Genomic DNA, 144,179 nt, shown 5'->3' on the forward strand with positions numbered 1-144,179 from the left:
TATCAATATCATCAATGTCACTGTGTAGTGTTGTTATCATCACCACCACCACCGTCACCATCACCGCAATCATCATAACCATCTTCACTATCATCACCACCACCACCATCACCATCATTATCACTGTCATCCTCACCATCATTATCATCACCATCACCATCATCATCATCATCATCACCGTCATCACCATCATCATCACCATCTTCACCATCATCATCACCATCGTCATCATCACCGTCATCACCATCATCATCACCATCATCACCATCATCATCATCACCATCTTCACCATCATCATCACCATCTTCACTATCATCATCATCACCATCACCATCACCATCGTCATCATCACCGTCATCACCATCATCATCACCATCTTCACCATCATCATCACCATCATCATCACCATCATCACCATCATCATCATCACCATCATCACCATCATCATCACCATCTTCACCATCATCATCATCACCATCATCACCATCATCATCACCATCTTCACCATCATCATCACCGTCTTCACCATCATCATCACCATCTTCACCATCATCACCATCATCATCATCACCGTCATCACCATCATCATCACCATCTTCACCATCATCATCATCACCATCACCATCATCACCATCATCATCATCACCGTCTTCACCATCATCATCACCATCTTCACCATCATCACCATCATCATCATCACCGTCATCACCATCATCATCACCATCTTCACCATCATCATCATCACCATCACCATCATCACCATCATCATCATCACCGTCTTCACCATCATCATCACCATCTTCACCATCATCACCATCATCATCACCGTCATCACCATCATCATCATCACCGTCATCACCAGCATCATCACCATCTTCACCATCTTCACCATCATCATCACTTGTGTAGTGTCCCTTGGACTAGCCACTCTCCTAAACACTTAGCATGCATTCCCTCGTTCAGTGCTCATAGCACCCTGGGGAGGAAGGTACTGTTCTTATTATCCCCGTGTTACAAGTGAGCCTGAGCACTGAGAGGTTAGTAAACCTCCCAGGGCCTCCATGTGGGGGCTGTGGAGGTGGGGATGGTCCTGTTGCTCCTACCCTTGGTCGTTAGGCTAGCCCTGCATTTTCTCTTCAGTAAGATGGTCATAGTGGTGCTCTGAGGACGGGAGGGTGAGGACAAGGGACGGACGCCAGGCTGCCGGACACCCGCCCTGAGACTGAATACCCACATGAAGAAAGAGGCTGCTGGGCTTGGGGTGAGGAGCCCACACACCAGGAGGACAGTCTGGCAGACGGGGCTGTGTGGGGCCAGGCCAGTGAAGGGCCCGAAGCCCCCTGCGCCACAGTTTCCCACCTGGCTGAGGTCCTGAGATGCCCATGGTGCCAATGTTCCCCAGGAAAGACAGCACCAGACGATGCTTTGTTACTCTGCTCAAACGACGGTTCCAGGCCAGAGAGTGCACAGAGGGCCCTGGTGGAACAGGCCGGTGCTGGTCTATTCTGATGGAAGTTTTCCTTTGGGAGAGTGGAACGTGCAGATGTGGGGTGCCGGGTGGTTACCACAGGGGCCCCTGGAGCAGGGGTCCTGAAGCCACAAGTAGTTAGTGTGTGCTTGGGGGGTGGTTAGTTAGTGGCCGAAGGTAAAAACGGGCTGATGGCCTCTCGGTCCACGGAGGCTCCAGGAGCCGTCAGGGTCATGTGGAGAGGGAAGGGGAGTTAGGCTCTATTTGCTTTTCTCCACTACAGTCTTGACCCTGAAGGTGTCACAAGAACTAACCGGGTAAGCGGGAGGGAACCAGACACTTGGGTGTGAGAGGCATTCACATGGTGCCTGGCCTGTCTTCCCTGACTTTTTGGCATCACGGCACACGCAGAGAACACGGAGATCTGCACATCACCCTGGAGTTAACACACAGTGGGGCTGGCTGAGGCTACAAGGGGCCCACCAAGGTCTATGGAGGCCCCAGGACTCCCTGGTGACCCTAGACCCTGTGGCTGCCCACTCTCATGGCACCCGGCGTCTCGGCCTGGGCTTTGGGTTGTGCAGTGAGGCCCCCTGTGGCTGGTGGCCGTCCTGGCTCAGTGTGGGCATTACCACCTCGGAGTCGGCCCTGCGGACTGCCGGCAGCTCCCACTTTGAGAAGCACAACCCGGCTTCCTGTCACCTCTGCCCTCTGATCCTGGCCCTTCTTTCTGGAGCAACAGGACCAGGTACCAGGAGATGGAGACCGGCGAGGGCAGATTTGCCGAAGGCCCACTGATAGGAGGTGGGAGAGCCTGACAGAACCCCGCTCAGTCTTTGGATGTGGATTCCCAGCTGATCTGTCTCAGGTCATTGCTTGGCAGTCATACCACATGTTGGCCTTGCCTCCCAGCAAGACGGATGTCCTGACGGGGGGCGGGGGGGGGGGCAAGACCGAGGCTCACAGTCCCCTGACAGAGCTCAGTGTCTGCAGCGTGCAGACCTGCACGCAGGTCTCAGGTCCATCCTTTGCTGGCTGAATGCTGCTCCTCAAGGACTCTCCTTCCTTATTTATTACACGAGAAGAACAAATGGACCGTAATTTTTATGTCCCGGTGTAGAGCCTGGCACATAACAGACATGCAAGATTTGTTATTTTCCCTCCTCCTCCGGCTGTGGTGTGAGTGCCCGGCAGACCCGCACCAGACGGTCAGCTGACTGACGGAGCAGGCTGCAGGCCCCGGTGTGGGAGCAGAAAAGATCTGACAAATGTCCATATGCAGCCAGTCTCACAATCTTCTGGGAGAGAAAACACCAGAAGGCCTGAGTGTTTGAGCTGTGGGGAAAATATTGTTAGTGGACGAACCTACTGTAGAGCAGGCTTGCCCCCACGTGTGTTCAGTTGTGCTGCTGGGTTTCCGCTGGTCTTTGTTGTTAGTATTTGATTTTAAGTGAGTTTAAGGAGCCATAAAAGCAGGGATATTTTAAGATCAGAGACAATGGGGGGCTGACTTTGAATGGCTCATCGCAGGGTTATCAGAGGATAAGCCAAAACTGATAGGCGCAAATCGGCCGTTGAAAGGCAGGATAACCCCGGGGGAGGGAAGTTCAGGGGTAGGGAGGAGGGTGGGAAATCTCCTGTGATTATTCCTAGTTTTCCAGATAAGTGGTTACAAAACTTGGAAACAGACTAGAGCATAAATCACCTCAAGAGAACTACTGAGCTTTACTCCCTTCTAGAAAATCTGGGAAGATGTGAAAAATTTCTTAGAAGCGAAGCTTTTGTGGTCTAAATTGTGGTGTGACAAGAGTTCAGGATGGTCCCCAGGGAGCCAGGGCTGAGAGTCTGATGGCGGGGGACCATCCCAGCATCAGGGCCAGAGCCCTGGGGATGGAGGGGGTCCCCAGGACAGCTCTGGGGAGCAGGGGCGTGAAGAGGGGGCAATGACAGGCATAACCACTGGGTGGGCTTCTGGAACATCTGCCCTCACTTGACCTTGGCATCTCATCCCTCAGCTTGTTCTCCACGCTCAGACCTACGCACCAGCTTATCAAACCAGCAACAGATGTCTAAAGCTGACACCTGACTTTAGGACAGGTGCACTGGTAGGGGGCACTATGGATTAGCTCACCCCCTTTGGGGGGATAAGATATTGAAAAAGTCTATTTAAAACTACTTGTAGACTTCAATTTGTTTAAAATTATTTTAAAAACCTCTACTTTAGAATTTGCCTCGCTTTGGGTCTGGTGACTCCAGTTTCAGGAAGGTGTCCTAAGGCACTGTCCTCAGGTGGTCTTCCTCTGCCACCGGACAGAGGGTTGGGGTCCCGGCCCTTCTTCCTCTCAGTGGAATAGTGAGGCAACCGCCACACCTTCGTGTGTCGGTATTCTCACGTGTAAGCGGGAAGCTTGGCCGAGGTCAGCCCTGAAGTTTCCGCTCTGATTTCTAGAAGAGTTCTGGGGTTCTCTGGAGAATTCCCTAGAGTGCCTACCAGAGAACTAAATATGCTCAAAGCCATGTGGAAGCAATACTTCACCATCTTCCGGGAGGACACAGGTATAACGCAGCGATGAACAATGACAGGAAGGGTTTTTTTGATACAAATATTCTGTAGGTATGCGTATTACGTTTTCTTTGTCAGTTGCATTGGAAAAAATAACTTATCACCAGTCAATCTCTTATAATAAGAGCAAGGTAAGGGCTTAATTGCTTCAGTTAAGTGGCCATGACTTTGCCAGTGTCCATAAATGCCATTACATCAGGCCACTGAGATGGATCTGCTGATTTATTAAATGGTGATGGGCAGGGGGGCTGGTGCGATTTCTCTTATAGGTTAACACCCAGAGTGGAGATGCCTGAATGGTTAGAGCTGGTATCAGGTACGGGGTCCTCGCTAAGGGAAGACAGAGCCAGGGTAGTGAAAGCTCCCAGAGTGAAAAGAGCGGAGTTAGTGACCACGTGGGTGTGTTCTAGACCGGGAAATTTGTAGGGATTATGGTGCACTGGGGAAAGAGTGACAGTTTGGGGCCGTGTCTCCCCTCCCTGTTATTTTTAGCACAAAAAGCGTTTTAGGTATTTTCCTTCTAGAGGCACAAACCCTTAGTCCAAACTATTTGCCAGGTGGCCTGATAATTTGCAAAAGACAATACATTTATTCATCCATTGTATATTTGCTAAGCACCCAGGATGTGCCAGATGCCCGTCCCTCTAAATTCTGAGAGGCAGCGGTGGAAGACAAACGTCCCCTCCCTCATGGGACTTATGTGGTAGGGGGCACTAGCTGTTTCCTCAAAAAATTCTGGATTCTAGTTTCTGGCAAATTCCTGAGGGCAGGAGCAGTGTTTTGCTTTTTTGGCTTGTGTCTTCCCAGAACCAGCTAGTTCAAGCAGGATGAAGAAGATCACGCCTGCTCCTTTGGTGGTGTTGGGGATGTTCTTCTTCTTTTTTTTTTTTTTTTTCTTTTGTTATAAGATCAGGGTTACCATGTTTTACTTATATAAAGTCACCTGGAAATCATTCCTGAAACACAGAGGTGATCAGATTATGCTCCTCAGGTCATTTGCAAAACGATTTCCCTAAAAATCCAAAGAAGGGTTCCGGAATCACCAAAGAGAGGAAGTGTGGGCTAGCTCTATCTTTCTTCTGCACTGAAAAGTACTGTGTCAGGGATTTTTTTGGTAACTCACTCCAACCAAAGAATTCTCGAAATGCACAGGTTGGGCCAGCCTTGCCTCAACTGTGCCCTGTGCTGTATTTGCTTTTCCTTTCAGAGGCTCTAAGTTGCCCAGAATCTGCCCAGACCTGGCATTTCCTGGCGTTTGGCGTTGGGCCTTGACGGTATTTAGACAAAGGGGTTGAGGGGTCGGGTGGAAGGTGGGAACAGGGCATTGTTTGTATATCACACGGGATAAGGAATTGGGAGATGGTGATGCAAAACTGAGGTGAGTATCAGGCCTGTGACCCGGCGTTTACCCCACGGCAACGAAGCTACTCCTCTTCTGTGACAATAAAACCGTTGGGCCCGGTCCATACTCCCATGTGACCCACGAGCTCAGACGCTCTTCCCAAACAAAGCCTTCCTGTCGCCGCCTGCTAGCCACCAAAGGCTGGGCTGCAGTCTACGGCGTTGTACTTGACCTCATGGGATGGCAACAAGGTGAACATTCCCTTACTTTATTTCTGCAGACGGGCCCCAAGATTTTTGTGAAATTTGCTATTTACAGAAATAAACCTGCCCACTGCTTCTGAGTATCTTCCCTTGACCCAATAACCACGAAGAGGAAGGGATCACTTTTTAATTTCTTGCCTTCTAAGTTTTACAGGGGACACAGATTTAATAACCACACTCCTGGTTTTTCCAGTATGGACTGGATTTAAAATACCGTCAGACGACGTGTCTAAATTTCTAATCACGGCAAGAAGGGCCCTTCTTATTTATTTATTTATTTTTAAAGATTTTATTTATTTGAGAGAGAGAATGAGATAGAGAGAGCATGAGAGGGGGAAGGGTTAGAGGGAGAAGCAGGGAGCCCGATGCGGGACTCGATCCCAGGACTCCAGGATCATGACCTGAGCTGAAGGCAGTCGCCTAACCAACTGAGCCACCCAGGTGCCCAAGAAGGGCCCTTCTGTAAAGAAGTCTTCTTTTGAGGTGGCAGGAGGTACCCAGGATGGGGGGGGCGGTGGAGTGGACTGAGGCTCTCTGCATGTCCCTGAACCCCAGCCTGTGCCTTCCAGGCCTGTCTCCACACGAGCTCCGTGGGGCAGCCTGCGGGATGTGCCGGGGGGGACACAGAGGGGACATGGAGGGCATTCATGACCCCACACAGGGGGAGACCACACCATTTTGGGGATTAAAGTAATCTGTTTTCAACTTCCTTGCTGGAATGAAGTATGTCCAGGGGTGGGAGGGTGTGGGGTAATGGGGGGCTTCCCAGAAAGGAAGGGTTCCTGCCACCCCTGGGGTTGTTGCTGGAGGTGCCGTGCGGTCCCCTGGGGTGTGTGACGGATGGCAAATCCTGACTCTGGAACAGCTCACGGACTGTCACAGTCCCCCACCTGCTCCCTCCTTCTGCCCGAACGGTTCTTGCTCGTATGTGTTCAACAGGGGGTTATTTAATGTCTATCGTGTGTCATTTACTCATTCAACATGTACTTATTGAATGTTTACTACATTCCAGGAACCAGACTAGATAGACTGGAGGCACAATGCCAGGTGAGACCTGTTTCTCAAGAGCCACAGCATCTTGCAGAGGGGACAGACACAAACAGGTTAGTGCGCCCTGTCGTCCAGGAGAGGCCAGTGGGAAGGCAGAGGGCAGACGGCCGGACGGCCGCCTCAAGATCCCGATAACCTGCATCATCTTCGGGGTGTCCTGAATGCGGGCTTTCCCGGCCCCATCCCGGAGGCCCGTGCCTTCCCCGCCACCATTGGGGCACTGTCTAAAGGGACTGTAGGATATTAAGGGTTAATGTCTCGTAGTAGAGCTTTCAAAAAGACTTCTAAATTCTTATAAAAAATAATGTATGCTTATTATAAAAATATTTTGAAAATACAAGGAAGCTTAAAAAAGGAGAAAAAAGTTAAAAACCATAGTAACGTCTACTCCGATACGTCCATGAATCCCTTCCAGACTTTCCTCATAGACATTTTTTAACGGTTGTGCTCATAGCCGATGAAAACACAGAGGTCTCCCTTTTATACTTCAGACAGTATCATACTAGTTTTCTATATTCTTAAAGATTCTTTGTAAACAGGATTTTTCTTAATGGCTGAGTAATACGCTGTGACGTGGATAAGCTTTTTTGGTTTAAATTTTTTCTATGACAAACAAGGTTTTGATTCTCATCTGTCGATAAAATAGTATTGTAGTATTTATACTACTGGGTTCACAGGACCTGCCTGGCTGTTGTCATTGCATTTCTTTGGCACAAACAAGATGGGTTTTGACCAGTTATTTCTACTTCCTTTTATGTCAGTTCCATCCCCTTCCGAGGGTGCTATGTTCCCGCGGCTGGTGTCCCCAGCCACTCAGGGGAGGGCACTCACTTCTCATTACTACACATACTTCCAGCATTTTCTAGACTCTGAAATTGTACAGAAAGTTTATATTTTTATGTTTAATCTATCCATTTCTTTCTTTGTTTCTAAGAAGAAAGTTAACTTTGAGAGAAAATGACTCCACTGAGGTTGTGTAGATTTTAGGGGCTAAGATTCGAATCTTCTGTAACACTGATTTTAGCAAATACTAGCACCTGCAATGCTGGATGAGTGGAATCGGGCTCTGCCCCAAAGAGCAGGCTCCAAAAACACAAAAGAGCGTCTCAGAGTCAAATGGAAGACGTCTTAGGTGAACATTTCGTTTCTGTTCCTTTTGATAGCCTAACAGTTGGAAAGATCCTTTTATTCATCTGATCTCATACGCAGACCAGAGCAGTTCTTTCGGATTCCTTCTCTTGAGTCCCCTGTCCCCCAAACCCTACTAATGGACACGGCTTGCATTATAGTTGGGTTATAGCCCTGTTTTCTTCATCCTGTTCCCGAGGAAGAGCCAGGGAAGGTGGTGGGGGGAGCAGGGGAAAGCCGTGGGCTCCCAGCATCAGCGGCAGGGAGCAATCCAATGTTCTTTCAGACAGAAATGCTCTTCTTTGCCCCTCACCCCAGCTTGATATTTGTGTACATATTTTATTAAAAATGAGCCCTTATGGAGTCAGGCAAAAATGATAAGACTCTGTGTTCAAACATTCATTCAAACCTCCTTCTTTTGGAAGTTTGTGGCCATTTGCCTTCTGAAGGATCAGAGTTGGCTCGAGCTCTCGGGTTATAACGAGGGGACAGTTGTCCATACAGGGGAGAGAGTCTTGGTCGTGGGGGAAGCCCTGTGGTCATGTCTTTCTGTGAAAGGAAACCCCTCTGGAGTGGGATGTGTGAGTGTCCCCATTTAGCGGCTGTCACACGGAGACTGGGGGCTGGGACAGCCGGGCAGAGGCAGCTCCTTGTCACAAAGCGCACCTGACGGCCGGCGGGGCAGAGGATAGGAAAGTTTCTCCACACAGACACCAGGGAGGTTAGGGAGGGGACGCTGGTTGCCGCGCCGGTGCATCCTGAGCTGGGGATCAGATCCTGAGCATCTGCCCAGGCCATGGGGGCCGCCGAAAAACCATTTTGTTGTTGTGCGGGGGGCAGAGCTGGAGTCCCATCTGCGAAGAGCCTGGGCATCTGCAGCCTCAGCCCAACCTGTGCCAAGGGACTCATGGTCCCACCGAGTGCACGTGGAAACGTTCTGGTTACTCGAGGCCTAGCGTTTGCGTCGTCCAAATAGTCGAGCTTTGTCTGCATTATTCTGGTAAAACAGAACCTCATTGCAGCCGAGTGGGGGCTGGAGGAAGAACAAGAGGAAGGAGCATTTTGATCGCGTTGTGACTCTTTCCCTAAATAACACGAGCATTAATCATGACCTCTGCAGAGTTCTGGTGGTGACTCAAACCCAATTAACCAGTGAGCCCTGATTCTTCTCTCTAAGCAGGACCAGACTTGATCTGGAATCCAGGGCATTGCTCTGATAACACCACACGAGGAATTCCAGTTGTTTTCACATTTGGGGGCAGATCTAAACCCTACAACGTCGTAAGGACACAGTTTGCACGCAGGGGCACAGGGGAGAGGGCTCTGCCATCCACACAGCGGAAAACTACTGCCCTGACTCACCAGCTGCCGCGTGTCATGTTCCTCCTCCCGCCAGGGTCTGTGAACCCGCGCACCCCGTGGACTCTACCCTTTGCCTCCGATTGTTCTCTGTTCCGTTTCCCTGGGAGCCCGGGGTGACTCACGAGATGGCAGAGTATTGGGGTCAGAGGGGCTTTCCTGCACCGCACACTCATTCCACTGCCCAGCGTGAGGAACCGGGTGCCCAGAGCTGATGAGACTTGTCTGGTGTCACACGTGGTTACTGGCAGAGCGGGGACCGGAAATCGAGTCTACTGGTTACTGGGTTAGTGTTTTTTTCATGATGACTGGGCTCGGATCCTAGGTATGTTTCTAAGCCTAAGTCTCAACACATTCGTGTGTTCAGCTGCTCTCTTCCGAGTGCCCCCTCGGTGCTGGGCTGCCAGCCTGTCCGTCCACGGTGGGGTCTCTCAGCTGCCCCTCCCCTGTCTGACAGCCGGCGCCCACCGGACATTTCCTTTTCCTTGCACAAACAAATCTCATTTCTTGAGTGCTTCGATTATTACAAGGCATTGCCATCCTCCCTGCTTCGAACTATTCCTTCCCCTCCCTTCCCTGGGCTTCCTTCCCCCTGGGTCTTGCTAGGAGGCTGTCCACTAGCTGCCATGAGTTATTTACACACTGGAGTGCTAGTGACAAGGGAAAGTGAACTGATGTGTGTCCCTCTCCCAGATTTATTTTTATAGAAATGGGGGAAATTTGGAGAAATGTTGCCTCTCTCCCGACAAATGAATTCACCTGTTCTTTCGGTAAATGTTTATCCAGAATCAGCATATGTTGTGATCAAAGGCGTGGGCTCTGTAGCGGGGCTGTCAGCACTCAAATCCCTGCGCCCCAGGCACCAGTGGGTGACCTCAGGCAAGTTGTTCCACTCTGTGTGTTGGTTTACTCATCTGTAAAATGGGAAGGGTAGAACACCTGAGGATTAGTGAATTAACACCCATACAGTGCTCAGCCCGGTGCGGACTTAATGAAGGGCTCAGTAAGGGCCTGGCGTCTGACGGCTATGTGGTGGTGGTGGGGACATGCCAGGGGAGCTGCTGGTCAAAGACAGTTTTTGGGGAGTCTTTTAGGTACTACCTTTCAGGCTACTGGATAGTGAACCACCTGTTTACCCAACAGACTGTTCTGACACTGATCTGGGATCTCATATGCAGCTTGGGGAGAAGGAGCATGCCAGCAGCAAGGCCAACGGCACTGCCCCTCCCCCCCGACACCTTGCACAGGTGGATCCTCCCAGGTCCTCATTGCCAGCAGTGGCCTGACTGCTCCAGGGCCTTCTATCTGCACAAGTGAGCCGTTCTGGGCTGGAAGCCCGAGGGAGGCACATACCAGTGACATTGAGGGCTCTGGCATTCAGTGTCCCCTCCACCCAGGACCACATGGAGAGGGGCTCGGCCACTGCTTGGTGTCTTTCCCACAGCTGGTGTTGGGCAGTGAGCTTCTGGAGGTGACCAGATGCATGTCCTCTGTCTGTGCTCGGCCTTGGACAGCTTCTAGAAGATTGTATGGGTATTAAGATGTTTTTTGTGTCTCGGAAGGGGGTCTGCATTTCACCTGGTGTCCTCAGGGCATGGCTCAGTGTCACTGAATATCTGTTTCTCCTTGGTGTATGGTGGTAAAACATACACAGCATAGGACTTACCATTTCACCCATTTATAAGTGTGCAAGTCAGTGTCATTTGATATATTCACCACATGGTGCAACCATGGCCTCCGTCTATACCCAGCAATTTCTCGAACATCAACTCCGTAGCAGGACACAGTGGTGCCCGTCCCCTCCCCACCTTGGCACACTCTCTTCTACCTCCTGTCTCTAGGAGTGTGGCAGTGGCTTTTAAAATTTAGAATTTTTCAGACATGACAAATATAGCTAAAAATATAATGGACATCCTCCCCAGCTATGGAAAGTGAATGTTACAGATACAGTGGATGCATCCTGGCACCCCTCTCTGAGCTCAGAACAAGTTCTGAATTTGTGTTTGACATTCCTATGTCTGCCTCTGTAAATTTGCCGTATGTAATTGCATCTATAATTAATGGGCAATATTGTTCTGCATGTTTTAAAAACTTTATGTAAGTGGTATCATTCTGTTCCTACCTGAAATTCTTCAGCTCACACTCTCCCTCGATGTTGTGTTTCAGATTTGCCAACGCTGGGTCATGGGTTCCAGTTTGTTTATTGTCTGGCTTATTGCTGGAGGGCATGCCACCGTGTGGGTGTACCATGTTCATGGATACATTCTTGATTCGTGAAACATGGGTCTCCAGAAAGTGCTGGGATGCACATTTGGGTGAGTGATTTGGGGGCACATTGATAATTTTTTCAAGCTCTCAATCGAGGGGTGGAATCCTGTGTGGAAGGCCAGACACATTTTCTGCACATTGATTTTCAAAGCAGTTTTCCTGACTTACACTCAACAGATATGAACACTCCAGGCACTTCTATTCCAGCCAATCATGGGTTTGTTTTTGTTTTTGTTTTTTTTTTCCCAGATAATGCATATGAAATATCAGAATAATTTTTTGGCATAAAATTCGCCAAAAGTTTTATTGATTACAAAATACCAAAGAAATACATTCTCATTGTAAAGGACAAAAGTGTAGAGAGTAGAAGCTGAAAACTTTTCCTTCTCTTCACATCCTTCCCATAAAGCTTGGTGCCTACTGATCCAGGAAGTTCGAGTGAATTTACCAAGACACACACATACATACAACACAGCCTACAGTGTTAAAAACAAACAAACATGTATATAAACACACCTATATAATTCTATGTTTAAATATAAGTAATACATTTAGCGTAAGCAACAAAATCTGCTATGCCCATTGTTTGCACTCCCATTTGGATTTAACATAAAACACCAGACAACCTTCCAAGTAGTTGTGCTGTTGCTCCCTGGTATTCCATTGTACAGAGCTGATGCTATTGATAAGCGTGTTCTTTAAAGAATGAGAGACAAATACCATATGATTTCACTCATATGTGGAATTTAAGAAAGAAAACAGACGAACATAAGGGAAGGGAAGGAAGAATAAAATAAAATAAAAACAGAGAGGGAGACAAACCATGAGAGATGCTTAACTCCAGGAAACAAACGGGGTTGCTGGAGGGAAGGTGGATGGGGGACTGGGGTAACTAGGGGATGGCCAATAAGGAGGACAAATGATGTAATGAGCCCTGGGTGTTATATGCAACTGACGAATCACTGACCTCTACCCCAGAAACTAATAATACACTATATGTTAACTAGATTGAATTTAAATAAAAATTAAAAAAAAAGAATTTTAGCTAAAGTGCTAAATCACTTTTTTTAAAAAAAGTATCCAATCTACAAGATCCAGTAGAAATTAACCTCCTCTCTGGTGCTGCCACAGTCCCCCCCAGGTGATGGCTTGGGCTGTTCCTGCACGGCCCCCTGCACTGCCCCTTGCACTGCCCGCCTGGCACTGCCCCCCCGCACTGACCCTTGTACTGCCCCCCGAACTACCTTATGAACTTCAGAGCAGTCAGGGATGACTGTGACGACATGGGTGGGGCTCTGTCCACTCCTCAGTGGACCTCCCACCCCCCCTCTTCTGTGCATCAGTCCCCAGCGGAGGCCCCCCAGCTCCTCCTGCCCGGCTATGGTTTTAGGAGCCCTGGCTGAGGGTCCTTATGGGGAGGGGCAAAGGGATGCCCTGAGCCCTGAAGGCACCTGGGTGTGTGGATCGTTGCTTCATGACCTCAAGCATGGGGTGGGGGCTTCTGCATTTTCAAGGGTGTCTGGGGTGAGTGAGGTGAGGGTGGGGGGTGGCCGAGGGGAGAGCTGGTGGCAGACCAGGAGGGGTCTCAGTCGCATGAAGTGTTTTGGACTTCACCCAAAGGATGATGAGATAATGTGGGGGGTCTTAAGGAGTGAAAGAAACCGACTTGGTTCATGGTTTTAGAAGAAGACCACTCTGACCAGCATTAAACATAAAATGGGCCATGGGTTGGTGTGGTGGCAAGACTGGCGGTGGAGAGACTGGTTAGGAGGCAGCTGGTGGGATCCAGGTGGGGCTGAAGTCAGGGCTGGCATGCAAGCAGGGTGCTTCGGAGAAGTGGGGGCGCTGCAGGGGTATTTGGGGGGGAGGGTGTGAGAAAGGAAAATGACAATGGGAACTTCTAGTTCCCTGACTTTATGGCAATGGAGGGACGTTCCATGTCACAGAAGATAGGAGGAAGAGTCTATGTTGAGGGTCGGCGGCAGGGCCGGAGACTGGGCTCCCTCCTGGACATGGGAAGTTTGATGCATCTACGACACATCAGTCAGAGATCTTCAGCAGGTGGGTACCTGGGTATACAAGGTGGGGGCCTGCCAGGAGGTCTGGGTAGGAACGATGAAGGGAGAAAAGAGGCTACATAGCTGGGCTATGATGCCACCATAGTGGATGCACAGAGGGACAGCTGAGTCAAGGGCTGCTGGGTTACAAGACTGATGGAGGATGGACCACAAAGGGGCCTCCTGGTCTCTCTCAGCCGGTGGCTGCTCCCTGGAGCTGAAGGGGGTGCTGAGAGCTGCACGGGAGCTTCCCTAGGGTGAGGGGGTGGCAAGCAGATCGGGCTCTGCCTGCAGCCTGGGATGGCTGGGGTCTATGTGTACACAGGGCCAAGGGCAACAGGGAACTTTGGACGTCCATTTATCCGCAGCATGTCACACTAATTTTACCTGTTCTGTAGGTGAATGACAAGTGTTACTGGATAAATACTGGCTTCCAGCGCAGTTTTCTAGCCCTCAGCCCCTCGCACGCATCTGCCTTCTCCCCGTTCGCCCGGCTGCGTAACAAAGACCCCCTCTGCTTAGAGGCCTCCTGACAGGGATGTGGGCTGCTTGCCTGTGCATGTCTGCCACAGTGTGTGTGTGTGTGTGTGGGGGGGTGTCTGCACCGCCGCTGAGCCCCACCCGTGCCGCTCAGATGTGCACTTCCAAGGTGCTCAGGTACCTGGGGCAGAACTGGGAATAAGCCAGGTCTCACTGCCTTTGCTAGCTTCTTCTGTTGTGTGTGCTTCCCCGGCCACATTGTAAACTCCCAGAGCTTGGGTAGCCCAAGAATCTCCTGGGGGGTCTTCTCAAAATGCTGATTCTTGGAGCCCCACCCAGCAACTGTGGTTTGGTGGGTCTGATGCCACTGCAAAATTAACTCATCTTACCAGTAATGCTGGTGCATGGGTCCTTGGATCCCACTTTGGGACGCTGTCTTCTAGAAAGTAGGGGCCCGATGTGTTAATCTCTGCGTCCCTCAACATGCCCAGCTATTTAGAGGGAAGAATTACAATGATAGTACTCCAATCAGAAAACCATTGTGAGTGATCACAGGAGTGTGGTGTGGCGTGGGATGGCGCATAAAGGCAGGGCCGCAAAACAGAGCTATGACATGGCATATAGTGTAGCTTACATCGTTCCTGGTTTCCAATGTGGGCAACTAGCATGTTTATGTCAAAAACCTGAGTTACTAATGTGGCAGCATGTCTTCCAATACAAACGATGATTGACACTTACCTCCAGAAAGAAAGAAGATGGGAACTTTCTAAGACCCAGACAATTTTCCAGTGAAGATAAGGCCAACCAGTTAATACACACTTAGTCATGGCGTTCTTGCAACTCATGACCGCTGGTATCTCAATTGGATAATTGGACTGAACCTTGAAAACATAACAAATCCTTCCTGCTATTATGGGCGTGGGCCTCCCTGGACCTCAGCAAGTGCCTTGTGTGGCGTTGGTGACACTGAGACTCAAGGGCAGGTTGGGGGGGCTGGGGATGGGTTGGGGTGTGGCTCATGGCCACGGCGAGCAGGCGAGGGATGCCAGGGGTGGCCCTGCTTCTCTGTTACCACCTGTGCATCTAGCTCACAGAGATTTCCTGAAGGCTCCCTGACAAGCATGTGGGAGGCACCTGGTCTCCCTGGTGCTGAGTGAGGCCACTTCTACATGGGCACCTTCTGGTAGAAATGGAAGATAGCATTTCACGGGCAGGGACCTAACGAGGTCAGGTTCATGCTGCCCTCATTGGGAAGAACCCCCTCTTTATTCCACCCCCTTCCCTCTCTCGGCAGCCCCTCACACCCCCAACACACCCACCCCTGTGTCCCCCCGAGGATGCTCCCATTCCAAACGCCTCAAGGCACTGCTCAGACCGGCCATGTTCCCTGAGATTATCCAGTGACTGTCCTTCATCCCTGTCCCCTGGAAGAGATCCACACAGATTATGATGACTCACATGCAGACGGCCGTTTCCATAAAAGAAAGAGCTTATTTTCTGAAATAAATAAAGTAATTGGCAGAGGTTCACTTATGTGTTATGTGAATTTTAATGTCCAGGGTGGGGGAAGGCTTGTGGGAGGGGGTTAAACGTGCAGAGCCGTGCGTTCACATTGGAAGGAGGTCGCCAGGCGGCACTGTGAGGCGACCGTGCATGGCTGTGTGTGTGCGTGTGTGCCAGAGCCCTGCTCTGGGCTTTGCGGAAACGAATTTCCTTTTCTATGGCTCCCCACGTTTTGATCATCGCGACACCGCCACGACACCGCCACGACACCGGATCTGCTCCCATTTTCCACGCCACTCTCTCCTTTCTCCCCTCATCGGATTTTCACGGGTCTTGAGGGATTTTGACCAAACGAAAATATGCAACATCATCGGACTGATTTATTACAAACACTTTTAAGTAGTTGTGGTGAATGTTGGTGAGCTCAGCTGCATGAGTAGAGATCAACAGCAATGTGACCATGGCAAGAGACCACCACGCCTTGTGGACGGCCATGCCACGTCCAACCGTCTGTGCCACGGTGAACCCTTGTCTACGCATGCGGTTTGGGGCCCACGTTGTGGGGTTCTGGCTCACAGAGTGCGAACCCAACTTCCGCACGCAAACTTGTCACGGTCCCCTCACGTGTGAAAACCGGAGTTTCTAATGTGACAGCCTAACCACTACCACAGACACCGTGATGAGCTCCCTGAACTTGGAGCCCCTGGGCTGTGCGAGGGCCTTGAGGGTCGGCCGTGTCTCCATGAAGAGGAGGAACCGAGGCCTGAGGAGGTGGGCGCCCAGCACAATGCTGAGTTTGGGGGCACGAGAGAGGACGCTGCTGTAAGTGAGGAAGCGAGGCTGAGGGTGACCCATTGCTGGGGCCATGGGGACCCAGAGGGAGGGAGCCTGGGGGCTCCAGGTGCAAGCCACCTGCCGGACGGGTCCGGGGCCTGGAAATCACATGTTCATCCTGGAAATGCTCTCACCTCCGGAGAGGCCAGAGGAGGACCACCCTGCGTGGGAGGGTCTCCACCGGCTGGGTGGCGCTGGGACCGTGCTTTGTGGTGAGCGCACCCTCAGCCGCCCCACAGGCCTTCTGAGTTTCCATGGCGTGCTCCGCGGTGGCTGAAAGCGTGTAAGAGGACACCAGGCCGCCATGTGAGGTAATGGCCTGGCCGCTGGGTGATGGGTATCCGTGAAAGCGCCAGTGTCGAGGTGTGTGGGGGAGGCAGCCGGACGCGGCCACCCGTGCAGCGCTCCCTGCGGCGGTTCGAATGACCGGGCACATCTGGAGTTCCATCCTTAGATGGTCTGAGTTCTCCAGCGCCCAGCTGCCCCGTCCCCTTGGGGAGTTTTTCATTCAGAAGCTGCCTTAAGTGCCTCTTCCGTGTTCCATTAGGAGCTGCGCTTGCCCTGACGAGCTGATGGGGAGCGTGCGCAGCGAAGCTGACTGTTGGGTCCCCCCTCTTGAGGTGGGGCTGCTCCCTTCTCTGCTTGCACACACAGCTCTGGGGTTCTCCCCTGTCTCTCCACTATTCAGTTGTTCATAGGAAAAGAGGACTATCAGTTGTTTACACGCTAGTATGAACCAGCTCCACTAACACTCCCCTACCTGAGGCTGCTGGGTTCCAGGTGCTGGGACCATGATGACCTCACCCTGACCTTGAGGTTCAGGACCAGAGCCAGCTGTGAGAAGACAGGCGGGTAATCAGGGGTCACGGTGGGACGTGTGGTATTGCTCCCAGGGTCCTACTTAATGTGGGCTAGGGATGATCCTGGACAGCTTTCTGGAGGAGGTGATGAGTGGGGAGGAAAGAGGCGTGTGTGTGGTCAGGCAGAGAGAAGGGCTGTTCCCGAGAGCCACACCCAGGGTGATGAGCATAGAGAGTTTCAGGAGTTGGGTGTCACTGGCTGATGGAAGGACGGGCGCCGTGTGCAGAGGATGACTTGGCAGCTGGGAGCTGTGGAGGGCTCTGAGCATCCCGACTGTGTCTGAAGTGCATGGGATGTAGCAGCGAGCAGAGCCTGCCTGACTGGCAGACGCAGGTGACGTGTGGGTCACATAGTGCACCACAAGAACAGAGCAGGGAGGCCATGTGGGAATGACAGTTTTTAACTGGGGGATCAGGGAAGGCCGTGGGGGCAGGGCATTTGGGCAGGGGGAGCTGCACATGCAAAGGGCCTGTGGCAGGAGTGGGCCTGACACATCCTAGAATAGCGAGGAGGCCGGTGAGGCTGAAGTGGAATGACTGGAGAGGGTAGCCCCTGCGGCCAGAGGGATCTATCAGTACTGGGTGTTCACCCCTCGTGAGGTGGTCTGGAGGGTTTCGAGGAGGAAGCATCACCTTCTGACTGGCAGCTGGGTCATGCCAGCAGCTGGGCTAATAGCCTGCTGCGGTAATTTGGGCAGGACGTGATGGACGCGTGGGCTGGGTGCCGACGGTGCAGGTGGCCTGGGTGTTTCCAGCAGGCAGAGCCCACGGACTCAGGTGATGTGAGGTGTGAGAGGAGGGGTCCCCGGGAAGAAGCCCGGGGCACCAGCACGGTGAGAAAGGGGATCATGGTGGCAGGTTTTGGGGGGAAACTGGAGACGTTGGCACTTGGTGACATCTGCCTGTAGCTCGGGGGGAGGTCCAGGCAGAGGTGCTGGATTTGGGAGCTGTCAGAATAGAGAACGCGGACATGATTTTTAAAGACACAATATACTGTGTGGGATCCCAGGGCACAGGTGGGGGACGGCGGACAGGTGCTCCAGGTAGGAAGGTGGGGGACAGGAAGCTCCATGGGGAGGAACAGGTGCTCCAGGTAGGAAGGTGGGGGACAGGAAGCTCCATGAGGAGGAACAGCTGCTCCAGGTAGGAAGGTGGGGGACAGGAAGCTCCATGGGGAGGAACAGGTGCTCCAGGTAGGAAGGTGGGGGACAGGAAGCTCCATGAGGAGGACAGGTGCTCCAGGTAGGAAGGTGGGGGACAGGAAGCTCCATGGGGAGGAACAGGTGCTCCAGGTAGGAAGGTGGGGGACAGGAAGCTCCATGAGGAGGAACAGGTGCTCCAGGTAGGGAGGTGGGGGACAGGAAGCTCCATGAGGAGGACAGGTGCTCCAGGTAGGAAGGTGGGGGACAGGAAGCTCCATGGGGAGGAACAGGTGCTCCAGGTAGGAAGGTGGGGGACAGGAAGCTCCATGAGGAGGACAGGTGCTCCAGGTAGGGAGGTGGGGGACAGGAAGCTCCATGGGGAGGAACAGGTGCTCCAGGTAGGGAGGTGGGGGACAGGAAGCTCCATGAGGAGGAACAGGTGCTCCAGGTAGGGAGGTGGGGGACAGGGAGCTCCATGGGGAGGAACAGGCCCGCGTGCTGAGGAAGAGCGATCATCAGGCGAGAGTCAGTAGGAGCCTTTCAAGGCAATGCTCCTGACCGGGGAGTGCTCCCAGATGAGGACGTGCTCCAGACGAGGTGGGCTCCAGACGAGGAAGGGCTTCTGGATAAGGAAGTGCTCCCTGACAAGCAGAGTATTTAAAGGCAAAGCAGGCCGTGGAGCCTGGGGGACGCAGGTGGGAGCAGAAAGGGTGGGCTCCCCCGGGTCCTGCACTCAGCGCATCTCCGAGCAACCTTGCTGAGAACGCCACCTGTCCACAGGCAGCCCCAGCCCCCACCCTCTGCCTGTGCCTGGATTCCTTGTGCCTGGCCTGGCCCAGGGTTCCCGTAGCTGCAGGCGAGGCCTGTGCATCTGCAGGGCCCCCCTGCCGGTCAGGGGGTGAACTCTGACTCCACCTGGGTCCTCACGTGCTCTATGTCCAGGAAGCCCGAGGTGACACTTGACAGCAGGTGTGCATCTTGCATGGCTTTGGAGTTGCTCACCCTGCCCCCGGGCTACAAGGGGCTGCAGTCTATACAGACTTACTTATGTCCTAGGGACAGCTCCCCTAGGGACCCCAGCTCGCCTGAGCCCCGTGGGTCTTGCACAGGACAGGTAAACTCTGTAGGAACCAAAGGCACCTGGACAACGCAGCTGTCTCTAAATGTGGGCTGGCTGATTCAGAAAATTATACACACATCACAGCGGAGAAGGAAATCTTTGCTACCTTCTGACACATCCCTCGTAGCCCTTATTTGAGATACAGAGTTTGTAAGTTGCCCGGGATGACGGCCGGCTCCCAGGCTGGGGACTTCCGAGTTAGCTTCGGGATCTGACACGCGCTACGGCTTGGGCAGGACAGGGCCGGGCGCCCTTCTCTGCTGACCGTGTGCTCCTCATCTTGTGCTTTTGCCCCGACTCCCCTACGCGAGTCGGAAGCCACGTGTGCCAGCAGCGTGACAAAGGTGCTAGTCTTAGCTGGGGCTCCCTTGTCAACACTGGGCGCCCATGCCAGGCTGCTCCCCCTCCTTCGGGCCCCACTCCCCCACCCTCAGGCTCCGCCGCAGCGGCCCCCGGATGCTCGCCCCTTCTGGGCCTGCCCCTTGAAGGGGGGGGGCCTGCTGGGCTTCTGGCCGTCTTCCAGGCACCGACCCCTCAGCCCGTGGGTAACTCCCCTCCCCTGTGTGCTAGGTGATGGGTGTCCTCACCCCCGTGAGAGTCCGTCTGTCTGGGAGGTGGGGAGAGATCTCAGAGGGGATTTTTTGTCAACTGAGAGATTGCTGCCCTGGTGGGGAGGCAGGTGGGGCAGGGCCCCCATCCATGCAGCCTGCTGCCCGAGGAGAGCAGCCGGGTGGGGCCTGAGGCGCTGGGGAGGCCCGCCTGCTCCTCCCACACTCAGTGCGAGGTCTCTGAAGGGCCGAGGCGACACATGGCCCTGGGTATTCCATGTTGGCTCGTGGGCTGCTCTCTGAGATGACTCCTTGTCACTCTGCCAGAAGGTCACTCAACACACACCCAGGGGAAACGGTCAAAAACGCTCCTCCCCCCACCGCCACCCTCCCTCTCCCTGCGCGGGCCCCGGGGGTGGGGAGAGCGGCGGCAGAGGAGAGTCGGGGCATCAGACACACCTATTTGGAAGGGCCACGTCGCGGACTGGCAGCACACTCATGGAGGCCCCAGGGCTGTGGGGTGTCAGGTGGGTGCAACCTTCACCAGGTACAAGGCTTAGAGGTCAAGATGCTGTCGCTGGCATGTTGCGTCCGTCTGCCCACTGATATTCTGAGCTGTAGCCCAGGAGCCGGACCTGAAGCACCTGCACAGACCTACACTTGTTCCTCGGCAGAGACGGTGGGCCACGAGCCACCTGATACACCATGAACAGTCTGCCACACGCACACAGCTGGCCATGCTTTGGAGCTGACTTACTTGAAATATAATTGCTCCTATTTCATTCCCAAGACCGGTGTCGTGATGTGTTGGAGTTATTTGCTATCTGTCCATTTCCCTGTAATTAACAATCTCAGTGGTTCGTTCAACTGCATTATCTGTACCTGAAAATTCCAGGAAAATATGATTCTTTACCTCCAGTGCATTAGTGGGTCTGGTTACCACAGGGCTGGCCTTCAGAGTGGAAGTTTGTCCAGGTCCCAAGTAGCTCTGGCCTTGGGCTGGGACCTCAGGGGTCTACTTTGAAGAGAGCTGACAATATGCAATTATTATGGCTATTATGACTCATAAATCCCATTCCTTAAAAAGGAACAATTAAATACCACTCAGCAGTGATTAAGATTAACATTGACCAAGGAAAGTAGAAGATGGAAGAAAAACGCTCATACTCTCATACTTAGAGGCAGTAGTTGTTATTTTGGAGAGGGAGATGGAGTGGGATTTGAAACCCAAAGGCCCTCAATTGCATAAGTCGCTTGGCTTATCAGAGCCTCAGTTTCTCCATGCATAAGCATTGGACAAAGAGTGCAAAACATGGACCGCTTCACTAATCTATGTGTTACCGTCATCCGGCGACAGTGTTAATCTCTGGATTTTAGTGTAGGTGCTGCTGAATGAAGTGAGCACCCAGTTTTGTTTTGTAATTTTTTATTTTATCTTATTTTTTATTTTTATTTTTTCCACAGCTTTGTTTTTTAAAAAATATTTTGGGGAACAAATTTAACCAAAGAGGTAAAAGACTTATATGCTAGAAACCATATACTGAAAGGAGTTAAAGAAGACATAAATAATTGGAGAGAGAACCTTTGTTCATGGATTAGAACTCAAAATTGTTAATATCTTAGCACTATCCAAAGTGACCTACATGTTGGGGTGCCTGGGGGGCTCAGTCGGTGAAGCATCTGCCTTTGGCTCAGGTCATGATCCCAGGGTCCTGGGATCAAGCGCTGGGTTGGGCTCCCTGCTCAGCGGGGAGCCCGTTTCTCCCTCTCACTCTGCCCCTCCCCTCCACTCGTGCTCACTCTCTCTCTATCTCTCAAATAAATAAAAAAAATCTTTAAAAAACAAAAAAAGACACAAAAAACCAAAGTGACCTACATGTTAAATGCAATCCTTATTAAAATCCCAATAGCATTTTTTTTTTTTTTTGCAGAAATAGAAAATCCATCTTAAAATCCACATGGAATTTCAAGGGACCCTGAAAGGCCAAAACAGTCTTGGAGAATTCACACTCTTTGGTTTCAAAACATATTACAAATTTCCAGAAACAGTGTGGCACTGGGTTAAAGACCATCCCATAGATTGATGGAACAGAACAGAGAGCCCAGAAACAAATCCTCCTGTATGTGGTCAAACGACTTCTGGCAGGGAGCTGAGACCATGCACCCAGGAAACGACAGTCTCTTCCATAAGGGGCACTGGGAAAACTGAATGTCAACATACGAGAGAAGGAACTTGGACCCTTTTCTACCCCAGTGTCAAAAATTAACTCAAAATGGATTAAAGATCGAAACATAAGACCTAATTTTCAGTTATCTGTGGAACATAAGGAACAGCACGGAGGACATTAGGAGAAGGGAGGGAGAAATGAAGGGGGGGACATCAGAGGGAGAGGCGAACCATGGGAGCCTAGGGACTCTGAGAAACAAACAGGGTTTTGGGGGGGGTGGGTTAGCCCGGTGATGGGTATTAAGGAGGGCACGTTCTGCGTGGAGCACTGGGTGTTATACGCCAACAATGGATCATGGAACCACTGCGTCAAAAACTAATGATGTACTGTATGGTGACTAACATAACATAATAAAATAAAAAGACCTAAAACTATAAAGTTCCTATAACAAAACACAGGGGGAAGCTTCATGACATTGGCTTTGACAATGATTTTGTGGCTATGACACCAAAAGTACAGGCAACAAAACCAGAAATAAACAAAGGAGATGCCATCAAACTCCAAACTTGTGTACCACAAAGGACACGATCGACAGAGGGAAAAGGCGGCCTACACAATGAGAGAAAATCCTTGCAACTCATAAATGTGATAAGGAGTTAATATCCAGAATTGACTGGAAATTCCTACAGCTGACCTTCGACAACAAAACCCCCACATAACCTGACTAAGAAGTGGGCAAAGGACTTGGGACAGGCATGTCTCCAAAGATGACGTCCAGCTGGCCAACAGACAGGTGGAAAGAGGCTCAGCATGGCTCATCATTGGAGAAATGCAGACCGAAACCACAGTGAGCTATGGCCTCGTACCTGTTAGGATGGCTTTTATCAAAGGGCCGACAGGTAAGTGTTGGCGGGATGCGGAGAAGGGGGAACCTTTGTAGGATGGCGCAGGTTACACGAGAGCTGAACGGAGGATCCTCGAAGAACTCCACTTCTAGGTATACATCCAAAGGAATTACTCGAAGAGAAGTTGAGCCCCGATACTCGCAGCAGCCAAGAGGTGGAAGCAACAGCCGAGTGTCTATAGGAGAGCATGGATAAACAACATGTGCAGAATATTCAATTCAGCCTTAAGAAGAAAGAACCTTGTCAGATGCTATGGAAAAATAATCCAGTCACAAGAAGGCGAAGGCTGTATGATTCCACTTTTACGAGGTGGCTGCCAGGGGCCGGGCAGGGACGGAGAAGCGCAGGGGAGCTATGGTTTAACGGGTGGGGGGTTTCGGTCTGGAAGACGAAGAGGTTCAGGAGCACAGCGTGAGTGTCCTATTCTTTCTAAACAACGGGCAAGCCGGCTTTGGAAACACGCGCAGTCCTCGCTCCCCGTTCTTCCCAGATGGTCTTGTGAAACACTCAGAGTGTAAAGTCTTTTCTTCTTTATTTGAAGGACAGGAAAGCTTAACATGTTCCTTTGCTCTGTCTTTGCTTTATATAAAACATGTCTAAAATGTTTCTAGAAAGACCTTTGGGTCTGGAACCTGGTCCAGCCTGTTGGTCTGCATTGGCCGCACCTGGTGACCTTGGTTAGACCCTCTTCGTCTGCCAAATGGAGGGGAGAGGGTGGTCCTCCCCTGGGGCTTTTGTGACAAAATGGGGCAGGCCATGTGAGAGAGCTCTTACCAGATATTCAAAGACATTTTATTAAAAGTGTTACTTCTGAGGATCACACTTATTTTTTCATAAAAACCTTAAATAAGTTAGTTTTAGTTTCTCTTTTTCCATTTTCACCCCCTTTTCCTCCCTCTTTTGACTAGTTACTCAAGAAGAAAGTCTGACTTCTGGTTTTCGTTTCCTCTTCCTTTTCAGACGAGGCCGAGATTGTGTCCGTGAGGCTGCGTGTCTTTTGGGATTCCCTACCTCATTGGAAACGGGACTGACGTCACTGTTCCCCTTGGTTAGGCCACACCCCTTGGCAGGTGACCCAGACTCGTTCCAAGTGAGGGTCACTTGTGCCGACCCAGCTCTGCAAGGAGGCTTGTGTCCTCTGAACGAAATGGGGGCCCACCTGACACATTGGCTTCCTCCATCATGTGGGGCACTGGTCCAGCCTTGCTTCAGAAGACACAGCTTCTTGGACATTCACACATGGAGTGTATTCAGGGAAAGCTTGAAGAAGCATTTTTTGATCACCCACCACTTGCTAGGTCTTGGACTAACTTTGCCTTACTCTCAAATCCCGTCTTTCCACGAATCCCATATCAATTTCACGCAACTGTAGTCCCAAAACATAGATCAAACATCGTCTTTAATTTGTCCCACTGCCCTGAACGTGCGTTCGGTAAAGGCAGGATGTTGGCCAACTGCATGAAGCATGAGCGGCGGTTTCCACACCTGGCTCTTCAGTGAGGCTTTGCTTGGCCTCAGACATGCTAGATGTGGGATGCAGGACTAGGTATCTTTAGGGTACCCGCGCTAGAAGTGCAGGTATGATGAGTTCACCGGTAACTCCTCTAAGTTTCACTTCTGCCAGGTATCGCTGGAAAGTATCCAAATTGCTTGAGCTGAGATTTCACTTCTTTTTTTTCTTTTCTCAGCCTGCCATGAGGACACTGTCATCTATTCCTTCTTCTGCCTTTCCCTCAGCCACCCCAAGGGTCCCCTCCAGGGCCGAGGTCAAATGCACAATTCCCACAAGGATGGTTAGGTGGTGTCTCAGAGGAGACCAGTGACCTGGGAAATTTCTGTTATGGTGCCAAGAAGAACGGGGGAGAGGCTTCTCTCATCCCCCGGGGCTCTTTATGTCTCAACGCCCTGAGGAGAGGGGCGTTCAGTCCATGGGAGAGCAACTCAGGTAGGCGACAAGAGCAAGCCAGGCAGCCACCCCCCAAGCATTTCCTGAACCTTGGAATCCTTCTTTGTGCTTCTCAGGCTTTGGCAGCTCTGTTCTTTTTCTCTTTTTTAATTCTACATAAGAAACTCTTTATTTCTCTCAATTTTTACCTACTAATGATGCCAATCACATTGCAGAACATGAATTCCGAAGCACAGGCTTCTAGCAACCTGTCTTACATGATTAACAGGGATGTATTTTATCATAAAAGCTAGGGCCATTTGTACCTGGCAAGGACAGAGCTATAATAATGTCTGTACTTATATTTAGTAGAAAATTAAGCCAGTTTTTCTGGGCACTTAATAGTTTTCTACTTCACATTGTGTAAGTTAAACTTGGCTTTAGTTATGCCAGATTTCGATCACAAGTATAAAAGTACTCATATAATTAACTACTTGACCTACTTTATAACTTTTAAAAAGGATTACTTTATCAGGGTAAGGCTCTGAACATATTGCGTCTAGATTTTTCTATGTTCTTTAAAAAAAATTTTGGAACAAATAGGCATATTTATGGGGAAAATAGATAAATGTGGTTTTTTAACTGTCAGATCAGTGCATTTGGATTAAGTTTGTTGATCTCAAGAGTGACCACCAGGTCATGGTCAGTTCTTATGGGCTGAGTTGCATCCGCCTAAAATTTAGTTGTTGGACCCTAACGCCCCTGACCTCAGCACGTGACTGTATTTGGGATAGGGTCTTTAAAGGGAACGTTAAGCTAAAACGAGATCATCAGGATGGGTGCTGATCCAATCTGACGGGTGTCCTTATGGGAACGGGAGAGGCCAGGACACAGACACACCCAGGGGGGCGACCGCGGGGGGACGGGACGGTGTCCACACACCAGGGAGAGGGGCCTCGGGAGGAGCCAGCCCTGCCCACACCTTGATCTCGGACTTCCAGGCTCTGGGTTGTGAGTACGTTCCGGCTGTCGAAGCCACCAGTGTGGGTACTTTGTGATGGTGGCCCCGGGAAGCTCATACACAGGTGAGGGCTCTCTTTCCTCCGACACTTCTCTTGTGACCCATGCGGAGTGTGTCATCTCCCACAGATTGTCCACATCCACAGATTGTCCACATCCCGCCTTGTCTTTATGAACGAAATTCTGCTCTTTTCAGCAAACAGTGTGTTTTGCCAAACATATGACTTTCTAGTACCTCTTTGGCTCTAAAATGGTTTGTAGGCAGAACCATCTGGGGTAGACACTCCTTCCTCAAATAAAAGGCAACGCCTCTGGGAGAACTTTCACCTTTACCATTCGGAGCTTCTCCCCCGTGGGGAGTATGGTGTGTCTGCAAGGTGTCTGCAAGAATACGGCAGCTGGCCTGAAGATGGACGGACAGAGGTCCTGGCGGCCCTGTCGCTAGACTCACCTCTCTCCAGGCTTGTTCTTATGGAACAAATGCCAACCCATAAGCCCAAGGTTCTGCTGTTTGTGCCCAAACCCAGTTACAGCTGACTTAAGTCATGACCTGATGACTCGCAAGCACACACCTGAATCTTGAGGGACACGGACTCAGGGGGCGACGGCAGATTTGAGATGCACTCACGCAGGCAGAAATGAGAACCCGCTGGACCGGGGCTGGAATGAATCTCCCAAGCTGCTGTGTGAAGGGGATGCATGGGAAGTTCCGAAAAGTTGGAATTTGGGAATTCCAAACATCCCCACTCTGGTGGTGGTGTAGCTGAATAGCAAGGGTGAGGGAGAGGTGACTGAGATCCATGACTCATCAGCACGGGGCCGCTTCCAAACGGCTAACTGGCTCACAGGCTGCAGCCCCAAAGACACCTAGTGGGTCCATGGTGGACAGGGTGGCTTTGTTCTGGCGTCATTTTGACTCAGGGGACGCTGCTTTGCTTCCGCCGAGCCTTGTAATTTTAGCAACGTGCACAGCAGTGCCCACCTGGTGGGGAGTGGCCAGGGCGGTGGGGAATTCACAGTTTATGCTGAGGAGGGAAGGCTGGGGGAGCAGGGCGGACCCTGGAGGAAGGCGAGGTGTGCTCACTCTGCAGGGCAGGTGGAGATTACAGGGAGCAGTCAGAATGGGGGAGAACCTTCTAGGGAAGGAGTGCTCCCAAACTGGACTGGGCTGCTTCAAAGAACAGCGAGTTTCTCAGCCCTGGAGGTGCTCGGGGCAGCCCACGTGAGCCCACACCGAAGGCCTTACGCAGGGCGGGCAGGCGGGAGGCATGGGGTGGGGCGGGTGACCCTTTGCAGCCCAAGCCCGGGGTGGGGGTGCTGCCAGGGGCCGGTCGGCACCCCCTCGCCTGCCAGGCCCACTGGGATATGGCCCGTGAGACCAGGTGTTCCCAGAAACCAGAGGAGGGTAGGTGCTGGGCTGTACGGCAGGGAAGGGAATTTGGGACTGAGCTGGGCTCAGGGGTGACTTGTTTCATTGGACAAGGAGGTCTGCTCCCGGGGGAAGAGTGAGAACAGAGGCTGGCCTGGGCGGTGTGCTACTGACCGGGGAGAGAGTGTGCCGCGGGCACCGAAATCAGTCTGGGGAGGTCGTGTGGGGTCAAAACACGAAGGGCCCTGAGCCGCAGGTGACGGTCGGCCCTGCGTGACCGAGTCCAGGAGGTGATCGACGCCAGGTTCTCAGAGGGTTTTCTCAGGGGAGAAAATACACTCCCCGGAGGGCGAGCACAGAGACGGGTAAACTCTGCAGCCGGTCAGTGAGTTTGCAGAAGGGGGGGCGGCTGCATGGGGAGGAGGGCGTGAACAATGGTTTTTTCAAGGTAAACCTGCATACCATAAAGTCCAGCGTCCTACCTGCACGGTCCGACGGCGTGTAACACACCCAAGCGTGCACCCTTCCCGAGGTGCAGCTTTGGAACGTTTACGCCACCTCCGAAGGATCCCCGCTGTGTATTTACAGCTGCTCCCCCTTCTCCCCCACAGCCCCCGAAGCCACCAACCTGCTCTCTGTCTCCATCGATGGCCTTCCCTGGACATCCCGAAAAATGGAGTCATACCCCAGGTGATCGTCTGGGTCTGGCTCTAGTGTAATAGCTTCTGGGGCTCCCCTGCGACGGAGCGGATGTCAGCAGCTGATTATGTGTAATTGCTGACTAGTGACGGGTTGGAGGAATGTGCCACATCCTCCCTTTCTGTGCATCTGGTGGGCATTTGGAGCGTTTGCAGCCCGGGCGATTGTGAATACCAGTGCCGTGAACATCCGTGTGCAAGTCTTTGCGTGCACATAGGTTCTCATTCCTCTTGGGCACATACGCAGGACCATGTAAGCCGGGCTTTGGTGAGGAAGGGCTATTAGAGGGGTGAAGAGGTTAGGAGAAGGTCTACAGGGGCTTGGGGTGGCGTGAGGACATTCTATGGACAGGGTGGTCGAGGGTCTTGGGCACCAAGACCAGGAGATGTGGGTTGACATCAGGGGAGGCTGCCAAAAGGGTGTGGACAGGTCAGGGGGTGGGGTGGGCGAGGGGCAGGTCATGGCGGATGGGAGCAACTTCGTATCCAGGACGGAGCGGGCACAATGAAGATCCCAGTCTGGCACCAGCTCTGAGACTGGAAAAGAGAAGACAGATCCGAGGCTCCGTGGAAACCCTCTTGGGAGCTCTGGCTAAAATCAGAAAACATGAAAACTGAATTAGTGGAAACTCAGTGTCTCGCCCTAACTAGAAGGAGTCCTCATGCCGACACAAGGGCACCCTGTATTTCTTTAAAATTGTCTGTCTGCGTGTTATACTTGAAGACTACTCAGAAATAACTATAAAATGACAAAATATGAAAAAACTGCTAAATTGAACCAAATAAAATTTACAAGGGCCCTGATTCTGACACCACATAGACGGTAAATGACTAAAAATTCTAAATGAGCACAGAATCACGTCTGTCATGTCAAACACATTAATTCCAACAGTCTAATATATATACTTAATTAAACTAGTGAAGCCATCTGTCCAAAAGCCTTCTGGGTGACACTTGAATTATTTGAGGAGAGCAGAGAGAAGGGTCCTAGACTCCATGTCTGCTTAGCAGATTTGGAAACCAGGCAGATGAGACAAACGTGTTTCCCAGGGTGGCCTCTGAGAAGAGAAAGGATGTCACCGAGCTTCCTTGTTGGACGTCACGGCAGCCACCTTGGTCGGGGAACGGGGCCGCAGACGTCGCGGCCTCCCTGTGCGTGCAGACCTTCGTGAGAGCTTGTGCTAGACGGCCCTCAGAGCACATTCAGAGCCAACGTGTAAGGAATACTTGTTCCTCCAAAACATACTTTAGCTGGGGTAAAAACCACATAATAGGAAATTTACCATCTCAACCATCTTTAAGAGTGCAGTCCGTTCCTGTTAGGGATATTCACAGTGTCATGCAAACCATCTCCGGATCGGTTCATCCTGCAAAACTAAAACTGTCCCCCTCCCCCGGCCCCCAGCACCCACCCTCTACTTTCCGTCTCTGTGGCTGGGGACTTCAGCGACCTCACACAAGTGGAATCACGCAGCATTTGTCCTGTGGTGGCTGTCTTATTTCACCGAGCACCGTGTCCTCAAGGTTCATCCACATGGTAGCAGGTGTCAGGATGTCCTTCCTTGTGATGGCTGACTCACTTTCCGTCATCTGCGTTTTGCTTGTCTGTTTCTCTGCTGATGGGCTTTGCTGGACATAAGGCGATTCTGTGTTTGATTTTTTTTGAGGACTGGAACCTTATTTCTTTTATAGTAGATTTTAAATCATGTCCTACCCTACGACATAAGAGAGTTCTAAAATTAAATGTTCAATCTCGGGGCATCTGAGTGGTTCAGCTGGCTAAGCAGCCAGCTCTTGATTTCGGCTCAGGTCATGATCTCGAGGTCCTGGGATCGAGCCCCGCATCGGGCTCTGTGCTCAGTGCGGAGTCTGTTTGGGCTTCTATCTCTACCCCTCCGCCCTCCTCCCCCCGCTCATGCTCTCACTCTCTCTAAATAAACAAAAGAAATCTTAAAAAAATAAATTAAACTCTCATTCAGGAGCAGTTTCTCAAAAGCCACTAAAGTGAGCCCAGCTCTCTACTTCCCTTCATTCTAAAACACAATTGGGATAAAGCGGTAGGATGGGAAAAGATCGCTACCGTGGGCTTTGGGGGATGTGCTTCTAGTCCTGGCTTCCATCTCTCTGGTGGCATAACTTGGAATAAATCAGTTTACCTGTTCGGGTTCAGTCTCCTCATTTGTAGAAAGGAAGAGATTGAAATAGTGACACTGGGAGCCCCATGCAGCTCTCCCCATATCATGAGAATAACTTCCGGCCAGAATGGTGAATGCACAATACTGAACTTACATATTGCATATTATTATGAGATATTCAGAACTATTAAAAAAAAACTAGGCACAGTCGTAACTCGGCTCTTGAGGGCGAACGGAAGGCAAAAGGAGAACAGCAAACGCGATCCTACGATTCTGCTGTGTGGGCTTCCACTGATGCCCATTTTCACCACTGCGCACCCCCCCGTGAGCCTGACGTGACATGGGCATCACGGGGGGCAGCCCCAGCGTGATCTAGGGCTGGAGATCTGAGACCCAGGGCACCGATTGCCGAGCAAGAGCGGGAATGATGGTTGAGGCAACTTTCGTGGCATTCTATGAAATTATATTGTTCTAAGCCAAACTGGTATTTGAGGATTATTTTCCTTCACGAGCTTGGCGTTGGAAAATCCCACCTGCCAGTTACAGTGTTGGCGTAAATAATCCATTTGCCTTTTGTCAAAGGCATTGGCAGTCATTTTTTGGTCATTTGTTGGAATATGCATCATCCTTTTGGGTTTTGGGACAGTAGCAATAGCTCATAACTGTTCTCTATCCAATATATCGAGATGATGGTGTGTCCAACACCACAAGCCCAACACGGACTGGGGATGAGTGATAAAGGGCCGCTAACATACGCCGGGCTAGTCAAATGTTGGATAATTAACCCGTCATACCACACTTATATAATATCTTGTTTTTGAAAAACTCCGAGCAACAACAAAAAAATCTGTGATAGGTCAGCTATTTTGAGCAAAGTCCTTTTTTTATTTTTCATGGATCTAAAATAATCTGTTTTCCCATTTTGCTAGAAATGAATTTGCCTTTGACATGATTGCCTGACTAATGACTATAGAATTAAGCTCCCGAGGACATTTTGTGGAATTAGGCTAAAAAGATTAACTTCCTACATGATGTCTGTATCCATATTACTTCTTATTAGAAATTAATTACAGCAACTTTCTGTTTTTTAGGATGCTGGAGGCAGTAACTGAATATAAATAAGGAAAACAAAAGGGAAATAAAGCAAAAACAAAGAGAAAAAAAGCAGATGATCATTTAATATGCAGACTGAATCTAAGCAAATTACTGTCTAGTCACAGATTTTCTGTATGGATAGATTTATGGGGAATATAATTAACTGAGTGAACAGACACATAACATCTTCATTTATTTCTCAAATACCAGACTGAATGTGAATCGACAATGTACCAACTTACTCTTGACATCCAAACAATTTGGAAGTAATTGACTCTTTGGATAATAAGGTCCTTTGGGGTTTTTCTGTTTCCCCAAAGATGTCTTAATAAACATCAATTAGCATTGCATACATAGGTCTACAGCTGTAGATGAAAATAATCTTTATTAGTTCTTCTGTTTGCTGGAATTTGGGATAAATTGAGTTGACTGCACCCATGGAGTAAGCAAACACAGGTGTGCCCTCTCCTAATGGGACTTGTTATATTTTAATTATGTTGGCCTTTCCTAGTTAAAAATAAGTCTCATCACAAATTTTACCTTCTCCAGTGAGGTTTCCTAGCTAACCCTGTCCACACCACCACCTTTTCCTGTGGACTCCTCACCACACTTGTCACTTTCATGTGGGTGCCCTGCACTGGCTTACACCATGCGCTAAAGATGTCCCCTGAGGTTGACCTCACTAGCAAAGGGTGAGCCCCTTCTCGGGGTCACCCTGCTCCGGGCAGGTAATAAGGACCAAGTAGCATGGTTACTGAGCATATGAGGACTGCGAGCAAACAGCCCCCTGCACGTGGAGGGCACAAGGCCCTGGGGCAGACTCGCTTGCAGCCTGGGCAGTGGGCTGGACTCTGAGGCGAGGAGACCCTGGCGTGTGGTGATGACGCGGTTCCCAGGGTGAGGCCAGATGGAGAACTCTAGTGCTTTAGATTCCCTGACATTTTCCTGCCCTTGGACCAGGTTGCTTTGTGGGGAAACGTGCTAACGCAAGTTTCTAGTTTTCTGGCGAGAATTAATAATTGTGATGATGTTGATTTTGTACCTCGGGTATAGGGCTTGAATACATCAGGTCCTTCGGGCCGCGCCTGAGGTGCACTGCATTGTCGACCTGCGCCGGGCCCCTTCCACCCCCTCTGTCTGCCTCTCTCGATCGCCTCCCTGTCTGTCTGTCCACCATCTGTCTGTCTAGGCACCCATCATCCATCTCTATCAGCTGTCTGTCTACTATCTGTCTCCGCTAGTTTCTAGGCCTCGCATCTGTCCCCTGGTCCCCACATGAGGAATATTTTTATTTACTCTGAAGGAACCCACTCCTTTTTGTAATCCCTGTTCCAGAAGGCAGATCTTTTCCTATTTACTGAAAGCTTCCCAGAGACGCTTGCTTGTTTACAGTGATTTTATGCCATGTTTACCTTACGCAGGACCTTAAGTGCTGAGTTCAGCCCTGCGCTGGGGGTTGAGGGAGATGCTGTTCGGAGTGTGCGGAGGGGGTGGATGGCACCTGAGCGCTCACGCTCGGCTGGCTGGGGGCACTGGTCTCGGGCGGTCTCCGGGGAGAGCAGGCTGCCCGCTCTCACTGTTCCCGGGAGAAGGCCCGTCGGGCCGTCCCGGGGCCTCTAAGATCACTTGATGGGTCCGTCTTCCTGCCCCTGTCCCAGCACCTTTCCAAAATCTCTCCGGCTCCTGTACTGCTATACAGTGCTGCCCCTTTCCAGAAACTTGTCCTGTTTCCTTGGACAAATAAAGGGTCGAGGAAAGGTGCCGTGTTGTCGGGCAGCCAGTGGGAAGAGAGGGTGCAGTGGGCCCTGTCTGGGGGCCATGGGCCTCGTAGCAGCCCCCCCCCCAACGTGCAGATCATCTGCAAAGAGGCTTTTCAAAAAATCGTTTTAATAATAGATTTATTTAACTCATATCAAGAATATTATCATGCTAACTTGTGTTCAATGTAATAATTATTGAGGCGGTTTATATACATTCTTTCTTGGCACTAGGTCTTTGTCGCCCAGCGTGGATGTCCTGGTGCCCGTGCCTCTTGGTTCGGAACGGTCACACTTCAGATGCTCAATGCCACGTGACCGTGGCTGCCTCGAGGGACCGCACCGCTCCCCTCCTGTTTTACTGTCTTCAGGACAAGACCTGGACACCCTCCCCTTGCCCTGAATGGCCTTCCTAGAAAGCCCCATGCTGGAAAGCGTACTTAGTTGCCTCCTCTTGGGCCTCGGAAGACTTTTACCCCCCGCCTGGCACGCTCTTCCACGTCCGACCCACCGATGACCTCCCCGGTCGCCAGCCCAAAGCCCACCTTGCTGCTGTCAGGGAGGCGCCACGCCTCAGGTCTGGAGTGGGCTCCCGCGCTGGGCATTCCCACCGTGACCTCCCTCCAGCCTTCTTCCCCCAGCCTGGGCTCTTCTCGAGGTCAGGGACTCTCCTCTTCCCGGCCCAGCGCACACAGTAGGCACTCAACACACCCTTGCTGCATCATGAAAAGGCACTGCCACCTGGTATCCAAGCCTTTGTGTGGGGCAGAGGAACACAGTATGTCTTGTGCGTCCTGAACATGAAGAAAGAGAAAATTCCGAACACAGCGAAGTGGGAAGGCAGACGGGGGCGGGGCGGCGGGCCTTAGAAGGGAGGGTTTACCAGAAAGAGAGTGACATGTTAGGTTCACACTGAAACCCGACAGTCCTGACATCTCAGCATCCGGCTGCCGCGTTGGGAGACCAAGTGGCAAAAGGCACAGGTGGGGGAGGGAGAGACAAGTCGCAGGGAGGAGGTGACAGGGCGCCCAGCTTTCTGATCCAATGTCCTGGGCCACTTTGCATTTAATGCTTCTTTGTTCCCTGGCTTGGTGCTGGCACGCATGAGGCGTCATCACCGCCCTGAAGGTTTAGAGCCCCCCGAGAGTCGTGGATGTCTGGATGCCCGAGCCCCGCTCCCAGAGACCCGGACTCAGAATGTCTGTGGTGAAGCACTCAGGTGACTCCAACACCAGCTCCCTGGAGAGGTGAGGGAGTGTCCCAAGGTGGGCCCTGGGGAAGGCCAGCCCCAGCCCCCAAGTGCATATGTGAGCATGTATTTAGGGCTAAAAATAAAGCCCAGAGCCAGATGCACAAGAAAATCTGCCTCACTGCCTGGGCATCTGCTCACACTCATCACCCGTCTTGCTTGTCACATCATCTGAATTTTTCTTGACAGTTTGAAAACCACGGCCCTCCCGGAAATTGCAGTGGCTCCCGTGTGTGGGGTGCTCCCTGTGGTCAGACCTTATGGCTCACACCGTCCTGGGCATCCCCAGTGCCTTGTTTTATGCAGAATCTCGGCCCAAGGCACCACCTAGCAGGTGGACGAGCTGGGACTCAAGCTGGGGCACATTTCCTGGCTTCTCGGGGTGGGGGGGCTCCTGTAGTATTGGAGCCCCTCTGGGCTCCGGGGCCCTGGAACATGGGGGTGAGTGTGCAGCCTCCTGAGAGCGTGGGGAAGGGCTCAGGTCTTGGGTGGACGCACGCTCCGGTCTGAGCTCTTAGAGTGCGAGCACACAGTGTTCCACGTGACTAAGCTGAGCTGGTCACCGTTTTTCTCCTTAATGGTGAATCTCAGAATATAGCTCCTGGAGGCCAACCACCTTCCCCTTTATTCTCTGGAACTGGATCAGACAGTGTATGCTAAAATCCTTCTGTTGGGGCCAACCATGCTCTAGGGTGAGCTCGACGCCATGTCTGGTGTTTAACACACACTTTTCTCGTGGGGTTGTGGCTCGTGCCCTCCGTCTCACCCGACGGCCTCATCACCTGCATGGGTCAGGACCATTTGCGGGGAGGCACATGTGTGACAACACTCCCCTCCTCCTCGGTCCAGTTCCCAAGGACACTTGGGAAAAAGTCTTGCAGGCCTGGACTTCACTGCGAGGCTTCCTGGTGCGGTTACGGATCAGAGGCTGTGGGTCAATGGAATGAGCTCTGCCTCCTGAACTCGGGACTCTTAAGGCTGGTTTGTGACCAGCACTCGGCAAGTCTGTTGAAGGCAGATGCTTGATCTGGGTACCTTGCCGATGGCTAGGACAGACTTCCATGAACGAGTGAGCCCACAGGACCCAGGTGGCTGACGGCAGGGCCCGGGTGTCCACATGCACTCGGCGTGTGCAGCAGTACTCAGGAAGGGGCTCTCTGCCTTGGTTGCAGTCACAGAGAGAGGTCCGTGGGGAGCAGGGTCCTGGAGAGGGGTCTTGGGAGAGGGTGGGAATCTGGCATTATTTTAGATGCAAATGTAAAATGGACGTATTCTAAACCCACTTTGTTACTTTAACAGAGTACTGGACTCTGTTGCACCAGACAAGACATGTCTGATCTTTGGCATCACTGTCCCTCCCTTCTGGCCTCCACAGCTGTTTGCTGAACACCTAGTGTGTGGACAACAGCATCACAGCTGCCGTGTGTCCTCAGCACGCTTTTCTGGAAGGGGGCCTCCACCTCCCCAGGCCACAGGGTTGAGGACTGGTTGTCCTTGGTGAATTCTGACTCGTGAGCTGTTCTCTTAGAAAGGCACCTGAATTCTAGAGAGCTTGGTGTGGCCCAAAGCCTGAGCCCTGAGAGCCTTCTGGTGAGAAGTCTCACATCTCTTCTCCCCACGTCAGCGATTAGAGGGCATCTCACCCTCGCTCTGCCTTCTTTTGCCCCACTTTTACCTCCAGACGCAGGAAATTCTGCCATTCTGCTTGTTTGCAAGTTTTGTTTGTTTACGATTTCTCCATGGGGTTGTCTCCACAGAGGACAGTAAAGTGGACACTGAGGATCAGTCAAGCATCCCCAAGAGAACCCAGGGTACTGGGAGCAGGAATGGAGGCTCGCTAGATTCTGCGTCCCCAGGGCTGAGCATGGCAGATCCCACAAGGAGGTGGCAGTGGATGACAGACCAGTGAAAACAGCAAACAGAAGCGACAAAGACTTGGAGATGCTGAGGAAGGAGGTGGGGTGAGTTACCACTTGTCAGGGACAGCCAATGACAGGTTCATGGGTAGTGCCTGTCAACCTTCACAGGAGGGATGCAGCCCCTACAGGATGAACTCAGTCCTTGTAGGAGGGACTCAGTCCTTGTGGAAGAACTCAGTCCCTGCAGGAGGGACTCAGTCCTTAGAGGAACTAAGTCCTTGTGGAGGGATGCAGTCCCCATAGGAAGGACATAGTCCTTGTAGAGGGATTCAGTCCCTGCGGGAGGACTCAGTCCTTGCAGGAGGGACACAGTCCCTGCAGGCGGGACTCAGACCTTGCAGGAGGGACACAGCCCCTGCAGGTGGGACTCAGTCCTTGCAGGAGGGACACAGCCCCTGCAGGCGGGACTCAGACCTTGTAGGAAGGACACAGCCCCTGCAGGCGGGACTCAGTCCTTGCAGGAGGGACACAGCCCCTGCAGGCGGGACTCAGTCCTTGCAGGAGGGACACAGCCCCTGCAAGGGGACTCAGTCCTTGCAGGAGGGACACAGCCCCTGCAGGCGGGACTCAGACCTTGCAGGAGGGACACAGCCCCTGCAGGCGGGACTCAGTCCTTGCAGGAGGGACACAGCCCCTGCAAGGGGACTCAGACCTTGCAGGAGGGACACAGCCCCTGCAGGCGGGATACAGCCCCTGCTAGAGGGGTACAGTCCCGGTGGAGAGATTTGCTCCATGTAGCACCCGTAAGAGGATGTGAAATGACCTGCCAAAAGGCAGTGGGGTGAAACAGACAATAGAAGACGTCTCCTCCGGGGGAGCAATTCTGGTTGGTGGGTCAGGTCAGGCACCCGAGAAGGGGGGCAAAGATGTATGGACACAGAGCAGAGGGATCAGAAAGAAGCGGCTCATGAAGATGTCAGTGTACGTTGTTGGCAGGTGTGTGTGTGTTGCCCTCTAGGATGGATGGGCTGTGGAGAGGGGGCTTCCCGGTGGACTGTCAGGGTCCCCGTGTGTCATCCTTTGGGTAACCTTGGCATGCTCCCCCCCCCCGAGCCTGGTCGGGTACATGCTTTCCCCCCCGCCGTGCTCTTGTCCCTCAGCCCTGGCCAGGGGACATGCCAGGGGTAGCCTGCTGGAGGGGAGGCATGCGGGGCATCCAGCCAACCCCAGCCTAGCCCACAGAACCCCCTAAGACACCGCCAGTAGATGAGTTCAGCTCAACCTTGCAGACACATGAGCTGAAAAAAAAGTTTCTTGTTGAATTCAGCTCCTGGATTTGTGGTGCACTTTATTGCAGCAGAGGCTGACTGTTGCAAAGGCAGCCACGGACCATTCTGGAAGGGGCCGCCTCCCCTGCCTGCACTTTCGATCCTGGAGACTCTAGTGTTTTTAAGTATTAAAATCCCAAGTGCTCAGCTGGAGCACAATGTCCTTCCCTCATTAGATGACCAATGCCAATAGCTTCTTGGGGCTCCATGCCATTCTTCTGGTGCCTGTGACCCATTAGTCAGCACACTGAAGCTACGAGGCACCCCGGGACAAGGCTGGACTGCGCAGGCAGAGCACAGGGAGGGGGTATGGGGACGAGTGTCAGCTGCAGCTTGTTCTCTCAGTTTGGGGGCTGGTCTGTATAACCCGGGAAGTCTGAGGAGCTTCTTTCAAAGGGTCAAGGCCGATACACATCACAACATCCTGCTGCAATGGAGGACAATCACAGACCTGGACGCTCAGAAATGTGGCCTGAGCCTCAGGCTATACCAACGTCCCCAGTTCTCCAAAAGACTAAGATCGGGGAGCAGGAATCTGTGAATTCCCCCAAATCGAGCCTTGAGGAGCATGTAGCATGGCGCCCGGCATGTAAGGCGGTGTGGAGCAAATGCGAATTTCATGCCTGCTCGCCCTGCTGTCATTGCTTACTTTTCACCCTATGGCCTGAAGTGCTGCTTCACGATGGTTTCCGCGGTGTGTGCCTGAAGGTTCACTGGAATTTTGTTCTGTGACAGAGCGCATTTATCCATTCCAGGCCTTTACGGAGCGCCACGGAACGCCATGTGGCCAGGTCTGGTAGACGAGAGCTGAGTAGGCGGAGGCTCGCCTTACAACGAGGGTCCTGCCGTGAGGAAGGTGTCCGCCATGAGCCCCATATGGAAACACAGGAGCCATCAGCAATCCAGGGACTCGGGGGGCTCCCAAGGCATGACAGTTGGGGATGGCCAGGGACAGCCATGTAAAGCTGTGTGTCCAGATGGTGAAGGTCTCCCTACCATGTTGACAAATGTGGTCTCCATCCATCCCTCACAGAGCCAGCGTGTCTATATGAGGGAGCGATTGAGAAGATGGATTTGGGGGGGTCTTTACCCACAAAGGGACTTTTGCTTCCAGTGCCCCGGGCCTCCGGTCACAAGGGAGCAGGGACTGATTGCATCTTCCAGGGAGAAGCCTCTGCCAACGCTGGGACATGGTGCGGGGCTGCTGTGGAGGCAGAGGGGAGTGTGAGCTGAGGGCGGGACAAGTTCCCCCGGGCGTGGGGGAGGGGGCTTGAGGGAAGCAGGTGGGGGGCGCCTGGGCCGGACAGGGGACTGGCCCACAGCAGGTCTCTTCTCTGAGAAGCTCCTTCCCAGTGAGTTTGGTGGGAAAGATACTTCTCCAAATACAAAGCGAGAATGATCATAGATCCACAATTTTGGAGCTGAAAGAGGTGTTCGGAGTGAGGCCCCGGCGGAGAGGGAGCAGGGAAAGCGCCTGGGGCGTTCCACTGACTTTCTGCAGAGCCCATGAGGCGGGGGACTGGGTCGGATGTCCCTGGGGCTCCCCGCAATCTCGTCCCCACGTCCCCACACCTCCCTTCTGTGGGGTTTCTCCTCGCAGGCTGCCAGCGATCACCTATTACACATTCGAGAATGGGACCAACATCCTTACCCTCAGAAGATCGGCTTATTCACGTAGAACCTCCTTATTATGAAAAACCCTCTGCAGGTCTTAAATTGAGCACCTCGTTCTAATAGATCATGAGCTCCCTGAACCAACAGAGATGTTATTTGTGACTATCAATAATTATTTTCTTATTAGTGTAATTAAAGATCTCATTCTCCCTTATCTAGTAGCTAGGAGAAGTAAATCTTCCAATTATCTTCACTTTTGAGCTCTTTTTTTCCCCTTCAAAATATCTCTAATTATCACTCTTGCTACAAGTATAACCAACTTGCATAAATGAGGTTCTATTCTTAGCTTTGGTTTAGCTATATCCCCCATCTTTTTTCTAGCACTTTGTATGTTATGGTGACAAATCCTAAGCTAACACATCTATTCCACACACAACCCAAACCGAAAGGACCAAACTAAAATCATATATTTACACAGAATTTGACTGAGAAGAGTCTAAACACAGAGAAGAACGAAGGTGAGCCATTGTGCCCCACAGCAGAGCCCCGCTCCCCTGCCCGGCGACGACCAGCGTCGTGCTAACTCTCCGGCCTCAGCTGTGACCCCAGTGGCCATCCCGTTGGGGAAGCTGGAGCTCACCATCTGTGCGTGCCGTGTTCCCCCGGCGCCTACTGTGAGCTGGGCTCCGTCTCCAGGGTCTTCGTCTCACTCACAGAGCTCACGAGAGAACACTGCTGTCCAAACCCATGCTGGGTGCTAAGGATCCCGGGAGGAGTCTGGGGTAGGCTTTGGGGCGGGGCCAAGCGGGGTGGGAGGTGTCCAGATGGGGCCCCGCCCTTCGGGAGAGCGGGCCAGCAGGCTCTCTGGGCCGCCCGGCCGCGCTCACGGAGGCCACTGAGAACTACCTAAGGCTGCGGAGTTCGTGGCTCCAGCAACAGTGTTTGGTTCGATCTGCAGAAGCATAGATGCCAACCGCACACCCCGGGAAATCCTTCCTCTTACACGTTTCAGACCACTGCTGTGGACATAGTGTGGCCCGGACCGCTCTGAAGGACGCCGGCCAACCTTCCCAGTGGAACTGATAGCCCTCGGCTGTTGGCACCTGCTATACAGCCTCTGGGAGTTCTGCCGTCTCGTCATCCTGCGAAGGGGACACTTTGTGCCGGCTTCATGCTCCAGGCTGCTGGTGGTGCAAGGCTGGAGGGTGGCCGGGATCACACCCACCCTCAACCGCGCTGCTGAGCCACGGGCCCGGCCTAACGCCTGCGTCCGTCCTGATGGGCGCTCTCGGCCGTCGCGGGAGGCTGACGAGCCTCCGTCCCTCTGAGGGTGCAGCCGCGCGGCCTTTAATTAGGGGCCGCCTCGAGTCATTGGACCCACCGGCTAGTTCGGCCTGGAGGAGGGGCACAGCATCAATTACGTCTCAAAAAGGATTTTTGTAGCTGGAAGGCATTTGCCACCACTTAAGCGGCTGTTCTTAAATTAGGCTCTCCAGCAGATGAGTTCATTCAGCTATTTGGGGGCACTCAGCTTGGTGACTTCATCCATTTGCACTTCCTCAAGTTTGCTGTTACATAAGGACTCAGCTGTCTCTACCCTAAACTGTGTCTCAGTCCTGCCCAGTGTTGGAAGGTGGGTTTCCGCCTGGAAGCCCCAGGGCTGTGGCCGAGGACCCCCAACTCATCCCTTGCCCGAGCCAGGAGTCCAGTTTCCATGGCGACCGTCTTCGCAGGCAGCCCTGAGTTCTCGCCTCCGTCACCTCGTCCCTGTGGCGTCCCTGCAGCGGGAGGAGTAGCATTCCTGGGGGCCTCTCTCCCGCCCCCACCAGCAGGTGACGCGGCTGCACCCCAGGTGGGCTTCCTGGGGCTTCGGCCCCGAGCACCGTGTACCAGACGGCCTAACAACAGACATTTACCTACGCACAGTGCCCCAGGCCAGGAGTCTGGGGTCCAGGTGTCCGTGGTGGGCTCCTCCCGAGGCCGAGAGGGAGGATCTGCTCTCGGCTCCCTCCTGGGTGGGCTGGTGGCCCTGGGTGGACACGTCCCTGTGGTTTTTCTCCCTGCCTGTCTCTGTATCCACATCTCCCTTCCGTATACGGACGCCGTCACGTGGGATCAGGCCCAGCCTGATGGCCTCATCTTAACTGACCACACCTGCACCGTCTCCAAATCAGGCCATGCTCGGAGGTGTGAGGGGTTAGGGCTCAGGCACATGGATCTGGGAGACACACGTCCCCCACGGCGGACCCCAGCACTGAGCACAAAATGTTGGCAGGGTGGACGTCCAGACAGAGGCTGGGGAGCCGGCTCAGGGATCCAGGAGGCAGCCTCACTGTACCCATGGCCGTGCCTCTGAACCTGGAGGACCTCCACCCTTCCTGAGGGGGCACTTACACGTGTCAGCCCCGCAGTTCCCCTGCTGAGTGCTGGACCCGGGCAGGATGCTGCTCACCTGCATTTTCAGCCGGTCCCACAGGGCATGTCCCACTGAGCTTGCTCCCTCTCTCCCTGCCATCTTCCCGGCGTCCTGGGCTCTCCCTTCACAGCCGGCCTCTCTGTTTTCCGCACTCACCAGCCCGCTGGGACTTGTCCCGGGCTTCCCTCTCTGTGTCTGCCTCTGTGTCTGTCCCTCCATCTCTCTTGGTCGTTCTCACATTCATGCAGCCACCAGATCCTGGGAGCCCACACTCGGACTCCTTTGTACCCCCTTGTCCTTCGCTGTCTCCTGCTGGGCTTCTGTGGTGGTAGGTCCCATCCCTGCCCTCGCCTGTCTTGCTCCCTGATGCATCCTCACCCAGCGCCCAGACTGAGCTAGAATGCATGTCTGCACATCTTTCTTTTTCGCTTGTGCTCCTCCTGAGTCCCTGCCATCAGGCCCTCTCCTCACCCGCTGGCCCCAAGACCTCTAGGGTCTGTGGCCCTGGCCTGCCCACACCCCCAGCCTGCAGGCAGTGTGTCTCCTGCCTCCTCTCCCTGCCACCCACCCCATGCTCCCCCAGGAGCTCAGCTTCAGCCTGTTTTACCCACTTGCTGCTTGATGTCCAGGGGGACTGTGAGCTCCTTGAAGGCAAGCACAGACCCTTATTGGGCTTGTGCCTGCAGACTGATCTCAACCCCAGGGCAAAGCAAGACCCAGGCACTTCTTTTTTTTTTTTTTTTTTAAGATTTTATTTATTTATTTGAGAGAGAGAGAATGAGAGACAGAGAGCATGAGAGGGAAGAGGTTCAGAGGGAGAAGCAGACTCCCTGCTCAGCAGGGAGCCCGATGTGGGACTCGATCCCGGGACCCCAGGATCATGACCTGAGCCGAAGGCAGTCGCTTAACCAACTGAGCCACCCAGGCACCCGACCCAGGCACTTCTTAAAAGCGACTCCTGACACTCTCCATCAGGACCGAACACAAGTGTGGCCTGCTTCTTCTCCAGCTCGTGGTTGAGGGCCCAGCCCAGCACAACATGGAGCCCCAAAGAAACTCAAACACAGCGCCAAGAATCAGAAAAGGGCAGTTTGGGTCTATTTCTACCGCATGGAAGTTCTGTCGAGGATGCGGTGAGGGTAGAAAACTCCCATGACACCCAGCAAGACGCCCACTGGCTTTGGAGACAAGCACCCTGGGCAACAGCTCAGGCTCAGTGACTCTCTGTCTGACCTTTTGGAGAATGTTTTCTCTGCCTCAGGTTGTGCATTTGCAAAATGGGGACGATGCCAGGAGCAGCCTCGTGGTGCTACTATGAGGAGTAAGCGGAGAGCATGCCAAACCCTCGGGACCAGCCCTACACTCGTCTCAGCAGCTGCTCCGGGAGGAGCTGCTCCCGGCATGGGGGCAAGGGCTCTGGGGTCCACGGCCTCCCTGCACACTCGTGGAGTGGGAGACCGTGCGTGATGCTGACTCAGCCTCCTCATGCCACGTCTCCCTTGGTTTATAAACAACTGCTTTTTCGAACGCTCGGGGAGGGCTTTGTCCCGGTTTTTTCCCGAGCCCTACTTGAAGGCGCTGCTCCGTGTGGGACCACAGAACTCTAGCCACAGGCTCCTACCCACAGTTTCCTCCGGGCAAATGACTGGTTTTTGTTTTGTTTTGTGTCTCGAGATGAATTTGTAAGTTTCCTTTTTGTTAGAAGATGAACACGATGCTCCTGGGCAAGCTTTCTGTTTTGCCTTTGCTACCAGGAGACCCACCACCCCGCTGTGGAAAAAGCTCACGTCACTTCCCCCACAACTGGGGTGCCGCTTCCAAGGTCTGCGTCCTGGTGGTGGGTCTGTCCTGTCCCCTGGGAAGTATAAGAACAGAATGACCCGGGCTCACACACTACATTGCCCCTGTCTGTCCCAGGACGGTGTTTATTTCCAGCCCCCACTCCAATGCTCTAATCTCAAACGTGTGCAAGTTTCTTCTGACTTTTATCAGACTCAACAGAACTGGACAATCCTTTGTAAATACGAAACTGGCTTAGTATGTTTCGCCTTCACAATGCAACATTTAAAAAAAAAAAATCGGTAAGATCCAGGGCTTAGACATTTAAATCCTATGCAAATAATTATGGAGAATGTATGAATCAGAAAAATGCGCTTTGAGTTGGGCTGGCCACTCCTTTCAGTATTGCCTTTTATTTGAAAATAGGCAAACAGAAAAGGAATTGTATCTATTTGCTTTTTCTGTTGAATATTTTAATGGTTTGTTCTGTCTGAGAAAACCTGATGTTTAGCTAAAGTTGACAGAAACCACAAGTGGACGTGTCAAAACAAGCCAGAGAAAGTTACTTTTGATGTGTTTTATTGAGATATCCATGGTACTTTCCAATTATTTTATGCCAAGAAAGGTAGTTCTTCACAAAAAATGATTTCTTTTGAAAACCAAAAGTGTAACTTGTCAAACGTGAAGCATCATTTAAATCTATCCGAGGGAAGGTTCTGAGGCGGGCGGCACTGCTCCCAGCAGGAAGAAGAAAGCCAGGGACCGCCCAGGCTGGGATGAGGTGCGTGTGGCTGTCTCTCCCGCCCGCGGAGCGGACATGCAAGGTGCAGCTTCTTCGGCATCTGGAGAGGAATTTGCAGCCATGTGCACCACCAGCAGCCCTGCTCCCTGGAGGAACCAGCCCTGCTCTCAGGTTCTCAGGCACCCAGCCCTGCCGCAGGGAGCCCCGCCTGCATCCGTTCTGAGAGTGGAGCCCTGCATCCTGCTTGGGCAGTGGCTTGAGGACCGGAAGGCCCAGCATGCAGCAGTCGGCTGGCCCTGGGTGCAAGTGCACTGGTACTCAAGGCACTGAGCCTCCCAGAGTCGGTTCCTCTTCTCCCTCGGGGACAAGCAGGTCCCTGGGGCGAAGTGAGCTTTAAATGAGGCAACACACACAGAGCACACAAGGCCATCAGTGCAAATGCACTTTCCACCCTGATGCCGAGTACTGGCCAGTTCCCGGCTCTGAGAGAGGCCTGGTCTCCACTCTTGCCCTGTCCTCTGCCGGCGAGCCAGGCCCCGGCCCCTCGGAGGGAATCCTGTGTAGACACACCGACTGCACACACATGAAATATGTACTTTCCTAGGCACTAGGGTTTTCAAAGGTGACTTCAGAAACAGTCCGCAAATACAAAGACAATGGGGAAGGAGGTGTTTTCAGATTAGACAGAAACCACATGAAAGTTGCCCCAGGAGTTGGGACGAGGTTTAAACTTGACTCAGCAGTGGGCGGAGGCTGATCCACGAGGGAGAGTCGGATCTGAGGGCAGCCAGGAAGGGCCGCTGCCAGGGGCAGAGCCCGGAAGCCCCGCCCCCCCCACCGGGGCCGGTCCCCCCTGGGAGAGTGGGAACGTGGGGTCTCTGTGGCCCCAGGCGGGTCTTGCTGCAATGGGCTTCAACGGCTCAGGGGGCATCACCCTAGAACCCACGCCCGGGCGTGGGAGGCAGGCCCAGAGGGTAACACTGTGACCAGCTCACAGGTGAGTCTGGCTTTGCCCTCGGGCTTCCACAGCGGGCACCTGAATCCTGCCACTCACTCTTCTTCACAAGAGAGGGTGAGATGATGAACACAGGGGAAATGGTCTAAGCAAACACGTCACGAAAGCACAGGACGGAGCAGGGAGCACACAAACCAGGAGTGTGCCCGTGGTGAGTGTCCAGCACGTGAGCACACCGAGTCCACACGCCGGCCCTAGTTCGGGGGTGGTGGGCTGGGTCTTAGACACTTGACCCAGGCTGTGGGAACATGTGCGGTTGCTTTATTTTCTATGTGAGGTGCAGATGTTAGCAGAAGCCCGGTGATGGTCTGTCTGTCCCTCTGTGAGACATCTGTGTGCACCTGCTCCATCAGGGATGAAACTGAAGTCCCCTGGGCCTCTCTGACCCCTTCCTTCATGCTGTTAATGCCCCCAAGGTCCTGCTCTCGGCTTGGGCCATTGCCGTCTGTCTGGCTGCACCCACCGAGCATGGCATCAACCCTGACGCTTCCTATCTCTTCTTGTCCTATCTGCTGGACTTCAAAAATGGAACAGATCCTGCCTCCAGTGCCTTCCATGCTCGGGCTTTAACATGGTTCCTGCTTCTCTCAGCATCTCCACGTGGCCACTTACTGCCTCTATTCACTGCACTGGAAGAGCCTAGAATGGTGCTAACCCCCGCATTTCTCTTGGGGACTGTGGATGGGGACCCGGCTCACTCTGTCCCCTCCTTCCTCCTACCTCTAACCTCCCCCCTGCCCTGCACCAGAGGGCTGCACCTGGGGCCCTGCACACTGTCCCACATAAAATTATGGCGAGTGGCCTTGGCCACCCAGCCCTGGATGGCCATCCAGCTCGGCGAGCTCTCCCGGAGAGCCTTGGCCCCAAAGGCAGTGTTGGGGTCTACCCCTGCATGGTGATGCTGGTGCTGGCCAGGTTCACGCCATTCCTTACAGCACGGCTGCCCAAGTTTTTCCAGGCCGTGGCACATGGGGACATGAAGGTATCTGTGCCACGGGATGGAGTAAATGGTGAGGTCACTTCTGCAGAGACCCTGGGACAGCCCGTCCCCTCATTCCTAGTGCCCCGAGTGTCAGGGCAAACTGGTACATGCTGACACACTCCTGGGGTCTTCCTTCCATCTGAGCAGGGGTGGGGGGCTTTCTCTTAGTGGGGGTGATCTGTGGAGGAACCCCAGCCACATGTCACAGTGGAAGTACTGCAAGTGTCAGACCCGACAGCGGAGAGCTGGATGCACGGCGCTTGTCTGGACCTCCCCCATCCCCGGGTAAGGGGTCGTGGGGCTCAGGCAGCCGGACCAGCTCTCCATTCCATCGGAACGAGGAGGGGGACCCTCGGCCCCACACTCCACCATCTCCACCCTCTCTTCCTCCTCGGTCTGTGTCTCTGGTTTCCTTCCGTCCAGAAGGAGACGATCTGTCACCCTCTGGCTTCCCGGAGAGGCTAGGGTCCCTGCGGCAGCTCCCTGCACCCCTCCACCCATGTTTCTCTCTGTGACTTCCCGAGGAGGGGCAGATCAGCCGGGTGACTCTCAGAGCCGGCTCCCAGCCTTTCCAGGGAAAGCCGTCATAATGGATTAAGGGCTCTGTCTTCTTTCATACAATCATTTATTAAAATGTTTTTTGCCTAAATTACACCATGCCTTTTTGCCAAGTGGGGCTCTCACCTGGCACCCTGGTTTTTGCTGCTTGGTCCTGCGACCTGTTCCCTGCCCTGTGGCTCCCTGAGGGTGGGCAGCTCCCGTCCTGCTGGCGGCGGGCGCAAGTCTCCCACGGCCAGTTCTGTGCACGCAAGGCCACTCGGCCGACCAGGTCTTCTCTCAGAGGGAGCACACCCAGCAGCCCATCCTGCTGGCCTGTGTGTCTGTGAGCCTGGAGTTCACTGGTTAAAATATGCACCATTATTTGCAGAGGTCAGGGTGAGGCCTGCTGCGGGTAGCAGGAAGCCCCATCTGGAATCAAACAAGGACACGAATCGAGTTGGAGCCTGATGGTGTGCGGGCATGTGGACTGCAGTCCCAGCCCTGAGGCTGTGGAGCAGGGCAGGCATGGGGGGCAGTGTAGGTGGGAGCCCAGAGCTGCCCCTCCGTCCCCCTAGCTTGTCGAGAGTCCTGCTAGTGGCAGGTAGACCTTACTCAAGTCCACCCAGGGGCCATCCGAGCCCAAGAGTCATTGAGGCCCCAAGGGAAGTCCACGGAGTCAATGTGCTCACTGAGAACATGGTCTTCCTCCTGCCTGTCTGTTCCTTAGCTGAGTGCCAAGGAGGGACCTTCTCCCTTGCTCCCAGAACCTTCCAGCAGTTTCCTATTGCCTTTACCTTAGCTGGAGTCAGCTCTGTGCAAAGGGGAAGGCTGTGGAGGGGGGGACAGGGCGATGGCCTTGGCGCCCAGGGCTGGGGTGTCCCTCTGCCTGCAGATGCGGCCATGTCCCCAGCATGGATCCAGGACCATGACTCCCAAGTTCATCACGTTCACCCCCCTGGCAGAGGAGAGTCTGATCCCGGCCTGCCTCAGGAGCACCCACAAGACTGCATCCTGCTAAGCACCAGGCTGAACTCGGGGACCATCCTGCCCCCAGCCTTCCCCATGCACTGCCCCAGCCCCAAAGAAAAGTGGGGTACCAGGGTCCCAGCTCTGCATTGCTCTAATGGCCACATTCTGGCCAAAAGTAATATTTGTTCCTTTCAGAGTTTAACCCCATTCTTGTTTGTTGATTTTCAGTAACAAATTTCCAATGCAGAAGCCCGGGGCATAGGAAACGGTCTGGCTCAAAATTCAGGTTAGGTTGCAGAATGTTGTCCCTCTGATATCATCACTTGGAGTACTCCAGGTCAAACTCGGAGTTTGAAATTCAATGTGAGCAGGTCTCTAACCTAAACTGCACAAATCCACCACTCCGTGTGTGCGGGCGTGCCTCAGGGTGAGGATGCCGAGCGCGTGAGGCCCGTGCAGGGGTCGCACCCAGGGGTGAAGGTCTCCGCACATGCAGGGTCCCAGCCGGGGCTGAAAACTTTTTGAGCTCATTGTAGGTTTGCACAAGGCTTTTAGCTGTCACACGGAGTGATGGACCACAGGTCCCTGGGTCAGCCTTGCCCGCGGGAGCACAGTGTGGGGTGCAGCATCTATCACACCCACTGCAGATCATGCCTTCTTTGGGATCATGAGTTTATCCCTCCAAGTGCTCCCGTGGATCAGTCGTCAGTGGTCTTTATTGCTGAGCAGAACTCCCCAGTGTGGCTGGACCCCAGCTTGTTTAACCATGTCCTGTTGAAGGAGGACATCCTGGTTGTTACCAGTGTGGGGCCACTACAAATCAAGCTGCTACGAACACTTGTGTGCAGGTTTATATGTGAACAGCATGCATATGTTTTTAAGGACTAAAATGCTACATAAATCCCTAAGTAAGTCATGGTCAGTACAGTGACAAGCCCATGCTGAACCAGTATGGCAGAGGGGGAAAGCCATGGTTCTTTGGGATCCCACAGACCTGGGTTTGAGTCTCAGCTCTGCCATTTGCTGGCTGTGCGATCTGGGACAAGGAGCTAACAACACGGAGCCCCGGTTTCCTCTTCTGCGAAATGGGGCAGTAACACTCGTGCTTTGCTGCTGCTTGTTAGGGTTAACTGAGCTGATTTGTGCTGGCACTTTGCACAGTGTCCTCAGCTAACGCCAGCACAAGTATTACCACCTGCGAGGCCCCAAATGCTGCAGGGTGGGAAGGTGACACCTCCCATCCACCCCAGGCACCTCTGGTCTTGCCCATGCCCATGTTGACTTCCCACCCTGGCGGCTCGCTGCAGCAGCAAGCCGCCCCCGCCCCCCTCACACCTCTCAGATGACCTCCTGCTAAAGACTCCTGCGCTTAGAAAACGTGTTCTTACCCATTTTATGACTATTCTTATCAAAAAGCATCACCCATTCAACTTTACTTTAGGAGCAGGATTATTTCCTTTTTCTTCCTAAAGCAAAGACACCTCCTTGCCAAGGTAGGGATGTTTTTATTGGTTCATTCCAGCCCAGATAGATCATTTAGATCTATAAGAAGCACACCCAGTGCCAAACCCTTCGGGCACGTGTACCAAACAAGTGGTCAGGATCAGCATCAAACCTTTCCCAGACCTCTGCTCTCAGTGCCCAATCTCCCCATGCGTGGGAGAGGAGGGGTCCTGCTGCTGAGGGTGTGAGGTGCCCAGTGCCCGCCGGAGCCTGCAGACCGTGAGGAGGGAGTATGGGTGAGTGGTTTCTAGGGAACTGGGATGCACCGGCTCTGCAGAGTTGGCCCTATTGAATTCTCCTCTCCAGGGCTGCTCCCGGAGCGTAGCCTTTCCTGTGTCCTGGAAAGGCTCTCAGGGCCTCTGGCCGGAGCAGCACCCCACGGGCGGGGTCTCACCAGTGACTGTGAGGCCAGGCCCGTCTCTCTGCTCCTCTTGAAGAAGATTCTGAAACCAAAAATGCCATTGGCCAAATGGAGGTTTTTGTTCCAAAGGATGACTTTGCTGGGGAACTGGGGGTAAGTCAGGGTGTCTTTAGCTGCCCCCCGGTACTTTCCAGTTTTAGGATCTTTCTATAGTAATGTTGGCAAAATGCGGCAGCAACTAGTTTCAGCGTGATCGCATGGGGAGGGGGTAGCAACTTCTGCCCCAGCACAGACTAGCAGCCACAAAGTCAAGGGCTAGCCCAGCTCCTCGCAGAGGGGAGGGGTGGTCAGCAGGATGGGACGCTGCCGTCCGTGAGGCCACCAGACATCCGGGCGGGGGCGGGGGCCGCAGGGTGCGCACCCATGCTCATCCACCTTTATCAGCTCTCCTTTGGGGAAGACTGCAAAAACGGTTGCTTGCACACCTTACATTGGCCTCTAGGGCGAGGGCGGAAGTGACACTGGTCTGACACAGGCCCTGAGAAGCCGTTTCCTGCAGCCCCTTCGTGGGGCAGATGGAGAATCTTCCAGTCCCTCCTGGCTGCTTGCTGCCCTCAACGCTCATAGTTGTTGTTCTTTGGAAACTAGAAGCAAACAGGTTTGCACGCTCAGAGCGAAGGAACGCCGAGGGGCAGTGCCCACGGGGGACCCAGGACTCTGTGTCGCATCCTCCAGGCTCCCGGTGTGAGAAACGGCTCCACGCGAAGCGTGGCTGCTTTATTTATGCAACTGCCTTGGCAAGACCGTCTTCCTTGGCAGACTGGTGAGCCAGAGCACAGCTCGGCGCCAGGGAAGCCTGTGAGCCGCGTGCACAAATCTGACGTTCAGTCCTGCTTCCCGGGGCCCTGGTCCCCACTGGTCACACCACTCTAACAGCGCCCAGAATGCTGGCCTCTCAGGGTCATGGGTGCCGCCGTCCCCTCCGTGTCCTGGGTTCCTCTTCCCTAACGAGAGACCGGAGGAGCTGCTCCCACACCCCTTTGTACTCTGCGCTGCCCACGAGGACCATTCAGGGCGCAGGAAAGGTGGACGGGGCCGGCGGGGGTCCACCAGCCAGGACAAGCACAGCAGTTAGCACCTGTCATCTGCACCAGCCCCGCGGTGCTCTGCGGCTCTGGGAAGCTGGATCGGTTGTCCCTGTTTGACAACCAAGGAAACTGAGGCAGGGCAGTTAAGTAACCTGCCAAGTCTGGGAGGCAGCACCGGGAGCATCCCACGCCCATGAGCGACGGTGGCTTCTGCCTTGTGGTGTTGGCTTAAGGCGTGTGGCTGGACACCGAGCACAGGCGGTGAGCAAGCGTGTTTCTAAGCCACTGTTGACGAGACCGTCCCAGATGGACACGCCATTGTTGGATGGAGGGCGCGCGGTGTCCACCTGTGAAGCACAGAGCCCTTCAGGACGTCCTCCCGCGGCCGGGGAGGCAGCCCCCACCTCCCTGAGCCAACTCAGCTTCCAAAGGAGCTACGGTCCGGCCAAGCTGCGCTCTGACCTGCCTTCTGTCAGGATGATTGAGGACCCCAAAGAGTTTTTGTTTATTATATTGGAAATGAAAACTGAAAAAAAAAATTAAAACACTTGATTCATTTAAAAATAAGAATAATAACAAGTTTTATAGTTTTAGCTTTTACGGTTATGTGTAGGATCCATTTTGAGCTAATTTTTGTATCTGGTAGGCAGGGGTTCATGTTCCTTTTTTTTTCACGTGTGGTTGCCCCATAGCCCCAGTACCATTGGTTGGAAAGACTACTCATTCTCTATGGAGTTGTCTCAGGACTCCTGTTGAAAATTTCTTGACCGTAGATGTGCAGGTTTATTTCTGGACTCTCAATTCGCTTTCGTCCATCTACTATATGCATATGCATTACGCCTGTACCATACCCCCTTGGTTACTGCAGCTTTGTAGTACGGTTCCAGTCAGGAAGTGTGAATTTTCCAACTTTACTTTTTTTCAAGGCTGTCTAGACTATTATGGGTCTTTTTTCATCTCCATATGAATTTCAGGATCAGCACATCAATTTCTGTAGGAAAAAGGCACCTGCGATACTTACAGGAGTAGTGTTGAATCTGCACATCAATTTGGGGATTGTTGCCATCTTAACAAAATTAGGTCTTCCAATCGATGACCATGGATGACTTTTCATTTTTTAGGTCCTTAATTTCTCTTAACAATGTTTTATAGTTTGGAGGGTATAAGTTCTGTACTTCTTGTGTTAAATTTATTTCTAAGTATTTTATTCTAGGTAATGATATCATAAATGGAATTGTTTTCCTGATTTTATTTTCAGATTGTTCATTGCTAGTGTATAGAAATACAATAGATTTTTGTATATTGATTTTGTATCCTACAACTTTGCTACACTAGTTTACTTTTACTTATTTTTATTTTTTTAAATTTTTTACACCTTTATTTATTCACTTTACAGTAAGTTTAAATCCTTGAGGGGTACAGCATCACATGGATTCTGTGGCAGGAAGGTTGCTTCAGAATTTGGCATGAACCATGCCACTGGTTCCATGAGCGTGAGTTACTTTTCCCTAGATTACTCTGGTTTTGTTCAGTTTCTCACCAGGAGTCACTGTGTTGTTCTTTGCTTTGTCCACCTAAGCACATCTCTTACCTAAATAGACTTCAGCTTCATCTCGAGCATAAATTTTTAGAAGAGCTGTGTGCTCCCTCTGGTTCCGGAGACCTCGCTTATAGCCAGCAAAAATGGCCTTGGACCACAGCCTTCCGGACGTATTTGTCATTTTAGGAGTCCTGTTCCCGGCAGGACGTCATAGGCTCCAAGGTGGCAGAAAGAGGTGAGCTGCTTATTTAATAAGGCCCAGTACAGACCAGTAAATATCTGTTGAATCAATTCACTTCTGGGGCCTTCACACTGCACTGGCTGATGTACCCACTGAGTTTTTGTCAGCTCCTAGGCTTTATTTGCTACTATTGCTAAGTTAGGTCTTCCTCACCCTGGATTTTACAGTTGGCTTTTGGTTTTAATTGCAGACTTAAACACTTGTCCCTCTTACTGTTTATCACCACAGATTTAACCACTGTTCTAGCTCGCTGAGTTCTTTTTTCAATATTTTTATTTTTTTAACAATAAAAAATTTAATTAGCGTTTAAGACAATGGAGAAAGAAGTTTCAAAAACCATTGCATATGTTAATTGCCAAGTTAATTATCTATATGGGTGCTACTGACATTTTTTATTACTTTCAGTACCGTCTTTGGTAGAATTATTAAGATTTTCTATACACAAGGTCACGTCCTCTGTGGAGAGAGAGAGTTCCTTTCCAAATTGCTCTAAAAGGGCAGTTCCAATCCTTCTCTCCTTCCTTCACCTGTAGTTTTGTTTTCTGTGATTTCTTTTTCTGGTTTGGTATTCGGGTGAGGTTGGTCACATAGAATGAATTTTTGAAATAAACTTTGAAACAATATTTTTGGAATAGTTCGTGAATAATTGATATGAATTCTTTAAGAAATATTCAGTAGAATTCACTAGTGAAGCCATCTGGTCCTGGATTTTTTTTTTTTTTTTTTAATAGAGAGAGTTCAGGCTCCACGCCCAGCATGGAGCCCAGCACAGGGCTCAATCCCATAACCCTGAGATCATGACCTGAGCAGAAATCAAGAGTCGGACACTTAACCAAATAAGCCACCCATGTGCCCCTGGTCCTGGACTTTTCTTGGCCGGATGTTTTAAAATTACTAATGATATCTCTTTATTTGTTATAGGTCTATTCAGATTTTTTTGTTTCTTCTTGAGGAAGTTCTGATAGTTTGGATCTTTCTAGCAATTTGTTCACTCTGTTTAAATTATCTAATTTGAGATGAACCATGAGAGACGATGGACTCTGAGAAACAAACTGAGGGTTCTAGAGGGGAGGGGGTGGGGGATGGGTTAGCCTGGTGATGGGTATTAAGGAGGGCACGTTCTGCATGGAGCACTGGGTGTTAAACGCAAACAATGAATCATGGATCACTACGTCAAAAACTAATGATGTACTGTATGGTGACTAACATAATAAAATAAAATTTAAAAAATAAATTATCTAATTTGTTCACATGTAGTTGTTCATAGCACTATCTTTTTTTTTAAGATTTTATTTATTTGAGAGAGAGAGACACACAGCAGGAGCGAGGGGGGAGGGGCAGAGGGAGAGGGAGAAGCGGGATCCCCACTGAGCGGGGAGCCCAATATGGGGCTCTACCCTAGGACCCTGGGATCATGAACTGAGCTGATGGCAGACGCTTAACTGACTGAGCCACCCAGGTGCCCCTTATAGCACTATCTTATAATACTATTTATTTCCACAAGATTGGTAGAGATGTCCCTCTTTCATTACTCATTTTAATGATTTGAGTCTCCTAGCCAAAAGTTTGTCATTTTTATTGATCTTTACAAAGAACTAACTTTTGTTCTCCTAATTTTCTCTACTGTTTTTCTCTTCTTTATTTAATTTATTTCTGATCTATCTTTATTATTTCCTTCCTTATTTGCTTTAGGATTAGTTTTCTCTTCTTTTTCTAGTGTCCTATCATGGAAATGTAGGTTATCATTGATATCTTCTTTTTTTTAAAATATAGGTAGTTACAGCTATAAATTTCCCTCTATGTACTGCTTTAGCTGCATCCCATAAATTTTGGTATGTTATGTTTTTTACTTTCAGTCACATCAAAGTATTTTCTAATTTCCTTTGGGATTTCTTACTTTGCTCATCTGTGCCTTAGAATATGTTATTTAACATCCACATAATTTTAAATTTACCAAATTTCTTTGTGTTATTGATTTTTAATTTTATTCCATTGATGTTGCAGAATATACTTCATATGATTTATATCCTTTACCATTTATTTGGGCTTGCTTTATGTTCTTGCACATCATCCATCTTGGAGAATGTGCGATGTGTACCTGACAAGAATGTGTATTCTGTTGTTGTTGCACACCTCTTGGACAACTGTTAGGGCTGCTTGAGTTACAGTGCTGTTCAAGTCTTCTATTCACCTGTAGATCTGCCTTGTTGTTCTGTCCATTCTTGAAAGTGGATTATCAAAGTTTCCAGCTATTGTGGAATTTTCTATTTCTTGCTTCCATTCTGTTAGTTTTTGTGCCCTGTGTTCTTGGGCTCTGTCGTTAGGTGCATACATGCTGATAATTCTTATACTTCCAGATGGATTTACCCTTTCATCATTACAAAATGTCCCTCTTTATGTCTAGTCAAATTTTAAAATTTTAATTTATTTGACCTGATGTTAGTAAAGCCGCCCCCAGATTTTTGCAATTATGGTTTGCATAGTGTATATTTTTCCATCCTTTTACTTTTAACCTATTTGAATCTTTGAATCTATATGCATGTCTTATGGGAAGAATAGTTAGTTAGATTTTTGTCTTTTAATCCACTTTAACAATCTGTCTTTTGATTATATTGTTAATCCCTTTACAGTTAGTGTTATGGTTAGATTTGTGTCTACCATTTAATTTTTTTCTATATGCCTGTGTCCTTCTTGTTCCTCTATTTCTCCTTTAGTGCTTTCTTTTGCTCTAAGTGCTATTTTCTGATATAACATTATAATTTCTGTAATGATTCTCACCATATATATTTTTTGTCTATAAGAGACTCACTTTATTTTATTTGTATTATTTATTTTTTAAATTTTATTTTATTTCAATTCAATTAATTAACATATAGTATATCATTAGTTTCATAAGTAGAGTTCAGTTATTCATCAGTTGCATATAACACCCATATATTTTTAAATTATTTTCTTAGTGGTAGCTGTAGGGCTCACAGTATACATCTTAAGTTAGAATCAACCTCAGATTTATACGAAAAATTCAGGGAGATATTGAGATGTTACACCTACATAGCCCCCCCCCCTTGTTATACATATTGCATCTATAGATGTTACAAACCTGACAGTACATTGTTATAATTATTACTTTATAGAATTGTATATCTTTTTTAAAAAGCTGGTAGAAGAAAGGAGAACAAATATATATTTTTGATGTTCATTATATTAATCTTCTTATCATTTCTTGTTCTCTTAATTTATTCCTGCAGATTCAAGTTACCATCTGGTGTTATTTTCTTACTTTAATATAGCTTTACTACCACTCACCTCCTGTGTGTATTGTCAAATATATTACATAGTTATGTCACAGTCCCAACAATATGATTATATCATATTATTTTATATAATTGCTTTTTAAATTGGCTAAGAGAAGAAAGGAGAAGATATATGTAATTATACTGTCTTTTATAATTACTTACATAATTACCTTTACCAGCACTCTTGTGTGTGTGTGAATTCAAATTACCATCTGGTGTCACTTGCTTCCAGTCTGAAGAACTTCTTTTAGCATTTTTTGTAAGGTGGGTCTACTAGCAACAAATCCATCTGTTTTTGTTTATCTGGAAATGTCTATTTCACCTTCCTTTTTTCAGAGATAGTCTTTCTAGATATAAGAGCCTTGCTTGATAGCTTTTTTCTTTCAGCACCTTGAATATGCCATCCACTGCCTTGTGGCCTCCATTGTTTCTAATGAGAAGTTAGCTGTAAATCTTACTAGCGTTCCCTTGTAAGTGACAGGTCATTTCTCTCTTGCTGGTTTCAAGATTTTCTTTGCCTTTCAACATTCTTATCATGATGCATCTGTTTGTGGCTCTCTTTGCATGTATCCCACTTGAAATTGATGAACTTCTTAGATGAATAAATTAATATTTTCCATTGATTTGGGGAAGTTTTCAGCCGCTATTTCTTTGAATATTTTTTCTGCTCCCTGGTGTCACTTCTCTCCTTCTGGTGTCCCCGTTATGTGCATGTTGGTGCGCTCTGTGTATTCCACATTTCTCTAAGGCTCTGTTAATCTTTTCTCTTTAGATTGCATACATGTCTATCAATCTTCCTTAAAGTTCACCGATTCTTTCTTCTGCCAGCTCAAATCTACTGTTGAACCCTTCCAGTGAATTTTTCATTGTGCTTGTTATATAATTTTCCATTCCAGAACTTCCATTTGTTGTTTTTTTATCATTTCAATTTCTTTCTTGATATTCTCTACTTGCTGAGACATTGTCATTATACCTTCTTTTACTTCTTTAAGCATAGTTTCTTTTAGTTCTTTGAACATAGAATAGCTGCTTTTGAAGTCTTTGTTAAGTCTAACATCTGAGCCCTTTCAAAAACAGTTTCTGTTGCCTGATTTTTTTTATATATGGGTCACACTTTCCTGTTTCTTTGCATGTCTCATGATTTTTTTTGTTGAAAACTGGACATATTAGGTCATATATTTTAGCAACTCTGGGTGCTGATTCTTCCATCTGCAGGGTTTGTTATTATTTGCTTGCTTATTTGTTTGGGGGCTTGAATCAGAGTGTGCGACCTCTGATGTCACTCCCCAGAGGGCACAGTCTTGGGCATGTGTTCAGTCACCCTCGGATGACAGTGGTTTCAGCAGAGCCCTCTCTGACTGTCTTTTTCCCTGTTCTCTCCGTTAAGTTGTCTTCCTCTGTTGGTATCACACTCGGCTGTTAGCCTCCACTGATGCTGGCTCATTGCTCTATTGTTTTTGACAATGCCCCTGGGCATAAACTGCCACAGTCAGGTTCAATTAAATTCATGCCCCTTTGCTGAGTGAGTGTTTGGGGCCTGTCTCTGAGTCTTGTTCCAGTCCCGGGAAGGCTCTTAGCTATCTCTCTCACTTGTTTTCTCTGGTAGACTATTAGCTGATCTGTAGTTCAGCTTGTATTCATGAAGCTACCAGCTTCTTCTTAGTTTCTTACTATGAAAGTCTCCATCACTTTTGACAATACCTGTAGGTTGATCTTCCTCATGCTCTGTTCCAAATAAAGTCAGTTTCCTTGGAAAGAGCTACAGGGCTCTCTGTTCTCAAGGCCTATTCCTACCTCTGCATCCCCTCTCTGGAACTAGGGGAGGGGACAGTGGCCTGCTTCTTTTGAGTGACACCCCTGCTTTATAAGCAGGGCACTGGGTGGGGGTGTTGGCCTTTGGTGTTGGCTTGCTTCTCTTGGAATGGAATCTCTGCCCTAGAAGTGTGCTAGGGTAAGGGTGACTGTGGTCCATAGTCTTGGTGTGTTGTACCTGAGACAAGAGTTTTTGAACTACGAGTGGGTCCTGGGTAGAAGAAGGGATCTCAAACCTCTCAGCTGCTCTTGCCTGGGATCCAGCTTCTGCAACACACAGCTGAGAGAAATAAGAAATGCTGGTAGCTTGGCCCACCAGGGAATAACTACCGCCCTAACCTGACTTCTGGAATATATATGGAATGGATATGTGTGTTTGGCCAATATATACATAGGGCCAAATGTTACATTTATTGCTCGGGTGTTGTAGGTGATTAATAAATATTTCCTGTGGAAAAAATGTCAACGGATGGAATGAGAAGAAGATGAGGAGGGCTCCAGTTTGGAGTATTTTATGTGGAGGCCAGCAGATTATCTCATGGGGTGGTGTCCTGACCAAGAGGTTGGGCTGGGTGGTCTTTAAGGTCCTTTTGGATGATGAAACTTCATGACTCTAAATCCAGATGTGAAACCCATCTGAACCACACATCTGAGCAGATGACTCCACACCAGTACAACCCAGTCCTTGGCACTGAACAGAAGAGGTTCTTCTTCCGCTGCCTGCCTGTCTTTGGTTACCTGTGTGGGTTTTTTCTACCAGTGGGGCCACGCTTGTGTTTCAAAACAGCACTTGGGAAGTCATTGCAAGTCTTCCCATCTGGACTAATGCTCAATGCTGCCATGTCATGATGCGTGTGATGGTGGCCCTGTGACTCCCTTCCCTGGTCGGCTCCCACAAATGCCCCTTCTTTGTTGTGCCAGCACACTCTTCACTGAACATCCTTTGTCCTGACCTGCATCCTCCACCCCCCCACAGTGATTTGTCTCCACGTGCAGGGAAAGCATGAACCTGAGCAGAGGTGAGCAGCCACGATTTGTTGTGACTGGGGAGGACTCAACAAGCCTTGCTTATCCATGGTCCCCTGTGAAGTACCAAGTTCTATACTCTACTAATTTCTTTGTATCAGTGCTGCCAGAAAGACATTTTTTGTTGTTGTCCACATAGCTTGTTGCTGCTAAGATTAATTCTCTGTGTAAGAAAGATGCTCTGTCTTGGTGTTAGTGAAGTGCACAAAAACTTGCAAATGTATTTTTGTATCTCAGATGTCACGTCAAAATAGACTGTAGATCCTCAAGGATCATTTCATGTGTTCTAACTGGCCTAATGAGTATAGGAAACCACAAATGAGGCTCAGCAAATGAATACATCTTCACATGTTTCTGCCTCTTTGTTCTTTCCTCGCTGCAGCCAGAAAGAACAGTGAGAAAATTCAGGGCTCTTGTTTATGGCTCTGTTGTGAAACAGAATTATTATCCCCAGTTAGAGCGCTTGCCTTCATTGAATCCAAACACATGACCTTCCAGTAACAGGTACTAATGAAATAAGAGCAGCTTTCTTGAAACAAATGATCGCTGTGATTAATAAGTGTGTCTTGGATCCTGATGAATGAATCAGCTAATTAGTCACCAGCTACCTACGCTAATACAGCAAAGGTGTGAAGTGGCTTTGGGCAGGGAGGGTCATACTGGGGGAAGCTGGGTGAGAGGGACATGGGAACTTTCTGGGCTATTTTTGTAACGTTTTCTATAAATCTAAAATAATTTCAAAATGAAAGTTTATTTAAAAAATATAACAGCTCTAAAATTATCTTAGAGGGTAAATTAAAGTTAACATAATCTCTTCTATCAGTGCACTGAGAAGTGGAACGGAATTATGTGAACTCCAGGGAGGCAGTCAGCAGTCCAGATCCTCATAGGCTCTGCTCACTGGTCATGTGGCCATGGGAAGGTCAGCTTTCCCTCTGGCCTCAGTGGTCTCATCTGGAAAGTGACATGTTGGACACAGGGTCGTCTCTGGAGTTCTCTCTGCTGGACACTCTGTGACTGAATGTGCAACTCAGCTATATGCGGGGGGGAGGCAAAAACCTCTAAAAGGTCATCCTCTTCTGTGGAAATCCAGCTGGTTCCTTTTAAGTGGCAGCAAAAATAAGATGCTCCAAACCTGCTCAATAGCAGGGAAGAGTGCAAATTAATCCGTTTGAATTGCTAATTGGGGATTTAGTTGGCTGCACTGAGGGCTATGGGATGAAGCTTGGGTTTTGCTCTTTTCCAAAGGCAGGGAAAAGATTCTCTCTCCAGGGACCCTGATGTCCTCATATGTGAAATGCAGAAACTGACAAGAAAGCCAAGAAAGCACTTTGGCTTAGTCCTCAAAGGGTTGTATTCCAAGCCTATACCCCTGTCCTCCAGGGCAGTTCAAATGCCCCCTCACCTTCCGTCCGTAAGAAGTGTCTCTAATGTAGGTGTTATCTGGGTTAGAAGAGCTTCTGCTCTGACCTAGACATCAGAGTAAGGATGGAGCCATACACACTCATGCACGTGCTCCTCCAGGTGCTGGCGGCTGCAGAAGAGCCTCGCAGGCATGCCGGGCTTCGTGGAAGGATTGTGGGTGGCTGTCAGGTGACTCAGGTGTGTTCGGGGAAGATTCTCTTCAAAACATCCACCTGTGCCAAGTGCCCGAGAAGTTCCTTGTTGCTGTTGTACTTCTATGGATAAAGGGATTAGTCTTTACTAAAATATCCTTAGGAGACAGAATTTATTAAGTTATCATTTGTCATGTACATGCTGATGTGACACGATTAGTTCCCTTTTAACATGTGGGCTAGCCAGGAAGATATTTGGACGAAGGAGGAGGAAAGAAATAGAACCTGAGCACCCTATACTCCTGGAAGCGGGGGCCACGGGAGAGGAAGGATGGGGGCAGGTCCTGGAGGCAGACTTCATTTCTCAGTTCCTGAGGGTGACATCACATTGTTGTGCCTCAGCCTTGCCTTCTGCAGAAGGGGTTCACATTGGTATAGATCCAGATCTTTGAAATGTGAGGATGAAGGGTCTGGTCTGGTGCTGGGATGTTGGGGGAAGCCCCAAGCCACCTTGTGCTCCCAGCAATTCAAGGTAGGAAAATATGAATTAAAGTAGGAAGGTACCTTTAATATCTTACAGGCATTAATGATCTGATGCTTCTCTGTGATCCTTATGCAACAGTTGAGTGTAGAACCCAGTCCTTTTGAACCCTAGTCAGATAAAGGGACAGAAAATTGGTGAAGAATGGCACTGGGCACAGTTGAGATGCTGATGAAATTGGCCATGTATCTTTCCAGGCTCTGTTGGAATCCTTGGGTCCCTGTTTGTGTAGGGTTCCAGTACCTTCCTACAAAACCCCTGTGCCCTCAAGCTACCTTCTGATAATCATAAAACCCTCCTGAACCTCTCCTCCTCAGACAGTCCTCCAAGCTAACTTCTCCTGCTCCTTGAGACTTAACCACCTTATGTCTCAGTCCTTAAAAACTCGACCTCCATGCGAGTGAATTTGTCTGATTCATTTAGTTTGCCATGTTTAAGGCATTACAGGCTACCTTTCTTGGGATCAACATGGAACATTTTAACTTTGTGAAACATTTTACATCTTTTCTCTTGTTGGAGTTTCATAATATCTCAGTTAACCAGCCCAAATGTTGGCAGTAAAACATGAAGTAGAATTTAGGGCTCCTGAACTCCAATGCCCAAGTCTGTCGACACGCCATGTGGAAAAATTAACATATTTGCATTCTATTAAGGTCCGGTGAATGATTTTGCACCAGTGCCCTGGGAGAGGTTCTGGGGCTGTCAGAGCAGTCTTGAAGAGCCTGGGTCCTTGAAATCGTAGCTTGAAGTCAGCTAGCCATCCTGCCTGAACATTTGGTACTTGTTTCTGCCTCTTCATCTCAAAAACTGAACCTCCAAATGACTCCACCGCCCGCTTTCTCTGTGGATTTCACATCCTGTCTTGCTCATAAGTTGTTCCCGTGTCTGTGCTTTATTTCCCCAAGGAGAATGCAAGATCCTGGAGTGTAAGCAGCCTCTCTTCTTGCTGAGCACTTGCTGTGCTTCTCAGTGGCACAGAGCAGGTGCTCACCAAAACCTGTTGAGCTGAATAGGGCACAACATGCTTGCTGGATGAGTCAGATGAAGGTGTGCTCCTCCAGAATATACCACAGGGGGTAAGTGATGTCCTGGGACTGACGTTTTAACAAACACAGAAATTACCCTCAAAATGGATGCTGTGTCTTTTACAGGATCCCTTGGGTAAGCCATATGCTTACCCCATGTTTTAGCAAGTGGGCAAATGCTTACTCTTGGAACGTCTCTTTTGGAATTGACTTTGGCATTTCTTTGGATTAGCCTCAATATTGGCAAATCTTCATCTTTTGAAGGTACACTTGGATTTTGGAAATGGTTAAGTCATTTGGAGCCAACTCTTATGAAAAAGGTTAATAATTAAGCAGGATGATGCCAGTTTTGAATATATAAACAAACAAAAAATTAAATGACTTTAAAGCAACTAACTGGATATTTCAATATGCTTTATATGGTATTTCTTAAAGGAAAAATATTCAGTCAGATATGTATTTCTTGTAAGGCCAAGTGCTGTGCCTCACTGAATCACCCAAACATTAATTTGGATGTGCTTCCAAGTACTTGAGGAGGGGCTCTTATCTTCTCACGTCTATCCTTCTCTTGGGGCATAGTGCTTGGCTCATGGTCAGTGTTTAATGAAAGATTTTGGACAAATGAATGAACGAATGACCTTGGGTAGGTTATTAAAAATCAGTATGATTATTTTACACCAACGTGTGTGTGCGTGTGCATGTGTGTGTTCTTTGTTATCTAATGCTGCCTTGTCACAAAAACATAATGGCTTAAAATAGCAATCAACCTTTTTTATCTGTCACTGTCACTCTTGGCCAGGTATTTGGGAAGGACCCGATGGGGGCATTTCTCACTTAAGATCTCTCATAGACTATCAGTCAGGTGTTGGTCAGGCCCCAGTCTCATCTGAAGGCTGGACCGGGGCTGGGTGACTCACTCCCAGGGCAGTGCCCTCACACAACTTGCAGGTTGTTGCTCAGACCCTCCTTGCATGGCTTTCTTCAAGGGGCTGGTTGAGTATCTTTGCTGCATGTGGCTGCTTCCCCTGGTGAGCCACCCAGGAGACCTAGGCAGAAGCCACAATGCTTTTTATGACCCAGCTTTGATGGCCTCACTCCACACCCTGTACCACATTCTGTTGGTCATGCAGGGCCAGTCCTGCTTCACAGTGGGAGGCTGGAAGCTCCCTCTCCCTCTACTCTCCCCATATATATCCATTCATTCAACACATGTTTATTTAGCCTCTACTATATATTAAGTATTAAAGTTTGGTACTGAGGATGTAACAGTGAATAAGTCATGACCCTGTACTCAAGGAGCTCACTGCTTGGGGGGCACCATTTGACCACAGTGTGTTAAGGGTTATGGTTGGGTACACATGAGGACCCAGAGGAGACACATATAAGTTGATCTGGGCGTTCACCAGGACCTGAGGGACCAACATGAGTTACTTGGGCAAAGATGAAATAGAAGGTGCCCCAGGAGAAGAAATTGTCTGGGCAAGAGGCAGGAGTCATGTGTAAATATGAAGTGTTTAGGGAACTACAAGAGTTTGACCTGATCAAGCCAAGAGACACATGTAGGGAAATGGTGGGAGATGTGGTAAAGGTCAGCCGGGGCAGACCCTATGAAAGACTGAGCTGGATAGGGATAGCACAGGATCTATGTTTTGGAAAGATCACTCCATCACAGGTGGAGGGTGGATTAGAGACAAACCAAATGGAGGTTTGTAGGTTTGTAGGTCTGTAGCAAGAATCTAGGCCAGAGCTGATGTGAGCTCAAACCAAAGCAGTGGGAGTGGCTTGGTGTTGAAGGGTGGTGAACTTGAGAGGTGCTAATGGACAGAATCCCTGAGAGCAGGAATGATTGGACGTGAGGGTGAGTGGGTAGCCAGAGTCAGGACGGCAGCTAGCCTTGGACTTGTGGGCCTGGGTGGATCAAGATGGGGAGGTAGACTGTGCTGGCTGACAGCAAAAAGTATGATTTAAAATTCACATATACTTTGTTGTCTGTAGAATGAATAGTATTTTCTATTTCGGCAAAACCACTTTGTTTCTATTTTTAGATAATTGCTTTTCTCAATGTTGAAGAAGTGAGTAATTTAAATAAAGATATTTACACTTTAAGGTTTTCTTAGTACTTCCAAACAGAGACATATGTGTAAATGCTAAACAGAAGTTTCAAATCAAACCTTCTTGCCTTTCCAGTGCTCATTGTTGGGGGGACTCACCAGGGTGTTTGCCTTCCCATCCCACCCCAAACAGAGGAGCTTTCTGGATTCTAGACTAAATGTAAACATGTTACTTAGGTCATGGGATTAGAAAATAAAAATGTGAGATACCCAGTTAAATTTGAATTTCAGGTAAATAATGAGTGCTTTTTTTTTTTTTTATAAGTATGCCCTGTGTGATATGCGGGAAATTCAAATTTAATTGGGCATTCTCAATTTTATCTGACAACCCTACATGTGGGACATTTCTTTCAATGACTCCTGGACATTTCTTGCAACTAAAAATCCCAATGGAAATGGCAGCTAGCATAGTGCTGGACATATTGCAAGTTCTTAAATAATTATTAGGAGTTTTGAGAAAATGATTTCCTGTTTTTAGATAGGACAGTTCAGCTGCTTCTATCACTTGAACTCAACTACACCCTTTATGACCAACAAGAAGACACGTTGACACATTTTAAGCCCTCCCAAGGGGCCCTGCCTCATGGCGGCTTCAATACCTATAAATTATTTTTGCCCCCTCAGGCACAAGCCTGAGTAAACAGATGAGACTCATTCTTTGCCTGAATGTCAACAAAGCTGGGGGCTCTGTTGGCCACGGCCAACCCCTAGCAAGGCAAGAGTTCTCTGTGGGAACGCTCAAGTGGCAACCCCAGGATTTTTTACTTGGGCTCAAGATGTCTTGAAGGAAGTGAGGACATGAAGACCACATGGAGCCTTGTGGGTTAGAATTGGCTTCCTGAAGTGCACTTTGAAGTACGCTAAATGCTCGTGGTCCATTAGCAAGAGCCACTATGTCCTGATAGCTGGCTTAAGCTGTCCTCTGGACCCCGAAATGAGCACATTACGGTGTTCTGGCAATCGTGAAGATGGCCCAGTTCGCCCTCAAACTCTTGCCTATCCCCAAATGCCAGCAGGCCCCCTTCTGAGGAATGGCTGGTAGAGATTGCTTTGGAGCAGAGCAAAACAGGGAAGCTTGAGCCCATGACCTTGCCTTCCTTTCTTAAATCCTTTCTTAAATCAATTGAAGAGAATTGTTTCAAAAGGCACAAGGTGACTGTTCCATGACCCCAACCAGATGCCCTTGCAGCAGCATTGTCTTGTGTTTAGACCCCTGCCACCCAGTAGTGCGATCCATGGACCAGCCTCACCTAAGAGCTTCTTAGAAATGCAGAGCCCCAGGCCCCACCTCAGACTTGCTGAATCTGACCTCGCATTTTAACGAAATCTGCATGAACACAGTGAAATTTGTTTAGGTTTATTTAATTGTGATTGATCGTCCGAGGGGGAGCGCCAGGGCACCTATTTCTCCACACTCTCTGCAGTGGCCGTCCAGAATGCCACATCTGTGGGGGACCCTCGGTACCTAGGGACAGCACAGGCCCATGTGTACAAAGGCTCTACCTTAGGCATCTATGGACAATGTCTCTGGCCAATCGAGGCCCTAGCCAAGCAGGCCTGGCCATCCCAGCAGTAGTTCAAGCTCCTCGTTTTATAAATGAGAAAATGGTGGCCAAGAGGGGCAAGTCACCAGCCAAAGGTCAAATAGCTCTCTGACTATTTGTCCAAAGGTCAAATAACAGTGGCAGATCAGAGGCCAGAAACCAGGTTTTCTGACTCCCATTCCAATTTTCTTGACACTTTATCTGGAAAAACGGAAGTAACAAGAATGCTGTATCATCTTGGTGCCATCAACGGGCCTCTGACGGGGCACTGAACCAAGAACAGAGCCTCCATGGTGTGCTTCGTGTGCTATTCAGAGAAAATAAACATAACACTTTAGCCCAAAGGCTCCTGCTTAGGCCACTGTTGACCAAGCAAAGGTCCACACTTGAACGTGAAATAGCAAAGTTAGGGGAGTGTACAGGAGTTTCTACAACAACCTTGTTCTTGCAAAGGGCATTGAAGAGTCATCTTGTATTCGAGACAGTGCAAGTGTCAGCCATTCTTCCATAAAGCGGAGACGCACCTGTAAAGAGAATTAGCTGCCCATAATTTTCTGCATAAGGATGACCTTGTAGATTTGAGTTTCCTGCAATTGGGAATAACGTAGGACTGAAAGGGAAGAGGAAAGAGAGAATTTGGAGTGGGAGTAAATAGTCCCAGGGCCGGGACGATTTCTCGCAGCCCCTTGTCTCTCAGCAGACAATGTGCTGGGGCTCACATGGCGGCCGTAGAGACAGGCGGGCCTGTGCCTTTCGGCACCCAGCCTGGAGCTCGGCCATGAGGCCTATCTGAACGGGCGACTTCGAGGAAGATTCAAAACTGCCTTGGAACTGGTCAGACAAGCGTTAGCGCCTGGAAAGCCGCTCACTGCTGTTGACGCTCAACTGCACAGCTCACGTCTTCGTGCTCGGGTGGCCAGCAGGGCAAACCCTGGGAGCAGGTGGATGGCGCTGCCATGGTGTCTGGGCCTCCCTCTTCACTCACCCTCATTGTAAGGGTCTTCTCCCCTGCCCTCCCATCCCCCCAGCGCACCTGTCAGCTGAAGAGACTGCTGCGGCTTCTCTCCCCCTTCGTGAGACTCAGAAGGGCTTCCTCTCCTCCCTTCGAAATGGAGGAGTAAGGCCCATCTTGGGGTTTCTTTGCAAAGTGGGCAGCCCTTTCAGAGCCCTTGGGAAAGCTCCCGGTAGAGGATTCAAGGCAGGATGGAGGAGTACATGTGCTTCTGGGCTTAGGAGGTTGTCTTTGGCCTGAGCCTTTGAGAGATCGAGCAGACGTTTCCCTGGAGTCATGGAAACTAAATGTGTCATGCTTTGCCTATGAAAACTATTGGCCAAACTGAAGAAAGTTACAAACTGGCCAGACCTTGCTGGGAACCGATGTGCTAAATCTTGCCTGAGGACTTTATTCTGTTAGCATGAAAGAGCACCGTCTGAATGTGGTGTCCTATATAGTATCACTGATCAACCCGGCACCATCATAACCCCATTGAGGACACGCTAGAAGGGGATAGGGCCAGGTCCTGGGCTTGGGATCTGTTAGGTTTCCTGAAGCTCCAGCGCTGAGGTCCACATGCTTTGTCTACTCATTCACCCTCACGCAGGTACCAGGCTCCAGAGAAGCACGCATTTATGAATACATGAATTTATAACTATATATCGATCAACTATACAAATGCAGTATTAGGGACTTTGAACATTCCAATGTTGTATAGATAGTAATGTCAGGAGTTTATCATCTGTTTGTAGGGGGAAGAAGCACATTAAATAACAGGTAAGCACATAGAGCACTGGTTAACAAGTCAAGTTGTGGGTTACAGGCTATAATTATGGCATTTGGGTCAGTTCTGTGCATGATACACATCATCTAAATCAGGGGTCAGAAAACCTGTGTGTGTGTGTGTGTGTGTGTGTGTGTGTGTGTGTATGTGTGTGTGTGTGTGTGAAGGACCAGATAGTAAATATTTTAGGCTCTGCAGGTGAACAGTCTGGGTCACAACTACTCAATTCTGCTGTCCTGGTGCAAAAGCAGCCATAGATGACCCATAAAAGAATGAATGAAGGGGAGTAAGTCGGAGGGGGAGACGAACCATGAGAGACGATGGACTCTGAAAAACAAACTGAGGGTTCTAGAGGGGAGGGGGTGGGGGGATGGGTCAGCCTGGTGATGGGTATTAAAGAGGGCACGTTCTGCGTGGAGCACTGGGTGTTATGCACAAACAATGAATCATGGAACGCTACATCAAGAACTAATGATGTAATGTATGGTGACTACCATAACAATAAAAAAATTAAAAAAAAGAATGCTTGTGGTCATGTTCCAATAAAACTTTATTTAAAAAACAGGCAGCAAATTGAATTTTGGCCCAGGGAGGGTTGCCAGACTTAGCAAATAAAAATCCAGCATGCCCGGTTGAGTTTGAATTTCAGATAAACAATGAATACATTTTTTTAGTGTGTCCTGAATATTGTTTTAGATATACTTATGCTGGGCATTTTGTATTTTATCTGGTCACCTTGCAGTTTGCAGATCCCAGGTTTGAATCTGGATATTTGAGTCAGTTAAAACTTTTGGCCTTCAATCATACGATTTCAAACTTGGGGGAGATCAAAGAGATTTCTCAGATGGGAAAACGGGGTGCCAGGGATGGGAAGAGATTTGCCCAAAGTCACACAGCGGGTTGGGACAGCTGGCCCTGGGGCCAGGTGCGCGACTCCCAGTCTGACCTGCTCCCTGCCCTGGAGGAGCCCCCAGGTCACACACCAGCTCGGGCTGGGCAGCTGCTGCATGTCCTATTGGGAATTGTCCCTGGCAACCCTACTGCCCTCATAAAAGAAGACCTTCGAGAGTGGGTCTTCCTGGCAACACTGTGTGAGTCAGCGCATTTGTCCCTTGATATTCTCAAGGATAAAAGTAGGTTATTTGTTGGTAACGGGCCAGATGCTCATCCTTTCATCATTTGGTGGCACAGTTCCCAGAGAATTACAGATGAGGGGAAATAGGCCCGACACTACTGACTTTTAATATATGTATTTAACCTCTTATATATAAATATACAAATGCATATATATATAAAATTTAAACATATTTAACTTAACGTATATATATGTGTGAAGTACTAGATATATAAAGTTTACACCAGTTTAGATCCTCAGGTACTGTCACGGTGCAGAACACTTACTGGGGCTACAGGTAGCCTTTTGCTTAAATCTGTACGAACATGTGACCTAGGACATGTGCCCCGTGGGCTTTAATATAGAATCCTGGGTTCTAATCCCAGCTCCAGCATTTACTAGCTGCCTGAACGTTCTTAGAACGTCTGCGTCATCTTCTGTAACACTGGATTCATGACACGTTCCTCACGAATGTGTGGACACTTCCTAGCACACAATTTGGCACATGCATTGACTATGTGTCTCCTTGCTTTTCCTTTTGTGTGCCTGGCAGAGCTGGATCGGCTCACGGGCACCTTACCTCCCCCAGCAGGTGGTATTTTGTGCAGTTTTGTTCAAGAGGAATCTTGTCTGTGACGACACTGGGGACCCACAGCTGGAATTCTGTGTGACTCACCTGTGTCAGAAGCAGCAAATCCGGCTGAGGGTGGGGAAGCAGACCCTGAGTGGGGGGTTGGAGGAAAGGAGTTTGGGCTCAGTAAACACCTCCAGGGGCTGTCGCCATGCACGGGGCTCCCTGCATCTTACCTTCTTTCTGATGAAGGAAACATCCAGAAACATGAAGCGATCGGGGCAGAATCGTGGGTAGTTGATATGTTACAGAAATACACCTCTACGTTTTCTTTCATCTTCAATATTCAAACCTAGGCCTCTGGATTTTCCTTGAAGACTTGAAGCTGGGGCTTGTGTGAGCGGCAAGAATACCGCGTTTTCTGACATGGGTGATCGTGGGCTGTCAGCGTCTCAGGGCCCCTGCGTATAGATGCACTTCTTCTGTCCTTGTTCAAAAACAATTTCCAGGGCTTTGTCTGCTCAGGAGATGGCAACTCTGGGGAATGCAAAATATTTGGACCTCCTTGTTTGGTTTTCTGCTTTTTGCCCATTCCTCTCTGTCTCTGACATTCTTTCAAGGATAAAGGGCACATTACCAGCTCTTCGCAGATAATGACAATTAGGGGTAATTCGTGAGCTAGATTTGCCAGTCGCCTTCATTACTTTGGAACTGACGGTTTGCCTTTCATTCTTTAAAACAGCGCTTAACGTAAAGCCGCCCGTCCTGCCGGATGTGGGGATTTTCTGAATTACAGATTCATCTTTTAAATAGTGAGCCGTCAGAGGAGAGTGAGTCTCCCCGTGATTCAGACGTTTCGACAATTTGTTTCCAGAAGTAAATTACAGCCACACCCGTGATCTTTCAATAACTTCGGCCTAGCACAGAGATGAACCACAGAACGGCCAGAAATGGGATGTGAAGGGCAGGGACACGGTGTGTTCTGGTCATAACTGACCGGCTAACTGACGGACTCACCGCCGATTTATTTATTTGCTGTTTGATAACTGGGAGGGCATGCAAAGAGGGTGAGTGATCAGGGTCCAGAGACCCTCCCAGCTCCCACCCTGCAGTGGCCCCAGCATCTCTCCCGGGCTCTCAAGTTCCCAGAATGTGCTTTTCTTTCGATGATTCTGGGCGAGGGAGCGGCAGGCCGGCTTCAGCGGCTCTAGCATCTGGCTTCGGGGCCTCGCGGGCCACATGCCGTAAGCTTTTATTTTATTGCCTATGTAATTGGCTCCAAGTTCATGTTAATTGGGTGGAATCTTACGTTTCAGGCTGTTTTGGTGCTGAGCAGTCTCAGACTTAAGCACAGTTAATTCTCCTCCGAGGCCCCTGATCACTGACGACATGAGATCAAATAACCGACTAATTAACACCGACGTCCGCGTCCCGTTGAAGTAGTCATTGTTCCTGCCCCCTGGAGGAAGTCGTTCTCTGAGCTTGCCTTCCCTGGGGAATGTTTTTCCTCCTCAGATCACGGGAGTGAGAAAATGTACCTGTGAGACTCCCTTTTCCTTTCTACGTCAAAGGAAATCGTTCTCCCTGAAGATCTGGGGCCCTCAGCTCGGCATCCCACGGACACACAGGCTTGCAGGGTCCCGCTACGTACAGCTCCGCGCGCCCCTGCTGGACGGTACCGTGTTAACGGGCGCGAAGGCGCCCAGGAGAACGGCCAGTACTCCTGCGTCATGTGGAACCCCCAGTGCTTCAGACAAAGATCTCCTGAGGGCTTGGGGTGTGTGTGCGAGTGTGTGCCCACCGTTCACATATGTGTGGGCTGCTGCGGACACAGAGGGGCTGTGTGGAGTCTCATGGATCCGCGCGCTCGCGTGCATATGGATCTGTAGCAGACAGGAGCGGGCCAGCGGCCGCTGTCTACCGGCAGGATCAGCTAATTACCAGTACCCCCTCTTACCGCGTTCCGAGAAAACATCCCTTTGAGGTAGAAAGACACAGTTTTGTGGCTATTTCTCTCTGTGAAGGGCCTGACACATTAAAACGTTCATCCTTCGGAAGGAGGCTTTTTCTTTCGCTATTCACTCGCTTTCAATTAACCCTGGCTGGCCTCAACGGCCCACTGAGTGCAGTGCCAATAGAGCAAATGTTGGCCTCGGACCGTAACTGGAGACCGCCCACGTTTAAGGCTCGGGGCATACATACCGGAGAGGCGAGCTTTGGGCTTCACCAGCCGTCTCGCTGGGGCTGGGGGCAGACCGTAGCAGAGAGGGAGATGAGCGGATGGCCTCCAGGTTTGTCGGCTGAGAGCAGACGGAGGAGGAGGAGGTTATAGGATGCGGGACCCCCCCCCCCCCCACCGCCTGACCGCGGACAGGGACCAGCTCCCTCTGCTGTCCTCCCCGGGACACCGGCTCCAAGGTAGGCCAGAAACCTCCCTGCGGTCAGAGGACCTGACACGTTCAATCCTTTGGGCCACCTTCTTCAGGGCACAGAGGGGTCAGGAGTGGGCTGGGCAGCACACTGCTGTTGTCACGAGGGTGTGTCTTCCTCCCAAACTGCTTCCCGGCGGGAGCAGCGGGCGGCCCGGAGTCAACGGCCGCCCTCCTCACGGCCCAGTGAGGCCCCGGTGGCGTCCTGCTAGGGTGGGCAGGAGCCGGACCTCGTCCCCTGGCTCGCATGCCGGTCCGGCTGGCCATCTCTCTGGGGGACCGTGACTAGATCTGCTGTGACGTGTCCGTGTATTTCATGATTTAACTTACTGAGGACGTTTTTATTCCCACGTTCCAGCCTCATTAACTGAATAAGTGACGTGGTTTTTGGGTAAATTTTAAAAAGTATACCCTTAATGTCTGTTATTAATGGTCAGAACACAGAGAAAAGGTGAAGAAAATCCACAAACCTAGCATCGAGAGAAAACCATGAGTAAATAATATTTTAAGTTGCATGAAATTAAACACAGGACCTTCAAAGACCTACTGTCCTCTTCCGAATGCCCTCATCTTCTTGTCAAAAATGCAAATAACGCCCTCCTCACTCAGGCCGTCATCAATATATATGTTCCATGTAAGAACCCTACTCCTTTACCAAATCAAAGCAGTGACTTATTTTGTGTCCTGGAGTAGCAGCACGTTACAACTGCTTCCGATTTTCTTAATCACCCTGTTCAACTCCCACTGTGGCTCCTGGGAGAAAACTGAGCATTTCAATTGGGAAACAAATTGCTTTCAAGTAACTCAGTTTTTCACACAGACAGGTTGCTCCCTGCTATATATGTGCCGAGTGTGGGCTCTGATCATCGCTCTTGCTACCTCCTTGCCAGTCTAAGGAATGAGTCTCTGTAAAGCTCCTGGACTTGGAGAAGTCAAGTAAAATGTCTGGGTTACAACACGAGGAGCAAACTACTGAAAAATAAATGTTCTGTTACACAAACATGAAGTTGAAGGTTTGCTTTAGCTTTATGAGGAAATCTATTTCTTCCGATAATGTTTGAGCGATGAAAGCAATACATGCTTGGAAAAGCAATAACCGTCTTAAATTCACACCCTTAAAGAAAAGCACCTGGGAAACACACAACAGAAGGAGAGGGGCAGTCCAGCTTCTGCAAGATGGCACCAACATCCCCCGCAAGCGCCTCCCTACCCGCCCCCCGCCCCAGACACGGACGCACGTCTGTGGAAAGATGCCATTTCTCGGAACAAATTCATGATGAAATTAAATAGTTTCTTAAGTTTGCAATTCATTGGCATCAACAACTAGTGAGTGGGTGGTGGTAGACTTTAAAAACCAGAAGAATGTGTCTGCCTTCGCCCCACATGCTCGCTTGTCGTATCCACAGGAGGTGGAGGAGGCTGAGGGCCCTCCTTGACTTTGGGGTCTTCCTTGGCCAAGGACATATATCCTTGACCCAGATAAGCAGAGCTGATGGGACACCAGTCTGTTTTCTTCACATACCGCCTTGAAAAGATCATTATGTGAGCTCTCCAGAAATGTGATATTCTAGAACTTCCCAGTGGGCCTCCTTGGGTTGGGTACCTTGACCTTGTCCCCTCTGTGCTGTAGTGCTCCACATATAATCCACTGCCCCCGACATGACTGGTGTCAGAATAAGCAGGTGTCTGACAAGTTCCCGAAACATTCCAGAAGGATTCCTTTGGTTTCTCCTGCAGGAACACACACACACCGTTTTCCAAAGATTAACAGTAAAAGCATAGCCAAAAGAAATTTCTGCTTACTTGAAGTTTAATTTCCTATTCTCTCACCATTTCACGTGAAGATTTTAAAATAAAGCATGTCTTGTCATACACTAATATTCACAATAATGTCACTTTGGAAGAGAAGTGTTGGAGAAAAGTCACCCCAGTCTCAAAAACAACCTTTTAAGAGGGCAGGTGTTCCCTCCCACTCTCTGCAGAGGTTACGTTTAGGGCCCAGACAATTTCCTCACTTGCATTACTAACACGCCCCTGTTTCCGCATGGAATTTGTAAGCACATAGTAGTCCATCGAAAGGATGTGGCAGAGTTTACTCTCGGTTAATTGAGTAGTTATTTTTGTTCTTACTGTACACGAGATGGCTTTTAGCTCTAAAGAACTGGCCCTTATGTAATGGCCTGGCAGCCCCTCTCATCTCCGTTCCCTGCCCGCACAGCGAATGGCCACCGCCCAGCCCACGCCTCCGCACGCCCGCCTTCAGCTCCAGCCCAGCGGACAGCTCCCTGCTCGGCGGGGTCAGCCCCTCGGCTGGCTCCGGTGTGGGGCCTGCTGTTGGGTCCTGCCTGGGCTTCCAGCACCTGGCCCGTGTGCTGTGCGGCCCGCGCTCGGTGACCGCCTCCTCCTCTTGCCCCCGGGGACTGTTTCCCGCCAGAAACTCGTCACCCAGCTGGGTTTTCTGCCTCTGTCTTTGGGATGAGCCCCAGGGTCCAAGGCGTAGCTAGAGCTGAAGTTCTGCCTCGTGCCTGCTGTAGGTTGGATCATGTGCCCCCAGAAGGTACGTCCAAGCTGTGACTGCGACAGATGTAATTAGGATGAGGTCATGCTGGAGTGGGGCCCTGAGCCAGTGTGACTGTCCTTCTGGTAAGGGGAGGGGACACAGAGACAGACGCACACAGGGAGACGCCACCTGAGGTTGGAGGCAGAGACGGGACGGATGGGTCTACAAGCCAAGGGCACCGAGGGTGGCCAGCAGTCAGAAGCTGGAGGAGGTGGAAGGATCCTGCCCCGGAGCCTTCACGGGAGGCAGCCGCTGCTGACACCAGGACTTTGGATTCTGGTCTCCGGAGCTGTGAGGCAATACATTTCTGCTGCTTTATCTCAGGACACCTGTGCACTGAGCCAGTGGTGGGCTGGTTGCTGCGTCAGCCCCTGCGGTGGGACAGAGACAGGCCCCTCAGACCGCACCCACCCTGCTCAAGCGGCGAAAGCTTTGGCTGATTTCACTTAGCCCCTCGGAGCCTCAATCTCCTCATCTCCCAGATAGGGATGCAGGGCCCACTTCTCCCGTGACTTAAAGGAACAAGGAGGTGGGGCCTGCCACCTTGTGGGGCCCCCAGCACCCAGGCTCCTCGCTGGGTTACATCTCCTCATGACAGACTTGCCTGTCCTGGCCCCTGGGGCTATCACCTGCCTGGACAGAACCCCCCGGGCTCTACAGCTTGATGAGGTGTGGATCTTGGACGTGGCCTTGAGTCCACCTGGACCCAGACCTACCCTTGGCTTCTCCTGCAGAGCATGCGCATCATGTGTCTGACTCCCACGTCCAGCTGGAGCCCCGTCTGCTCCCCCGGCCACAGGCTGAGCCCCAGTGCCCACTCATGTCAGCAGACCCATACCAAGGTCCCAAGGGTTCATCCTCTGGAGCTGGGCTCAGGATGCCTCTCTCAAACCTGCCACAAGTGCGTGGGAGATGGGGCAAGGACAGTCAGCCGTGGTTAGTGGTGGGATCTCACACAAATGAGGAAGGAAGGGGTCTGAGAAGTCTACCTGACTACTCTTCACCCTACAAATGGCAATGGCCAGACCCAGGGAAGGCGGGGCCAGGGGCTGGTCCAGAGGGTCGCTCACCCGGCTACAGAAGGGCTTCCTGGAGGCTCTCTGGTCTGGATCCCACAGCTAATTATCAGAGGGAAAGGTCCCACCCTGTGTGCACATGGAGTCCCTGAGCTATCCAGACCAAAAAGAGTGAAAAGAAAATGAATGTTTTAGAGTTTTCCAAAGCACTTTATGTCGAGATGTTATCAAGCAAAAAGAAGGTTTCCCCATGCTGAGCATCTGAAATGAGCAGCCTAATGGCAGGCATCTGCCAACTTCCCTTTCCCATTTACCATGCAAACGTGCCGACGTGTGGGTGGGATTCACGGGCGTGAGAGGCTGGGTGGATTCCCTCACTGTGCAATCTGGAAACAGTTACTGGGGCAGGTGCAAGGGAAGCTTGATGTGCTGTCCTCCCAGGAGCACGTCCGCTGTCCCTCCAGCCCCACCAGGCCTCCACTGCCCTTGCCCATACCCCTCCTCAGCCTCCTTCCTGCCTGGTGCTGCTGGGATTCTGGATTCTTCCCGGGTGCCTGTCCCCCCAGAACCCGGAGGGAGAGGATGCCTGCAGAGAGATGCTGTAGAGTGCAGCCCAGTGGTGCCCAAACATGGTCTGTGGATTTCCCTGGATGCAGGAGAGGAGAGGCTTGGGTGGGCACATGCGAGAGTCCTTGTCCACAGCACGCATTTAACAGAGGAAGGGTAGTGGAAGGAATGAAGAAAACATGTCCCCCAAATAGAATGCTGCTTTGAAAATCCGGAGAGCGGTGTCTTGCACACAGTTTGCATACACAGGAGGGTATGTTGACAATGGTGATTTTGTTTGTTTTGGGGGGTAGGGAGTGTTTTTTTCCTTTTTGCTTTAATTACATAAATTAAATAGGTTCCTTAATGGGGGAAGAAAAAGTAAAACCTTTCCTTAATGATTCTGTAGGTAATTACTTTGATTTTGCGGAATGAAACTGTCTTGCATTGTTCGAGTTTCTTTCTCCTCCCAAAGGAGCACAGACTTGGTGGGTGTGGTGTGGCTCGTGGGCAACTTGGCCGATGGGAAAGGAGCCTGTGGGAGGCAGGAGGAAGCTGAAGTTCGGGTTAGACAGTCAGGTTTCATAGTAATTCAGGACAAAGTGCCTGGAGAAGTGATTATTGTCAACACAGTTGGTAATGGTCGAACCCGGAAGCCAAACGGAGCGTTCATCCCGGATCCCAGGGGACCACGTGCTCTTCACATGCAGGTGTCTCTGGCTTGTCCCCAGTGGCTTGCTTGGCAGTGGGTCCCTCCACCCCACCCTGCCCTAGGGCCTCAGCTCAGAGCTCGGGACACAGCCCAGGAGGCAGGGACCCGGGGGTTGTGTGTCTCCCCATCCTCTCCTCTGGCTGCCCTGTGCCCTCTGGCAGCCCCGCAGCCCTGGGATGTGGGAGTGACTCCTGCTAGAGACCTTCAAGGCAGGTTTTATGGGCGTAGGGACAGGCAAACTGTCCTCTGGGTGGGGGGCATCCAGCCAGCCCTCGGGGAAAGCTGGGGTGATGCTGCAGGAGGGCAAGCCCCCCCCTTCAGAGCTCTCCCACCTCTTTTCAAAGCTCTCCCCAGGAGAACGCTCTTTTCTTCCTGATGGTATCTGTCTGTTGATGGGCTGTAACTAGGGGGGAGCCTCGCTCTGAGTACCACGCTAACACCCCGGGCACTCAAGGCTGGGGTCAGGTTGGCTGCGACCTGGGGGACGGTTGTTGGGTACAGAAGCCAGAGGTGGGGGTGCAGTGAGGCTTGGGACTGGCCACATTTTGAGTATGGCCAAAGTGACCCTTGCCTCTGGACAGGATATGTGTTGCCTTCCCTCTGAAACTGGCCTGGTGAAGGCGGGCCTTCCCTGTGCTTTCCGTATGAGCATGGCCAGTGCAGAAGAAATGTGCGCTGGAGAACGTGGTTAAGAGCAAGACCCTGGGGCAGGTGTCACCTCTGAAGGCCGGAGGTGGGGCTCCACATGGCCTCACTGTAGACATTCTGGAACAATTGACCTGCCCTCAGCATTCTCCAGGGCCTCGGACAGCCTGCTCTCTGCAGACCAGAGCTCAATGAGGATGTTTTGCTCAAAGCATTTATTTCTGAGAAGGGCACATTTGCGGACATTAATTTTATTTCTCTCTCCTTGAAGGTGGGAGAGAAGAACACTTAGAATCACATGCAGGAACTACATGTATCTCGTGACTTAGGCCCTTGTGTTTGGCACTGCCCATACGGCTGTCCTTGGAGCCGGTTCATGAAATCAGTAAGAAAGCCCAGACTGCACCGTGAACTCGGCCACTTATGGCTGGTAAATGCGGATGACACGTCACAGCCCCCAGGTGAGCCCCATCACAGGACTTGATTCACTGTGACTCAACACTTCTCAGTCTTGACTGTCCCGGCCCTGGAGTGGAGACTGATGATCTCGGAGCAGCCTAGCCACAGGGAAGCTGCTGGAAGGAATTGCCTTCCTCTGATGGCTGTCCAGCTGGACGGACAGGTGCGGACAGGCAGGTGGGTTTCTAGACAATAAGTAAAGAAGTATCAAACACGGACACCTGGCCAGGCCAGTGTTGGTCCTGGAACACCAACGGTTTTGTTCTAGAATGAAAACATGTGGTCTTTGTGTTGAAGAAGGCCTGAGTTCAGTGCAGACCCTAATACTTCTGACCTGAGGAGACCCTTGGTCTGGAAACTCTCAAGGAACTGTCCTGAGACGCAGAAAGCCGGTGGCAGGGGCTGATCAGGGCACCAATTTCCAGCCTCTGAAGTTTAGAGGAGACACACCGGCAGGAGAGAGCTAGTAGGGGCAAACAGGCCATCTCGTGCTCCTGGCTCAGGGGGTGTGCCTTCTGACGTCTGTCTCTGGGCGGAAGGGAGAGGACGTGCCAGAAACAGACACACAGGAGGTGCCACCCGGGCGGCGGGGGCAGCAGGGAGAGCTGTGTGAGGTACACAGCACACAGCAGGCAGGCTGTGACCAGCCCACCCAGTCGTCACGCCCACCCCACGACGGGGGCACGCACAGCCCGCCTCCGCTTGCAGACCCGAAATGCACATGTAGAGTTTGGAATCAGACAGATCTCAGTTCAAGTCCTGTATCTGCTGTGCTGTTTGGGCAAGTTGTTCAACCCCTCATAGTCCCCAGTTTGTCATCTGTGGCACGTGAATTCTGAAGCCCACCTGGGGGTGTTCCTGAGGATAGATAAGAGAACACACACAAAATGCTTAGCACGGTGCTTTGCACAAAGTAATTACTTAATAAAAGCTGTCTGTTGCTCTTAATATTCGTTTTTATTATTTTTATTCACAGGATTGATGCTAAGTTTAAGAGTCCTAAAAGTGACTGTCATTTTACTCTGGACTGGCCCTCACCTGGATGTAGGGGACGGTCTCAGTGACTTTCACAGCCTGTCTGGCATTAGCTGCACTCTCTCCTTGTCCAGGTACTTGGCTCCAATCTTGCCAGGGAAGTCAGAATTAATAAGAGACAGCAGCACATTCTCCCTCTGAGTATTAATGGTTTTGAGAAAGGGTTGAACCATTCTTGCATTTAATAATTAGATAGGACACATTCATTTATATTTCAAGGAAACTCCAAGTCCTCTCTCCGTAATTAAGATGATGGTGTTGCAAGGGAGATGGGACCCGCAGGTAGGACAGGCTCCCTCACAAAGGTGCGCAGCCAGGCAGGGCACCTGCTTGCCGGAGAAGCTCTGCTCCCCGCTCTCTGCAACAGCCCATAATTAGCACCTGATTTATTTCTCCGAGTTCTCATTTCCAGCCTAATAGATTTTACCCGTTATTAGTTTCAGCCACACTTCCAGCCAGCTGGGGTTGGATGTGTCATTTCGCTTTTGTATCCATGATGATGCCCGAGAGCTGGGGTCTTACTCCGATTGGATGACATTTAGAGGGTGAGTCTGTTTCCCCAGCTCCTGGAGCCGGTCCGGTTATGGGCACTATGTTGAGTGCTGACCCGTGCGGTTGATTTGGACGCCACTAACCAGCTCTTGCAAAGAACTCGAAATCTCAGTGGCTTGCCACAATGGAAATTTATTATTTTTCCAGCTTTGTCAAGATAAATTGACAATTAAAAATTATCTAGAGACAGCAGCCTGAGCGAGCAGGGGTCTGGTCTTGCTAAGGGAGAGTATTTCCTTAGGGGAGAAGAACCTCTTTAGGTGCTTAGAGACTTGTAGAATGTTAATGTAGACTTCAAATGTTATGAGTGGAGTGCATAGGGAAAGGGCAAACTCTTTCTGGAGTCAGAGAAAAAGTAACTTCAAAACGGCAGAGCTTTGGTACTCAGGCTCAAAAAAAATTGTATATATATTGAAGGTGCACAACGTGATGGTTTGATATGTGTATTCAATATGTACCACAAAAAACTGATTCACATAGCCATCACCTCATTTTGTTGCCATTGTTTCTTTGTCTCTTTTCTTTTCTTTTCTTTTGGTGGTAAGAATTAAACTCTGGGATCGAGCCCCGCATCGGGCCCCCTGCTCAGCCAGGATCCTGCTTCTCCCTCTCCCGCTCCCCCCTGCTTGTGTTCCCTCTCTAGCTGTCTCTCTCTGTGTCAAATAAATAAATAATCTTAAAAAAAAAAGAATTAAACTCTGCCCTCTCTGCAGATTTCAAGGACATAATACAATGTTAACTGTAGCCACCTTGTTGTACATTTGATCCTGGGGAACTTATTCATTCTGCGTAATTGAAACTTTGTATTCTTTGACCAACATCTCCCCACAATGGAAATTTATTGCATGGGTGGATGGATGGATGGATAAAACAGTTTCACTGTGGAAAATTTAGCAAATTAAAATTAAATTAAAACAAAAGGAATCAAATAAGAAGAAAGTAAAATCAACCTGTAATCCATGACTAAGAAACAGATTGGATAATGCACATTGTAGGAATTCTATTTGTAAATGAGATCCCAGTGCAATCTTGTGATTTCATCTTCTCACATTTCTCATGTTATCAAGTGTTCTAAATCATTGTAAGTCTCATGTTATCAACTCTTCTAGATCATTGTAAATCTCATCAAGTGTTCTAGATCATTGTGAATCTCATATTACCAAGTGTTTTACATCATTGTAAAGCCTTCTTAGCGTGCAGCGTGTGTGATAGTTTACTTTTCCCACTGTTGAGTACTGAAGGATGTTCAGTGTCCTGCTATTGTTAACAATATTGCACGGAACATCTCTGTCACTGTAACTCTATTTATTTATGATCCAGCATGAGTTTCTACAAGAGGAGCTGTTGAGCCATTGCATACGAATATTTTAAGTATTTTATACATATTGTCCGTTGGCCTCCAGGTTGTGAATAAAAATTACTCACCTATTTCTCCCCATCCTTCCCAGCGCTGGGATTTTATATTTCTACAATTCTCTGCCAACATTGCCAGCGAACTTTGCTCCCTGTGGCCACGTAGTATTTCACTACACTGGGGAAGCACAATTCCTTCACTCTTCCAGTGCACTGGAGTATTTAGGACAGCAGGTAGAGAGATACTCACCATCCACATGCACAGTAGCACGACACTTGCTGCGACCGCCAGGCTCCTTGATCCCGTGGGGCTTTCCAGGCGTTTGCTCGGGGCTGTGGGGACGGCCGCCAAGAGCAGAGAGAGCCTGGGTGGGGATCCTAGTTCACTGCCCACCAGCTGGCCTCGGCAACTTGTCTGTGAAATGGGACGACAGCGCCGTGAGATGGTGCGTGTGAAACGCTTAGCGCAGCCCCTCCTTCCCCGGAGCGAGGGCTCAGGGCCACTCTCTCGGTGCCACAGAAACTGAGCAAAGGCCCCTCTTACCTCAGTTTCCCAAGCTGTCTTGGCACTTGCAGTGGGCAAGTTAGCGTGTGCCTGTGGGGTCTGCCCTCACAGAATGCCCGTGGTGCCCTCCACAGACACGAGCAGGGGCAGAGAGGAGGGGTCCGTGGGGGCCAGGGGGGTCAGGCAAGGCTTCTGGTGGGGAGACACAGGGAGGGGAAGGCTGGCCGCATCAAGGAGGATGGCTTTGCTGGCTTAGACAGTGACCGTTAGGACAGACAGACAGTCGCTGATCCTTCGGGGGGACTGGGCTTCGCAGAGGGGCTGGGCAGGAGGAGTTACAGACCCCTGCGCTCAGTTTTGGAGCCATTACCCTTAGATACTCCTGTTTCTCTACTTGCCCCATCGAGTTTTTCAAACGATTTCTTCTGGGGCTTCTCCTGCCAGTCTGTCCCTGCAGCCTTCCCGGGCTCTGTCCCATGACGCTGGGTTTCCAGGGCCACCACAAGGCCCAGTGCAGCTGAGAGCCAGGAGAAATCGCCCCTTCCATAAAGCAACGCATGCTTTGTGCCAGGATCTCAGCTCCATTTACTTATTGAAGAAGAGCCATTTCCAGGAACCATAGAAGAAATGATGCGAATTTTTTTTAATAAGAAAACATCACGCAAGGAGAGAAGTTCTGCTCTTCATGAATGATCCTGTTCTCTAGGTCCTGCATTTAGGCGGCTTTGAGACCCAGTTCCCAATGCTCAGCCGGTCAAGTGAGGCCCGGGCCCCACATGGCCCGGCCCTCCCAAGCTCCGATGACCCGAGGTCCTCCTGCCTCACAGACAAACTTCCAGCATAGGAGTGCTTCCTTATCAACATCCCATCTGGGTTACAAATGACCTGGGGAGTGTGGATGGGGACAAAGAAGTAGCTCAGGGAACATGCCTGAATCCCACACACAGTAGGGAGAAAATGCAGACTCAGAACCAGGCCTTCTGATTGCAGATGCCCTCTGTCATCCACCAGCTGTGTCCTGGGAGGTGCCATTCATTGCGGGATGGCTGGGTTCATAGGACTTTCAGTGGAACCGGGACACAGCTCACTGAAGATGAGCACACCCTCCCCGCCTGGGAGGCCTGCATGATTCCAGAATCATGCTGTGCACACAGTGTGCATAGGTCTGTTCCCTGGACACAGGGGTCACCCCAGGGCCCCTAAGCCCCGGCCTTTGGGCTCAGGAGGCTCGTCCCCCTGGATCTGTTGGCCAAGCCCTGCCACAAAGCCGGCTGCAGGGGGAAGCAAACCCCCACAGCAGGACACAGGTCTGTGACCATCTGTGATGGCTTCCCAAGGCTCGAAGTGCCCCTGGAGAACGTGAGCCCAGAGCCACTGGACAGAGACGGCACCCCCGACACCTAGCATGTTGTCCACCCTCAGCACAACCAGGACTTCCATTCCTGAGGGTGACATGGGGTGACAGGTGGTGGGAGCTGAGGAAAGGTATCCGAGAGGGCCAGTCAGGGGCTGGGAGCAGGGACGATTGGTTCCGTGAATGCCTGAGTGACCGCGGTGCAGGCGCCTTTCCTGCTCCTCATGCCCCAGCCTCCCCGGGATGGCCCTGTGCCGGGCCACTGCCTGTGTCTGAGGAAGCCTGGAGCTGCCCCGGGGAACCCCCCGTCTCCCCCGGAGTTTCCCCAGCAGCCCCCCTACCGCCCCTGGGCCTCACACTCCCGGGAAATCCCAGCATGCCAGGCCCTTTGAAGTTGGAGCCCCCGCCAGGCCTGCAGGGCTCCCCACATCGGCTTCAAAGGCGGGAGAAACAGCCACTCAGGGCAGTGGGCACGCAGGCTGATGGGTGTGGGCGGAGGGGTGAGGGCGAGAGCTCCCAGGCTCGGGAACCTCGGGGAACCTCAGGGAACCTCGGGGAACCTGACACAGCAGTGTCCTCCTGCCCCCCACTGAGCCCTGTAGAACCTGCCCATTTGTCTGGCTGTTTGTGGAGCACCTGCTGTGTGCCTGGTGCGGGGCGCGAGGGTTCTGGCCAAGCTGGGCTGCTCACCGTCCCACAGATGCCTTGCCTCCTCCAGCTTGTCCCTTGCCCCCAGAGTCCCTCTCCTTCCAGAGCCTCCTCATGCCCTGCCCCCTCGTGAGACCCCGCTCTTGAGGCTAGACGGGGCCACATGGAGGGGTCCTCTCTGGGGTGAGTTGGCGTTTTCTCTCCTGTAGGGCATACATCACAGCCACCCTCCAGGATAACAGGGAGCCCGGGAGGCCAGGCGTGAGCAGCATCCAGTGCCCAGTCTGGCTTCTGATCCGGTGCGTCATTGTCACCTGCGCCTGGACACTCTGTGCGGGCTGAAGGGACAGAGGTTCTGTTCCTGGAACATCTGCCGGGTCATGGCCATCCCCCAGGCAGGAGGCTCTCAACCCACGTCCCTTCCCATTCCTTCCCTCCCCTCTGCTTCAGAGGTTGCGGCTGGAATCCGACAAGGGAGAAGCAGAGGACACAAGCTGCCGGAGCACAGCTGTGTCTCCCAGCCTCGCACTCGCCCCCTGAAGAGCTATGATCTTCCTCGATGCACTGCCTTTGAGACTGTGGGCTGTGGACCGTTACTGGGCTTTGGAGTCAGTTCGGCAGGTCACGAGCAGCGCTTCTGTAAAAAGTGAAATGGAATAAGGTCGGAAAGGCTAGGGGAGTACCTTTCACAGAGAAAGGTAAACCTCCTGCCTCACCTGCGTGCACACGCATCCCGCAGGTGAGGGACTCCTCCCCACTCCCTCGACAGCCACTTGTGCCCAGGGGCAGCCCCGTAAATGGCTGGGAACGTTGGCTTTTAAAAGATTGTAATACATGAACTGCGCTTAGCGTACACTGATTAATTAGTTATCTTACTGGATTTGGAGACTAGTCTCCCGCTAGATGGTAGGGATGTGTCTTCATTCACACATTCAACAAATTTGGTGTGTCTCCAGTTGGGAGGCAACAGCTGGGGTCATCTTTACCATTCCAAGGGCAGACAAAGGAAGACCTTTCTCTCTCTCTCTCTCTCTCTCTCTTTTTTTTTTTGCAAGTCCTACACGAACACCTCCATCCCCACTCAGGCACGGGTACTTCTTAAAAAAATAGTAACTATAGTTATGCTTTCTTAGTTTCTAAGAATAAGTCATAGATGTCCTGCTCTCCTGTCTACCCCATCTCTAAGGGTTCCCTCTGGATTTCTTCAAATCATGTTACTTTTCTCTTTCCTTTTAATCCTTCAAACAAGAGGAACAGCAGGGACTCTTTGCTAAATATCTTTTATTTCATGCTAGGAAAGTCATAATAATTTTCATTTCTCCGCGTTCTGATTCCAGATCCAACACAAGTTAGTGTCTAAAAATACAAAGCTTTTGGGTTTGTGTATTTCAGTGTCCATATCCGCCTTGGTGGTATTAGAGGCTCCTGGGGTACATTTGCTGGGCTGAGGTGGGCATCCAACTTAGGAAGGGTGAAAGAAATTTACCTAAAGTCTGGCCCTTCACACGTCACCCAGCGCAAATCTCCCCTTGAGCTGGGGTGCGCGGCGACTCTCCTGAGCAATGGTGTCCTACCACCACAGCGCCGCCTGTCTGGGGCTGTGGCTATACCCCTGGCTCCCGTCTCTGGGCGTGGTGGTCTGGCCGCCCACTCTTCAGCCCAGAAGCCCATGAGCTCAGCCTCCTCTGTGGCCCCGGCCCCCCCGCAGTGGAGCCCGGGAAGCCCTTTTGCACACCCCCCCTTCAGACATGGCGGCTGCTCACCAAGTCAGTGGTCTGCTCGGCCTCAGGGCGGGAGGATCGGCGTGGCCCTAAGCTGCCCACCCCTGCACCCCCGACCCGCACGGTATGAGGAGGCACAAGCCTCCAGGCCCCTTGTCCTTCTGCCGGCCCAGGCGCAGCAGGGGAGAAGCCCCGCTGTGTCTGCCCCTGGAAGGAGCAGGTCTCCCTCCTCTGCTCGCGCTGGCAAAGTGGCGGCTAGCTGCCGTGTGGCTGGCGGTTCTTCTAAAAGCTGCTCTTCCTGGAAACACACACTGATGTCATTTCCTAGGTCACTTGCAGCCTGCCCTCTGACTACCCTCTGCTCCTTCAGGAATGCCCCTTCTGCTGCCTTCAGCTTTGTGGGAATGCTTGCACAACTTAGGTTCTTTCTGCGTGTCAGACCGTGTTTTAAATCAGTCCGTGGTGGCGCTGGCCTGTGTCCCTTCATCACCCAGCCCAGTCTCTGACTTCAAGCTTCTTTCCTTCCAGCCTGTAGACACCGGCTTGTCATCTCCAAGTGAACACAGGTGACCCTGGAATGACTCGGCTTTCACCTGCACAGGTCTACTTACGCACTAGGTTTTTACATAACAGGACTGTAAATGCATTTTCTCTTTCTTGTGATTTCCTTAATAATATTTTCTTTCCTCTAGCTTGGTTTATTGTAAGACCACAGGAGCTAATACACATAACATACAAAATATGTTAGTTGACTTTTACGTTTATGTTATCAGTAAGGTTTCCGGTCAACAGCAGGCCAACCACTAACAGTAATTAAGTTTTTGGGGTGCCAAAAGTTGCTCGTGGATGTTCGACTGCATGGGGGTCAGCACCCCTCGCCCCCACATTGTTCACAGGTCAACTGTATTACTTATGGCGGGTGTCTCTTTTTGCAGGCGGCCTAGGCACTCATACAGAGGACGTTCCTTAAGGTTAGGACACTGGTATTGCTTTCTGAGGTGCGCGGGGGATGCTAAGGTCCAAGGCCCTCTGATCCCTGAGTCATACGGTGCCCACTGGGTGTGAGAGGCCCAGTCTGCAAACTTGACTTTAAAGGAAGGATCACAGATTTCTATGGCCTACGAATAACAGGACTTCTGGATCTGTATCCCCATAAAAGCCAACGTTCATTTAGAGCTTACTTTGTGCCAGGCTGAAGCATAGGGTACGAAGAAGTGACTAGTGTTAGCACATTTTACAGGTGGGAAAACAGGCATGGGGCATTCGAGTGAGTTTGCCAGGCCACCCAGGTTGCAAGCATCAGGACTCGGACCGTCGCACCGGTGTGTTCTTTACCACCCTGCTTTGTGTGCCTCAGGGCTGGCACAAATCTAACTTAGATGGGACCAAGAAGCCACGAGTGGGGGAACAAAGGGTGCCCCGGGGCATCCTGGGCTCCGGGGCGTGCCCGCGAGGTGCTCCCCAGGCTTCCTCCACAGGCCTGCTGCACCGGGTGGGGCTTACTTCCTGCCTCCGTGGGGCCCCAGGGCAGCCGGGCAGAGGCCGCCAAGGGAGCCACAGGGCCTCACCCACACATTGTTTTCTTCTTCCCAAGTTTGGAAGGTGGAAGGAGAAGGAAAAGGAGAAAATTAAGTGACCAAAATGAAAATAATTAAGTTTCACTTACTATGCCAGCCCTAATAGGAAACCCCTAAAGTGTTCTGAAGCCAGGTGAAGTCTGTGGGTAGATTCTTCAATGTCAATGCCTCCTCGTCCCTGTAGCGAAACCCAGAGTTTGCATTAAAAGGGTCTGGGAGAGACTGGCTGCACCCCACTTCCAGGGGAGAGCAGAGGATCCCCACCCTGAGCCATAAGGATGGCTAAGGGAGAGTTGGGAGAAGCAAGGAGCCAGTCACTGGGGCTTTCGAGAAGAAATAGCCTCAACTTTTGCTGGAAAGACCGGAAGGGAGAGACGCTCTCTCCCATGGAGGAAGCATGGAGGAAGGACTGGCGGCACCACTGTGCTGCTGTGAGGGAGCCCAGAGCCATGGGGGGCGGGGGTCTTGATGTGGAGCCTGAAGAAGCCCACCAGAGCTTGAGCCTAGCCAAGCCAGCCTAGCCAAGACAGAGCTGTCTGGAGACTTTTCAATTATGCAAAACAATAAATTGCCTTGGAGTTCGGTGTTGGTTACTTGCCGTACCAAGAGTTGTAACAGGTGGAGCTGGGTTCTAGCTCCAACTAGAAATTAATTGCAGAATTTCCAGCTCTGAAGTCTCGGATTCCATGAAAATCTCTTCACTCCTGAACTGTTTCTCGTGGGCTTCTTGCCCAAATACTTTGACCTTGATCTCCATTTCTTTTACCGTTCACACTTGGAGTTGACCATCCCTTCATGAGCCCAGTGAAAGGAGCTCAATGTTAGAAAATCAGAGATTACTTTCTTTCAGAGAAATTATTGTAAAGCATATGAAAAAATTAGGAATGCTAAAAAACAACCGAGGTTAACCCAAACCCAACAACATACATGTTAGCAAAATGGAGGTATGGTCTACATTTTCTCTGGGAAATGAAAAAAAAAAAGTCATTAATCCCTGAGGTGAATATTAACCAGATTTCTTGTTTTGTTCAGTTTCCGATGCTTGATTCTTCGTGTTCTCCTGATTTCCTACCAAAAACATTTGTTTCTGTTTTATCTGTGTGTAAGCATCACCTGAGCGCATTCTCAGTGGGTAAGGATGGAACGCGTTGGGTGTTTCCTTGATGCAATCGAGGGAACTTTGCCTTCTCCCCGCCAAAACCAATTTCTCTCTTCTTAGAGAAGTGAAGTCTCACCAGCCTTCAAGGCTCCCATCACCATGGCTCCTGTCCTGACTGGGGCCTCGCAGCCTCAAGTGGTGGGTTAATTAAGATTCCACCATCACTTTATGACTAATTAGCACCACAGCTGCCTCAGAAACGCTCCCGTTCCAAATGTGGTTCACGTCCTCCTTCTTCATGCGTTTAGTGGTGCTCCTGGGAGGCTCACCATGGGTATGGCCTGGGGGGCCGCCTCCCCCTCCAAAGTCTCCACTGGGCCCAGAGTGGCACTAAGTGGGCCAAGTGCTATTGGTGCCTGGGGAGTTCGTGACGCCGGTTCTCGGGAGGACAGCGCAGGTGGGGGCGGGGAAGGAAACAAGGTTTTATCCAGCAACAGTGGCTCTGATTAAAAACTCGTGCCCCACATAACCCAACTTGGTTTAATGCTACCGCACACGGAGTATCAGGGCAACTTACAAGTACATCCAACTCAGGCACATCCAATTATTTCTGTGTTGATGCTTCCTATCAATCAGTGTCTAAATGAACCCAACGATCCTTTCAGAGATTTATCATTCCGGGTCTTTCCCACATTTCCCGTTCTTAACTGATAGAGAGATTCTCAAGTACAACGTCGGTACGGTGCATTTTATGCAACCAGCAACATGTTTCTTTCACATGCGTTCAAGTCAATCTTGGCAAAAGGTGAAAGGGGGCACCAGTAATCCAAGCTAGTTATGTTTTTCTTTCCTTATTAAACCAGCTAAAATTATCTTTGTTCTTCTAAGGCTGGGAAGGGTCTATAAAGGCGTTGGTGCCGAGGTAACCCTCACCTGGTGCCCTCAGAGAAGGCAGAGATAATTGGAGTGCTGTAATTTTATAATGTCTTTAGAGTGGGAAGAAATCTTCCTTACAGAACTCGTGGAGTTTGGTTCGGCTTTTTGAAATCAGAGATGTGAAGACGGGGGTAAGATATGACAGTCCCCTCATTGAGGAAGGCTCTGGAATTTCCCGGCTGGGACCTCCTCACCCTGTGCTCAGGCCCACGGACCCCTCCGGGGTCCTCCTTTCCATCAGGAGGCCCGATCGCAGCACTGACTCTGTTGGAGGCATTGTGTTTTTACTCTCCCCCTCAGCCCTGAGAGGGTGCTGCTGTTACGGCCGTGTTGTAGGCACAGGGACCGGGGCTCCCAGAAGCTCAGTGAGGTGTGCAGAGCGGCGTCATTCGCGAGGGGTGGTGCCCCAGTAAAGCCGGGGTCTGACAGACGTCTGCCGGTGCCCAGAGCTTTAGCCAGCTCTGACCGCCCACCTCCTGCCTCCTGTGCCCCACGGGCGTCTGGTCCCCCTGGCCCCTTGCTTCCAGCACGGTGAAGCCATATTTCCTCCTTCCTCGGAACTGGGGCCCTAAACCGGCTCAGTCTTGTATTCTGAGACCCGCAGACAAACAAATGTGGTGCTGCCCTGAGGATTTCGGATGTTCTGGGACCTCCTGGCTGCCTCCCTCTACCCCACACTTCCCACCCCGTCCACACGGCTGGCCTGTCCCATCTACACTGTGGATTGCCATCACACTTGAGTTTTCTGATTTTTTTCTGCACGGCTAAATGCCCCACGTCAGTGCTAAGGAGAGCTGCCGCCGGGCTGGGAGTGGAGTCATGGTGCTGTGTGAGTAAGTACACATACGGGTGTCTCTGTGTGTGTGTCTGTGTGTGTCTGTGTGCACGTGTGTGCGTGTCAGGTGCTACAAGGCGTGGGAAACGGGGTGGAGGCCTGGCGGTTGCTGTCCATACTTGGCTCTTGCATTGCTCACACTGCTCTGTGATGAAGTAAGGGACTTCCTTCTTTCTTCCTCTTAAGTTAATTTATTTATTTTGAGAGAGAGTGTGCATGAGTGGGGAGGGGCGGGGGAGAGGGAGAAAGAGTCCCAAGCAGACGCCCCGCTGAGCACGGAACCCGAGGCAGGGCTGGATCTCATGACCCTGAGATCATGACCTGAGCCAAAATCAAAAGTCAGATGCTCAACCGACGGTGCTACCCAGGCGCCCCAGAAGTAGGGGACTTTCCATGGATACTTAACTGAGAGACAGGGCCCGTTTCCCTCCCCATCCCACACCCCACATGAAACGTCCCGACAGCTGGGAAAAGGACACCCGGCTTGTTTCTTGCCTGCTGGGGGGGCAGGCGGGCTGGGTGAGGCATGAACTGTGCCACTGGCATCCAGGGCCGGGACGGCCCCGGGGCAGCCGTAGGAACCCGTGGGGCCAGAGTCTGGCCCGGTACTCAGCTCTCCGTGGCCACCCTGGCGGCTGGAGTAACGCGGCTGCCCCTGCCCCTCTCATCCAGAGCCCGCGCCCCCCGCCCCACCCGGGCTCCCCCTCTGCAAGTCCTGACCCCTGGCCCGGGCTCACCCAGACCTTCTCTACATCGTAGTCTGCTTGGGCTGTTTGGTCCAGTCTCCCTCCTCCCTGACACCGGTGGCCCCTGAGTCCTGCACTCTAGCTGAACACAACACCCATGAGTCCCTGGACACCCCTACGTGCCAGGCCTTTCTTCCTTGTGCTGGTCCTTCTGGGGCGTCTGCGGTCCTGTTCCCAGGGCACACGCACACCCACCCTGTCCTCGGGGCGCTACGCTCCTGCCGTGTCTCCCTCCCTCCGTGACCGTGTCCTGCCCCCGCCTGCTGGGTGGGCACTTTGGGCCGGGAGGGTTTGTCGACTTGGGTGCGGCAGCTACAGAGCTCCACCTTCAGAACACGCCCGTGGGAAACAGGGTCTTTCTTTGGCTAAAGCAGTGGCCACAGCCCTTTCGCAGTGTCCGGGAAGGGGCGGTGCTCCGGGTGCGGCAGGCCACGTCTGTGGGCGCTGTCGGCGGCCGAGCCGGGCCCTGGGCTCCCTCACAGGTCCCTGCGGGCTTGAGGCAGCTCTGTGGGTTTTAACTTGAACTCCAGAGGCAGCTCAAGGTCCAGGGAAGAGGTAAATTCAGGTACATAGCGCAGCGCAAGTCCTACCGCGTCTGCCTTCCCCGATGCCTCCTTGCAGAATTCAAATCTCAAAGTCCCCGCAAAGGCGACCCAGTTTCGGGGCTGACATCCTGTGCTATTTCCCCTACTTAAAGATGGATTATTTCTTTGCCCCTTGGAATTGACGATAATAGGGTTTTGCTGTACGTATTCATAATTCTCTGGGCAAGGCGTTTGGCCATATGGATTTTCTAGAGCGGCGTTTCTCAGACTTTAATGTGCAGGGTACCACCTGGGAATTTTATTGAAATGAAAATCAGGATTCAGCAGGTCTGGGGTGGAGTCTGACTTTCCACATTTCTAGCGAGCTCCGGGGGAAGCGGGCGCCGAGCTGTGTGGAGCACGCCGCTGGAGCGGGTCCGACTGCTTAAGACCCTGAGGCACCGCAGGTCTGTCATTTTAAAACTTCGGGTGGTTTTCTTCTCGCTTGTGTAGCGTGCTCTCCTCCGGCCCCAAAGGACAAGAGGGGGTCTATCTGCCCTGTAAGTGGGCGTCCACCACACCGGTGGACTATCTCTGCTCCTCCCCACGTGCCCACTCAGCACGTGACGCCTGGATCCAGCCCCTGGCTTGGTCAGCCCGGGTTGGGAGAACATGGCAAACAGGGCGGTTTGTGTTTTGAGATGTGTCCGCCCAGGGCCTGCCCGTGGGGCTATGTCCTCCAGCCCAAGCCCACGGAGACCTCCCCTCCTGGAGGCATGACCTGTGGGTCCCGGCCTCTCTCTCCCTTTCTCCTGACCTGCCAGAGCACCTGAGGCCCGTGCCACCACTCCGGCAGGCTCTCGATGTTACCCCGGTCATTTCATGAGCGTGCGGTTCGCCAGGTAACCTTCAGAGACAGGTGTTGGAAGCCTCGCTCAGCTGCCATAAGCATGAGAAGTAGCCTTCAAGGCATCGAGGGGCCCCCTGGCAGATGGCCGGGGGCACATCAGGGTCCCCGGGGCTCCCTTAATCTTTGTGGAGCCACCCTACTGGCTCAGCCTTCTCCCATTTTGGCTTTGTGCTCAGGCTGGTGTTCTCTCTCTATGCTGTGAAATAATGGCCAAACTCAATACGGTCCTTACACCTCTCACCAAGTTGTACATATTAGTCTGTGAAAAGGGCTGACCATCCCTAAGTCCTGTGCTCACCCCCCTGGCCACACATCGCCGTGTCTAAGGGAATGAGCAACAAGCACCAGCTGTCCTGGGTCATGCGCCCACCTCTGGCCCCCACCCCACGAGGAGAGGTTGAGGAGAGGCGCTGCCATGGGGGAGGGGTTGCAGACAGCCCAGGTTCCACGGACCCCAAACTCTGCTCATCCACCCACTGCGCTCCTCGCTAGGTGACTGAGAAGTAATCGTCTTCTGATTTGATCATTGCTTCTTGATTCCATAATTTTAATAATAAGAAGAAGACCCCTCTTACCCTCTAAACCAGGGGTTCTCAATATATGCGTACCTTTCCAAAAATCCCAAGGCCCAGGACCCACCCAGAATATCTGCTGGGAGACTGCGCAGAGGTTTGATTGTTTGCTCTTTAAAGGTCCCCCCTTGGAGAGTGCAGCCAGGATCAAAACCCACGTGGGAGACAGGGCTTGACTTGTTTGGTGGTAAAGAATTTTAAATGTGAGGACCACAAGGAGCCTTGGAACCTGGCTGGCTTCACCCCTTTCATTTCAGGGGTAAAGTCACTTGCCCAAAGCCACGTAGTTAGTGGTGAGTCTAGAACGCATGGCACCTGATTTCCAGCCCTGTGTTCTTTTTATAACACCTGATCTCATACATGTCGAAAGGCAGCCTAAACATAATGAGGCAACGCCGCCAAGGGCACAGAAAGCTCCCTGGCAGATCTGAAAAGGAAGAGAAAATACTTTGAAAACATTAAAGGTTGTTACCAGGTGTCAAATGAGTGTCATGCAAGTAGCTTTAGTTCTTCAGCACACCGGGACTGATTGAATTTATTTAAATGTCTCTGTTAGCTTGAGGGATTCCCGAGACCATGCTCCTTGTCACTTTATCCCACTATTAATCACCTGCACGCTAACCTAACCTGGAAATAACTGTAAAATTTGTTATACTTCAACTGATCAGGATTCAAGACACTTCATTCTTAACAATTTGTGTAGGATCAAAGATATGGCTGCCCTCCAAAACATCGGGATGTTTACATCAAAGGTGAGCTTGAATCCCTTTCAACCTGGCTCCCCTCTTTAGCACTTGGATTTAAGTTCTTGTTGAAAACTTTTTATAGAGCAGCGCGTGCGCGTGCATGCGCGTGTGCATGCGCGCGCATGCATTTCAGCCATTAGCAGGAGCCCCGGCGCCAGCTTCTTGGTGCCTCGGGACGGTCAGTGGAGACATTTCTGGAGGAGCCTGGCTCCTGCCCCGTCAGGGTGAGCTTGGTAAGCAGTCCCACAAACACCCTTTGATCCTGTCCCGGGTCCCTATCAGATCTGCCCGCGTCCTGCAGTCACAGTGACTTTGTCATGGAAAATGCCTTTGACCTAACAAATGCTGATCACCTGGCCTCCAGTTTGGGAAAAAGGCTGAGGCCCAATCTGCTTTTTCATCAGGAAAAAAAACAACATTCGATTCGTTTCTCTCTTTCACGTGTGATGCTTTGCACCAGGACCCACTGGCTTGTGTTGGTCACTGCCTCCTTCTTCCTTCTCCATCTGCTACCCCGCCGTGAGCTTCGGGGGACGAATGCCTAGCGGTGCTGGTAAAGGTGTTGCTTTTACCTGGATCAGGTGCAGGTGGCTCGGGGAGGTGTGTGGAGCTGGGCGCTTAAAGCAAAACAAGTTAGGGCGGCTGGACACAGTTGTACAGCAAGGAGACAGGAATTTCTAATTGAGATAATAATGTCCTCGTCTACTGAGAGGGACAGAGACTTGCCTTCCTTTAAAAAAAAAAGCGTCTGAAGTGAACTTGCTCATAGAATACCTCCATAAATACTTTTATGTCTGACTCACTTAAGCTAGACTCGTAACGTAACATGACCATGTGCCTTTATATTATTGAAGTTTAAAGGGATTCCTTTCAAAGCCCAATGTTTGGCTCACGATGAAAGGGATCAAACAGCTTATTCTAAGTTACATTCAATAATTACATAAGTAACCCTTTAAATACTAGATATGCAAATAATCCACTATTCTTTCTGTAATTACTTTGTGTACAGAGTTTGGTAAAATCCCAAGATTGTAATACATGTTTGTGGAGAAGATTAGCAAATACGGTTTCTTTCTGAACGGAAGACACAGAGTAGGAATTCAGAGATCTGCCGTTGCCGTGAGCGGACGTGTGCACCGGCTGGTGAGGGACGGCCGGGGAGGGGCCGGGGGGTGGGGGGGGGCAGTTCTAGGAAAGGCCCACGCCGTCCAGCCCTGCCCAAACTCTCCCAAGTTCCCGACGTTGCATGCTTCCAGTCTTGAAAGAACAAATCCCCTCAAGAGACTTGGCACTTCCATCTGGTTGGGCTGGAAATACGTCGGAGGGGTTTCACAGATTCCTGTTCTTATCTCGGCCTTATCCAGGGGGGTGGGGTGACCTGAGCGTGTGCCTGCCTCCCCCGCCCCCACAAGCTCTGGAGGGGGGAATGGGGTAGTTTGGAGTCACATCAGCCCTCCTCCCCAGAACACAAGTCTAAAAACAAGTTATTTTAGGTGTAACCCCTGCTCACTGTAAAAACAGCCAGAGCTGAGAGGTAGGAACTCGGTTTTCCCTCCACCTCTCCTGAACCCCATCCCAGAGAGGTTCCTATGCACAGCTTCAGGGGCATCCTTCCAGAACCTTTATCTGCTCGAAAGAGCACCTGTGAACACACGAATGCCTATATGCCCCAGAACTGCTGGGGTCATGCCGTGGACACTCATCCCATCCCTTCCCGTGGACCCCCCTCACTTTCCTCGCACTCGGATGTGGCGTGAGAACTCTTACCTCTCGAGGCTCGCAAGGTTACATCACTTCCACCATGCAGGTCTGACTGCACAGTGTCTCTAGTACTTGAACGCCCATCGGGAGCCATCCCGGGACTCAGATCATCGCTAATTTGGACCCTTTTCTAAACTTTGAGAGCAAATGAACCTTTAAAACTCCCTGTTCAGCAACCTCTGACGCGGCATTACCCTCCCGTGTCCCTCTGTACTTCTTAGACTCTTCTCATTTTGTAAAACAACTCTCCCCTCCCCAGGATGGTCATAATAGTAAATTTCCAAGTTTTTAAAAATGTCTGTATTTTCCCCTCACGTTTGATGAATGGTTTAGCTACAAAAGGAATTGCGGGTTCAGAAATCTTGGGGACTCAGGCTGCTGGTGTTGGCTTTTGCTCCTGGTGCTGAGATCAACGACGGTCTTGTTCTCAGTACTTCATCCTGCTGGGAGATCTCGGGAGGGTGGTTTATGCCTAGGGTTCCTCTCTTTCCAAGGAGGGAACGAGACGTGGGACTTTGCAGAGTTCATCCTGGTCAGCCCTCCGTGGGCCCGTTTGGGCTGAAGACCCGGCTTCTCCTCGGGTCCGGGAGCTCTCGATGTCCTGCTCTCCCGCCCCAGGCTTCCTGGTTCCCTCTTTCTGAACGCCCACCGGGGGATGTGAGGCTTCCTGGGCTGCTCTCTACGTCTCTTAGGTTTTCTCTCCTATTTTCCATCTTGCTCTTCCTTTCCCCCCACATGTTCTTAGACACGTTTCAGCGTCTTCATCTGTGACATAAATTCATCCTCTCCACGTGCAGTTTCAGCCCGCCCACAGAAGGCTTTATTTCAGTAAGCATTTTGAGATCAAAGAACACTTTTTCAAAGGAGCCTGTTATGTTGGGGATGCCATGTTCTCTCTACTCTCCCCAGGATACAAATTAGAGTTTTTCCAAAGTTCTTGGTTTATTCCCTGGTTTGTCACCACTTTCTCGTGGTGAGTTTCTGTGTGTTCATCTTGCTCCTTCCTCTCTGATGCTTCTGGTTTTGCCAAAATGCCTGGTGACCCCGGTCCTGAGGTTCCTGTTGAGGAGTGAAGGGATCGTTTCCCTCACTATGGGGGAGGCTCTGGGCCGCTCTTCCGGTGGTGTGGTCCCCTGCCTGAGCACAGTGGCCGCTGTCTTTCCTTCCTGCAGGGTCTTGAGGTGTAGGCTCTGCTCCGAATTCCCTCTTCGGCAGGCAGACCTCACCCCTGCCTTTGGGAGCCAGTCCTTGATGTTAATCAGAGAAAATGAAGCTGCTTCCAGCCAAGCTGTGATGAGGACAACGAAGCACTTCTACGCATAGTTAACGAGTAACAGATCTCCCAACCAAGTGCTCACCAGGCCCGATCCTGCTTGGCTTCCGAGATCAGGTGACATCAGGCGCATTCCGGGTGACGGGTCTCGATCACCGATGGACCCTTCCTATTCTTCACATTTGTTGACTCTTCACCTTTGGATCTTCTAGAGACCTTTTCTGGGTGAAGTGCACTTATCCCTGGGTCTGGGCTCTATGCTCTCCTCTGTTCTCTCCTTGCCAGGCTGGTCCCCGTTCTTCCTATTTTCAGAAATGTATCACCAAATTCTGGTCTTTAGTGGCACCCCCTGCAGTTTCATTTCAGTGTCAACTTTGGAAAGAGGGCTTGGACATGTATGTGTTCAGTGGGCCACCAGGAACCGATGGTCCTACCTTCTCTTCAGAATGTGAAAGCCTGGAATATCCTTGGACATGCTTCCTACTCAAGGTGCAGGGAGAGAGGGGTCCTAGCCCCCCAGCTCCACACTACGTGCTAGGTAACCTTGAGCAGGCCCTTGAGATGTTCCAAACCTCTGCTCACTAATGGGCATTGGGATCTGTGACCCTACAAGGACGGGAAGGGCTGACTCGGGAATTTTTCTCAGGGGCTTCCAACTCTCAATCAGGTGGTTGGTATCCTGTTGTTGTGTAGCAGCAAAGGAAAAGGCCACGATGCTTAAATATGTAAAACCACACATTATTTTAGGAGTCTGGTTGCCCTGGTCTTTATGCCCCCCAAATGTGGCCGTCTCACGACATTGACATTTGCTTTCTGAACATCTCAGAAGCAGGCTTCAGCCCAGAGCTGTCTCTCTTGTCAACGCCAGCAAACACAACAGTGCGCCTGGCCTGTTTATTGCATGCCCCTCGCTTTCGGTTAATGAAACGTTTCATGGGTAATGAACCAAAACCTCGGTCCAAGCACAGTGAGGCTGGAAACGGAGCTGTCTTTGGGCTTTGTTATCGGTTCACCTTTCAGGTCCTGGAGACTCCACCCACACTTGGCCGCAGACAAAACAACCCGGGACTGACAGATCGACTTCAGAAGATTCGTCGCCTCTGACAAATCTCCTTAAACGTGCGGCATCTGGTTTGCCATATCAGCAAATGGTCTAGGCCCCTTGGGTGTGCCGATCGGGGACAATGAGACCCGGGAGGGCAACTGTGTTGTTGTAGAAAGGACGTGGGACAGCGGCATTTGGTGGAAATGAACTCCTATAGGGCGACCTGGGGCCCTAATGAGTACTGGTCACTCTAGCGCACCCACAGACTGGATAGACTCCCATTGATCGGTTCTCTGGAGTCAGCCCCATAGAATGTTCTGTGCTGATGTGTCTGAAACGGTAGCCACAGGACAGGTGACTATGGCGATCTTGAAATGGGGCTGGTATGCCTGAGAAATTGAACATTTAAATTGTATTCAATTTAAATTAATTTAAATGAGTTTAAATAGTCGCATGTGATCAGTGGCTCCTGTAGGGGCAGTGTGAGTTGGGAGAGCTCTGACTTACCCAGGCTGGGGGCCGGTCTGGGTGGCCCGGCAGCGGGAAGCAGCGGGGAGCTTCCCCAATTAAAACACCTCTTGGCTCACCCGTCCCTAATCTCATCACCCTAGAGCCACTCATCTCCGTCACTACTCCCGAGAGAGGCAGACAGGGAAGGCGACACACCAAACAGCCTCTGTCAGAAGCATATTGGCGGGATTGCATGTCAGAGGCATGTCCCTCTGTTAAGGCAGCTCCCGGGAGGAGGCCAGGAAGGCCCCGAGGTTGGACTTCAGATCCTAATGCTCGTTGGGAAGGAGGAGCTGTGTAGATGGAGAGGTGCAGAGGGTCCCCTCTGTGTCTGTGACGTGGATGTGTGGAAAGGAAGCCGGGCTGGTCCGGGTCATGGGACTCAGAGTGGCGTCCGGGCTGCCCGGAGGTCAGCCTCCACCTGCCCTGATGAGGGGCAGCACCATGGGCCTCCGCTGTCTTCGTGACACGCGCAGGGGAGCCTCGGGAGGAACTCAGGGCTGCAGGAGAGCATGAAAGCGTGGCTGCTGAAGGAGCACGAAGGGTGCACGCCCCGGGCGACCACCGTGGCCTGGCTGCGGGCTGGGAAGGGCACACTCGGCACCACCTCCACACCTCGGGCCGCCTGCACCACTCTCTCCGAAGCCAGGGCTGCCTGTGGCTCCCCCAGACCCTCCTGGATGCCCCTTCCTGGCCGAACCCTCCGGCCCAGAGGCCCCTCGTTGGTGTGGAGCACCTCCCACACGGTGCGGGGCTTCTCGGGGAGCAGCGGGCAGTGGCCAGACGGCTGGGGTGCTGGAGGGCAGGACATTCCTGTCCCTCCTCAGGTCACCTGCCCATTCCATCCTCAGGGATCCCAGACCCAACCCTTGCCCCTCCCCACACCAGGCCGACCTCAGGTTCAGGGCTTTCACGGAGTCTGGTCGGTTTTCTTGCTCGTCCGGCCAGGAGGACGTGGGCCCTTCATGGCGAGCTCGGCTCTAGGACACCCAATGCTGTCCTGAGCCCACCTTTCCATGGACAGAGCCACCCAACCGACCCAGCGGCTCGCTAAGGACTCTTTTGTCCTCGTCAGGCTTGTTTTGGACTCGCATATTTTTTCCCATCTCTGGAAATAGAAAGAGCATCCCTGTGGTTCCCTGCAGGCCGCCCTTCTCCGCCCGGAGCAGGTGGTCCTCCCAGAACTTGGCTGGCGAGCCTCCCCCCGCCTGGAGTGAGCGCCCTTCTCTGTCCTCAGAGACCTGGATGCAGGGCCATCTCCTTCAGCCTCATCTGTGCCCCTCACATAGCTCACACGCTCACCCCTTAAACCCTGAGATTCAGACTCTCTGCTCCTCCACCCACTTGGCCTCTCCCCTGCTCTGACCCACAAAATGTCCCGAGTGTGTGCCCTCCCTTTGTGGTCAGCGTTATGTCCTTTCTCACGCCACCCTTCGCTGTGGGATGTGCCAGCCCTGTCTTCCCCTCAAGGGTGGAGACTCCAGCACACTTACGGTGGGGGGGGGCTGTGTGACAGGCACTGTCCTGCGTGCCTGACGGAGTCTCTCAGATCCGGCCCCCACAAGGGCCACGCCACACGCGTTCCATCATAATCCTTACCCTGTGGGCGAGAAAACCGAGGCCCAGAGGGGCGGGCTGGCCAGGTAGCTTCTCACAGGAGCGCCAGCTTCCCGGGTGGGCTCAAGCCCGGACAGTCTTAGAGCAGACCCACCTCTGACAGTGGCTCCCTGAGCTCGTCGGGCTGCCCCCCTCCCCTGGCCTTCTCGCGACATCAGAAACTAACAGTCAAGCAGGAGAAGGTGACAAGGTGACAGGGAGCCCCACGCGCTGGTACGGGTGATGAGAAGGAGAGCAGTCTGGCATCGACTGAGCAGGTTCGAGTCCTGCTGCTCACTTAGTGACCTGTGCTGACTTTGGAAGTCACAGCAACATGACGGATAAATACACCTTGTAATTTTTCTCCCAAAATGAGAATCGCTGGAGTGTCTCCTGGCTTGTGGCTATTGGACCTGGCCCTGAGGGATTGTGCTGTAGGCACTGTGAAAACTCAGGTTATTTTACCCAGAAAAGATCCGGAGAGAAAGACTGTGTGTTTCTTCCTGAGCTGGAAGTTGTACCAGGAAATCTAATTGTCATCCACTCTCCAGACAGCTGATCGATATCAGATGGGTTGCGGCTCGGGGCGATGTGCCTGTGCTTGTAGCCCTGGAGCTTTATTCCAAGGCTCATGCAGATGATCCCAGCTGTAGAGAGACCGTGACACGTTCTAGAACTCCATCCATTTACAGCCTGGGAGAGAACACAGCGGCTCTGAAGCCAGGAGGCTTCCTTCAGTCCTACGTGCTCTGTGACCTTAGGTGAGATGCATCATTTCGCGGAGTCCTTCTGTTGCGCGGGCTGACAGCTCTCGATGAGCAGAGCTCCAAACCACTCGTTGTGTAATTATGGACACTTAAGCCATATTTAAACATGTACTTAGGTTCCTAATTAAAAAAGAAAAAGATAATCTGTGTATTGCTATAATAACTCTTGTTAACGTTTGAACATGTTGATAAAGAGAACAAGAGAAATGATTGTGTGTCACATTTCTTCCTTCATAATTGTTTTGTGGTTGTTAATCCGAGGCTCCTTTTAGCAATATCTGTGTCATCTGAAACTTTAGTGAGCGTGACATGGAATCTAGAACAGAGAGGAACAGACCTGGACCAAGCGTTTCCATGTACCCTCCTGTATCCAGTCACCAACGCAGAAATCTGATCCTTCTGACGGGAGGAGTTCAGGTGAGTTCAAGACCCAATGGCATTTCAGTGAAAAACACTTTCCTTATTAGTCTGGCATCCAGGGTTCAAAGCAGTTACGTGATGTGGGATTTTCATTGTTTAGAATGGTTTTAGTCTATGAATACGAATATTCTTGAATTCATGTAGTCAATCCCACTGAACATATCCCATTGACAAAGGATGGAAACAGAGTGTTTGGTCTTTGGAGCAGTTTGCAGAAAGGAAGTGAGATGTATTGACATCATTCAATACCAAACCAATGAGTTTTTTGAGTAGGCTTGCCTAGAAAGAGAGTGAATCACCATCAAGAAGACATGTAACTACATATACCTGTGAATCAAAACCCAGAACTTTTGGTTCATTTTAGAGAATGTCTAAGACATGTATGTTCGAATATGCACTCCTGAAATTTGAGCTCGAAAATTCAGGGAATAATTAAAACCGTGTGTGTGTGCGTGTGGTGTGTGTGTGTGTGTGTGTGTGTGTGTGTGTGTGTGTAATCACTGGATTGAACCAAAATAAAATACCTGTGACTTACAGAAATTGTTCTTTGTTTGAATTCATGGTCTTAGGTTACACCTGAATATCCAAAAGAAATTAAGGAAGATGGTCGGAGAGTGTGGGTGGTGGTTGCATTTCATCCCTCGGGGTCAGGGCAGCCTTGGGTTTTTCTTACCTCTGTTAGCCGCCAGGGTGGCAGGTGAGGGTGGGTGCCCCCAGGGTCTATGGGGGACCTGTTTCCAGCTCTCCTTGATCTTCTTCTAATGCTAAACTCTCTTGCAGCAAAAGACTCTTGAAATGATTTTTTTTGACTCCTTAAACTCTTGTCTTTTCCGTCCTCTTGGGAAGATGGGGAGCGGCTGGGTCATACCTGCCTACATTTGCCCTTTCTGTTTTATGACTGTAATTCTACTTCTTGAGCTGGCTCTTGAGCTGGCTCTTCGGCTGACAGAGACTTCCAAGCTGCTTGGGTGAGCCTTGTATGCACCTTGGTCTCATTTTGGGGAGTTGTTTTCCGGACCTTCATGATTCTTCCACACCTGCCTCTGACATGAAGAGGCCCCAAGGGGCCAATGTTGACAGCAGTGACCAGATCACTTTTGTTCTCACGCATTCCAGGCTCCTGCAAAAATACGCAATCACTTTGTTTTTAGTTTTTTTTTGAATAACAGGAAAATGCTCTTTTCTCAGCATCTATGATTCTCTATGATTCCTCAGTTCATGTTTGGGGTGATTTTTTGTGCCCTCCCAGTTTCTGTTCCGAGTTGTTTCCATGGGTTGTTTAGCCCCCTCCTGTTTGGGTGTGAGGCAGCAGAGCCAGTGATGAAGACCTTGTCCGCCAAAGGAGCCACAGAACCACCAAGACATTGGGCCCAGTCTGAGAAGAGCTCTTCGAGGTCGTCCGCCCCCCCTCCCATGCCTCGGGCTCCCAGGACGGTCCTTGAACGTAAATTCACCACCTCAAGAAGTTGCACACTCCATCGCAGGGCAGCTCCGACTGTTGGGAAAACCTGCTGCCCTCCGTCTTCCGCCCATTCATTCTCTCCGGACTCGTGGTTTCCCACGGACAAATGGGGGAAGGCCTCCATGAGGACAGCCCACGCAAACCGCCCCTGGCCACGGGAGGTCCTCTTTAGCTGTTCTAGGTGGCTCCCCCGCCCCAGATGAATAGAGCCTGGCAACTGGACACTTGATTTCTGACAGTTTTTGCCAGGAAATGACATAAATGCTGTTTTTATTAGAGACAGGCATTAAATGAAGGGAAGCAGGAAAGTCTCCATTAGGGTCTGAAATATCCCTGCCCCATTTCAACTTTTAAAAGCGTCTTTCCTTTAAGCTCTATCTATGCATCCGTTTATGTACGTACGTACGTACGTATGTATCCATCATCTATCCGTCCATCCATCCATCATCTCTCTATCATCCATCCATCATCTATCTATCAATCATCTCTCTATCATCCATCCATCATCTATCCGTCCATTCATCCATCTTTCATCCATCTATCATCTAGCTGTCTCTCTCTCTCTCTCTGCATATATAGGGGGTGGGAGGAACTGTGGCTACCACGGGGACCGCCCAGGCAGAATCACGCGGTAGAGACATCGGTGATGCCTTTTTTCTGAGTAGCCGGCCACCTTTCACCCCTTCCTTCTTGGGAGTCACTCCTTCGCATCTACTGAGTTCCACGCTATTCTCTCGGCATCAGAGTTGCTATGGAGATATCAGTGTCTGTAAGACAAAAATGACTGATGGCAAAGACGCAGACCTGCTTCCCTTTAGAGCTGGAGGAACGTGTAGTTCAGGCCCATTTTCTTAGACCCGGACACGGTGGTCCTGCTCACTGAACCACCTGCCCAAAGCCTCACTGACACACCTAAAAGTGAGACCTCTGCTCCCACCCCTGGGCCTCTCCTCTCCAGCAGGCTGCCTCACCTCCTCCAGAAAAAATCATACTCTAATTTGCATCCATCACGATAGGGGCAGAGCGTGAGGGACGCTCTGGCTTAGGGACCTGGCCAGAAATGCAATTTAGATACGGAATGAGGTTGTATTCAGCAAATGCTCTTTGTTTCAGCCTTGCGGACATTGAGGATGGCATCGATCCCCTCAGGCATGTTAAAAAAGAGATCCTTTCTATTCGGTCAAATGACAGGCTTTCTCAAGGTGATCAGCGGGCTTGGACACAGGTCCTGAACTTTGGAAGTGATCTGTGTGGAGAGCTGCCACTCTGTGCTGGCCTCTTCTCACATATAGATTTGCAGAAGCCAAATATCGGGCACTTTCAAGCATCTCCCCATGCAAATGCAGCACTTGTGAAGCCCGGCGGGGGGGGGGGGAGGGCAGAGATAAAGTATCTGCTCTGGTTGGACCCCAGTCGAGGCGCTAAGGTGTACATGCAGGGTCTGACATTTATTTGGAACGAGAGAGACATTTTACACATTTTAATTTTCATGAAATATTCAGACTATGATTCTCTGTGACTGACACCAGGATCTATTTCACCCCGAGCACAAGTAGAGCAGGCAGACCCCATCGGGGCGCGGTTCCCACGGTGCGTTTTGCGGTGTCTTCCTTCCTAGAAGCGTACTACACTTAGAGTAATGCTAGAGGTGGTCATTTCTCCTGAAACAGGGTTGGGGATGAGTAATGTTTGGGAAAAAGGAAACTGTTGGTGCAGAAAGCTCTGAATACCAGGCCTGGCTGGGTTAGGACTAGGGCAGAGCACACCCTCAACCATGCCCCACCCCCTATTGCTCTGGGTTTGGGGTGTTTTCCCTATGCGCTTTCCTAGTGGATACCTGCAAAGGCAGGCGGGACTGGCGAGAAGGGCCCATTACTCGAACCATTTGGGGAACATGCCTGGGTAAATACTCGGCCACCTGGCTCCCTCCTCGGTCTGCACTCGCTGCCCCGTGGGACTCGAGAGCCTTGGCCATCGGGTCACTGCCCCACTGCCCCACCGTGTTGCTGAGGGCAGTGACCTTGGCCACTCGGAGCAGGTGCCTTTGTGGGCTACCCCACCACGCTGAGTCTCCCACGGACACATGCTTGTGTGTTTTTCACCTGAATCTCATCACTAATTCAGCTCCTTGAAACTTTCCTATTCTTATTTGTTTGTTTATTTGTAACGAGGTGGCATAGAAGAAAATAAAAGTCCTGAGGGATCACTAAGGTGGGACAAGCTTACTCGATAGTTGACTGTGGTCACTGAGCAGCTAATAAACATCAGGGGCTGTGCTGCACACCGGTTACCCCGTGCAGTCTCTTAAACAGACCTGGGAGGTAAGGATTCGAATCCTCCCTTTAAAGAGTGTTGAAATTAAGCTTCCTCCCGGTTCCAGGGGCCAGTCTTTGCTGGTTTGTGGGGGGCCTTCTGCATTTGCAGCCCTGGTTGCTGTGTGCGGGTACACATGTGGGCACGACAGGCACTGGAAAGGAAAACGTACACGCAGATTTGTTCCTCCTTCTTAGCGCTCGTGTTAGTGAGGGCGACAGAAGTTATAGCTGACCTTGTCCCCTCCCACCCCAAGACCTACCCAGTCACCAAGCTTTCCGCCTACCCAGCCTCTGACACCCTCCGTGGACCCCTGTCCCCACTCGCCCATCTAACCACATCTTCTGGGGTTCCAAGCTAGCACCGGCAGCTAGTGCAGGCTTTCTGCCCCACCCGGCCCACCCCACAGGATCGGGCATCCCTCCTGCCCCCTCCCACAGCACGAGAGGCCATCCTAACCTGGGGCCCTGGGAATTGGCTGGGAGTGATTCTGTCTTCCAGGGGACATTTGGAATGTCTAGAGACATTTATGGTCATCACCAGTGGTCACAGTGCTATTGGTATTGGGTGGGGGTAGGCCAGGGGTGATGCCAACTGTCTACAATGCTCACGACAGCCCCACAGAGAAGTACCCACTCCAAGACGTCAGGAGGGCCGAGGCTGGGCAAGCCTGCTGCCCTGGACGGGTACCATGACTTGCTTATCTCTGGGTCCTTAATGATGAGTACCTAAAAGTGCTCAGTAAGTGTTGAATATTGTTGCAAAAATGTCCCATTGACCTATAAGAATGAAGCGTAAGAGTGGAAGGAAATTCACAATATTGACTATATCTTCCTTCGAGTAATGGATACACATGATTTGTAAAATTTATTATCATCAAGTTGAACATTTATAACGAAAGATTCTTTCCCTACTGCCCCACCCCCCGGGGGGGGAGTAGGAGTTCCATTTGTATCAAGTGAACTGGGTTCTATGTTGAGACTACATTCTTTAGCAAAGGTTTGACTTTTTAAGGTTGTGTTTGTCAGACGAAGCCGGACTTTTGATTTCATTTTAATTTTTTTCCCCTATATATCAGTGGAACTGGATACAATGACCAGGAAAACCGCAGGATTCTTTAGATGGTTCATCAATGGCCCCGATTTAGGAATGACTTAATAAAGAGCACTTTATTACAACTTTCAGGGAATTATTCTTTTATTGTTTGTTCAAAGTGTTTTGAGCTAAAAAATATTTAAATCAACACCATGATGGTGAGATAAGACAATTTCCGAGGATAAGTGACATTTAGCATACTTACCGAAGAGAGAAAGTGTAGGAACAAGGTAAGGCTCTTTCTAAGCCAGCAAAACAATCACAATGTGGAGAACAGTGCCGCGTGCCCTTAGCTACGGGGCCGTCAAGCAAGACAGGAGAAAACCCTCTAGATAAATATGTGTGTGTGACCCATTGGCCAACCACCGTCACCCCACTGGATGGCTTCAAGGTCTTTGACCTAGCACTTTGAATCTGCATGACTCACGGGTAACTTTGCCACTTCTCAGAAATTAGATTTATGAACGATAATATAGCTCAGCATGTTTAATAGGTACTCACAGTTTCACTTTTTGGATGACACCAAAATGGAATCAATTAATTAATTAAAATACTGACTCATTCCAAAAAGGATTCAAGACAGTGGAAGGAAGCATACATAATGCAAAAATCCGCAGAGAGATTAAGACGAATGTAAGGTAAATGTACTGTGGGGCCAGCAGAGGTGGTAAAATGCAAGAATTCACTGTGATGTCCTGCACAGCCGGGAGGGGAGTCAAAACAGCGCTCGCGTTCTCTTGTTGCAAAGCAAAGAGGATATGGCCAATTGCAAGAGCCAGAGCGCTCACAGGTAAAACCTAGCAATTAATGAATCAGACTAATCAGTAATATCAGAAGCTCTTATGTCAGAGACCTCCCAGAGACTATGTGTTAAAATTAAATAAAAGGACAGCTTCCATGAGCCTGATTACAAGAGAAATTAAGTCCATTTTTACCGTACATGTGGCTTTTGTAAATACAGAATTAGGGAATTTAGCTTGTAAATACCTTTCAAAACGAAACCTGAAAGGGGGTGGGTCATTGAAAGTCTCTAGAAAGCTGTTCAGGTTAGCACCTTGGAGCCCGTCGAGGACCGGCCAGTCCCTACACCGTGGTTCATCGCTTGCTAAGTGGGCACCACATGGCCAGGGTAGCTCAGGCCAACCTGGCTTCCAGAATGACCACAACGGCCACTAGCAGGAAGGTGTGCTGCGAAGTGGCAGGGGGAGCAGGCGGCTGGTGCGAGGTGTGAAGTCCACACGAGTGGGCCACGGGCCAGAGCCCGGCCAGCAGTAGCCGTGTGGCCAGGCGGCAGACGTACGACAGGCCCCAGGGGTCCCGAAGGGCAGCACACAGTCAGCGTCTGGCAATCTGCTGCTGGGTGTCCAGGCCAGCCGCGAGCTGCGCCCTGGGGAGGAGGGGTAGGTCGGAAATCTCCATCCCCCACCCCTCTCAGGCTGGCTGGCGGCCTCAGGCTCTGCTCCTGGTCCACGTTCCCTCCAGTTCTCCATCCAGGTGTGTGGAGGCCACGGCGTTCTGCTGTTTCTGGACCCCGAGTGCTCACGGCCCTGCAGATCCCCTAACCTCCCACACGTCCAAAACAGACACCGCGTGAGGCTGTCCTTGGGGAGGGAGGCCCGCGGGCCAGGAGTCAGGGCAAGAACCGGGGCCATGCGTCCTCTAACCCCCAGTACAGATGTCTCCCTGCCCTACCTGCGGGTTTTCCTCCGGTCACCACAGGGGGAAACCCGTTGTGGGGTGTCCTGAGGGGCAAGGCACGGGGGATCCCAGGAGGCCGCCCCCACGCAGACCCACGGACAGACGTTTGCCTTCTCACGAGCAGGTTCGGGCCCCTGCTGCCTTCGTTGGTCCACACCGAGCGCCCACCAGTGCCCGGTCCGTACAGGATGAACGGAAGGAAGGACGACTGAGGCAGGGGCGTGACTGGACTGGCCACGAGTCCACAGTGACATCCACCGGGGAGTGGAGGCCGGCGGGGCGGTCATGGCCGGGCCCCCCACCGCCGCCGTGGACAGCCTGGTCCTGCGTGAGTCCTCGGTTGTGGTCTCAGAGCCGATGCTGCGCCCGCCCCTCCTGGGTCCCGGGCACACCGCTGAATCAACAAAGTTGAGTGTTGCCATTGGTAAGCCGTGCCTTGAAAAGAACTCCAAAAAAACCAGCAAGCTTTCACCGCTACAGGCCTTTGAAATCGTCAGCACTTTGTGCAAACAGCCTTTGAAGCCACTTCTTGTACCTGGCTTGTCTCTAAATGAACTGTTGTTTTGGTTTCTCGAGTGCTGCCGGACAGGAATCACTCCCTTGAAAAAGAAATCGGTTCTTTAAATATGCTTTCCCCTTCCACAGACCCTACACAAACCAAACACCGAGCCCGCTCCTGCCCCACCCCGGATGGGTCCCTCTGCGCGGTGAGTCCATGTCCTGCTATTGAAATGCAGTGAATTTTCCTTTGAAATTTTTCGTACGTTTAAAACACAAAACCCCTCAAATTCTGGTCCCCAGAAGCTCTTTGTGCCAGGCCTGTGTCCTCAGGAGGCGCTTATGAATCGCGTGCACCTGTCAAGGGCCCTTTGGTCGTCCCGACCCCTACCCAGAGCTGCAAGCAGGCCTGACTTGGGATGAGAAGGAGAATTCAGTTTACTGACAGTCTCTGCGTCCTCGCTGGCCGGCCCAGTGGCTGTGGTCACCGTGGGGTGCGGGTCGGCCTCAGGGAGAAATGGCAGCGAGGCTGTGTCCCAAGAGCGCTTGGGGCTTTTGCCGCTGGAGCCGGAGGGCTGGGGGCACAGAGCCCCAGGCGGGAGCTGGAAGGGAGCCGCGGGGTGCCGGAGGGGGCCGAGGGGTGGCGTGGCCGAGCAGAGGAGGCGGGGGTACTCGGTGACATCGAATATCCAGCGAAGACATTCACGTTGGACTTCGTGGATTAGAGGCTGTGGAAGGGGATCCCTGCCCTTTGTTTAGATGGATTCTCTGATGGACACGATTCACGCAGCGATGCCTGTGAGGGGGTCTGGTGCGTCGGGCGCTGCTTCCAACCCGGGTCCCCCAGCGCATCCCTCACGCACTCACAGCCCACCAACACGAACCCGGAGCTGAGCCAGACAGCCCGGGTCCCCCAGCGCATCCCTCACGCACTCACAGCCCACCAACACGAACCCGGAGCTGAGCCAGACAACGTAGCGCCCCAAGAGCCCGCGGAGACACAGAGCAGAGGGAAGCAATCTGCCCACGGCGGTTTCAGGTCCTCGGTCTGCACGGGGCTTTGAGCGCGGCTCGAGGGCGGTGAGGGTGGGCCCTGGGGTGTGTGGGGAGGAGCCCCGGCCCAGGGAGCAGCCAGCGGGAAGCCCCCAGACGGGGAGTTTGAGAACCGTCTCAAGGGGGTCGAAGGCAGAGGGATGAGGGGAATTCTGCCCTCTAGCTGCTCCTGGAAGACCCCCACGTCCTACGGGCATCGCCTCCCCTCTGTCAAAACTTCTCAAAGGAGAAATGGTTTTCCGGCCTGAGAATATTAAATATTCTAGCATGATATTAAATAATATTAAATAAATATTAAAGCATGATATCCACCATCTTCTCTTCCAAAGGGGTTTGCCTTTCGTAGGGATGAAAGCCTTAGGGAAGGAGGGTCGAAGCCCGGAGGGAATTTTAAGGGTCCCAAACTGGCCTTGAGGGTGGCTGGAGCGACAGACCAAGAATGATCTCAAGGCCCTGAAATTGCCGTAAAAATGCAGGCTGTTGCCTCCTCTGCCGATGACCGAGCCGGCCCGGACAAGAAGAAGACCCCGTATTTGACCCTCGCCTACCTGTTCTGGAAGTTGTCTTTGGCAACCTTAAAATCCACGTCCCCTTTCCTGTTCCCTGGCAGGCGTCCCCGTGCTGAGCACACATGGAGACTATCTTCATAGGATGAATCACAGTATTGCCAGGTTGGAGGGGGCCTGAGGGAGGTTCTCCGGGCCCACGCTCTCATTTTGCCGAAGAGGAAACTGAGGCCCGAAGAGGAAGAGAGGCTGTGTGGTCTTGGGCATGTCTGCCAGCAAAGGGACCAAGACCAAGCTTTGGATTCCTAATTTAATTCTCTTTTTATTACAGCAATTTTAATTTCCGGGGGCGGGTTGGTGTTTCTATTACGAAGAACACACCACTTCTCCACCCTGACACCCATTCTGGTTTTTTGCTGACAGAATTATAAGGAAAAATCAGGATATTTTAGAGCTGGGTGAGGCTTCAGGAATGACTGAGATTCCAGCACCTTCCACCGGTGTGGCCGTGACCGCCATCTGACAGGCAGGAACACAGGGGCGGGAAGGAATGAGGGAGGGGCGGGCGGTCTGCAAGCTGGATGTTGGACACCAAACAGCCCCTCTCCATCAGGGATATCTGTGTTGTGACCCTCTGGGGGAGGGGAAGGCACCGCGGTCCCAGGGTGTGCACGCAGGGTCTTCGTCTGTGGCCGGCTGATCTCTCCTGCGTGAATCTGGCGTGTCAATTGTGAGCAGAATGAAAGAGAAAATTCTGGTGCCTTCGAACATTACCTAATAAATGCTCGAGAGACTCTTGTCTTAGCACAAAGCCGGGGGCTCCTTTGCAGACAACCACAAGAAAGGCGCGGCAGATAGAGCACTACCCTTAATTCTGGAGCAAACACAATAGTATTTTTTGAGGATAATGTGGAGGTAGAGAATGTGACTGCTAATTTCTCTTTGGAGACAACTGAGGAAAAGAAGAATAGAGAAGAATTTATTTTGGCAACAATTCTTGATCTTCTTTTTACAAAGAAAGTTAAAGCCATAATTCCCCCAGGTGCAAATGCTGTAGCCTGAAAAGGCCTTCTTTAAAATATATTAAATCAGAGAAGTAGATAAGCGAAGAGGAAATTCACCTGTGGCTGTATCAAACGGCCTCAGGCTTTATCTTTTTAGGAGCTCAGAAAATGGGAAAGTTTTAGGAAAACCTTTCAATTTCAAAAATCTAAATATCGCACGAGTGTGGGGAATGTGGGCAGTATTATCTTTCTGGCAGGAAGTTACACAAGCAGAGCAGAGACGGGGCCTCTCTCGTTAACTCAGGGTATGGATCCCTGGGCCTGTGTTCCGGTCTCGGCTCTGCTGCTCACCGGCCCTGGGCTCTGGTTGTAAGTTACCTTGGGTAGGTGAGTGTCTTAGTTAGGCTCTAGGATGTGATAACCGGTGAATGGCATTGAGAGCATGGTGCCCTGAAGAGGCCATGGGGTTCCAACGGGGCAGATGTTCTCTGGATCCAGGAATGCGTCCGGAGAGGGCAGTTAGGACCTCACCTGATTACGTATACCTTCTTTCCTTTGGGCTTTCCTCCCTCAGCCCCCTTCGATGCTGTCCGTTGAAAGATGGAACAAGATATTTTTTGGAGTTAAAACTTATTTTAATTGATTTAGCCTGCTTCGGATGTAGCTAGCAGTTGCCTTTGCTACTTGATGAGGACCCTGGTGACAGGTCACACCAAGACCTCAGCAGGAGACCCTTCCCCAGCGGCTTTCATCGAGGAGCGCTGGCTGGAAGTGAGCGAGCATAACATAACTAGTGGGCATCAGGGGGCATCTCAACGGGTATGTGACCTCCTTGGCTTCATCTTATGTCTCTCACTTAAAGAATTTGGGTTTTATGCAGCCCTTGACCCTCGCATGTGAACTTAATAGGATGGCTGGTTCACTGCGTTCCTCTCTCTTCCTCCCTTCCACCTTCCCTCATTCTTTCACGTGGGCTGAGGGCAGGCGACTGCCGCCTCACCACTGGTCACAGGACAGGGTCGGTCAGGTAGGGACATTGCCGGCCTGGGAGCCAGGCCACGTGGGATCAGGCTTCTGGTGACTCAGCACCCTACATAGGAGGTGTCCAGGCCTGGCACCCCATCTGCCAAATGGGTCCCAGCAGTTCCCATACTCAGACAATTTTAATTTCAAGTGATAACCTAGAAGCGATAGCCGTACGGTAACAATGCCTTAATTGTAGACAAATAAACTGGAATTTACATGTCGAAAACTTGGGTATACAGGACTCTCGAGAATGAGCCCTCTGGCCTGCTGAGGTTTCTGCCTACCCGAGGAGGAGAGTGTTTCTTTATTCACCACTAGAAAATATTGGGCCAAATGAATAGAAACATTCCTGCCATAAGTTTAGAAGCCCGAGGGCCAGTTCCTTACACAGGTGCGTGCAGGGACGGGAAGCCAGCGTGGCTGTGGGTTTGGGGAATCTTCTGAGAGTAAAATGTGGAAACACCACCAGCGCAAGCAGGGGACCTGTTCCTTCCTCCTCGTTCCCTGCACTGGGAAGCGTACCCATCACTATGCATCCAGGAGTCCAACCACTGAGACCTGGCGGTTTTCCTCTTACATTCTTCACTTGTTCACTCAGGGCTCTGCCTTGTGCGCCCGTCACGACAGCACGGGCACGGCTGCCCAAGGGACCTCTCACACCGACACCGTGGAGTGCCACGCACTTTCTCCGAGTGTTCCAGGGGTCCCCCGAAGTGAAGACAGGTCCGCTCTGGTTCGGTCCGTGAGGTGCTGAGCACTCAGAGCTCCAGGCTTCCTCCTGTTTGCACCGTTCTCCCGGTGAGGTCTTTTTCCCTCTTATGAGACTCAGCTCAGAGCTCATCTCCTCTGTCTGGCTCCCCCAGAGCCTCCCCCAGGCCAGCCCCTGTGCTCGCAGCACATGGCCTCCCTCAGGAGCTCTCCCGGGCTTACCTACGCGTCCTCCGTGTTTCTCGGCTGACCATGGGCCCCCGAAGGAGGGATCTCGTCATAGCTTCTTTCATCTGTTGATGGAGCACCCAAGATGTGCCAAGGACAGTGACAGGTACTGGCCACGGCGAGGCGACTGGAGCTGGAAGCCAAGGGCAACGCTCATCCCTTCCCGGGACTGAGCAGCGCAGGCCAGTGAACCAGAGCTGGACGGGACACGTGTCAGTTCCTGGTCGAGGCAGGCAAAACCTCATCGTTCTCTCCCATCTGGGGAGCACGGGTCAGCACAAAGTGGTGGGGCCTGGGCTAGTGGGGGCTCCTTCGGCCGGTGTGGGCAGGGAGGTACCCCTGCAGCGGGCTGTCACCCGAGCGCCAGGAAGGGAACTTTTGCGCTGACATCGGGAGCAGGAGCACTGCCGCTGGAGAGCAGCTCCCATGGAGGCCAAGGGAGGGAACGTGCGTGGAGGCTCTGACATCCAAAGGCAGGCCGCGGAGAGGGGAGGAACGGGAGGAGTCAGGGGACCACCAGGGCCAAGCCACAGAGAGTTCTGCGCCCAGGCTGCGGATCCGGATCTCACTCTGCCCTCAGGAGTCCCCAAGGCTACAGTACATGGTGCCTGACACCCACATCGTTTGGGGTCTTCGGCTGCCTCTACTCCCACTAACTGCCTTTTTTGGGGTCACACTCTCGACAGATGAGATTGTCACCAGGCTCCAGGTAGCTGGTAGTGGTGATGTGCGAGGAACAGAACGTCCCGCGGGATAGAGGATGGCGGCAGCTATCAGGTAAAACGAGAAGCAGGTGATTGGTGGGCAAACGGGCAGGTGACGGAGCAGCCCACACACCAGGTCGGCTGGGGCGGCATCCGAGGGGAAACCTCAAACACATTCACAGCCGGCACTCAGGGGAGAAGCAGAAATCCAGCAGAACCTGATTTTCTACTCCAGGAGAGATTCTGACCCTTGGACCGTGGGGCTCAGAAGCTGCATACTTTAGAATTCCTGGCCCCTCTGTTATGTTATCAGGGATGGGGGTGCTCTCACAAACATCTGGAGAAGCCCGGGCTGGGTCCTCCGGGTGGTGCGGCTCTGTGGTTGGCAGCAGTGCGGGTCTCTCACCGGTGTGAGGGCACTGGCATCCAAGCCTCTGGTCGCAGGTGACTTTTCATGGAGTTCTCCTTTTCTAGGAGGCCAGCGTGCTGGGGACCAGTCCCCCATGAGTGACTCCTACCTTTCCGTTAAACCACAGCTCCTAGACTAAGTCACAAACCCAAACTCACTACGTGCTATTTACAAGCACATGAAATGAAGTGACAGGAAAGAGTTCAAAGGATGAATGGTGTACATGCATACAGAAAATGAGATGATAGAATTAATATCATGCACTGTAGACATCAGGGTAGAGATATAAAAAAGACAAAGACAATAATTTTGTATTTTAAAGGGTACCATTTGCAACACAGATATATAATTGTTATGAACTTGTAGCAACTCAAGAGACATCACCAGAAACAAAATGTAGTAGGAGGCCCAACATTCAGTCCTTCTACCTGCCTTCAACTGACGAAGCAAATTTTAAAGAAATGTACAGAGAGAATGAAGAAATAAATTAAGAATGATGTAATACAGAAATTCATATCTTAGAGAAAATAAACCTTTTCAATGTCCATAGAAAATTGGCTAAAATGTATCAAATAGTATGCCATAAATAAAATCTCAAACTGGCAAAAGCAGAAAGTATACAGGTTGTATTCTAAGACCATAACATGCAGATACAAAATGAGGAGAGGAGAGGAGGGGAGGGGAGGGGAGGGGAGGGGAGGGGAGGAAGGAAGGAAGGAAAGAAGCCTTAAAAAATATGGTAAGTGAGGGGAGCCTGTGGGGCTCAATCAGTTAAGTCTCCAACTCTTGATTTCAGCTCAGGTCATGATCTCAGGGTCATGGGATCAAGCCCCAGAGTCTGCTTAAGCTTCTCTCTCTCCCTCTGCCCCTCTCCCCTGCTCAGACCCTCTAAATAAATAAATAAATAAATAAAACATTTTTTGAAAAATTATGGTAAGTGAAAACAAGGAAAAAAAACTGCATTGACTAGCTTTATCCTCAAGCAAGCAATTTAACCTTTTTTTAAAATACATAAAATGTGAAAAATAGGAGGATTAAATAAGATGATACACTCAGGACTATCACAAATCTTGGTATATTGTATGAGCTCAAAAATTAACCACAAAAAATAACACACATTAAATCCTACAAACCAATTAATTTACTATTATGTTGAAAGAATGACACATAAAGCCCAAGTTGATGATGCATGTCTATACTCACTGTCATTGACTAGGAGACCTGTGGCATATACTTCCGTGAATAAAATTTTCCATAACAAAACACATACAATAATGCCTTTGTATAAAATTCTAATTCACACAAAAGTGCCTGGAAAAATATTCACCAACATAAAAACCAGCAGTGGTTTTCTCTGGTGATATAATTTTAGATGCTTTTTGTCTTCTTCCTCCTATTTTTCTGTATGATTGAATCCCCCCCTTTTTTTACAGTGTAAATGTACAATTTTTATGGTTCCTGAAGACAATGATATTTTCATTTTGGAAAAGGAAAACACAACAAACAAAACTGTTTAAGTAAATGAAACATAATGACAAAAGTTTAAGAACCTTCATATATAAAGGACATTATGAGTCATTAAGAATCAAAAGACATTAAAAGACAATTCACACACACAAAACAACACAGTCAACAAAGGCCTGAAAAAAAAAAATCTTTAACCTTATGAGCAATAGAAGAAATGCAATAAGACAATGAATTTCCATTTCATTCTATATAATACAGGTAAGGGAAATCAAATTCTTTTCATGGGTTTACAACTCCTGGCTGTTTCTGAAGGTCAAATCTATTATCAAAAGATGATTCAATGTTAACACAAATGCTTTTTAATCTTGAACTTATTCAAATTAGCATTATTAATATTATTACAATCACCTCCTAAGGAGTCACCGAGTCCACTCTGCTGAGCCTCCATGAGCAGCGGTGTTCTGCAACCACAAGGACTGAAGCTGGAAAGGGTTTCGGGCGCTCTGCCGTCTACGAGGCCAAGATCTTGTCGACCGCTTGGATGGAATCCCACTGAGAGCTTTCTCAAGACTATTTTAATTTGATTAATTTCTCCAATTTGTAAAGCTGGAAAGTTTTTTTTTTTAAACACAATTGCATTATCTCATGGAGCCTTTATAGATTTGAGCCACCAATATGCATTAAAATAGCCATAATTAAAGCAAACGAAATGTCTTTGTTGGTAGGGTCTCTGCCCTATAGCCTTTAAAAATGCTATCTATATACTTTATCTTTAGCAGTGGGACAGAACGTTCTGTTCATTCAAATACGTCCATTCATCAAAGCAGAGATGAAACTCAACTTCAAAACAGTGACCCTGCAGTTGGGGGTTGGACTTGCGGCCAGCAGGAAATAGGGAGTATTATTGGAATGCTGGGAAGGCCTTAACAGGGAGTCACTGAAGCAGATTTGCAAAAAGACAGTGTGATTTCAGGGACGGTCATGTTCATTCTTGCATCCTAAAACAAATGCCTCTCCCTTTTTGCTCTCTGGAGCCTGAATTTTTCCAACAGAGCCTCCTTTTCCACAACATGACCAAAGGCACAATATACAAATCTTCCACAATGGGGAAATGTAATGATTTATACTCAGAACGATGACCGATATCAGGCCTTCTCTAGAATGGAAGGGCATAGGGCTCAAGGTCAGTCCTATAAGAAGAAAAGATGAAAGAGAAGCCAGAAAGAATGGCAGACCGATATTTATGGTTTGTCTGGTCCCTTGGCAGCTAACATTGCAAAGCTAGTAGATGTTACGTACAAATGCATAACCAGAAATGGTCATGATTGCCCATTTGCCTATTTCAATACACACAGATTATGACTTCTCTCTTCATCTTTGAAAATAAAGACTAATATCTTGTGTACAGAGTAGAATTTCCATTAATAGAAAATCAATAAATCCAAGCAACTGATTAGCCAAGTTCCTCTATTTTTCTTGTGCCCTCCTCTAAATAAGAGACAAATATTGAAAGACAAGCAGACTATTCTGTATCAGATGAGTCCACATGACACCTGCATCTTCTTTTTCAACTTCTAGTTTTAGACCGTTAGCCTTCATGGTCGCCCAGTGGGGGCCGACCTACAGCGATGAGCCGAGCGTTTCATTCCCCTTGCCAGATTCTTCCACCAAGGGCTGCGAACATTTAACATGTAACAAAACCTCCGTCCCAAGCCCCTTTCCTACGATTCCTTTTGGCAAGAGTCCCATGTCATGAGTTCAAACTATACTTAAATTCCAAAGCAAATTTAGCATGTGCAACTCTTACATAAGGTTCCATCATGGGCATATTATAAAAATATAATTCAATAAACCTCAAGCTTTGGAAAACCATGAGGCCTATTCATTATTTTTGAGATTTCAAGGGGATTTATATGTGCCACTGGAAAAATCAAAGGAAATTCTAAAAAGTGGTAATAGTCCTATGACTTTGAATTTAAAAAAAAAATACTGAAGAACCACTAAATACATAAATACACAATCACTTCCCAAGCTCTTAAGATGGAGAAAGATGCTAAGTAACAGCTAATAAGGTCGATGAGGGTCAGATTTTGGATAGTGGACCCCACAAACTCCGGTTCCGTCGGAGGTGGGAGGGGGTTGGAGAGGCTCGTCTAGATGTGAGCCACAGCCCAATCCACATGGAGTCAGAGGCTGGTCTGGACGCATCTGCTTGAGGTCTTGTAATTCCATTTCTATCTCCAGCTGCTGGAAATGCCTCCTTATGTGAGCCAGGATCTGTGTTCCTCTGATGTCCCCCCGTCCTTGTCCCGATCGAAGGACACTTGGCACATGTCCCGTCCTGGCACCGGAGACTGCCTCTCTGTAACTCTCCGGGAATGTGTCAAGCTCGGAAGACAAAGTGGTGCTTTGATCTGGTTTGTCTCTCGTGAGATTTTCGCATCTGGAGCACACAATTATTTTCACTAAGTGGAGGAAATACAGCAAAACTGTTTTGAGGAAGCAAGTCGAGGAGTTTGTGGTCTCAGAGACACACTAAATCTGGCTCAGCCAGTTGAAGTTCGTCATTATTCATGTGAGCAGGTGTGGTGGACACAGGCCCTCTGCATTAAATAACATCTTGCCTTCTTGGCCAAGAGCTGCTGTGGAGTCATGGACACAGATTCATTTGGGGGGGGGGGGTGTTGGGCTGCAGGGAGAAGCCGAACTAAACAAATGTCCGGCGGGAAGGCCGGGAGGGCCCGCCGGTTTTCTCCTCTGTCCCAGCTTCCGTTTCTCTCTTAGGTGGATTCTGCATGGAGGGGGACACCTAGAAGGGCTTCTCTGCATTGCGACATGGCATCACGCAAGTGACGTTGAGGCGGGAATCTGCAGACAAAAGCAGGGAAGCCACTTGATTCAGAGTGATGACAACACTACAGTCTAGACCTGTACATGCAGCCAGGGGTTGCCCAAGCCCACCCATCTTAAAATAAGGCTGGTGAGCTGGACGCTGCTGGAAACACCTTACAGTAGGCCGCTGGTTCCTATGATGCACTCATGACACTGGGCACAGGCAAAGGGGTCGCTGGCCCAGGGGGAGATGTCTCAGCTCGGGTCCCCGCAGAGCAGGCCCTGAGGAAGGACAGTGCAGACCTCAGGAAACACAAGTTAAGGCCGTGAGATGGGGAGGTAAGACCCAGGGCTGGTCCCAGCGGAAGCTCTGAGAGGAGCTGTGTAAACCATCCCGCCTGGGCAACAGAGGAGCCGGGACGGGGGTCCTCTAGCAGCCGTGCACAGCCTAGGAGGCTCCCTGGATGCTGAAACTAGCAGGGATGCCCACGGGGCATTTGTGGTCTGATGGACCCGTAATGGCTCCCAGTAAGTGCGGGTGGGAATGCTGTGGGGCTGGTGTGCAAGCCCGGGGGGGGGGAGTGGGCAGTGCAGTGAGCAGGGGTGATGGATGGAGGAGATCGCTCATCTCTCGAACATGTGCAACCAAAACCGAAGGGTGGACGGGCGGAAAGAGTCCTGTGTCATGAGTTCAAAATATACTTAAATTCTTAGAAAGAACTGTCGCAGACCTGGGGGGTCTCCTGGGCTGAGCAGGGAGGCTCAGGGCCGTCTTGAGTTGCTGTGCTCCACGACAGGACATGTTGTCCGGGGAGGGTTGCTGCTCCTAAGTGCAGGCCGGGGTCACTGAGCTTCCGCTGCGTGTCTGTCCTGCCCTCCAGCCAATGCGTTTCGAGCCCTGACGCATACGCGGTCCGTCAGCACCGCAACAGGTGGACAGAGGTGAGGGCCCTGCTCTCTGGGAACTTCCCGTGGGTCACTGAGCCTGACCGTGCGCCCCAGGATTCCACAGTGAAGTCAAACCCACACTCAGACAAGTTCAGGGCGTCTGTACCTGGAAGGGCCCCTGGGATTACGGCCGACTCCGCATCCACCCCCTGAAATGTGGGTGGCTCCATGATTTCCCTGGCGAGGACGGGTGCACGGGCCTGGGCTGCGGGGGCGGAGGGGCAGAGCACCAGTCTGAGTCGGGTCCTCTCCCGGAAGTACACGCTCCCTCGCCCTGCACACCTCAGCCCTAGCTGTCACCAGAGGCAGAGGCGTCCGCAGGGTCGCCGTCTGTCCCAGCCACGTTCCCCCGTGTCTGGTAGCAGCATGCCCCTGATTCCGCGGCTGATTTCCTCGGCTTCACATCGGCTTGTCCCAGGGCGGCTCCACCTAGAGCAGCTCTACGGAGGAGGAAGGCGGCTGCAGGCACAGCTCGACGTGGGTGTTTGGGTGACTCATCCGTCACTGGTGCGCGTGGCTGTTGTCCACAGCCCTAGTTTGCTTCTCCTTCGGTGGCTCTTGTTCTCTGTAGCAAAAGGCAAACACGCTCCGCCCTCGACACCGGGGGCCTCTGCTTCCATGTCAGGCCAGAGCTGCAGGTCCAACTCAGGCCTCTGCTGGGGAAGCAGGGTCAGGCAGGACCCCAGGCACCTGTTCAGGCCTGAGCCCCACTGGCTTATCCCACCTCTATCTGAAGCCACTTCTGCTCGGGGGGTGGGGGGGAGGTGATTAGAGGACCACAGGGGTGGGCGGGCTGAGAAGCGGACCCAGAAGAAACACTCCCCACAGGTTTCTCTGCTCCCTTCCCTCGTGCAGGCGTGCTCTGGGGACTCTACGCAGGCAGGCCGGTGTGCAGACCGCGGGGCCTGAGGGCTCCTTGACTGCGCGGCTGTGTGTGCCAGAAAATACACACCTGGCTTGGAAGAGTCTGAACCCAGCGGCCCGACTGGCTGGGATTTATCCATCCTACGAGAGCTGCTGGTGGAGGCGCACAGTGGGGGCATCTGTGGATAAAACACGTATACACAGCACGTGTCACCAGGCGCCAGCATTGTTGGCTATGCCAATGATAACAGGCAACGGTCTCCCTTGAGTCACCTGGGGTTGCGACAGCGTTATGGGAAGGGCTTTGGCCCCGTGCCCAAACCACCTCAGCTCACTGTGCCGCTGTTGCCTTCTAGAAGTCGTCCTGAACCGGGGAGTCTCCCTGACAGGCATTTGGAGTGTCACTGTCACAGCCGCTAATTGGTGAGCAAAACAGGAATGTTGCTAACATGCATTTCTGCAAAGATTCTCTTTTTTGGCTTTTCCTGTTTGCTCTTGCGTTTGTGTCTTTAGAGAAACTTACTTCCCTTCCAGGCGCCTCTGAAAGCGCCACCTCCCTGCCCTGGAGCAGTGCGGCTGGAAACACTCTAGCCAGCCCTTTCTTCCTGTGCAGTAGCTTCAGGGAGTTCGGAAGCCAAGCCCCTCTGTCCACGGTGTTGGCTGCAGACGAAGTTAGAAGGAATCTGCTCCTACATGTGGGCATTTCATTTCCTCGAAAACCAAGCAAGGTCCCCACAGAGGATCCATACCCGTTTTCGGCTTTGCTTTGCCACCAGCATCCCCCACTCCTTCTGAGATCTCCCCACCCCTTTGATGTCCTCTCAGCAACCCCCCCTCCCCGTTTCTCCACTCACGGGGCCCCCGGGCCAGGCGTTGCTGCTGGCTGGTCTTAGCGATGGGCTGCCGTCACGCTCTCTGCTCCTCGCCACCCATTCTGAGTTCTGACCCCTCCACGCCCCCTGGTGCGGGGACAGCACTGGCATTGGACAGTCACCCTGTAGTTTCCGGTGGGCCAGGGGCGCTGTAGGGACTTGTGGAGTGACCTCAACACCCCCTCAAGCCCTGCAACATGGTTGTGACCGGGACTGGGGTGAGAATTCAGACCCGTCTACCTGACTCCGGGGAGCAAAACTTCGGCTCAGCCAGACCCGAGTCCTTGCGGCTCAGCACTGCAGCGAGTGCGGGAAGGCCCCAGCTAAGAGTTGAGCTACTCAATATCCAGTGGTGCCATCCCCGCGCCTCTTGGGTGCCTTCCGGGGGTACAGGAAAGTGTAGCTTTCGCTAATGGCCAAGATGGTGTAGGAGGCAAAAGATTGCAGAAAAACCTGTGCTCAGCGATGCGGTCATGTTGGCGACCCGTGAGGGTATCAGCGGGCGAGGCCCGGACAGCGCCAGCTGCAGCTGAGATGCGGTTCTGCGTAGCACTACTTGCAGAAGCCCGGGCAAGTGGCCGTCCAAGACTCTGTGGCTGCTGGTCCCTGCGCCACAGGTGAGCGGATGGACACAGAGTACACGTGGCCTTCTGCAGGCCACAGAAACCGTGAAGGCCATTCCAAGGCCAGTGGGCCCTGCAGCCCTGAACATGGGCTTGTGCCCAGCTCCCCAGACTTCACTGAGTGCCAGTGACACCCGCCTGGAGCCCCCATGCTGCTCAGAAACAGAAAGAACCTCCTGCCCAAGCATCACCTCCAGGCCGGCAGGGACCATACCGTCTAATCCTGAATCCCCACACCTCCAACTCGGCCCCACATGGGGATCATTTTTTAACAAATGCACAGAAATATTAACCACCCGTCTACGGAGCTCTTCTCTTTTCAATTGGCTACCTTTGGGGCATTTGATTTTAAACTATCTGATTTCTAGAAAATCTGTGTTCGTTTTAAACATGGTAGGTCAGTAAAGGCGTCCGCCCTCCTCCGTCCCTACCCTTGTCTGCACATGGAGGCCGGGAGGATCCTAGGGAGCTTCTGGGACTGTACTGCTGATCTTCTATTTTGGGGGGAATCTTGGCAAAGCTTCTTCATCACTCCTGTGCGTTGGCTGTACCTTGACAACCAGAGATCTTTCCTCCCGTATCAATTTCCAATAACCAGAGCCTCGATTTAGCCATGATTTTAATTCAGAGAAATCAGTGGGAGGCGGGCAGCTTTGGCCCAATGATGAGAACAAGCACTGGTTTAAACACCAGTGAAGAGCATCATTCAGCTGTGTGACCTTGGATGGATCACAGCCTCCATGTCCCACTTCTCGTTTGCAGAAGGGGGATAAGAAAGCCTTTCCCGCCTACCCTCCAGTATTTCAGAGGATCCAATGAGAAGACCCCAGGAAAGTTCTCTCAGGGTGTACAAAGCCAGGCACTAGAATGACCACATCACTGTGAGCTGGGCAGCGCCGGGGGCATGCATGATGGCGGTCCGAGCCTCAGCCACCTCGGCAGGAAGGTAGAACTTCGTAGGAGCCGCGTACCTCATGCTAAGACGGCTGGTAAGTCCCTCAGAGAAGGAGTGAGCAATGGGTATAATGGTGACCTGGGGGTGGGCACCCATTCCTGGTTCAGGATGTCACAGAGACAGAGGTGTTCTCTATGTTAACATAAGCCCCAGACCCTGGCATGCCATGCGGAGACCGTCTTCACCCACCCGGAACGGCATCGGGATGGTGGGAAGGGAAAGGAACATCTTCTAAAAGATCACCTATTGAGTCTTAAAATTTCACCATTAGTGATTCATTCCTTTGCTTTTGTTCTGGGTTCTCTTTTCCTTTTTTTATAATATTGATTATTTATTTTTTAATTTGAATTCAATTAGCCAAGGTATGTACATCATTAGTTTTTGATATAATGTTCAATGATTCATTAGTTGAGTATATCACCTAGTGTTCATCATATCAGGTGCCTCTTTAATGCCCATCACCCAGTTACCCAAATTAAAATATTTGGGGAGAAAGTAGCATGGCAAGTGTCTTCACCTTGGACTGAATTAAGAAATAAAAGCACGGGGCTCAAGGCTGGGCTCTGGAAATAATGAGAAGCTGGGGATTTTATGGGAGGGCAAGCAAGTCGGTGGGGGGAGGAGAGGAGAGGAGAGGCGGAAGGGAACAATGCAGGGAGCCCCGAGGGGGGGGCAGGGAGCAGCAGGGTCACATTTGTGTCTATTGAAATGTTATCGGGGAGCCAGTCTCCCACCCCGAGAGCCCTTTCCAAACAGCATGTCACCCTGCTTGGCTTTTCCTGTTTGCTTCTGCCTTTGTGTCTTTAGATAAACTTATTTCCCTTCGAGGCAACTCTGAAAGAGCCATCTCCCCACGCGGGAGCAGATTCCAAGTCCAGTTCTATATTGCTGATTCTGGGAACTCTGCTTCTTGTCCTCATGAATAGTCTGGGCGTCTGTCACCGTGTGCTCAGGCCTGGCCTCACTCATGGACGAACTGCCCCTGGGCCGACGGAACCAAACCAGGATGGGAGGCTGTATCCTCGAGGCAGGATGACAATGGGCGTGGGGCTAGAAGTGGGCGACCCGGGGGCTTGAAACGAGTCAGAGACTCCTCACCCCACCCGGCCATGTGGACACTGGGGGGTCAGAGGTCAGAGGAGGGGTCTCCTCGATACCAAGTGGCAGGAAGCCTCTGTCCGTCTCTTCCCTGGTCCACAACAAGGAGACCAGAGGCCCCCAGCAAGTGTCCCAGCATCTCCCTGAGGGCACTGGGGTCAGATGGTTGGAGCATGGTCCTCCTGGCACTCATTCCTCACAGCACGGCCATGTCACCAGAAATGTGTGCCAAACCCAAACCTACTTATTCTTTTTTTTTTTTAAAGATTTTATTTATTTATTTGACAGAGAGAGACACAGTGAGAGAGGGAACACAAGCAGGGGGAGTGGGAGAGGGAGAAGCAGACTTCCTGCGGAGCAGGGAGCCCGATGCGGGGCTCGATCCCAGGACCCTGGGATCATGACCTGAGCCAAAGGCAGACGCTTAACGACGGAGCCACCCAGGCGCCCTAAACCTACTTGTTCTTAAGCAACAGTAACTATTGTAAGTATCTCTGTTCGTTTTGCGTGAGTCAGTGTTTTCTATTCTTCGTACCTATCAATGACTTTGTGGACAAAACACAGATCTCCAAATCATAAATCTGTTAGGCTCCAAATGTTTATTTGCACATCAGTTATTTGTAATTAAGGCAACATTTGTTTATGGGAAGTGTTAGCTCTGGTTAGGTTATTAGACTACCTCACTCGAAGTGAATTAATAAATCAGAATAAAGCACTTTATATACATAGTTTATCTTTAAATATCTCCATGTCAGTGTAGAAGCAAATAAATAGAGAAATAATTTCACCTCAACTATGGTTTAAGTAGGCATTTGTGGCCAGCCTGAAAGCCCGATTCTTGTTTAAAACTTTATTTTGGGCGGCGCCTGGGTGGCTCAGTCGTTAAGCATCTGCCTTCAGCTCAGGTCATCATCCCAGGGTCCTGGGATCGAGCCCCAGGTCGGGCTCCCTGCTCGGCAGGAAGCCTGCTTCTCCCTCCCCCACTCCCCCTGCTTCTGTTCCCTTTCTCGCTGTGTCTCTCTCTGTCAAATAAATAAATAAAATCTTTAAATATATATATATTAAAAAAAAACTTTATTTCGGGATTGGAAGGGGGAGAGGGTTCTGCTCCCACCTGCTGTGGTAGAGAAGGCTCACCAAATGGCCTCCCACCTCAAAACAGCGCAGACCGTGGTTCCTATGTTCTGTTGTTGGCAACTTTTTTGTGTTAACAGGTGTTTCTGGTGTTAATTGGTTCCTTTTTCATAGGGAAACTTGTTCTAAGAATCAGAGCTTTCCATGCTCCCTACTTACTGATTTAACCTTGAATCGGAAAATTAGTGGACAATGTTGAATGTTAAAGGCACGCACTTACAAATCCTAATGCTCAGCATCCTTTGCCCAGTTGCTAGGTCAGGACGGCTCCCTATGAACCTTTCATGATTTTGTGTTCAAATCCAAACTTTGATAGCAAATGAAGATAAACCAACCACTGCCTTAAACGTCCATCCAAAGAAAAACAAGAACCGTACAGGAAATTTGGCAAAGAAAACAGTCCTCTAACTGTACTCGGGGTGTTTGAACAACAACCACCACCCCAGAAAGTGTCCGAGGCAGGCCTGCTGAGCAGAACGTGGACAGCCAGGTGTCACCTCTATGGTGACCCCAGCTTCATAGTGATGGCAGCTTACCCGAGCTCACGTCACTGCCGTTGGACCGAGTTACAGGCAGTTCTGAGATGACACATCTCATACCCCTCAAGTTCGGACAGCGAGCGCCAGGAACGAGAGCCGGGAGGTGAAAGCAGAAGAAATGAGACTTTGCATTACAACAGCTCTGCCCACTTCTGAACATCAAGAACTTTGAAGCTTTGTTCCATCACTGTGCCACCCAACTTTTGTTTCAATCAGACCTTTTGTTTGAGAGAGAATGCAGACATCATACAGACACCTGTGTACTCTTTACTCAGTTCCCCCAGTGGTGGCATCTTACAAAACTACAGCACATATCACAACCAGGGAGTTGTCCCTGACGTGGCCAAGACTCAGAACATTTCCATCAGCACAGGATGCTCACATTGCCAAACCCGCTTTCCTGCCACCCCACCTTCTCCTTAACCCTTGTGCCCACTCATCTGTCCTCCATCTCTGTAATTCTGTCACTTTGGGAAGGCCACATCAAAGAATCATGTAGCGTGTAACTTCTTGGGGTTAACTTTTTTTCACTTCGCATAATTCTCTGAAGACTCATTCAGGTGTTTGTATGTATCATTAGCTCTTTTTTTATTGCTGAGTTTATCCCTTGGTGTGGATGGGCCACTGAAGGACATCCACTAGACATAGGGTTGTTTCCAGTTTGGAGTTATTAAGAATAAAGCTGCTATTAACATTTGCGCACAGGTTTTTGTGTGAAGGTGTCTTTGCATTTCTCTGTGATCAAAGCCAGGAATGCAATTGCTGGGTTGTATGGTGGTTACATGATTAGTTTTTAGTTTTTTATTTTTTGCTCTTTTTCTTTTATTATGCCATGAACACTTTTTTTAGATTTTGTTTATTTGAGAGAGAGAGAGAGAGAGAGAGCAGGAGCAAGAACTGGGGGGAGAGGCAGAGAGAGGGGGAGATGGAGACTCCCTGTTGAGCAGGGAGCCCGACAATGCGGGGCTCAACCCTAGGACCCCGAGATCGTGACCTGAGCTAAAGGCAGACGCTTAACTGACTGAGCCACCCAGGTGCCCCCTGCCATGAACCCTTTTAAAAATATTAAAATTTCATGCTCTTATTTTTTTTTTTAAATCACAAAATGCCCTTGGTGGCTATAATCAAAATGGTATCATATTGAATATGTTATTTTTTTAATTTAAATTCTAGTTAGTTAGCATGCAGTGTAGTATTGGTTTCTGGGGTAGAATTCAATGATTCATCATTTACATGCAACACCCAGTGTTCATCACAAGTGTCCTCTTTAATGCCCATCCCCCACCTAACCCATCCCCCACCCACTTGTCTCCATCAACCCTCAGTTTGTTCTCTGTTGTTTAGAGTCTCTTAGGGTCTGTTCCCCTCTCTCCTTTTTTTCTTTTTCCTCTTCCCACATGTTCATCTGTTTTCTTTCTTACGTTCTACATACGAGTGAGATCGTATGGTATTTGTCTTTCTCTGCCTGACTTATTTCACTCAGCATAATACGCTGTAGCTCCATCCATGTTGTTATAAATGGCAAGATTTCATTTTTCTGATGACTGAATAATATTCCACCATATATACCACATCTTCTTTATCCATTCATCAGTCGTTGGAAATCTGGGCTCTCTCCATAGTTTGGCTATTGTTGATAATGCTGCTATAAACATTAGGGTGAATGTACCCCTTCTAATCACTATTTTTGTGCCCTTTGTATAAATACCTAGTAGTGTGATTGCTTGGTGGTAAAATAGCTCTATTTTTAACCTTTTGAGGAACCGCCATACTGTTTTCCAGAGTGGCTGCACCAGCTTGCATTCCCACCAACAGTGTAGGAGGGTTCCCCTTTCTCCACATCCTCACCATCATCTGTTGTTTCCCGTGCTGTTAATTTTAGCCATTCTGACAGATGTGAGGTGGTTTTGATTTGGATTTTCCTGATGCTGAGTGATATTGAGCATCTTTTCATGTGTCTGTTAGCTATCTGGATGTCTTCTTTGGAAAAGCGTCTATTCATGTCTTCTGCCCACTTCTTAACTGGGTTGTTTTTTGGGTGTTGAGTTTGATAAGTTCTTTATAGATTTTGGGTACTAACCCTTTATCAGATGTGTTGTTTACAAATATCTTCTCCCATTCCATAGGCTGCCTTTTAGTTTTGTTGATTGTTTCCTTTGCTGTGCAGAAAATTTTTATCTTGAAATCCCAATAGTTCATTTTTGCTTTTGTTTCCTTTGCCTCTGGCAACATGTCTAGTAAGAAGTAGCTATGACCGAGGTCAAAGAGGTTTCTGCCTATTTTCTTCTCTAGGATTTTGATGGTTTCCTGTCTCGCAGTTAGGTCTTTCATCCATTTTTAACTTATTTTTGTGTATAGTGTAAGAAAGTGGTCCAGTTTCATTCTCTTGCATGTTGCTGTCCAATTTTCCCAACATTTGTTGAAGAGATTTTTTTTTTTTCCATTGGATATTCTTTCCTGCTTTGTCGAAGATTAGTTGACCATACAGTTGTGGGTCTATTACTGGGTTTTCCATTCTGTTCCATTGATCTGTGTGTCTGTTTTTGTGCCAGTACCATGCTGTCTTGATGATCACAGCTTTGTAACATAGCTTAAAGTCCAGAATCATGATGCCTCCAGTTGTGTTTTTCTTTTTCAGAATCGTTTTGGCTATTTGGAGTCTTTTGTGGTTCCATACAATTTTTACAATGGTTTATTCCAGCTCTGTGAAAAATGGTGGTGGTATTTTGATAAGGATTGCATTGAATATGTGGATCACTTTGGGTAGTATAGACATTTTAATTATGTTTGTTCGTCCAACCCATGAGCATGAAATATTTTTCCATTTCTTTGTGTCCTTGTCAATTTCTTTCATAAGTGACCTATAGTTTTCAGAGTACAGATACTTTATGTCTATAGTTAGGTTTATTCCTAGGTATCTTACTGTTTGTGGTGCAATTGCAAATGGAAACAATTCCTTGATTTCCTTTTCTGCTGCTTCCTTATTTTTGTGTAGAGATGCAACAGATTTCTGCACATTGATTTTATATCATACAACTTTGTTGAATTCATGTGTTACTTCTAGCAATTTTTTGTTAGAAGTCTTTCAGACTTCTTACATAGAGTATCATGTTGTCTGCAAATAGTGAAAGTTTGACTTCTTCCTTGCTGATTTGGATGCCTTTTATTTCTTTTCATTGCCTGACTGCTGAGGCTAAGGCTTCTAGTCCTGTGTTAAATAGCAATGGTGAGAGTGGACATCCCTGTCTTGTTCCTGATCATAGAGGAAAAGCTCTGTTTTTCCCCATTGAGGATGATATTCGCTGTGGGTTTTTTGCATATGGCCTTTATGATGTTGAGGAATGTTCCCTCTATCCCTACTTGTTGAGGGTTTTTTTAATCAAGAAAGGATGCTGTATTTTGTCAAATGCTTTTTCCGCATCTATTTAGAGGATCATATGATTCTTATTCTTTCTCTTATTAATGTGGTGTATTGGCTGATTGATTTGTGAATATTGAACTACCCATGCAGCCCAGGAGTAAATCCACTTGATTGTGGTGAATAATTCTTTTAAGGTACTGTTGGATCCAATTTGCTAGTATTTCACTGAGAATTCTTGCAGCATGATTAGTTTTTAAACAAACTGCAAACTGTCTTCCAGGGTGGCTCTACTACTCCACCTCCCACCAGCGGTGTGAGAGTGATCTCCACATCCTTGCCAGCATTTGGTGTTGTCACTCTTCTCTATTTTAACCATTCTAGCAGATGTATGCTGGTTTCTTATTGTGGCTTTGATTTTCCCAGTGGCTAATGACATTGGGTGTCTTCTCATAGGCCTATTTGCCAACCATGTCTCCTCTTCCACGACATGTCTACTCTTTTCTTTTGCCCATTTTCTAATTGGGTTGTTTGGTTTTGTTTAGTTTAACTTCATTGTTTTTTTCTTGTTGTTGCTGTGACTGTTGGGTTTTCACATTTTTTAATAGTCTACCTTTTTTCATTTTTAAAATTTCAGTACAATCAATGTACAACATTATGTTAGTTTCAGGTGTCCAACGTAACGATTCAATATTTGTATGTATTTCAGGATGATTGGCACAATGACTCTCGTTAACATCTATTATCATGCATAGTTACAAATGTCTCGTGTGGTGAGAACATTTAAGATCTACTCTCTTAGTAACTTTCAAATATTTAATGAAGTATTACTAACTGTGGTCCCCACACTGCTCACTGCATCCCTGGAGTCCTTTGTCAGATGGGTGGTTTGCAAGTATTTTCTCCCTTCCTATGGCTTGTCTTTTCATCCTTTCACAGAGTCTTGCACAAGTTTTTCATTTATGTCAAGTTCAGTTTATCATTTTTTTGCTTTTGTTTTTATGATGCTTTTGGTGTCAAGTCTAAGAACACTTTGTCCTGGCTCGGATCCTGAAGATCTCCTATAGTTTTTCTTAAAGTTTAATAGTTTACATTTGAGTCCATGGTCCACTTCTGTGTCAGGTGAGGGAGTCAGGTTGACGTTTGTTACTTTGCAGAGGAACATCCAATTGCTCCAGCACCGTCTTTAGGGAAGGCCGCCCTTCCTCCACCCAGTTGCGTTTGCACCTTTGTCAAACACGAGCTAGGCACATTTGCGTGGGTCTATTTCCGGGCTCTCCGCTCTGCTGCTCTGATCTGTGCTTCTTTCTCTGTGCCAATGCCACACGGTCTTGGTTACTGTCGTCATGTAGTACGTCCTGAAATCAGTAGACCGATTTTTCCACTTTAGTCTCCTTTTACAAAAAAAAGTTTTTAGCTATTCCAGTTCATTTGCATTTTTGTATAAATTTTAGAATAATCTTGCTTGTATCTACAAAAAAAATCTTGCTGGGATTTTGATAGGAATTGTGTAAAAACCTCATATCAATTTAGGGACAATTTGACATCTTTACTATGTTGAGCCTTCCAGTCCAAGAACATGATATGCCTTTCAGCATCCAAGTCCTATGCATGTTTTGTTAGATTTACTCATAAATATTTCATTTTTTGAGCAATCGTAAGTGGTACTGTTTCTTTACTCTTGATATCCATGGACTCACTTCTAACACATAGAGATACAATTGATTTTTAAATGTGTATCTTGTCTCCTGTGAACTTGATGGTTTCACTTATTAGCTGTAAGAGTTGTTTGCAGATTCCTTGGGTTTTCTATGTATGTAATGCCATCTTTAAATAGAGGCAGTCTCATTTCTTCTCTTCCAATCTGTAGGCCTTCCATTCCCTTCTCTTGCCATGTTACAGGGGCTGGGACTTCCAGCTCTGTGCTGAATGGAAGTGGTGAGGGTGGACATCTCTGCCTTGTTCCAGATCTTAGGGAGAAAGAATTTGGTATTTTATCACAAAGTATAAGATAAACTGTAGGGTTCTTGGAGATGCTCTTTATCAGGTTGAGGAAGTTCCCCTCAGTTTTTATTTTTCTGAAAGAGAGAGAGATCAGTTTACCATAGGGATAGCTTTTATTTAGCCAAATGATGAAAATTTTTCATCCTTCTTTTTTACTTGCTCTATATTGATAAGAAATCTGTTGGGGAAGATGATGAGCAAAGAATAAGATGCTGAGGTCAGCATACCTGTCTAGAAACCACTGAAGAAATTATTCTGATATATCAGAGTCCTGTGTGTCCAACCAACACATACCCCCCTACTGTATCCGCTCCTCTTTATAGATGGGTAAATTTTAATTACCTAGATAATTTACTTAATTATAAACATATTTTCTAATGATGCTGCATAAATGAGACATTGTAATTGGTGTGAGCCGATTTTTCCATTTTCAATAGGAAGGAGCCCCATCCTTGGTACGTGCTTATTGTGAAATCCATCAGGCTCGGCCACAGGTGAAGTCCTCGGCTCAGGGCTACCCTGCCTGGCTGGACCTCGGTGGGTCTCTGTCCCTGAAAGTTCCTCCACTTCACCAAGTGTCCATACAATAACCTCCCCACTACTCTCTAATTTTTTTGTAAAGAGAGAGAGAAAGGGTTGTTCCAGGGGATCCCAAAGGACAGCACAGAGGCAGACCCGCTCCAGCAGCAGGAAGCAGAGGGAGGTAGGGCATCTGCGAGGAATGAGATGCGGCATGACCTCATTCTGCCCCAGCACTCGCTGTCAGGACATCAGGATAAAGCTCTAACAGGTCCGTTTGTCGGTCTGGGTTCCAGAACCAAAGTAGCAGGTATTTTTTTGATGTTTTCTACCGCGTTTCCAAAAAATGTTCAATATGGGAATTAATTCAAATTGTAGACCAGACAGAGAACATTCAGTCGGAAAGTCTAGGAGTGCGTGGTGGTGGGACTCACAAAGAGCACATTCAGCTCCGCACAATCTCAGCTCATCTGACCCTTCCTCTCATATCAATGTTGCTTTGACTGCCACTTATCATTTGTGTTGGTAGAGTCGGGGTTTTCTTGTGAGCAGAGAAAAAGGTACTTAATTTGTCACCAAAGCTGGATTCCTTTTCTCCCCCGCCCCCTGCCCATAAATCCTGTCAATTAGGTTGATAATAGAAGCAAACTTCATCATGAAATGAAATCTCCCCCAACATGTAGGACTGTGCAGCGGGCTCTTGGCCTAATTGTATTAATAAAATTTTTAGCAACATAGTTTTGGGGATCAATGCAGCAGGCCCTGCCAATCAAAGACTTTTCTACGCACTGAAAAGGTGCTAGACTTTTTAGTTTCTTTGTGACGGACTAAGGAAAGGCTGAGTTGCCCCCAGAAGATTAAATCTTTAATTTCACATTATTTCCAGCCATGTCTATAGAACAAAGTGGGCTTTACCTGTTGAATATGGGGCTTATACAACTTGAAGCACTCTTGAGACATTAAGAGGCGGCCGTGAACGGTCTCTGAGATTTAAGCTGAGGGGCATTCTAAAGGGATTACCGCTGCATTTTCCATAAAACGAGAAATAAAAACAGACTTAATGCATGATCATAAATGCATTCCTGCTGCGAGGGAGAGCCCCGTTCACACTGCCGCGCTGAGGCCCAGGCAGGAAGGTCTGCAAAGGCGCCCACACTTGTAAGGATTTGTGCGAGTCCAGCTTACAATGAAGTTAGGGCTGAGTACTTTGGAAAGATTGGCTATTAGGAAAAAAAAAAAAAAAAGATACTCTTCCATTTTCTCTGGTCCAAAGGTGAGAAATGCACACATTATTTTGACATCATTAAGATATCTTTTGTATGGAATGCCAACCTGCCTGACCAGAGCCGGGTAATTCTCTCTATGAATAAGGGAAGGACAAAACTCTTCCTGGGAAGATTTTCATGACTGATTAACTATGTGGGACGAAAAAAGTGATGTCTTCCAAGGACTAAAAGAAAACGGGGACCCCAATTAAAATCCCACCATCCTCACTAATCAGCTTAGAGACTCAAGGAAAACAAAAGTGCTATTAAAAATGTGCAGCATTCTAGAGTATGCATCGATCATCCAGCAACGTACGTTTTATATAAACACTGGATCTATTTATGTCACAGGCACATCTTGCTTTGTGAGTGGATGATGGAAATACAACTAAAGAAAATTAGAATAAGTTGCAGACAAAATATCGTGGGCTTGGAATGATGTGATTAAAAAAACTGAACTTGTTCTCCTAAGTATGTTAAAAATAATGGTTTTCTAGATTTGGAGGAATTTGGAGAGTATAGGATAAAGAGAGAATGCCCTCTCTGTGTCCATTTGCCTCATTTAACAAATGAGTTACATTAACTCATCCATCCTGATCACACATTTTTTAATAGAAAATTAAAATTTTATGAAATGTTGCTTCTTCCCCTTCCAATAAAAGATTTTTTTCACAGCTTTCCAGCTGAAGCATTTCACAATTAGATCCTTCCAACCCTTAGCTTCTATGGTTCTAGGTACGACCCTGATATTTTCCATCAATACAAACACAGACCAAATATGTAAACAGGAGTTAAGAACTGGATGGTTTTCAGAGTTGAACCTTCTAGGACTTTATAATTTTGGGACCGACTTGCTCAAGATCACAGATGTAGTTAGTGGCTACAAGTGTCCCGCCGCCCAGCTGGTCTCCATCCACGGCGCCACGCCTCCCTGCCTGACATTTCAGGGCCCGGCCCTTGAGAGCCGAGCCTGTAGTCACACACCTTCGTCCGCAGGCTTCCCAAAGGAAGCCGAGCCCCGGCTCAGCCCCGGTGCTAATTAGATGAAGACACCCGAGACTCCGGGGGAGACAGCGGCTGCTCTCCCCACCTTCTCGCTCCTGTCTCCGTTTCCAGCGCGGTTCAGCAGTGCCGGACGCAGCCCTGCGGGCCTGTGGGAGGCCTTCCCTCCAGGCAAGACCCCACTTTCGGGAGTGATTTCAACCAATATCCACCTCCGGAACCGGCCGGCAGTATCCGCACAGCCAGCTCAGGCTGCCCTGTCTGCCTCAAGCCTCCCGCGGGGCGCTCGGCCATCCCCCCGTCACCCAAGATTTGCCAGAGAGGGGGGCCCCGAGGGGGCAGAAGGCAGGATGTGCAGAGCGGGCTGGGCAGGGCGCAGGAAGTGGAAAACAATACCAGGGCAGATGGGGTGTGCAGGAGCTGTTTTCATCCGGTTCTGGTTCCGTCCCAGGGGAGCAGGAATCCACCCCCACCCCTGCCTGGAGGCTACCACTTGTCCTTGATGCTTTCTTGTTGGAGGTGAGTTCCCAGGAGAACGAGCCTCTCCGGCAGAGCAGTGGTAGGCTCGTCAGTCCCTACCTCCTGCACCCTCATCGTCCCCTACTTTATATGCTCTTAGGGGCGGGAAGGACGCCAGGACGCAGCCCAGCCCTGGGTTCCCCCCGAGCACGTCTCCCTTCGCGGGTAGCCCAGCTTCAGCTCAGCGCTCCTGGGACGTGGCCCTCCCTCCCCGAGGAGAGGCGCTCCTCCTTCAATCGCTGCAAGCCTCGTAAATCTCCATTCCTGTGACGCTCTGCCAGTGGTCCTGCATCGCGCCGCTCCCACCTTGGAGGCCGCTCGGAACACTTCTGACAAGCTTTTTGAAGACACCTGTTACCTGCTTTTCTTCAGGACAAATAAAGTCCCTTCATCCTTTGAACCCATTCATATGTGACGTGGAGCGCAGCCTTCTCGCCATCCTGCCACCCGCGGGCGTTCCAATTTGTCAAGAACCTCTTCAAATGTAACACAGCCGAGTGAATGCAACATGGCGGGAGTTGTCTGAGCAGCCAAGGGTGAAGCAAGGCTCTGGGTTCTGAGCTGAGGCCCCCCGCGCTCTCTCACTCAGGCTGCCAAACCAGGTGTCCTTCGTCCTGCACGGGTACAGTAATGTCTTAACCTGATCTTTGCGGTGGGGTGCTTCCTTTTCAGAGCTCACCTTCAAATTTAGGAAATGTCCACTCTGAACAGGGAGACTCGAAAACAAATATTTATGCCAATATTATGTCAAGCCTGTGACATTTTGCCTCACACTTACACTGATAGATCTTCATTACTGCATTTCAGTAGCTAACCTAGAAGCAAATTTGTGTAGAACAGAGATACGGTGTTCTATAAAAATAGATCCTACGTGCGTTCTTAATAATGCTTTTGTTTTGGTTCTATTTCTGGGCTAGTTATTAGGGAAGAGGGGGTTAAATGATGCTTCAAACTTCTTTTACTTCTTGTAAAATGTCACTGTGTCCGTCCCTCAGGGACTGCATTTTTGCCCCTGGGCTCCCGGTTCCCTGCACGTAGTGCCTATAAGGTCGCAAGAGGTTGTCGTCAGAGTCTCAGGTGTCCAGGTGTTTCTTGCATCAGTACAAGGTGACCCAGAGGAGTCCCTTGTTTCACTGTGCCACAGTTGATGGAGAGCTCCCTCCGTCCCTGTCTTCCTCAAGAGCAGTGCACCCTCTTGAACACCAGCTTAGAAAGAATCACTAATCCCACAGGCTGTGTGGCTGGTATGGGCCGACCTTGTGGAGAGACTCCCGTGGAAGGGGTGGTCCAAGAGGGCCTTCAGGAGGAAGTGGTCGTTGAGGGAGGACTGTATTGTGGACATGCCGGGGCGGGGGCCGGCGGGAAGGGCAGGAGGAGCGGGAATCAGGAACCAATCAACAAAGGCCTCTATGCAAGCACAGGCAGGGCCAGGCTCGGGAGAGCCCTCATTGGAGGCCCTGTCGTGGGTCTCGCGGCCTGGACCTGGGGCCGGGGCTCGCTTCTGTCAGGTGACCAGGGAGATGAGAAGCAGAAGGCATGCGGAAGAAAGAGGCAGAAGGCCCTGGGACATGCCCGGCTGTTCTCACTTGTTATTAGTTGTCCCAAGGAGGGTTGGTGGCAAGGAGGAATCGAAAATGGGGCTTCGGAAGAGCAGGGGTAAAGGGAGAAATCCAAAGTTGGGCTGAGTTTGATCTGGGAGACTAGGTGCACATCAGGAGTTGGCACTGTGCCGCTGGGACATTGTCTGGGAGCGGCCCTCTGGCTGCTCACCTGTCCTCCATCCTGCTGAACCCGCATCTGGGCCACCTGGCTGAGCGTCGCCTCTGGGAGCGTGTCTTAAAGAAAACAGGACCTGAGCTGCACAATCGAGCCACACGACTAATCAGAACATCAGAGCTTCTGAGACCTGGAGAAAATGTTATGTCACACCTCCTTGGTGGGGGTTACCAATGGACCGCCCTCCATGAATATGGGGTTTTTCTTTAGTTTTAAAGATGTAGAGAAATGTGTCCTTGAAACTCCAAAACAAAACATAAATCTTCATCATTTCTGTCTTGTTTGAATTTTAGCCTATTAACTTTTCCGGCATTTGTACAAGCCACTGAAAAAGCTGCTACCAAAGAGACAGAAACAGTTTAAAGTTAAATAAAACTTCACTTAGCAGAACTACAACAAAGCCAAGAATTCCTGTGGCCTAGCCCACGCACACAGACCCTGTCTGGGCCGGGAGCAGGCAGAGGATGGGCAGTGCATGGGGCCGGATCACGTGGGATTGAACGCTGTAGTTAGGCCAGAGATGTAGGAATGATTCGTGGTTGGACATTGAAAGGAAAGACTGAATGACGTGAAGGTCATCCCATCCCATGGGCAGAGAGCATTCCCTGGGCTCCTGGATGGGGGCACTGGGTAAGGTGACAACTCTCAAACCTTGGGAGTGGCTTTATCCTAGCGCAGGGACGTATTTATCTTATTTAATCCATGAATCCAACAGATGAGGACCCGAGGTGCTAGGAGCCCCATCTTTACCTAGTAAAATACACAATGCTGTTGGGGCGCCTGGGTGGCTCAGTCGTTAAGCGTCTGCCTTCGGCTTAGGTCACGACCTCAGGGTCCTGGGATCGAGCCCTGCATCGGACTCCCTGCTCCGCGGGAAGCCTGCTTCTCCCTCTCCCACTCCCCCTGCTTGTGTTCCCTCTCTCACTGTGTCTCTCTCTCTGTCAAATAAAGAAATAAAATCTTAAAAAAAACCACAATGCTGTTGCTCAAAGCAGACACATAAACACGACCTCTGAGGGCATGAGGAACATGAGAGGCCCCAGCACACGGCTGCCCCCTTGTTCTTGCCTGCAGAGCATCTTATTGGTGGTCCAACCCGGTGCCTGCTCCGCTGTTGATATTCACTCTTCCTATTCTTCCTTTTAGACTCCCATGGTCTTGAACTCCCCAGGTCTGCACTGCTTCTGGTCACACAGTAGCCAGACTTTCCCCTCGAGAGCCACCTGGACAAACCCTCTGAGCAGAGAACCACCGCCCGCCACCCCGCCTTGCAGGAAAACCTCTCCTCTCCAGGCTGATGTTCTCATCTCATGGCTCCCACAACCTAGAGCGGCGCTTCTCGTCTTCACTTCACCATAAAAAACACCTGCGGACTCTGCAGAAATGCTCAGACCTGCTCCCCCCGCCTCAAGATTCTGATTTATTTCATCTGGTTGAGGCCCAGGATGTGGTATTTTTAAATAGTTTTGTTTTGGGTTTCTTTCTTTTTTTTTTTTTTTGGATGATTCTCATTTGCAACCAAGAATCAAAGCCACTGAACTGGAGAAATTTGATGTCATCACATGTCCTCAGGTGATTTAATTTACATATTGCAGCTGGGTGGCGTAACCCAAATTTGTCACCTACAAATCAAACAAAGAGGGTCTCGTGCAAGCAACGCGGTAACCCCTCGTGTTTATTGAGCCTCCACTATGAGCCGCACGGTAGGCTAAGTGGCTCGTACCCAATCTTGCTTAGACTTTGTGAAACAAGAGTTTGTTCTGTTCAGCAGACAGGTGAGGAAAATGAGGCCCAGTGTGTCTAAGTAACCTGCCTAACGATGTTGCCGGTGTTCAGCAGAGCCAAGGCGCCAGCCACCTGCAAGGATCAGGACACCGCGCTTTTGTCTTGTTGATACGAACAGGCCTTCGTTCAGATCGTGTCAAGAAGAAGGGCTGGGGCTAGAGATGCCTTTCAAGGGGGCCTCAGAATCACCAGCGCACCGGGAAGGCCTTTACAGGTGACACATTCTCAGGTCCCTCCCCGCTCACCGGACAGTGAGCCCCCGTGGCTGGGAGCTAGGGGTAAGGGGGGCTGTTGCTTACGGGGCAGAGAGTTTCACGTTTGCAGGATGAACAAGTTCCGGAGATCCGTTTTACAGCAACGTGAGGATACTTGGCACCACTGAACCGTACGCTTGAAAAGGGTTAAGATGATAAATGTTATATGGGATTTGTACCACAATTTAAACAAAAGCCTTCAAAAATTGCTGACATGAGCCGCCATAGCTTTTGAGGTGTGGTTTAGCATCAGGCGTACAGGGCAGACCGAAGGCTGAGCATACAGCCCCTAAGACCCTGCATAATAAACTGAAATAGGATTGACTTTTCAGTCTAGGACAAACATATTCTCAGTGCATCTCCAGGAGATTTCATTTTATTATTCAGATAAACGTAACAAGAAAGTCTACTGTTTACTGCACTTGCCCATCGTCATGGAAATAAGGGGAAGCCAAAGAGCTCTTAGCCTCAGCAGCCTGGTCAGCGTCGACCTTTCCCTCCCCTCCTCCCCCAGGGCTCGAGCTCTCCTTTAGCCTTCCGGGATGTGCCCGCTCCAGATCATTCCCATTTCCTGTGCATGCACTGCTCCTCCTACATGTGGAGTGAGGGCCTGTGGAACGACAGGTGTGTCAATTGATCTGAGGGCTGTATTTGCATATTTGTTGGCTTGGTATTTGGCGGGGACCGGGGCAGAGGAAGACTTGCACTTCCAAGCTGTAAAGCTCTCTCTGGCTCTTGAAAGCAGTGATTACTGACTGATTAATGGATGTATTTCAACTTTGAAAACACGGTGTGTTTGTTTTTCCCAAAAGAAGAAGGCAATATGCGGCAACATCCTTCATATGTCCTGAATTGCAAGAAGAGCATTCCCCTTCAGTGTGAGGAAAGAAGTGATGGACTTTTACTGATGAACTGCTAGAAAGTGCTGGTCTCCCTGCCTCATAGAGCAACTGCCGACTGGAGAGACAAGTCTGGGCAATATTTATTTTATTGTGCAGCAAACGATCTCAGGTGATTACATTTTTTAATAGATTAAAGACATTTTTGTCATTTTTAATGTCTTACTACTAGTACTTTATAAAATGTATTTGAGATTATGTTGACATACGTTTTATAGGAGGAACAGTCTTGGTGGCATTTAATGGATTACTTATTACAAAGAAAGAGCTCCTTAGGCTCGCTTTACCTTTTAATTGGTGCTGCTATCTTTGAGCATTTTTGCTATATACACGGGAGTGTAAGAAATAATAAAGGTGGACAATGAATAACGATCATAAGTATTGTGCTGGTTTATCAGGAAGCGTTAAGAACCACTGTGAGAGCAAGAAAGGAATCATTTGTCAATGAGGGAGAAACAGAACACGGTTTTCAAAAGTGTTCCTTAAAGCGTAACTACAGGAAAAAACAACCCGGTATTTATGTACTTACACAAAGACTTAGAAAACTTATTTGTGCTTTTTTGATAAGATGCAGTAAGTTCAGATCAGATCAAACCTGCAATGAGAAATGTTATTATCATTTTGATAAGATGTCTCAAATTTGAGGAAGAATAGAGCACCGAAAATTTAGTTCAATTTGCCTTCAAATGCGTGGAACAACAAGCATCTATTCTAAGTTCTGATAGAAATGCTCTAGGGAGTCAAGAATGTAGGTCAGCCAGTTCTAGCTTCCTAGCCCTTCTTCGACCTCAGGTGCATCCCCACATCTTCCTGATTCGATGTTTTGGATCTAGGTCAACAGGCTGAGGCAAATCCCCGTAAAGAACAATGAGTCACACATTGCAGGAAATCTGGTAGTTTATCTCCCAGGACCTTCCGTTGGGAAGAAATGCAGACCTTCTATGTTCTTCACCTCTATTCTCCCACAAATGGGATTCTGAAATCGCTTCCATCTAGAGTTTCCAGATAGATAGAGGATGTCCAGTTAACTTTAAAATTTTAGATCAATGACAAATGCTTTACGGGACATACTTATACCAAAAAATTATTTGTTGTTAATGTGAAATTCGAATTTAACTGTGTAGCCTCTGTTTTTAGTTGCAAAATCTGACAACCCTGTTTCCATTGTGTTTTCATCTCAGAGCATCCAACCAACAGATTCCCAGGCAATAGTTAGCTCTATTTTATCATCACTGAGAGGCATTCAACAATAGTCTTGAGCCACACAAACCTGCACTGGGAGCTCTTGGGCATGAAACATAAAAAGAAGACCCCACTTTCTGCCCCATGGAGCCTGGGGAAGAACTTACACTGCATGGCCACGAAAGCTGGGAATTTTGCACTCTGCATACATTTTTTCAAGTAATTCTTATTCCAACTTGAAGAAGCTGGCATTTTTATCCCTGTTTCGGACTAGCTGGGAAGAAGTGGCAGGGCCAAACTCTGAACCCCGCGTGTTCATGTGCTGCGTGTTGTATGTTAGGACTGTGCTTGTCTGCGTGCCGTGACATGTTTGGGGGCTGTAAGCATACCATCTTACCATCTCAGCCCAGAGTTCAGCTGTGAGAACCACACGGATGTTTAGAAGCCTCGTCTAGACGATGTCTAAGTTGGCTGACGGGAGACGACCCCGGGGTGGAACAAAATGGCAAAATAGAAGAGCCAGTGCCCCTCGCGGGAAGGACCCTAGGAAAGTCAGCAGAAAAGCCCTATTGGAAGTTGCACAGAAATTTCAGGAACTTTGGTGTCCAGCACAGCATCACGATGTTGCCTGCGGATGCCGTGGAAAGAGAGTGAGGGTCCCTCGGACAGAAGGGGAGGAAGAGGCACCAGAGGGAATTTTGCACACTTCAGCCACCCGGCCCCACCCAGGGCTTGCCGAGGAGACGCTAGTGCTCAGGGAAGGACCTTTTGAAAAGTCAGTCCGTGGGCTCCGTGCAGAAATCCAGTCACGGAAGCCAGCTCTTCCTGGATAGAGGGCCGAGAGGCCAGTGAAAAGTGAGACTCAGGGGTGCTTCCTGGAGGAGGGACTGTCCCGGGACTTTCGGTTATGAAACCACTAATGGGAAATACTTTTAAAATAAGTTGAGCGGAAAAAATCTGCAACTGGACCACAGGAATCTTCCAGCATGTAAAATATTCTCCTAAAGGGTCCTTAAAAGTTTGAGATTTATTTACTAAAGAGCCTCAGTATTTAATCTTTCCTCCCTTCCTCCCCTCCTTCCTTCATTCCTTCCTTCTTTCATTCTACACATTAAAAATGCCCCCGATGCCAAGTCTGGGGAAGCGATGGGACACAATGTTGGCTGGAGGTCATGGTCCCTGCCTTGATGAATTTAAGAGTTCAGATTAGGGGGTCTGCAAAATTTTCTCCGAAAGGTAGAGTGTTAAATACTCCAGGCTCTGCGGACACGTGGTCTCTGCTGTAGTTTCTCCCGTGGTAGAGCCAGGCAGCCAGGCACCAGCCACGGGTGAACAAGCACAGTGTTACAATTACACTCTATCTATGAACCTGAAAATTGAATTTCATGTAATTTTCTCATATCATAAAGTCTTTTTCTTCTCTTGTTTTTTTTCAACCATTTAAAAATGGAAAAACCATTCTTAGTGCATCGATCATAAGAAACATTTCTGAAGGCAGGATTGATAGATGTAATTCCTATATCTTCAAGGAGACTAAGCTCCTCGAGGATGGGCCCAGGTGTAATCGCCTGCAACTGCTGCAACATTGCAAAGTGCAGACATGGCCCCAGTGTGGGTGTGAACACAGTGCAGGAATGGAGAGAGGACAAGCACTCATAGCGCAGGCGTAGACGTAGTGTAGTTGTGACACGGTGCAGATGCAGGGATACGGCAGGTGTGGACACAGGGCAGGTGTGCACAGGGCAGGTGTACACAGAGTGAAGCAGTGGTAAAGCAGATCTGGATAGGTTACTGTGGATGGTGCAGCTGTGGGCACAAGCAGGTGAGGAAAAGTCATGTGTGGACAAGGGAGATATGAAAAGTACAGGTGTGAACACAGTGCTGGTGAGGCCTGTGCAGGTGAGGACCATGCAGGTGAGGACTGTGCAGGTGAGGACAGTGCAGGTGAGCACAGTGCAGGTGAGGACCGTGCAGGTGAGGCCTGTGCAGGTGAGGACCATGCAGGTGAGGACTGTGCAGGTGGGGACAGTGCAGGTGAGGACTGTGCAGGTGAGGACCGTGCAGGTGAGCACAGTGCAGGTGAGGAATGTGCAGGTGAGGACCATGCAGGTGAGGACTGTCAGGTGAGCGTTGTGTAGGTGAGGACTGTGCAGGTGAGCACAGTGCAGGTGAGGACAGTCAGGTGAGGGTTGTGCAGGTGAGGACAGTGCAGGTGAGGACCATGCAGGTGAGGACTGTGCAGGTGAGGACAGTGCAGGTGAGGACCATGCAGGTGAGGACTGTGCAGGTGAGGACCATGCAGGTGAGGACCGTACGGGTGAGGACCATGCAGGTGAGGACTGCAGGTGAGGACTGTCAGGTGAGGGTAGTGCAGGTGAGGACTGTGCAGGTGAGGACCGTGCAGGTGAGGACTGTGCAGGTGAGGACTGTCAGGTGAGGGTAGTGCAGGTGAGGACTGTGCAGGTGAGGACCGTGCAGGTGAGGACTGTCAGGTGAGGGTTGTGCAGGTGAGGACAGTGCAGGTGAAGACACTGCAGGTGAGACCGTGCAGGTGAGGACTGTACAGGTGAGGACAGTGCAGGTGAGGACCCTGCAGGGAGGACCGTGCAGGTGAGGACTGTGCAGGTGAGGACAGTGCAGGTGAGGACCATGCAGGTGAGGACTGTGCAGGTGAGGACCATGCAGGTGAGGACCGTACGGGTGAGGACCATGCAGGTGAGGACTGTGCAGGTGAGGACTGTCAGGTGAGGGTAGTGCAGGTGAGGACCCTGCAGGGAGGACTGTGCAGGTGAGGCCTGTGCAGGTGAGGACCATGCAGGTGAGGACTGTGCAGGTGGGGACAGTGCAGGTGAGGACTGTCAGGTGAGGGTAGTGCAGGTGAGGACTGTGCAGGTGAGGACCGTGCAGGTGAGGACTGTCAGGTGAGGGTTGTGCAGGTGAGGACAGTGCAGGTGAAGACACTGCAGGTGAGACCGTGCAGGTGAGGACTGTACAGGTGAGGACAGTGCAGGTGAGGACCCTGCAGGGAGGACCGTGCAGGTGAGGACTGTGCAGGTGAGGACAGTGCAGGTGAGGACCATGCAGGTGAGGACTGTGCAGGTGAGGACCATGCAGGTGAGGACTGTGCAGGTGAGGACTGTCAGGTGAGGGTAGTGCAGGTGAGGACCCTGCAGGGAGGACCGTGCAGGTGAGGACTGTGCAGGTGAGGACTGTCAGGTGAGGGTTGTGCAGGTGAGGACCGTGCAGGTGAGGAACATGCAGGTGAGGACCGTGCAGGTGAGGACTGTCAGGTGAGGACCGTGCAGGTGAAGACAGTGCAGGTGAGGACCGTGCAGGTGAGGACTGTCAGGTGAGGGTTGTGCAGGTGAGGACAGTGCAGGTGAGGACCATGCAGGTGAGGACCGTGCAGGTGAGGACCATGCAGGTGAGGACCGTGCAGGTGAAGACAGTGCAGGTGAGGACCATGCAGGTGAGGACTGTCAGGTGAGGACCGTGCAGGTGAGGACCGTGCAGGTGAGGACTGTGTAGGTGAGGACCGTGCAGGTGAGGATCATGCAGGTGAGGACAGTGCAGGTGAGGACTGTCAGGTGAGGACCGTGCAGGTGAGGACCATGTAGGTGAGGACCGTGCAGGTGAGGACCGTGCAGGTGAGGACAGTGCAGGTGAGGACTGTGCAGGTGAGGACCGTGCAGGTGAGGACTGTCAGGTGAGGGTTGTGCAGGTGAGGACAGTGCAGGTGAGGACCATGCAGGTGAGGACCGTGCAGGTGAGGACCGTGCAGGTGAAGACAGTGCAGGTGAGGACCGTGCAGGTGAGGACTGTCAGGTGAGGACTGTGCAGGTGAGGACCGTGCAGGTGAGGACTGTGTAGGTGAGGACCGTGCAGAAGAGGACTGTCAGGTGAGGACTGTGCAGGTGAGGACCGTGCAGGTGAGGACCGTGCAGGTGAGGACTGTGCAGGTGAGGACGGTGCAGGTGAGGACCGTGCAGGTGAGGACTGTGCAGGTGAGGACTCTGCAGGTGAGGACTGTGCAGGTGAGGACCGTGCAGGTGAGGACTGTGCAGGTGAGGACTGTGCAGGTGAAGACAGTGCAGGTGAGGACTGTGCAGGTGAGGACCATGCAGGTGAGGACTGTGTAGGTGAGGACCGTGCAGGTGAGGACCGTGCAGGTGAGGACAGTGCAGGTGAGGACTATGCAGGTGAGGACTATGCAGGTGAGGACTGTGCAGGTGAGGACTCTCCCGTGAGGACTGTGCAGGTGAGGACTGTGCAGGTGAGGACTGTCCCGTGAGGACTGTGCAGGTGAGGACTGTGCAGGTGAGGACTGTGCAGGTGAAGACAGTGCAGGTGAGGACTGTGCAGGTGAGGACCATGCAGGTGAGGACTGTGTAGGTGAGGACCGTGCAGGTGAGGACCGTGCAGGTGAGGACAGTGCAGGTGAGGACTGTCAGGTGAGGACCGTGTAGGTGAGGACCGTGCAGGTGAGGACCGTGCAGGTGAGGACAGTGCAGGTGAAGACCGTGCAGGTGAGGACTATGCAGGTGTGGACCGTGCAGGTGAGGACTGTGCAGGTGAAGACAGTGCAGGTGAGGACAGTGCAGGTGAAGGCAGTGCAGGTGAGGACTGCCCAGGTTTGCACCGTGCACATGAGGACAATGTAGGTGAGGACAATGCAAGGGTCAGTCACCGCTCTGGATGACGCGGGACTGACCAGGGATGGCCCTGGGCCCTCACCGTTGGAGGGTCCGTGACCTGCATCCCATGGAGCCAGAGGATGCAGTGTTCCCACCTCCTTTCCTCGCCCGTTCCTGGATGAGCTGCCCCTCTGGTGGCCGTGCTGGAGATGGAGGTGTGGACACAGAAACACTGAGTGCGCCGCCTGGGGCCTGGCAGAAGCACGTTGGAGGGAACGTGTGCAAGATAAACATGACTCTCGAGATCAGAGACGCGCCACTCGAGCGCGGATGGTGAATTGCTTCGGATTAGGATGCAGATGAGTGATTGCCGGGCAGCAAGCCAGACGGGAGGTAGATGCGGAGAGGCTTGCAGATTGCCATTTGTGGGTGTCTCTGATTGATTTAAACAGAGGGGAAATCAACTGATTTCTTGAGAGCAGAAACTCTAATGTATGCCTAATTTGGGCTCCCTGCAAAGCAATTTGCCCCATGCTCCAGGCCGGTCTGGCCACCCAGGGGGTGTGCGGCTTGTCTGTAGCTGTTCTCACCTCCCGGGGCGCTCTGTCCTTGCTGGCCCCTTGCCCAGGGACCCCGATGCCTACTGCTGCTGCACATCTGGGCTCCTGTGGGCAGCGCCCCCTCCCTGGGCTTGTCTCCTCTCTTCCCTTCCCTGCTCCTGCCAGGTCAGCTCTGAGAAGTTTGTCTCCGTTCTTTATGGGCAGATTGTGGCCTAAGGAGCTCCCCCGACCAGGGACTACTGTCGATTTGTCAGAGGATTTGTGGGGCTTTGCCGGAGGCCTCCCGGGGCAGAAGGACTTCTTGCTGGTGCCCCTCCACACCCCACAGGGAGGCAGCAGCTTCCTCCAGCTCCGGAAGCTAGAACATGACTCCTTCTGGGTGCCGTCATTCACCAGATGTTTGAAATACACAGAGTGGCACCCGGGAGAAACTGGGAAATGTCTAGTTGAGCCCTGGGGACACGTCTCCCCTTTGACAGGTGGATGATGGTGACATGTGGTCATGCTGACCTCCGCAACACATCCACCTGCCCGACCAGCGTGCTTGGGTGTCCAGCTGAGGACCCAACGCCAAAAGCAAATGACACAGGACGGGGAGAGAAAAACGTGAGAAGCCAGCCCCATGGGCACTTGGATGCTCCTGCAGAGTTGGAGAAGGAGGTCAGTGCAGAGGTCCGGGGTGCCGGCCTGTTGGAAGCCCATTTTGGGGGGTGCGGTGTCGGCAGTCAGGGGCGGAAGCATCCTAGCTAAGGAGGGGGCAAGGGGTGGGTGCGGGCGTTCTCCCAAAACGGTGCAGGAGTTTACCTTTGACACTTCGTTCCTTCCCCATCTGGCCGAGATTAGGAAGCTGGGCATCCAGACCAGGTAATCGAGTGTGGCCCCTTGGACAAAACCGCTTTCCTTTCTGCCTGGTGGCG

The sequence above is a fragment of the Zalophus californianus genome, chromosome 12 (genome assembly GCF_009762305.2).
Source record: "Zalophus californianus isolate mZalCal1 chromosome 12, mZalCal1.pri.v2, whole genome shotgun sequence".
Classification (NCBI taxonomy): Eukaryota; Metazoa; Chordata; class Mammalia; order Carnivora; family Otariidae; genus Zalophus; species Zalophus californianus.